The sequence below is a fragment of the Triturus cristatus genome, chromosome 4_2, assembly GCF_964204655.1.
Source record: "Triturus cristatus chromosome 4_2, aTriCri1.1, whole genome shotgun sequence".
NCBI classification, from domain to species: Eukaryota; Metazoa; Chordata; class Amphibia; order Caudata; family Salamandridae; genus Triturus; species Triturus cristatus.
Window position 1 is genome coordinate 232,576,119 of NC_140586.1, and position 144,179 is coordinate 232,720,297.

The window sequence follows — 144,179 nt, forward strand, 5'->3', positions numbered from 1 at the left end:
TCAGCAGGTAAGAAAGGTCGACCAAGTGGTTCCCAAGGTCTCCTAGTCTCAGCTTGTGGGCCTCGGCGACCGAGGATGTGGATAGGGGGGACCCAGCCAGCAGACCTCTCCAGGCTGCTCTCCCCTATTGACAGTTTGCTTAATGTTCAGAATGTCTCAGACCAAGTACCACTCGGACACCATCAAGGGTCAGGCATTCAATTGTAGGTCTTGCAGGATATGGCAGTCACTGCATTCCCATTAAATATCTTCACATTTTTGGTGGTATTGCTTTATGAATGAGCCCATGGCAATCCAAAATCATGCAGCCCCGGTTGCCATCAGGGACTCAAAATGTAGTATAGATCCCCTACCGCCATCACTCGCTCTTCTCCATGGAGCTGCGATTGGCTTGGAGGGGCTTGTGTGGCTCTCAGACTTTCCCCATAAGGGACCAGTTCCAGTCCAGGACCGTTTAGTGCTCCGCTGCCGCACTGATAGGTCCGTCCTCCCCACCCGGGTCAGGCCCAGGACTCCCGCCGCAACCACCATCTTCCCCTAGCAGGCCACACTGCTCATCAAGCTGAGCCCGCTGCGGCACTGATAGGTCCGTCCTCCCCACCCGGGTCAAGCCCAGGACTCCCGCTGCAGCCACCATCTTCCCCCACCATGCTTCACCGCTCATCAAGCTGAGCTTCGGCTATTCAGCTCTTCCCGGAGCTTAAAACTCAGCAACAAGGTTTCTTTTGTGTTCTGCCCTCACTCCGCTCTACATTGCGGTGGTTTCAAGTGGGGGATGGGTGCAGAAAAGCTTCGATCTGAGGGGTAAAAAGCGGAGTCTAGGTGGAGCGCGGCCACATGGCCATGATGGCTGGCCACACCCCTGATCACTTTCCGCTTTACCACATGGGACCATTGTTATTAATGTTAATTGCCCCTAGTTCCAGGTGAGTATTAAGAAGGGCAGCCCCTGTTTCTGTATAATTTATATTTTTAGTCTAAATATTCTGTCAGACAACCCAATTGCCCTATCCCCATCCTGCAGATGCACAGGTGCTACCTGCAGTTGAAGGTGGGCCACAAGCATTTTCAGTTTACCATGCTCCCTTTTGGCCTCAGCAGTGCCCCTTGGGTTTTCGCGAAGATGATTTTGGTGGAGCAGTGTAGCTTCAGAGCATGGGGGTACCAATCTCTCCCTACTTCGATGAATGGCTGTTAAAGGTGGGCTCGCCACAGTCAATCATGCAACACGTTCAGATAACAGTAAACCTCCTTACATTGCTGGGGTTCACGATTAATGTGTCATGGTCATAACTCACTCCTTCCTGCTCTTTGACCGTGCGAGATGGCATATGCTGGCTCTGTGGTGGGATGTGAAGTGTCAGTGGTCCCAGCAGCAAAGAAACCTAACAATCCCATCCAGGTTTTGGAGGAGACTACACAAGATCTGCAGAGGTGTTTCTCGACTGCATTTGGACCAGCGGCTGACCTCTTTCCCTCCCCCACCCAGTGCCTATGGTGGTCATAGATGTGTCACTTTTGGGCTGGGTAGATCTTCTGGTAGAGGTGGAGATAAGAGGTTTCTGGTCTCTAGCAGAAACCCATTCCATGGCAGTATACTGAAGTTGCAGCCCATTCTCTTGGCTTTGAAAGCCTTCTTGCCGTCCATCATGGGGAGGCTGGTTCAGGTCCTCATAGACAACTCCATCGCCAGGTGGTTTTGCAACAAGAGGGCGGGATAGGGTCCTCGTCTTTGTGCCCAGAAGCCAAGCGCCACTAAACCTGGCTTAATCTTTCGGGCATCTACGTGATCTTATGCTACTTGGCGGGATCTTTAATTGCCAGGTTGAACAAACTCAGCAAACAATGCCTAGTGGATTAGGAATGGCAGCTACAATCAGAGCTTTTGTAGGGTGTCTTCCAGCAATGGGGAGAGCCCTAGTTTCATGTCTTAACACTGCCGAGAATGTCAGTCTGAACACTTTCCTGCTTTAGAGTTCCCAAGAATGCTCTCTCCTAGAGACATATTAAGCCTAGAGTGGAGCATGGGACTCCTGCATACCTTCCCACAGCTGCCTAGCCTACCCCCAAGTTCTGAAGGTGATCTTTAATGATTGGGCCCACGTCATCCTAGTGGCTTCAGATTGGGCCAGGTCAGTGTGGTACCCGTAACCCCTGGGCACGAGCATCTGGCATCTGATACGCCTGCTGCCAAATAACCTGTTTTGATGTGTTTTCTTAAAGGTTTGGTCCATGTTTCCTTTTAAACCTTGTGCGCACTTGCACAAGCAATTCATTTTTGGGCTCCTCGTCTGAGGGCCCGGATGGTATCCTGAAAGAACCTGACGTCAGTTTGCTTGGATGGTGCATACATGCGGTTTGAGTGATCACTACTGGGGTAGAGTGGAGTCGACTTGGAGTGCCACCTATTGCTGTGCAGGAGCTATGCTAAAAATACTTCTGGATCAAGTCTGGTGCCTGAAGATAATTTAAAGATGAGGAATCTGTATTTAGATTGAGGAGCCACCAGGAAGAGTGTTGCCAAAGGTAACTAACTTGTTCCTATATTTCTCACCTATCAGACAGCTCAAGTCTGTTTGCGGAAGACCTATTGTGGGCTTACCAAACACTTACAATGGGATTGGATCCCTTCCATTGCTAATCATATGAAGAATTTATTGTCACCATCATTTACTTGATTCTTATTGGATGGCTTGCCTTCCTCTTTTTGTGTTTGTCCCTTTCCGGGAGCAGAGACTCTTTACTCCCCTCTTAATTGGCTGATTTGTATTTGGTTACTGCTGACTTTTGGGGAGCTACTTTTTTCTTTTAAATAAAGAATTCAATGAGAGTGTACATATGTTTTCCAACTTTCTCCCTTGACTGCCTCTTCCACTGCCAAATACCCATTCCCCGGGCTCCATTTTGGTCTCTCCCTTCTGTGCTGCTCTTTCTCTCTGGTACTTCTCCCCCACCCTCCATGTTCATCTCTCTCTTGTGTGGTGCTTCACCTCTCACCCTATTGCCTCCTCCCCTTCCACCCAATCCACCTTGACCCTCCACCAGTACTTAAATCCATGCTGCTTGCCGCACCCGCTCCTCTGTTATGACAAACTTTTTCTTTTTTTTTTAAACAAATGTAAACTTTTGGAGGCCCAGGAGCTGTCATTTCCAGCCGAGTCGCTGCACAATAATAAAGCACTTTTTGTGTTAACAGATTTTCATTTGTTTCAATTACCATGCTTAGTGGCAAAGAAGTGGTGTATAAAACGGTAGTGAATTCTCGTGCACTCTAATTCCCTTGTTTACAACTACCTCTGTATGGGCGTGCTCCTCGGGTGTGTATGTTGTCTGCATACACTCCTTACTTATTCTAGTTGTGTCAAGAAAACCCCTGCCTTGAAAACCAGGGGCACTGCTAAGCGAATATATCATAAACAATAATCAAACATATAGTGAGTCTATCACATATAAAACATTATTTTACAATATTTAACAATCTTGCACAATTATACACCAAAAGAAATTCTGATTCATGATCATATAGACCACTGCCGTGATTTATTCTTCTTCAAATGTGATTGAATAAATCAACCTCTTTGTCCAAATCAATACTGTATAAATATATACAGGTGCATGTAAATACAATTGTAACATTGGTAATCATGATCACAAAATTCTATCAACGCCCAATGTATTTCAGGATGATTTCCCTTCTTCAGGGGTAATATTTGCAACTATAATGAAAACAAAAGTATACAGTGATAAACAAGAGGGTTCACAACTGCTGCAACAATTTAAGTCACATCTTTATGAAGTTATAATGCCCCAAAGTAGCAATCTGCTGTTTTAAGACTCGAAGACATGAGTTGTTCACTTCAATAAAAAATAACAGGAAAAAAAAAGAAAAAAAGAAGAAGAGAAAAAAAACAAGGTGCATCAATGTGCCTAATATTAATCACCATAAACTAATACAATACATAGAGTTTAGTGACAGATAGGCACCCCTGTTCTGAATGTCCCAGCTGCAATGGTATCTGGATCCCCGGTGCTGATTTATGTTGTCATGGAGGAACATATATCATGCGTATGAGCCATGACATATGCCTGTCTAACGTATTGCAGTCTTATTGGTCCGGGCGGTTTACTCAAAGTGCCTCCCTCAGAGCGGTGTAAGGCTGCTGTCTTTGCCAGGAGCCAAGTAGCACAAGTGCGGTGGTGGCAGCACACTGTGTAGTGATCAGTAGAAGTGAACAGGCTATTTTATCTGGTCACTGAACCGAGGCCTACAGGCACACTCATGTAAAGTTCTGCTGCTGTGTGCTGAAATCCCCCCGGTCTACATCAAGTTAGTATGCAGCACGTGTGTTGTTATATGCATGTGCTGGGTGGGCATATGCCTGTGAATAGTACAATACATTGAAGACTCTAGGTTCCATTTTGGGAGACCCAGGGCCGATTAGAAAAGCATGATTTGTGAATTGCTGAATTTCTGTGAGCTGGGTGGGATGCACAAACTGGAGGGGGAATATCCAGGCTCTTCAGTACAATTTAAAGGGTGCTCTTTGATTCAGGTAGAGGTCACTGGAAAAAGGCATGGGCACATCTCAGAAAGGAGATGGGGTGGGTAAAAGAGTCACAAAGACTAGGGCTGGGGCCCTGGGGTAAGCTTTTGATGCACTTATCACTGCAGCTGACATTCAGGTGTGAACCTCTAGTCCCTCCCATGGCCTGTGTTGTGTGGCTATCAGATTTCTGGGACAGACACGTTTCTGTAGGAAGGGCAGGGCAAGGGAGTGAGCACTTCCAATGAAATTAGACCCCCAATGCAAACTTCAAAGACTCAGACCCTAAATCATATTTACTGTCTGGAAATCAACTATAGGAAGGCGAGCTCGAGGCCCAAAAAATAGTCAACCAGTCAGTTGGGTTGTGGGAGAAGGTGAAGTTCTGCAAGACTCCTGCCTTTAACTAGGGCTTGGGGCTAAGGCCTGTTTGTCTCCCATTTGCGTGAGAGGACATCATCCATGGAAATCCAAGACCACCTATCCCTAGACAAGTGCCTGCCTGCCTGCTTGCCGAGACCAGTGTGCCCTTTGGGAGAGAGGAGAGCGCTGGAGGGGGCAAGGTCCAGTGTGGGATCCTGGTGAGTGGATGCCTGTAGTGAAGTGTGGGGAGGTGTCTGCTGCACCGCTGGGGTTGTCGCTTGTAAGCAGGTTGAAGTTGCCAGCCCCGTATCCCAGAGGGGGGACGCTGTAAAGTCAGCCATGGTTAGCATCACTGCTGTGCAAATCGGACTGTGCTGGTATGTGGAGTGAAGTTGGGGACCCCTGGTGCCAGAGGTGGCTGCTGTGAAGATTATTGCTGTGCCCATGTGCAAAGTGAAGTCAGTGATCCTGTATGGCTGAAGGGGCCACAGTGAACAGGAAGATACTGCTGTGCTGATCAGGCCATCGCCCGTGTGCAGAGTAAGGTCAGTGATCCAGTAAGCCAGAAGGGGGCCACCAGAAGGACGAGGACCATTGTCTGGTTCAAGCTGTTGTAGATAGGAGAACCCACTGTGGTGCCCTGTGTGGGGCCAAGCCCCTGATTGAGGGTTGGAATTGGGAAAATCAACAACCCTATAACCCACACTTGTGAGAGGCATCAGAGTAACTTACCATCTCACCTGAATAAGGGCGCCCAGTCGCCGCCCCTGTAGGTCTGCAAGTGGTACTCACCAACTGCAGCCGCTGCAGCTTTCCACAACGTCCAGGAGTGAACCACTCCCAGAGACTCCAGTATCGCAACCTTTCAGGAGCAGGTACGACTGATCATAGGGACTGACAGACCCTGGGGTAATTTGTTCTGCCGCATTGTGTTTCGGGCCATGGAACACTTCGGACTTTGAAAGAGTCAGAGTGGGATGACTGAGACTCAGACTAGTAGTGGGGCTTGGCCTGACTGGTGCCTATAGTATCTGGGGAATAACCACTACCATTAGTGAAAGGGAACCGAGACTCAGGGACCTGTCTACCAAACCGTAGAGCCCCAACCCAGGGGGACTGTGTGTATTGTTTGTGTATTCCATATTTTATTTTAAGTTTGCATAGAAATACTACTTTTTTCATAGAAGCAAGTATTTGACTGCACAATCATTTACTGCTGCTATTAAACATATTTGAGTTGTGAGCCTATATTTACTTTCCTGGATCTACCTATCCTCCTGAGATGCCTTGGACTGCTTGACCTATGCTACTACTGAGAGTCAAGTGCTGAAGGGGTACTTTGCCCAGTTGCTCAGAGTGCATAACAAGTTGGGCCTCTGGACATCAGGAGTATGTCAACCCCACAGTTGGGCCTAGTAGCTCCTGCTTGACCTGTGGCCCTCTGCAAGGGGTTCTGACACTCCCATTCCCTCTTTTGATTCCCTTTCTAGATGTAGAGATATTCCTTGGTATACTGAATATTAGGTTCAGCAGCTACTAGGTCATGTCTGTTGTTAAATGCACTGAAGAAATCCTGCATACAGGGAATGTGCTGTCTTGAAAAGAAACAATTTCCCAACTTTTGATATCTTGCATAGGCGCTCATGAGTCACAGTTAAATTCTCATTGTAGTTGAACAAAATGCGGAAACAACATGCAAGATTCAGATATTGGAATTCAAGAAGAAATCTAAAAATCTAAACCCTAAAAATGAATGAATATTCGACTGGAAAATATCTAGATGCCCCAAAGTCCCTAATTAAAATCCCAAATGTATGCTAAGCATATGTAGGTAAAAGAAATGTACTACCATTTTAGGGAGAAAAAATTCAGGGAAGGGTTAAAGTCTGGTTTCGTGGAGACAACATCACATTTGCATAGGTCTGGCCACTTGAGGAGGTGGATTGATGAACTGGATCCTCCTGTTAAACGTTTGACATTTTTGACTGTATTTCAGGTCTACCGAGACAAGGGGACCGGAATTTGCATCTTCTTAAGTCAGGGAGTCAAACCACTCTTGTTTTTAAGTTCTATATTTCCAAACTTAGGCACTAGTCCGTATACTTCATTTTCTAAGTTGGAAGAGCAGAGTTTTGCTTCTCAGTATTGGTTCTATGCTGTAGGAGGGAGTTAGTTGACTTGCAAAGTTTTTTATCCAGATTCTTTAGTCTTTTTTAAGCACAGATGTACTGCCTCATTTATCTGTTCAATGTCTACTTTGTGCCTCTGGCCAAGGTGATCATCTTGCTTTGCCTCCAGTTTCACATGTGTGCTGGTGATACCCAACTTTTATTGAAACTAGGTAATTTGTAAGCCCGCTGATGCCTACAGTTATGCATACGGGAGGTCATGGTGTGTATGAGCAGCCGCTGGCTCAAAGTGAACTCTGATATAACAGAACTCATTGTAGTTGCCAGCCATTCACCCACATTTAGGGGTAATCATCCATCCCCTTCATTTTGTCACTGTCAAAGTTATGGAAGGGAAATTTACCACTAATTGATCTTGATTTTTTTATCCTCAGAATTTTTTGGGTCATGAACTTTTGAATCACTAACATTTATCTCTGTATTACCACTTACAGTTCCAGATCTTGATAATGTATCATTGTGTATGGAGTTATGGTTTACCTTGAGGTTCCTTTCACCTTTTTCTTTTAAGCACCAAGAGGGTTTGGTGTTTGTTTTTTGGTATATAAGAAACAGATCATAGACTATTTAATTCCAGATATCTCAGTTGTTTTCTGTTATTGCTTCCACTAACTTTAGTGATTTCACAAAGGAATTCCCTGCTTTATTCAGGAGAGCAAAAGTCTTGCGAGTTAGGAAGTCGTTGGCACAAGGCTGGACTATGGAATGCCATTTATCATAAGTTACCCAAATGTCAAGGAACTTGCTCTCATTGCTTCAGAGCAGTATAGACTGGATGCTGGTGCAGATAGGTTCAGCCATACAAAAGCCTTGCTTAAAAATATTCACTGGTCACTATTTCAAACAGGAGTTGAGTTTAAGACCCTCACACAATCCATAATTAGCTTCACAGTCTCGCACCTAGATTTCTGCCTGACTGCCTTGTAAGCCAGGTCCCGTTAGGGTTCTTTAGTCCAAATACATGACTCTTATTCTGATCCCTTTCTATCTTCAAAGTTGCTTGGGGTCAGAGGCTTTCCTGTGTTCTGACCTATCCCTTGGATCTCCTTGCCTTCATGGATGAGGATCAATTGCAACCTAGTGTGTGTTTGTAAGCAGCTGAAAACCTACCTTTTCTCTGCCACTTTAGGATCCTGATATGATCTCACTGAACATTGGGTGCCTCAGACAAGCCCTCAATATATAAAAGAAAATGTGTAACATAACATACATTTGCAAATCATATTACTACGGAAGACATTTTGAGATGCTTCCACCAAGAACCAAATCTGCCACTACAGAACATTTGAGCTCAGGATATATCGGCTGTGATTTTTTTCCGTGAGTCACTGATCTATAGTCCAAGCAAGGGGAAGAACATTTATCACCCAAACTTGCTTGCTGGGAAAGCATACAGTAGGCAGGCAGACTCCCTGGTCAAGGAACCCAAAGCCAGCAGATCACGGCCAGTTTGTTAGGAATCCATCCGCTGACACTTCATATGGAAGAGCTCTCTGTTGCCCCCTGCCAAGTCATTTATCGCTGTAGCTGACTAGTGTCCCGCGAATGGCTTACCACCTAGCCAAAGTGAAACCTAAGGGCATGATTTAGAGTATGGTAGATTCGTTACCTCCACCACAACATGACAGATATCCATCTCGACTTATCATAAGTACATTATATTATGTGGCACTTTTAAGGCAAACTGGATATCCATTGCATTTGTGGCAGAGTAACCTTACGAACTCTATATCAGGCTTTAAATGCTATGAACACGTTTAGGTTCAAATGTGTAGGCAAAATGTAGCTATTCAGAGTAACCTGTCAAGGATGCCCTCTCTACCCAGGGGCAAACTGTTGTCCAGGACGTCCACGTAAAGTTTAGAAGGTAGGATGATGGTCAGTAGTACTGCCCATCTGTTCTCTTTCAAATTCATATGGCCCCCATCCAGACCAGCCACTGACCAGACTAATTTACCTACATTTCTTACTCCTACCCTCTCAAAGACGCCATGTTAGGGGCCTCTTCCCATACGGTTAATAATCACAGTCGGGCTGTCCTGTGGGAGGCTGGCTCCCATACGGTTAATCACAGTCGGCCTGGCCTGCAGGGAAGTCTGGCAGTGCTAGAAAGGCTGGCTTGATCGGTCAGTATATTGGTCGTTTTTTTTTTTTGTCTGTTTGTGGGACTGCTTTATGGTCTAGTGAGCCAGTTTTTACTGTTCATTTTCCTGATTTTACCACAAACATTGCCTGAAGCAAGCACAATGCATGCAGTTTCCCATAACTTGCAAAGCGCACGTACGGCATGTCTCTATGCATTTCTCTAATGTGCACTATGTTTATTTTGCTGCCCGGGATTTTTTCTGTCCCAGTCCGACACGTCTGTTAATGCTAGTAGATCTCCTCTTCCAGGTGCTTCACCCCATCAGGATCATCAGGCTGCGCCCTATAATTCCATAATTAGCATGGCGCCAGAGCGGGCTTTCTGGTGCTTACATGTGATTAAACCTAAAAGACAGGCTCGTCTGAAAAGCCCGTACTGGAATATACCTTGTTCTCTTCTCTGCCCCCCACCTTAAGCAACCCCAGCGTAACCCTGAACACCTCTGGCAGTTTCTAAAGCTTCAAGAGAGACCATGCCACCTCCTACGCGCCCTGCTTAATAAAAATCACTCTGATCGGCCACCCCTCCCTAGATACAGATATCAAGAAGAGCTGAACGACATGTATGGGAGGAAGGAAAGCACATTGCACTGACAGTCCACGTGAATCCGGTGATTGCTTTTTACATCCCTCCTCTTGTCCGCCTACCCTGCCTTGTTATACATTTTCTCCCTCCATCTTTCTCTGTCGACGTGCCACTTTTTCTTCCTTAAGGTATCTGCCCCTCTACCGCGCACTGAATCGTTTTCTCACACGATCGCCTTTTTTCTCCTTTTCTTATTCCCCTCCCTCTGCACCACTTAACTGTCTCTTCGTTTTCTTCTTCTTTCTCATTCTATGAGTTGTTCCCTTATATTTCTGTACCCGTTCCCCTTCTACACATTGTTGTTATCTTCTCTTCATTTAACGCATTCCATCTGGCTCTCCCTTGACTTCCCTCTTCCCTCCTTCCACGCCTGTTTCCCTTTAGCAGATTCAAAGGGGTTTAATTGGCTAAAAAAACATACACATTTCCAAAATGAATACTTGACAATTACACGCGGGAGCATCACATTTGTACATTATTACTTTCGTATATTAGATTTGCAAGAGCAGACACGCACATCAATGTGCGCGTCTACGCGTGCACACCTAATATACGAAAGTAATAATGTACAAATGTGATGCTTCCTATATTCTCCACCTTCTCTTTCTCTCAGACCCATCGCCCCCTCTCGTTCCATGCCGCCCTCGTGTTCTCCCCTCAGCGCTGTCCTCGTATTTCGTCTTGTTCAGCACATATTTCCAAGCCCGGCAGAAAGAAAAGTTCCACGGAAAACCATGAGATATGTGGAATTCAGGCCGATGTTCGTGTCTTGAGGGGGCTGCCACGTGGAAGTTTTGCTGTTTGGTACATAAAAGTCCTGGAAATAACGAAAGAAAAAAACACACACTCACAGATCGAGGGGCCGGGGTGAGGTGGTGGAGAAGGGAAGAAAACAAACTGAGAATAGGGAATAAGGCACTGGAGTGAAAAATAATAGAGAAGTGTGGGTAGAAATGGAGATAGTGATAGAGAAAAGCAGAAAGGTGGGAAGAGAAGCAGGAAGGGGGAGACGGGAGAGCAGCAGACCGAGGCAGGAGGCAAAAAGAGAATGTATTTGAAGAGGAAGAGATAGATTGAGACTGCTTGGGAAGAGAACTAAAGGGAAGAGGAATCGGTGGAAGCAGGATAAAGTGATAAAAGAGGACAGAGACCTAAGAAAAAAAAATGAGAATAGGTGAGAAAGCTGACTGAGGGTTGGAGGAAAAAGGGGAACGAAGGCAGAGAGAACGGGGGAACAGTCAGAGAGAAAGAGAAAGAAAGATGAGTGGAATAGAAAGTAAAGAAAGAAAAGGCGATATAACACTCACCAAGTGGCAGACAGTGGGTGAGAAAAAGAGGTAGATTTGAAAGACAAGGAGTAAAGAGAATTCAGGAAAATATTTGAAGGCCTAGATAGAGGGGGAGGGGAGCAGATGTGGACTAAGAACTCAAACGGATTCCAGTCTGCTATTCAAAATGTGAAAATATACTTTAATTAAAATTTATGCAAAAACATGAATCTGTAAACTTCTAAAAATTGTGTTTCCTTCCAAGAGCTGTAGCACCTCGGTGCCCAACCTCTGTCCTGTGTATTTAGCCTTTTCGTCAAGGAGAGGGGCAGGCGCGTTGTGTGTGGGGCAGTGGACTATACAATCTAATTCTGGGCTTTCCCTAAACAATCATTGGTTATAGGAATGTTAGTGTAATTCGTTCTATTAAATAGAACCAACTCTACAAAATCCACTTTATTACTGTCTTAGACGAAAACCCCGGACTGGGATATGTGGTTTCTGGAAAACTTGATACAGAGGTAGCACCAGAAGTGCGATTCGGGCAGGCATGTCGCGTCCCAGAGGTTAAAGGGGAGGGAGCCAACCTGGACATCCTTCTGCTTGATGGAGGGATGCTGACTCTCTAGCTTGGACAGAGCTCCATCCATCTGAAGTGCCAGCCTCTGTTGAGCGTGTCCATCTGCATTATGAACGGCTCCCTTCTGTGTGAAGAATTTTCCTTTGACTGTCACAAGACTGTCCATCTTAGGGTATCTCAGAACTGCTGACAGCCTTGTGTGAGACCAGACGTTAGGCTAGGCTGCTCCCTCACATATTCAGCAATGGTTGTAAAGAGTGTTTGTGATGTAAGACAAGAGAGGGAAGCCAAAACTTTGATTCGTTGGCTGCCCCCTCTTACCCCAATATATGTCTATGGCAGTCTCCCAACATAGTACAAAAAGGTGCACTTGAAACTTGTGGCCTGTTGCGCTCTGTTGCACGCCTGGATAATAAGCTGGGAATGCCAGGCTGCAGAAGGGAGTCCGATCCATTATGGTAATATAATGTTGTGGATGTAATATTGTCCTGCAAAAAAATAATTGCCAAAATATTGATTAGTATAGATTTACTATTCTTAACACCACATCTGTGTATCTTGATGATATATATGTATATATTGTCAAGGTATGTAGAGGCTTGCCTTGACGAAACATATTAGTATGTAGTAAAGGGAAGCATATGTGGACTTAAAAACAGTAAATCTATGCCTCCACTTATATACCTACCATGAATATATTGTGTGTGTTGATAGTGTGTCTACAGTACCTCTTTTACTATTCAGATCTCCCAAACAAACCTTTCTATAAACCCTTCTCTCTGACTCTTACCCCTCCACTTCCCATTTACTCATCCCAAACCCTCTCCTACTGCTACGAACTCCAAAAAAAGAAACACACAAAAAACCTTTCTAGACCCTTCGCTCTTCTATACCTCCACTATTCCTTTTCAATCCAAATAACAGACTAACATGTCCACTACTTAAATTAATTCCATATTTCCCTATACTACTTCCCCACTAATCCTGATGGGGTTCTGGACTAGCGTGCTACCTGCTAAAAAATCGCTTCAGTACCTTATTAGGGGTAGCAGGTGCTATAAAAATGCAAATCTTTCACTCTTCTATCCCACCAAAATCCTTTTTCTAATACAAATAACAAACTCACATGTCCATTGCTCAAATTAATATCATATTTCCCTATGCTAATTCACCACTAATCCTTTTTGGGTTCAGAGTAGCGTGCTACTTGCCAAAAAGAGCTTCAACACCTCATCAGGGGTAGCAAGCACTATATAAATGCAAACCCTTCCCTCTTCTATCCCTCCACTATCCTTTTCAATCCAAAAAACAGGCTAACATGTCCCCCGCTCAAATGAATGTCATATTTCCCTATATTAATTCCCCACTAACACTGTTTGGGTTCCAGACTAGTGTGCTACCCGCCGAAAATCACTTCAACGCCTCATTAGGGGTAGCAAGCGCTATATAAATGCAAACCTTTGACTCTGCTATCCCTCCACTAACCTTTTCAATACAAATAACAAACTTACATGTCCACAGCTCAAATTAATTTCATATTCCTCTATACTCATTCACCACTAATCCGTTTTGGGTTCCGGAGTAGCGTGCTACTTTCCGAAAAGGGGTTCAAAACCTCATCTGGGGTAACAAGCACTATATAAATGCAAACTCTTCCCTCATCTATCCCTCCACTAATGTTTTCAATCCAAATAACAGACTAACATGTCCATCGCTCAAATTAATTTCACATTTCACTATACTAATTCACTACAAATCCTTTTTAGGTTCGGAGTAGGGTGCTACTCACCGAAAAAGCACTTTGATGCCTCGTCAGTGGTAGTAAGACCTATATAAATGCAATTACCATACAATACAATATTCCCATAGGGTGATATCAACGTCCATGACTTTGTGGCACATAACCCTCTGATCTACGCCAGAGCTCCTAATGCCACCTTAGTGCTGTTTTTAGGCACCAAGGGGTGTACCTGTCAGTATCAATACCAGAAAAGAAAGAGAACCACTGAGTTACAAGATATTACTGTCAACTGTCTTCAGGACGGAACATGAACCCTCAAGAGGGTGTGCATTGTTTTAAAAACACAATCCTGGAGGGAAACACAGTGCAGCAATTGTGAATGCATAACCGAAGCAGAAGTCAGGGCAGTCCTGCAGGGAAGTGCACACCATAATGAAATCCCTCCTTGGCCTCCGTCACCCCACCCCAATACTAACATTTGAGAGAACTTAAGAGCTAAGTCAGTATCCCAACCAATAACTGAACTCCAATAAACTAGACAACAGATCCCAATGGAGAAACATCCATTGCACATAGAGAGTAAAGTTTAAAGGCAACGCCAAGCAAAGAGTGAAGAAGAACCCTTAAAAGATGGCCAGCCTCAAGACATAACTAACCCTCAAGACAGAGGCGCAAGGCAGCAAGATGGCAGCTTAAGCTGTAATCAACTAGAGACAAACAATCTAAAAAATAGTGCAAGCCTGAAAGGATGCTCCAAGCTACTATTAATCAACCAATGTCAAGCGAAATCGAATCTCAAGGTTAACTGACAACCCAAAAAATCACAGATTCTAAGGCTCTTATCTGCAAAACTAACATCATCATGCGAGTGTGAATCATTTTAAGATTGGAAACTTTAAAAAAAGTGAACATAGCCCTTATGAGATGGATAATCTCAAAATGAAATTAAAGTTCAAGAAAACATAGCAACTCTACAGAACAGCAACCACTAGTGGGCAGTCATCATCTCAATAACATGGATCACTTAGACATCGTACAACTACATCCTGAATAACAACCGAGCAAGAGTTGGCCTACCTCAAAGATTTATCAAAACATTTGAGGAAAAAAAATAACAACCTTAGCTCTGGATGGTTCAATAATCTACAAGAGAAAAGTTATTAGTAGAAGTATACTGATCACCAATAGGAAGCATACTTTAAAGACTATACAAAACCATGGGTCAGTATCACTTTCCAGGAGGTGACCAACCTGAAATTGAAAGTGGTGTTTAATAACAAGGTGCGGAACAGTATCCCTTCCTACCAGTAAAAAGCCACCATGAATATACGTTCTTCATTTTCCATGAGATTACAAGCTTTAAAGTAGCTCAGCAAGGTACAAATGGGTTCCATCATTAAATAGATGTCGATTAACGAGAGAAAACAAACCATAAATTGTGTACAAATCCATGAATGACCAAGAACTACCAAAACATGGCAAACCTCAAAGCTAATCTGATGCTTAACTAAACATGTACACTGAGCAGGCCTGGGCGTATTTCGCAGAGTTTCTCTACACGGAACTCCGCAAAGTGACAAAAAAACTCTGTGGAGTTCCGCAAGTAGCAGAGTGCAGTGCAAGCTGCCATTCGCACTGATCTTCCTGCCGCTAGGGTAAAAATTCTACCCGAGCGGCAGCTTACGCTCGCCAATTTACCGTTCACGAGCGGGAAAAAACTCTGTTGCACTATGCGGAGGGGAGTATTCTGCACTCCGCGAGCTCCGCGGAGCACGAAGTGCAGAAAACTCAGCGAACAGAGTGGAGTTAACCGCCCAGACCTAACACTGAGCAGGACATCAGCATGTCATCAATATATCAGTAATCTCGACTGAACACCAACCTAAGCCAAAGTGCCTGAACATGACAAAAACTTAACCAAATGCAGTCATCTTCAGGATAAAGCCACTGACCAAGAAATCAGCAATCTTAAAGACAATACAAAACCATATGTGAACAAGTCAAGAAAAGACGGAGAGACTGAGATGAAATTGGCTCTGAAATTACAGCATGTCGCTCACAACCTCAGTTATCATGAGAACACACATCAGAATACCTGCAACCCTACATAGGCCACTTTTCCTCAAGAAAATACACTTTTTATATAAGTTTTGCATAGCTGCAATGTTCTTCTTTAGAACGGCTGCCCACTTCATTGTTCTCCTTTGTACTGTGTGGTGAATAGTACTAGAATATCGTTACCAAATTATTGTCTGATTGAAATATTTCCTAACAGCATTCTGGCATGCAACCGTATGTGAAAAGAACAAAGTGTAGTGCCAACACTCAGCCTCAGCATTAAGGGTGTGAGCATTGCGTCCAGTATAGAACCTGCATCACGGTGTACACAGAAGGCAGTGTAACCTCCAACTTTGCCTGGACTGCGCCCCCAAATACCCACCATCATATGTTTTTGAAATCTTGATTCTTCTGTGCAGTCCTCTTTTAAGTGCTCTGTATTCTCTTACTTGGCATTACAACACGTTAACTTTATTCTTCTACTCACTGCCATTGGGAGAACAGTTTTCAACATGAAAAGGGACCATTCCAGATCCTCACATCTCTGGAACACTCTCAAATTTGTTCAGCCATACAATGTACCCTGTCTAAAATGGTATTGGCCATCAGTTAAATGCCAGTTCTAAAAAAGAAGCCACCTCTAAATAAAATGAACAGTCACAAACACCCCATCGAAGTTAGAACTGGTGTTTAGGAAAATGTTAATTTATAGAAAGTTCATCAACCACAAAGAAAAAAGAAAGTAATGTCAATTTACCCTGTTGCCCAGATAGGAAAATGCCAACATTAGAAAAACAAGTAATAATCCTTCAGAGAACAAGCCTACCAAAGAACCCACATCCAATACGGGAGTCGCATTGAAATAATACAGATACTGAGAAGCAAGGCAACTCTAAGGACAATTAACGGAACACAGTAGCTCCTTCCAATATGGATTGATCGTTTCTTTAATATTAATTCTAGAAAGAGCCTCCATTACAGAAATCCTAAAATACCAGCCCAGCTTCTGAGGGAACAATGACACTTAACAGAATATCAGCCCTAGAAGCCTTGCCAACCATAAGAAGAATTACCCTATCATAGTATCCTTGTCTAAGATGCAAGTGATAGTAAAGAAAATGTAAACCCCAGAAAAAAGCCAACCATAACATGAAACAACCTAGCCAAATATCTCCATCCAAGATTGGATTGACACTCAATAAAATATGAACACAAGAAAGCGCCCTGGTCATAAGAGAACTAACCTGCCTCAGAAGCACTGTCCAAGTTGGTATTGACCTTTTTGAAAATGCCAATCCAAGGCAGATTGCCAGCCATAAAGAGAGCCAGTATTAATGTTCAAGATGTGACCCGCAAAAAGTTGTTTATCTCCGGAAACTCTGCAGCTCTAGGTGACTCAACACCAATTCTAAATAGTATTGCCCTCATAAATGTGAGCAAAGAACACACAACAACCATAAGAAAACTAATATACTAAAGAACTTCTATCCAATTTGATGTTGACCATTAACATAAAATCAATCATAGAACACATGTTCACCCCTAGTAACCCCTAGTAGAAGCAAACCTGCCAAAGAACTCATCACCCAGGGGTAATACTTAAGAAAAGGTCAACATTAGAACACATTTTAAGCAAAAGTCAACTCTAGAATGAATGACAACCTTGAGGTGAAGTAGCCTGCCAAATTACATTCCTTTCAAGATGGTAAAATGAAGGACAGCCATAAGGAAAGCCAACTTTCCAAATAACTTCCCATCAAAGAGGCATCTAAAATAACACTGAACCTCAGGAAAATGACAACTTTCAGTATAGTACCACTGCCCTTGTCAAGAGTATCAGTATCTGGGAGACAGAAGACAATTTAAATAGTCTTAACACTCAGTACACATTCATGAAACTGTGTGCCCATCCTTATTGTCGGTTTTGTACTATTGTTATGTGTAGCAATGTAGTGACACAAATGAGTTCACTTTAAAAAGAAGTGAAAGCAAAGCAGAGAAACGTAAAATGGGTCATAACTATAAAAGGGGGGTGAAGCAATTTTGGTGACAGAACCAGAAGTCAATGATAAAATGTGACTGGGTTAGAAAATATTGAGAAGAACTATACTCAAATGGCAGGAAATAGATGTATTGTGGGAGGGGTTACAAAAAGAAGAGAGTTGTTGAAACAGAGAAAGACAATGGAGAGGAGAAATATGTATGGAGAAATACGCATATAACAAATGGATGTACTGAGGAGAATAAGAAAAATGTATTAAGTGTAATTTTGAGAGGGTATGGGCAAGTAAGCAGAGATGAAGAGACAAAATGTGATATGGACTAGAGGGTTTGAGGTAAGATAAGACTGGGAGAAAGAAGTATAAACATTTCAAGAATGCAACGAATTGTAATCACCAGTTGTTAGAAGGTGGTTCTGACCCTCTGGGCCGCCCAGATTTTTTGCTTTTTGAGCACCTATTTGTTGGGCTTTTACTGGGGGAGAGCCTCATAAGTTGGGACACATCCACAGTGAACTTATGATGAAGGAGATGGCATGTGGATTTTACTGGTGTCCCCCTAGCTTGACTAAGCCGCTGCACAGCAGCTGGAGTAAGGAGCACCAGGCTGGTTCCATGTAGACACGTGTACATGCGTGTGCACATGTGTACGGGCTTTGCAGGGGAGATTCCTGGCATGGGCAGTCCAGGAGCAGCTACAAAGTGAATGGTGTGGCAGGACTTATGCAGAATTGGGTGGTGACATGGAATAGGCTTTATACATTATTCTCCTATGGGGATAGGGAGCACATGGGCTAGTTTTACTTTCCTAGGGCCTACAAATTCCAGACACGCACCAAAGTCCACTGTAACTGATTTGAGAAGAAGTATTCTGCAGAGTCCAAAGTCATAGTTGTACTGCTTTTGGGTCATCCAGAAATGTTATATTTCTCTGAGTCAGCTCATCACCAGGGCTGGCTGGGGCCTCACCCTGCCAGGCTGAATTAATGACCTTCCTCTCCAAGCCGTGGCCTCAGAGGCCCAGCCCAGCACAACAAGCATTCCAAGGGCGAGGGCCCCCACTCCAATCAGAGAAGATGGGTGGAGCTACAGGTTCATCCATCAGTAGCTGACACCTGGTGCCAGGCACCAGGCCGCTCTGGAGGGAAGACAGCCAGGGATGAAGGGGCTTTCAGAGATCATGTGGCAGGAGACCCTGGACGACGCCATCTTGAACCAACCCAGAGGCCTGGGTAGGAAGGAGGGAGCAGGAGCAGAGAAGTGATGTGTCGCTGTGTGATAGGGCAAACAGAGACTTCCTGTCAGCCCCCTCCCCAACTTCTTAAAAGAACTTGCACAGGAAGAGGAGCTCTCTCTGGGGTGTGGTCTGCTGAGGCAGAGGGTGCTGGAGCCTGGCGCAATGGGCAGTTGGAAGGAAGAACCCCCTGACTGTTCCAGGATCCTAAACAGCACCAGGAGAAGAGACCAGGACCAGTGCGCAGAAGCAGGGTCCTCTGCGCAGGGAGAAGAGAGGCCCAGGAGGATGATGAGAGTAAGCGCGCACAGAAATTAGTTGTATATCTCACCATCCACAAGCACAGCATTGAGAGATTTTCAGTCCTGTGTTAGGATCTTCCTGTTGAAACAGCTGCCGACTACGCCAGTATTGTATTTCAAAGCAGGCTCAGACGAATGGAATAAGTGCACAAAGGTTTATTCCTTAAGGAAAGATCCTATCCACCAGACAGCAGAACAACAGCTCAACTCCAACTGCCCTTTACAAGAACTTTCTCCACCCAACCTTCCAACCCACAAGATTCCACATATCCTGCACTTGACATACATAGCAACAATAGAATACAGAACCCAGATATGTCATCCCTTACAACCACAGTAGGAACAGAAGATACCACACAGCTCCCTGCTGAATACCCCATCCGTGTGACCCAGAGGGCGAAAGAGAGTGCTACCAGTGGCTGGTGAGCGCCACCAGGAGCAAGAAGAGGGCCAAAATCGCGAAGTTCGGACCCCTGGGGGCTGGGATACGCCCCCCAGACGGTAGGCGACCTTTGACCTCTGGAAGGACCGACGACGAAGCGCATGGGGCTCCGCCGCCGGTCCATGATGTGCCCCCAGGATGGGTCAGGTCCCGGGGGCTGCCTCCAACAGAAGTAAAGGAGGGGAGTGCCATAGCACTCCCTGTGAAGGATGTGCCCCCGCAGGGTGCCAGAAGCCCACCCGGGCCCCCGCCGAAGATTGAGCTGCGGAGCGCTAGTGCGCTCCCCGTGAAGAATTGCAGGGGGGAGGAGCCCGGGATCCCAATTCCGGGCCCCGTGTGACGAAGGAGGCAGGGGGGCTCCGTCGCGCCCCCTGCGAAGATGAAAGCCGGGGAGAGCTGTCACGCCCCCGCGAAAATGTGCCCAAGGGGCCCGGGACCCCATCCCCGGGCCCCGAAGAAGAGGCGGAGGATCCGGCAGGTACCAGGAGCCCACCCTGGCCCCCGCAGATGAGGCAAGTCGGGGAGCGCCGGCGCGCTCCCCGTGAAGCAGGCGAGGGGGCCCAGGCGTGGGGGGAGTGCCGTTGCACTCCCCCGAAGTACAGCCAGGGCCGGAGGAACCAACAAAGTCCTGCTTTGCTAGCTCCCGCGGCAGCACGCGAATGTGCTGGCCAGGCGGGGAGCCGGCGGGGACAGCCGGGGGTGGGCTCCCCGGGCTGCCCTCCATCGATGGAAGGAGACGGGGTTCCCGGTTGGGACCGGGAACCCGAAAGTGCAAAGAAGAGGTGCGAGGGGCCCGGGTGGGACCGGGCCCAGAAAACGGGCAAATCGGCCGGGGGTGGGCTCCCCGAGCCATATTACTTACCTGGGGGTCCGGGTGGGACCGGACCCTCCAACGGAACGCCAAAGTGGCTGGAGGCCCACATCGCGGCTCTCCCCAGAGCTGCGGGAGATCCGCTGTCCCATAATGCCTTGCAGGCCAGGACCGGCCTACAAGGGCAAACAGCGTTTTCTTGGCTTGTGGTGGCCCCAGGAGAATGGGGTCACCACCACATGTGTTACAAGGGGCAGGGGGAGCTGCTGGAAAAGCACAGTTTTCCCCAGCCCAAAAATGGAAGTCCCTCCCGAAGTCTTATGGGAACTTAAAAAGGATAACTCCTCAAGGGCTCAGCCAGCATTTTAACACCTCCTGGGCTGGAACTTTTGTTATACAGCTGGGAGTGTATGGAGAAGTGCCTCAAGGAGTGGAGAGCTGAGTTGGTGATGTCTGGTGAAGGGCATCCCCTGGAGGTGAAGAGGTGTAATTGCACCAGCACTGCATTTACTAAGGTTATTCTCTTTAGAGGGACTGAAGATCACATGGGTAATGTGAAGTACCTGTGTAAGGTGATGTCATAAGCAAAGTGGAGTTATGTTGCCAGACATTCCTGCTAGGGTGTCTGGCTGTATATGCCTAATCCTGTGATTTCATCTGTGATGCCTTTAGGGACATTAATTGCAATGCATTCTAATGATCCACAAATGTGATGAGTACTGTCATTCTAAAGTGATGCTTAAACATGTATTCTTGCTGCTGCGATTAGGTGAAGAACTCAGACTGCTAGCCCTTAAGATGTAGAGGTGTATACTTCATGGTCAGTAGGAAATACTCAGGGTTATGTGTCACCAAGGCAGGTTTACCTATTTTAAATGCTTGTTGAGATAATGGGGTGGGTCGCCACTGGGATGGTGCCAGTGCGCAAGGTCCTCGCTCCAGGTTATGTTCAACTAACTGCATTGGGGGCAAGATGATGTGCATACAGGGGAGTGGTGGTACTAGACCCCCACCCCGAGGGAGGGCTGGAGATGTTATGCAATGTCACAAAGTAATTCCAACAGCTTCTGTATATTTGTAAATTGGTGCATAGTATTGAGGAGCGTGTGTGCTTAATAAATGTACTCTTACTTTTATAAAGCAAAGTACAGACTGGACAATCAATTATTGAGTGTTATTTCTGCGCACCTGCAAATGGCGATTACTAGCCCACACCACCTCCCTTGAGTAAGCCTCAGACTGCTCTGCAACGCCACCCTCTGAGAGTCAGGCGCTAAAATTGGGTGTTTGGTTCCCAGTGAAGGACAAATTTAGTCATGTCATTTGTGCAGGCCTCACAGATACTGCCTCGTTTTCCAACACTAGTAATAAACAGTATTGACCGGAGGAGGGAGGAATGCTGTAAAACTGGAGAAAGAGAGAGAGAGAGAGAGAGAGTAAAAACTAAAAGCTTACAGAAATCTCTTGGTATGGTAGAAAATGTGAGAAGTTTGAGATAAGAAGAGGCTGGAAATGTAATGAGGAGCACACATAGTTCAAGCCAGGTGCTAAACGCCCATAGGGCTCAAAGGGTTTCAACCCTCCCCCGTCGTGTGCGTCAGCCCGGACTGAGACAGCTTCCCGGGCACACACACACACACATTTTTTGAGCTTATCCCAGCCACACCTGAATGCTTCACAGGTCTTTATAAGACCATTTACGCGTTAACGAGGCTTTGTTGTTTTTACACCCGTTCATCTCCACTCTGCCTGTTGCTAGAAGAATTAGTCACCCCCTCCCCCCGAAACATTTAGTAGCCCCCCTCCCCCCCCCCACCCCGAAATTTGGCGCTAGTTGTGCCTCTGGTTTAAAGCCAACAAGTTTAGCATGGTCATCTACCAGAGATGGTCTTCAGTTGTCCTGGGCTTAGGTTTACAGACTAGACCTGGGGTGTGGGTCAGAGGAGAGAAAGTGAGAGAGAAAGAAGGAGAGTGAAAGAGAAAGAGTAAAGAGAGTGAAAGAGGGAAAGAGAAGGAAGAGAGCAGATAGAGACCTTATCAGGAGAGAAGAAATGATGAGTAAGCCCTAGGGAAGGCAAAGCTGCTCAGGGGTTGATTGATCATGAGGGACATAAGGCTTGAATGACCCAAGAAGGTCACAGCTGAGGGTTTCAGGCTAGACCTGGCCAAGGAGAAGAAGTGATAGGAGCAACGGGCTTCAGGCTGTAGTTGGTCCTTAAACACAATATCAGAAAATTGTGATTCTGATCTTGGTCCTTAGTGGGAGCGTTTGTCCTCTGATGGACAGACTTCAGGTAGAGTCTGATCTGAGGGGGCTGCGACCAGGTCTCTGGGCAGGTATGGATGTAGACGTACAAGATTTTAAGTGAACAGGTTTCCAAGCTTAGCTTGCTCGTTAGAAAAAAACACTGTGAGCAGGGATGCACTCAGTTCCAAATAGAGAACCTGCTAAGAAGTGACTGTATTTAGGCCCCAGGCTGGGCGTGGCCTTTGAGAAATAAGATGTCAGAAGGACACCTTGCTCAGGGCTCCAGGCTGGGCTTGATGAGGTAGCCATTGAAGGTGATGTATGTGTCCACATCATCGCTGTAGATGGCATTCTCCCTCTCCTGCTTAAAGAGTCGTACCCAGACCTCATCATTCTCCTTCAGGTCCAGCATCAGGCTCTGGCTCTGCATGATGCTACGGTCGCTGGGCTGGGCATAGAGTATCACCATGCCCTCCTCGTTCCTCATGATGTGCATGTACGTTTCCTTGAAGTTCCAGGTATGGATTGTAAGGGTGAAGAAGTAGATGCCAGGGACAAAGCAGTAGAACTTGCCCTTGAACATGCTGAAGTGCTCGTAGAGGTTAACAAAGACAGTGTCGAAGACCAATGTCTGGTAGTACTCGCTGCTGTGAAGAGCCTTCTTACGACCCACTGAAAATGCAGCATACTGATGCTTGCAGCGATCCCCAGGATCTCCCCTCTGTCCTTTGCTGCCGCTCTCTCCTGGGGGTCCCTGTGGACCAGCTGCTCCTTCTTTGCCCGATTTGCCAGGTGGCCCTCGGTCTCCCATGTCTCCCTTGTCTCCTGGAAGAAAGAGAGAGAGTAACATTGAAACACTGAATAGATCATGTGAAGGCAGAACACATGTGTAATGGGCTGCATCGTAGGTTCTTGAAGGTTGCCCGGTGCTCAGGCATGTCCATTTCTGCCACCCAATGGATAGGACTTTGGATGGGGGAAGAAGTCACAGGTAGAGGGAATAGCAAGCACATTTATTCTCTCATTTTCTCATTATGGTTACGTTTGCTCTGCCACATGTTTTGCTCATCAAAATAAAACTCCCCCAATGTAGGGAAAACAAAAACAATCGATTTATTTATGAACCACCACTTGCAATGTTTATGCACAGTAACAGATCTAAATAGGTAACAGATTTAGGTGATTTGACAACACGGAATAGTAAATTAGACCCACATATGTATTGCTACGAAAACCATATATATAACATCAGTAATTTCGATATGAATGTTCTAAGGTCGATGTTGTAGAAATACAGGGCCTATCCACAAACAGAATTTTGTAGTATGTTTCGTAGTATTACAATGGTACTACTAACATACTACAAAATACTGTTCACATACCTAAGTGTGAAGGTTTCCTCCTATGCCACTCCTATCCACCCTGATTGCAGATATGTCCATACACAGAGGAATACCTTTTGTAGTAAATGTGGGAGAGACAGATGGAGTGGCTGGAAAATGGGGCATACTTCCTGCCAAAGAGAAGGGGTTTAGTTATGAGTAAGGAGAGGTAAGGGGTTGGCTAGGGAGGGATTTAGGGCAGGACATTAACCCTTCTTCAAAAAAGCTGATCATTGCTATTCAAAAAATGTACTTCTATTGATACTACAGCCTTAGAGGACCCGAAACAGTCATTAATGTACTCCAGCACAACGCTGGAGTATGTCTGGAGTTCATAAGTGGAGGGAGGGTCTACGATTACTACCTTTCTAAGATGTAACTACAGATCATTTGTTCCTGCGTTAAGAATCAGCTAAGGCCTGGGCATGACACTTAAATAGGACTTGGTCAGTGTGACTGCTCTCCCCTGCGCAGCTCCACCACTAAGTGCTGCCCCCTGAGCTCTCTGTTTGCAGGGTGTTTGAGGCCCTCTTCCACCCTCAGGCTCCTGACTGCGCCTCATCCCTTGTGGTCCAGTGGGAGAGCACTATGCTCTTCTGCTGTTCTGCCTCTGCCTCTCTTTGCCTCTTTCCTTTTGTGGCCTCTTTTTCTCTTTCCTTTGTTTTTCCCTTCTGCCACTTTTCGCTTTTTCACTTCTCACTCTCCTCATTCTTCTCGCGCTTTTCTTTGTTTTCCTTTGTTTTTCCCGGGCCACTGCCTCCCCCACAGCCCCTCGCCCCTCCAGTGTGTCTTTCCCGCCTCCCAGCAGACCCTCCCTCCCCCGATCCCTTCCTTAATGGCGGCCTCTGCGCGGTAAGAAGAGCAAGACCACTGACCTGGTCAGTGTGACTGCTCGCTTCACCACTAAATGCTGCCCCCTGAGCTCTCTGTTTGCAGGGTGTTTGAGGCCCTCTTCCACCCGCAGGCTCCTGCGTGATCCTCATCCCTGGTGGTCCAGTGCAAGAGCACTCTGCACTTCTGCTGTTCTGCCTCGCTTTGCCTCTTTCCTTTTGTGCCCTCCTTTTCTCTTTCCTTCGTTTTGCCCTTCTGTCACTTTTCACTTTTTCAATTCTCGCTCTCCTCACCCTTTCCTTTAATTTTCCTTGGCATGTCCACCCTCCTGGATGACACAATGACCCTCATCGAGCACCTCAACTTCTGGATCCAGACCAACCCCAAAACAACTCTCCGCAGAACCCTTACCTACAGGCCGCCCGGCCCCCGTGCTCCCTTTGCCAACGCCATCACTGACCTCCTCGCACCCACACCCTCGTATCCACAGACTACTTCCTACTCGGAGTCCTAAACTTCCACCTGGATAACCACGACGACTCAAACACTGCCTCCCTACTAGAGAACCTCGCCAACATATGACTGAGACAATTAGTCACCGTTCCCATGCATACAGCGGGACACACACTTGACCCTGTCTGCACTGGAGGAAGCAGTGTCTCCTACAGCCACACCACAAACCTCCTCTGGACAGATCACTGCATCCACTGCTCCTTCAAAAAAACCATTGTACACAAGCACGCCCACCGCCTCCCCCGCAGAAGCTAGAACAAAGTCATCAAAGACCAGCTCATCTTTGCCCTCATCAGCATCCCACCACTGACTACATCATACTCAAACACCGCAGCACGCAGCCTCCGCTGTTGGATCACGTACTGCGCCTACACACTTGCCCCCCTCAAGAAGGCCACCGGAAGACACATCAAGAAAGCAAGCTTTTTCACCCCTGCACTCCAAGAATCCAGAAGCTCCTGCAGACAACTCGCACAGACATGGAACAACAATGAAACCCCGGAAACACGAGCGGCCTACAAAGCAGCCACCACCACACACACCACCAACTCATCAAATCCACAAGGAAGGAATCCCTCCAAGACTGAATCCTCACTAATGCACATAACACCAAAGAACTTTTCATTATCAAGGAATTCGCCAAACCCTACAATGAAACAACAGACGTCCCACCCTCCCAAGACCTCTGCAATAGACTCAGCACCTTCTTCCACCACCAGATCAAGATGATCTGTGACAACTTCGACAACCAAGACCACCGCTCCCGCTCCCCCTCATGCGACACCATCCAACATTCCCTGCTCAAATGGATCCCGCTCATGACAGAAAACACCTTGAAGACCATGAAAAGCATCCACTCCGGAGCACCCTCATACCCCTGCCGACACCACTTCTTCTAAAGAGCCGCCTCTGTCATCGCACCCAAACTATGTCGGACGATCAACTGCTCCTTCGAGACTGCCACCTTCCCCGATGACTGGAAACATGCCAAAATCAACGCCCTCCAGAAGAAACTCGCCATGGACCCGATGGACCTCAAGGACGTCTGGCCCATATCCCTGCTTCCCATCGCAGCCAAGATCATTGAAAAGACTGTCAACACCCAGCTAGCAAACTTCATTGAAGCTAACAACGTCTTGGACTTTTTCCAATCCGGATTCTGAAGCAATCACAGCACCGAGACCATCGTACTTGCCACCACCAACGACATATGCTCCCTCCTCAACCAGGGCAAACTGGCAGCCCTCATCCTCCTGGACCTCTCGGCTGCATTTGACACCATCTCCCACCGCACCCTAGCCACCAGACTCCACCAAGCTGTCATCAGTGGCAAGGCCCTCAACTCGATCTGCTCCTTCCTCACTGGCAGAACTCAGCTGATCAGACTCCCTCCCCACCTCTTGGAACCGACAGACCAACTGGGGAGTGCTCCAGGGCTCCTCCCTCAGCCCAACCCTCTTCGACATTTATAATAGTTCCCCTCGCAAACATCGTCAGAAACCACGGGCTCAACATCATTGATATGCCGATGCCACCCAGCTGATTCTCTGACTCACCAACAAACCCAACACAACTTCTAAGAAGGTATGAAAGCTGTTGCCACCTGGATGAAGAACAGCTGCCTGAAACTCAACTCAGAAATGGCAGAAGTCCTCATCCTTGGCTCCACCCCCTCCACGTGGAACGTCTCCTGGTGTCCCTCCACCCTCGGAAATCCCCCCACCCTGATGGACCACACACAAAACCTCAGCATCATAGTAGACTCATCGCTCACGATGAACCGCTAGAGCAACACCGTCTCCTCGACCTGCTTCAACACCCTCCGCATGCTTCGAAAGACCTTCAGATGCATCCCAACTAAATCAAGAAAAACTGTCACACACACACTCATCTACAGCAGACTGGACTATGGCAACGCACTCTATGCCGGAATCAACAAGAAACTCCTTCACAAACGCCAGACTGTCCAGAACGCCGCAGCTAGACTTATCCTCGACATCCCCCGTCGAAGTCACATCACCCAACACCTCCACGATCTCCACTGGCTTCCAGTTGAAAGAAGAGTAACCTTCAAACTCCTCACCCACGCACAAAAGGGCCTTCAAAACACTTTACCAGCATATCTGAACAGCCACCGCTCCTTCCCCGCCAGGGACATCTTAAGGATTTTGGGGGCCCTGGGCCAAACATATTTTGGGGGCCCCTGTTCAGAACAGCTTTGAATTTATGATCCAATTTGAGCCCCTGTTTCCCATGCAGTTTCCTCTTCCTCAGCTACGTTAGCGATCCAGTTTGCACCATAGGCATCAGCCTATAAATTCCTGATGTTAACGGACGCGCGCAGCTGACAGCTGTAGTATTTAGTGTTTCTGCCCTGCTACTAGGTTTTTAATACTTTTAAAATTGTATATGTGTGGCTGAATTACTTGCCTCCACCTCCTTAGCTGCTCCGATTTGCATCTCGCTTTTCCTCCAGTCCTGGTCTGCCGCGGCTGATACACCGATTGTGCGGAGGGCTGGGGCTACTATCGGGCTCCTCACTTCTGCCCACGCAGTTTCCGCTCCCTCAGCTGCGTTAGCGATCCAGTTTGCATTATAGGCATTAGCCTATTTATTCCCGATGCAAACAGATGCGCGCAGCTGACAGCGGTAGGATTTCGTGTTTCCTGCCCTGCTACTAGGTTTTTAATACTTTTTAAATTGTATATGTGTGGCTGAATTACTCTGTGCTTTTTAACAATTCCTCCCACATACACACACTTTACTTGATTCTGCTTGCCTACACCTCTGTAGCTGCTCTGATTCGCATCTTGCTTTTCCTCCAGTCCTGGTCCGCCGCGGCTGATATGCCGATTGTGCGGAGGGCTAGGGCTACTATTGGGCTCCTCACTTCTTCCCACGCACTTTCCCCTTCCTCAGCTGCGTTAGCTATCCAGTTTGCATCATAGGCATTTGCCTATATATTCCCGATGCAAACGGACGTGTCCAGCGGGTGCGCTGATGGCATGCCTAAGGCAAGCCCATCTGCGGCCGTCAGCGTCTCAGGGGCGTCCGGCGCCGGCCATGCTGCCCAGTTCCCCTCCGGTGAGTTTCTTCCACTATATTGCAATAGGGAAAAACTGCTTAGCCTTAGGCAGCTACCATTATGTCAGTGTACAGCGGCTGATCCAAGCTTGGAGGTAGACTTTCGATGCAATAAGTGCAACTGGTCTCTCCTCCAGCCCAGGAAACTCGCACCCAAGATCCTCTCACGCAACAATAAGTGTAAAAACGATAAGAAAACAGAGGACTTAAAGGCACCCTTTTAAATTGGCGCTCTATGCAAAAGCATGAACCACACATTTATGACCTACTTTCAGACAAACTGCCTGATCTTTTTTTTCTCACTGAGACCTGGCTGTCTGAAGCCTCCAACCCTACTATCTCCTCGGCCATTCCTACGGCGTTTAAAATCCTTAGGAGGGACTGACCGAGTGGGAAGGGGGGCAGTGTCGCCATAATTTACAATCAAAAACTATAGTGCTCTCCCATTCCGATGGAAAACATCGAGGGCACAGAGTCCTTAGGCTTCCGCTGTACCTTATCCCCCCATCATAGCATAGCTGATTTACAGAGCTGCCGGTGCAATTGGAAATTTTATTACTACGCTTAATACAGCCACCACCTCCTTGGCCTTATTCTGGGAGATTTCAATATACATATGGACAATGGAAAAGAGCCTCAACAATTTCCTTGCTGGAGACGCTGCAGGCCTGCAACATGTTTCCAACTGTTTCCAACATGTTTCCAACTGTTTCTTCGGCCACCCATGTGAAGATCAGACCAGACCAGATCTTTCACAACTTTGACATATCAGTAAGCCTACCTCTTCCCATTACCTGGTCTGACCACCTCCTATTAAATTTAGTCATTCCCAACTCTGCCACAGCCCCTCGGGATAACGCAGGGCAGAGGGTCCCTAATTACAGGACGTTCCATAAAATATCCATTCCGATGTTAGCAGACGACCTCGGTCGTTCATCCCCGTAGCTGTCTGGCTGCCCCGACTCGGACGCCCTCTCAATAGATTCATGGCTCCGAATCAACATTGGTGCCTCGGTACCAGTTGTTTTCCGCTCCTCAAAGAGTTCGGCCCCACCAGCTCTATGGTTCAACGATTCCCTCAGATCTAGCAAAAGAAATTGTAGAAAAATGGAACGAAAACGAAGTACATACTATCTACTTGAGGACAGGAAGGTGTATAAAGACACCTTAAAAGCTCATTACATTCTCGTGAAGGCAGCCAAGAAAAACTTCTTTCAAACCAAGATAGAAAATGCCCAAAATAGGAGTAAGGAAATCTTTAGCATAGTTAAATCCTTTACCGCCCGAAAGCCGGCACAAAGGAAGGGCCATGCACGGAAGAATGGTCTAAGCAAATAGCTCAATTCTTCCACAAAAAGATCTCTGTGATCCAACAAGCCATCACTAACATCGCAGAAGAAGAACTGACCTTCTACCTTAGTTCTAAAAGTAAATATCACCTCTTGGATCCTCCATCTTTACTAGCTTTCCCTGAGTTTCAGCTTGAAGAGTCACTGACCCTTTTCCAAAGCATTAAGTCTGGCTCTCCTACCAATCCATGTCCAGCGAATATCCTGAACCTATTAGCTCCCACCATAAACCCCACTGTAAACCAGCTCTTTAATGCTTCCCTCTCCTCAGGCAACAAATGCCGAAATTATGGAAGAATGCTAAGATTTTTCGACTGATAAAAAAAGGCTAATGCCAAACCGACGGACCCTGCCAACTACAGGCCAATCTCCCTTCTTGCGGCCCTCTCCAAAGTATTAAAGAAGCATGTAAACAAGGCCCTCCAAAAACACATTGAAGATGGGAAGCTCCTTCATGAATCCCAATCCACGTTTAGGGTTCACTACAGTACGGAGTCCGCTCTGCTGGAAGTGACTGAATTTCTCAACGGTAAGCTGGACCAGGGAGGCAAGGCTGTTCTGATACTGCTCAATCTGTCGGCGGTCTTCGATAAGGTCTCACTTGAGAGGCTCCTAGAGAGACTTGTTAACATCAGCCTGGGGGGACCGCCTTAACATGGATGTCATCCTTCTTGGAAAATAGATCTCAGGACATCAGGCTCCCCACTTTCTCATCCCCAGTTCCGGCCATGAATGTAGGTGTCTTTCAGGGCTCCAATCTCAGTCCTACCCTTTTTAATATATATCCATCCCCTGGCATTTCTGGTAGAAGAAGAGGGCGCCAAAATTGTTTCCTACGCTAATGACACTCAGCTGATTTTTACATGTGAAAAAGGAACCGACTTTGATGGGGCAATGATTAGGTCTTGCCTCACAAAGGTTTTTAAACTGGCTTAAGATCAATCAGCTGCAGTGCAATCCTGACAAAACTGAAGTTGTTTTCTTTGGAAATCCAGAAACACATATCAGCAAGACTACTACGGAAGGAAAGTCCTTCTCCTACCTTACAACCAAAACTGTGAACACCCTCTCCCTCCACCTCTGGCAATCTCCCACATTGCCCCAGTTTAGGAAGGACCTCTAGAACTGGCTTGTCATGTGACCCCAGCACTCAACAGAGCAGCCCCCTACACCCCATAGCGTGTTAAGACCCTCACGGGTGAGTAGTTGCTCTATACTAACCCTGATTGATTGATAGCACCACACATTGCCACTCACAGGTCCCACAACATGCTCCCATAGAAAATAATGGCAGCAGGGACTTAAAATGAAACTCCACGGGAAATGATGTTAAAATCAATGAATGTGTATTAACTTTTTAACATATATACTTTTATTTCAATGTTAAAAAAACAAAATATAAATTATAAATAAATGTTATTTTTAAATAATTTAATGTTTTTTTTCAATTTAAAAAGAAATGTAAATTTCAATTTTTTTTTTATATTTAAATTAAATTAATGTTACACATAAGTTCCAGCAAGGTCTAATACATAATGAATAAATATATACATTTTAGTTAAGATTAGTGCTTTTAAATAAATCTCCCAATTGTTTTTAAATTTAATATACTTAAATTAATTATATTTTTAATTTAAAGTTTAGCTAATAGTGTGGTATCATGTTTTAAAAAAGAATCAACATTTAAAATACATAGATTTTTTTTCAAAGTAATTCTCTAATGGTATGCTTTGCAGATACAGATTCGTAAAACATCAACCTCTTACATCAGTGCAAATGCCAAGATTCCATACCTGTTAAGTACATGTATAGAATTCATTTATATTAATCTTTAACTTGAAAATATTTCATTTTTTAGCTTTAACTTTTCAAAATGTCCCTATAATTTCCCATAGGGTGTTCCCCATTCTGATTGTGGAAGTGTCTGCCAAGTGTGTGGAACATCAAATACGGTAGTAAACTCACTACTATTAGTAACATTAGGTCGTATATGATGTTTTTACTGACTCCACAACCTGCTTCATGGCGTGGGGACATGTAAGCCTTCACTTTTGAGTAACTTGCGCCTGCAAATGGTGAATAGCCAAAAGTTGTAAAGTTACTCAGAGGTGTAGAAGTAAATTTAAATGTGTGGATTTACTTGCATGTAAATGTACCTTTGTGGATAGCCCCTCAATATTTTCGATTTGATGAGTCCTAATGGCGAAAATAATTAACTGGTCCTGTGTGGGTAGTATATATTCGGGGATATGTTCTTTTTCATTTCTTTCTTTAACCACTCTTTTCATATTCCAATCTCAATTATTTTTGAAAATCTGAATTTGAAAAACCTGACTCACGAGAGAGGATCTTTCTGTGAAAATTGAAGATCAAGAGGAAGGATATCGAACGTGATACCTCTGATACAGTGAGCTAAATAATAAAGGCTCATTCCATATTTATACTCCAAACGAATAAGTAATGAACATGTCTCCACTAGAGCATTCAAATACTAAGGTGGGTAGATAAACTATGGACAGGTCTACTAAATATCATTTAATCCATCCCCATTAGAAAAATATTGGAGATTGGAATACGAAAAGAAATACAGTACCCAAATGAGTATTAAACCAGAAAAAATTTAGAGAAGAACAATACGTTTCCCCTGAAAATATTGATACATCTGTGAAAATCCTGATGGCATACAAACCAATATTAAAACAATGATTAAAAATGCTTATTATAATGAGTTAGTTGCATCTAACCTGGACGATGAGACTCCATCCCATGGGTCGCTAAATCTTCATCAATTCTATTTATCTTTTAGTACTCATACACATTCCCGCTTCCTTTTGACGCGGTTTCGTCTCTGTACATTGCACTTTCTTGTGGCTATTCCCAATCAGGGGAGTTGGTGTGAGAGACTGACTCCCTGTCCTTGTGATAACCTAGCCGAACAGAGCACAATGCACCTTATGCTGTTTTGCACTATGTATAAAAATATAACGGCTCGTTTTATTGGGCCCATCCTGAGGGAAATTGTCCCTTGTTCACATCAGGAATGTTTTAATTATTTACGTTCTTTGTCCAATGCCGTCACATGTTGTGCTGTGTTAAATTTTATTAGAAATGTTTTGCGAATCAGGAAAAGATATGAAATGTGATAGGGAAATTGGGAAATAGGGCCTTAAGCAATTTTTACTACTTATTTATTTTTACACCCTTGGATTGATATAAAGAAAATGGTAGCTTATAGAAAACCCTGCTAAGAAATCTTATATGTTGTTTTAGTTATATTTAGTATGTGCAAAATGTAATATGGATTAATTTTAAGCAATGTTTTATTATTGTAACTATGTACTTTTATGATTCACAAGAATCGAATAAAGTTTTTCAAACAAAACGATACATCTGTGTTTTTATTTTAATTGTTTGTCCTGAAGAAGGTGGAGAGAATAAATAAAACCACCGAAACACCGCGTTGACAATTTTGTTTTATAATTTGGATGAAATTTGACATTGAATATTTGAGACCTTTTATTATCGGGTTTTAACTATGTGTGAATTTTTAGTACTGTGCTATAGAATTATCAGAAAAAAGTTACTTAAATTGAAATGTAGTGGTTGTATTTTGATAGCAAGACATCTATCGGGGATTTTTTATATATGTAAGAATTCTTCTCTCTTTTTTAACTCAGCACAATTCAGTACTGTATATACTATGCTACAATTTTATATACAAACAAATGTGTAATAAATATGGCTTTTTTACATAATACAGGCGTCGGTATTTAGTGACAATATTTACATGTTAACTGGTGATAAAGATTTTACCTCTCTATTAGAAATCATATGGAATGGAATATATGACTCAGTGAATGCGTGCCAAAGAAAGGGAGTCTTTCTATTAGTAATAAACAGTCAGCACAGCCTTTTGGTCATGCCAAGATTTCTGAAGCTCCTGGCTGGCCTTAAGGGTTTTGCTTGCCTTCTTCGTGCACTCAGCCATACATGAATGCAGGCCAAGCACATAGTCCACAATATCCTGTTTAGGAGGTTTGGGAGGCTGCTCCCAGCCCTCCTTAACCAGACACAATGGACCCCTAACTGAATGTCCAAACAGAAGTTCAAATGGGCTGTAACCAACCCCTTTCTGTGGAACCTCTCTGTAGGCAAAGAGAAGGAAGGGTAGTAAAACATCCCATTTTCACGTAAGCTTTACAGAAAGGCCCATGATCATACCCTTGAGGGTCTTGTTGAACCTTTCAAAAAGCCCATTGTACTGTGGATGTTAGGGTGTGGTGAACTTGTAGTTCACTCCACACTATTACCACATAAAAGTAATATAACTAGACATGAAGTTTCTACATCTGTCTGTTAAAACCTCCTTAGGGAAACCCACTCTGGAAAAAAAACAGAAGGACCCTAGCCACCACAGGAGCTGTAGTGGTCCTAAGGGGAATAGCCTCTGGATACCTAGTGGCATGGTCTACCGCCAATAGGATATAACTATGTCCAGATGCTGTTGGAGGGTTTAAAGGACCTACAATGTCTATCTCTACCCTCTCAGAGAGAACCCCAACCACTGGGAGCGGAATCAAGAGGGCCTTTGTAGTGCCATCTGACTTGCCACGGGTTTGGCAGTGACACAGGAGCGACAAAACTCCGTAGTGTCTTCAGACATATGGGGACCAGTGAAAATGAGGGACAAGCCTGTCTTATGTCTTGCTTTGCCCAAGGTGTCCTGCAAGGGGAAAGTCATGTGCCAGAGGCAGAAGAAAACCCCTGAACATCTGAGGTATTACCATCCTCCTGATGGCACCAGGCTTTGGGTCTCTACCTTCAGAGAACAGGAGCCCATCTTCCCAATAGTTCCTATGGGGCACACTGACATTCCGTGCCTCCTCAGCAGCAGCTTGCTGTCTGAGCTGTTCAAGAGAGGGGCAGGATTTCTGCTCCAAACTCCAGTCTGCTGTGGAAGGGCCCCCTGCCTGATCAGGCCCAAGTTCCTCTGGGACAGTTCCTTCGCAGGACTGAGATCATCTCCTTCAGGAGACTGATCCTCACTGGGAATTGTGGGAGGAAACTAAGTTCTTACCCTTCTTGCTCCTTTTCTTAGGAGCCAGCTGGTCCATATTTCCAGGATCCAGTGCTCCCTCAATGCTTAGCTGTTTGACCTGAGCCCTGGTGACAGCAAATGCACTGGCAAAGATGCCCTTCATATCTACATGTGTCCTGAACTCCACTTCAGACCAGGCTAAAGTTTCTAAATCATTGCCCAACAGACAATCTACAGGTAGGTCTGGAGAAACCACAACTCTTTTAGGGCCAGTTACCCCTCTTCAGCTGAGATTCACAACTGCCAAGGAGTGATCAGTCCTGACTTTGCTTGCGTTTGTCACTTCGTACAACTGAGCAAGTATGATCAGTTCAAGGGACTCAAGTTTCTCTGTCACCATTGTGACACTTGCCCCTGTGTCCCTGTTAGCCATAGCTTCATTCCCAATGATCAAAGGCTGATGTCTGTACTTGCCCAATGTTAGTGGGACTTACTAGTAAGGTGGCAAGATCTATGCCACTATCACAGACAAGGACAGCCTGACTGGGAGTTCTGATTAGGCCAGAACCCACTCTAGAACCCACGGTTAACCCTACTAATCCCTTGGTTGCTCTACTATCACTTGTACTGGTGCTAGGGAGTGCAGGTGCCGTAGGGGCAGTGGTAGTATCTTCCTGGTGTTGGCCTTGACAATCAGCATCCCTTGTTCAATGGTTTTTACTTTATATAAGTAACACCAAGGTTTCTTTTTACCCTTCTTGGAGTTTTGGGACTCACCCAGAGATGCAGGTTTTTGAGGTCCTTGAGAAGACTCCTTTTTGTCTTTACCCTTTCTCTCACCCTTCTCTTGAGATTTAGAAGATTATTGCTTCTTCTGGTTACCTCCACCACCATGATTTTTCAGCTTTACCCCGGAGCGGACACATCTATCTTCCTCCTTTCTCAATTCTTGAGGAGAGGTCATATCAGAGTCCACCAGGTACTGGTGCAGTTGTTGATTCTGGCAATTATTAAGGATGTGCTCCCTTTTCATCAAATTGTACATTCCCTCATTGTCCTGTACCTTGCTTCCATGAAGCCAGCTTTCCAGAGCCTTAATAGCATTGTCTATGAAATCAACCCAATCTTGAGTGTGTGCCTTCTGAGTATGCCTGAACTTACCTCTGTACTGTTCAGGTTCAGTTGTTAAGCCAAACCCATCTATGAGTGCACTCTGTAATACTGAGTCATTGTCAGCATCTTCTTCTCTAACAGTGAGGAGCATGTCTCTACCTTTGTTAACAAAGGAGAGCCACATGATATCTGCTCACTGCCCCTGAGGGACCATCTGAATTTTGCAGGCCCTCTCTAAAGAGTGATCCATTTATGGATATCATCCCCATTCGGGTAAGGAGGTACTATCCTGCTCAGGTTCCTAGTATCAAAAGAGGATTCCCTGACTCTAGGTACACTAGTGCTGCCTCCATGTGACTCTAGTCCCAAATTTGTACTTGCCCTCTGGACTTCCAGGGTCTCTTTATCAAGGGCCAGCTGTTCTTGCCTGAGCTTAAGTCTAACTCTCTCAAGTTTGATCAGGTGGTATTCCCTCTCTAAAGAGTCTTCATTCTTGCTAGAGATCGTGGTCCCTATGGAATTTCCTCAAGCATTTGAATTAGCAGAGGAGGGCACAGACCTCCCCTGTATCCTCTGTACCTTCTCAGGAGGAACACAGGTGGACCCACCTCTAGGGGCACCCTCTGTATCACCTGTACTAATCTAAAAGTTCAGTAGAACTTGTGTACAAAAATATTTTATATGTGCCTAATGCTACTGATTGTTTTTCATTTAATCCACACCTAGGTACGCTGGTAAAACAATGATGGCTTATATTCCAATCGCTGCACACCAATGTAGGAGCCAGTCTTAGTATATGGTGCACACTTATTTAAGTGAAGCACCCTGCTCTAATCCAGACAACCCTTATGGTGATTTTATTGGTCTTAGGCAACCATAGAAAGCTCTCTGTTTGATAGCTGTGGAGAGCAGCCTTCAGGCTTAGTCCAGAAGGAGTGTAAAGCAGCTTGTTTTACCAGTACTAATAATGTAGTGTAGGTCAAGTGAAAAAGAACCACTAAGTGCAGTTATAAAAATATGTATTTATTATAAACACTCACTAACAAATTGGTATATCTCCTAGCAGGAGATATAATCACAATACACACAATACTTCAATAGTAGAACAGGTACTTAGCACAAATACACAGTGGTCTCCAGGAGTAGACCAACCATATACTAATTAAGTGGAATACAAATTGCAACCGAAGTTGATACTGGACCCAGAAGACTTAGAAGAGCTTGAGACCCAAGGACCCACCCAAGGTAAGTACCCAGGAACAGTTGCAGTTCACAAGGAGACGGACCCTCCCTGAGGACCCTGAAGAAATCCCATGAAAGATGGAAGGTCGGAGAGTAACCCCACCTGTGGATATCCCAGGAATCAGGATACCTACACCAGGGAAGCCGGGCGCATAGGTGCGAAGTGATGTCGGAAACCGCCGTTAACCACAATGGAGGACTTCAGTGAAGATGCTGCTGGCAATGAAGGTGAAAGAGTCCGGTGGAATCAAAGGGTGGATTCTTGAAGAGGAGTACCTCCAAGCGGAGGGGACAGAGTCTATGCCAGGAGGCACGGAAGACCAATGACCACTGATGATGGAAGATGCAGGAGGATTGACGGTGACCTTGTCGCTGCAGCTATGAGGACCAGGCGACACTGTGGAAGACCAGAACCCATTCACAAGCTCTCCCACTTCGGAAGTCGAGAGCCAGGGGTCAGTGTCTGGTAGGAGCACCAACAAGCCTTGTCAGCAAGTGTCAGGACCAGCAAGGTCCAAGGGACTCACCGAGCACAGGAGATTCAGAGGAGGCCATGAACAAGCAGGGGAGCCCACTTGAGCCAAAGAAGACCCTCACGAGGACCCACAGGCGAAGGCAAAGGAGTCGCAAGAGGACCTCGAGGAGCTCACCAATGATGCAGGCCCGCGTTGCAAAGGATGTGGTGAGGACAAAGATCTTGGTGGCATGAGATGCTGGAGGCTGGAGCTTCTTGGAGCCTGAAGATCTCTGGAGAAGAGAGTCAACAAGCCTTGACAGCGGCAAGTCAACGCAGTGCACAGGGGTTCAATTCCAGCAATTCTGACAAGGGATACTGGCCTCAAACTCGGTGGGAAACAGTGCAGGCCTGAAGGGAGTTGGAGAACCACCACCTGTATTGCTGGGCCTTGTGAAGTCCTCACTTTGATATTGTAACACAAACGTAGGATGCCTGGGTGGATCCTGCTGTCCTGGTTGCACGCCAAATCAGACAAGCAATGAACTAAGTTTGAATATGAAAAAGAGAAGCTTGAAAATACTGGTGTGCACTGTAACTTTGTTTCTTCGAGTATGAAAGTTTCCACCCTATTTACATGCTGCACCCGTCGCCAAATGGATTGAATGGACACATATTCACACGTGGGATGCTACATTCTTGTAAAAAGTGACGTGAACTGTGTTTTTACCGTCTTGAATTATGAACTTGTCGAGTTCTACATGTGTATAGTAACTTGAAGTAATGGACTATCGTAATGGTTGCATTTCAGTATCAGCGTTTTTAACATCTTTAGGGAGGGCGGGGTACAGGGACATCACTGTCTGAAGGGAGGTTGTATTGAAGCTCTTGTTATCGTGTATAGTCACCATTATGAATGAGGTGGGTCCACATTTTTGGAGGTTTAAAGCTGTGCATTATGGGTAATGAAGTTTTCAAGAACCACAGAGTACGATCGTGAGCAATGTGATTGGGTGTTTAAGAAGGGTGGAGTCACGATGTTTAAATTTAATTAATGGGAAGGAGGAGTAACGCTTTCGAAGCGCCGCTTTCAGCAGTTAAGATCTTGCAGGGAAACAGACCGCATCGCTTGAAATCACGAAGGTACAATGGGTGGTTTAAGGCTTGCTCTGATCTAGTAATGTGTACCATAAGTACAGGAGTATAAGATAAAGTGAGGGTTCATATGCTTGGGCTTTTACCTGTGGATGAGATAGTGATAATGAGGTTGGCACAGACAGTTTTGTTGTTGGAGTGTATTTTACTAGAGGGAGAACGCTGAATTGGGTTAACTGAACATAATATGGTATATACACAAACAGTTCTTTTTTAAGATGGCATTTTAACACATTGTTCTTTTTACTCATAGTTAACCCCTGAAGAAGGGCCAAAGTCGGCCCGAAATGCATTGGGTACATGAAATTCTGTGACTGAGGATGTATTGCGTACTTATCACGTGCTCAGAAAAAGGCCCAAACATGACCAGTTTCAGTGCAGCCAATATATAGTTAGACATCCGTAATTGACTTCATGTCCACTATATGTATAAAATGGCTGACCGCACTTCCAAAGCCGGGAGAATCGACTCCTGGGTTTGTAGGGGGTGTCCTGTTCATGCAGGGCACCTTCACACTTATAACCAAGCACCCTGCCTTCAGGATTGAAAGGCCTACCCTAGGGGTTACCTATTCGTTTTAAGTGCAGTGACCTCAGATATAAGGAAACGTATATCTGTTGTGAGTGGTCCTTGAACCAGCTTACACAGGCTGAGTGGTCTCTCATGGGTGGCACAATACATGCTGCTGCCTAGGGGAGACCCGTGGTGTACCTATGTCCTGGGTATCCCCATTACCATTTAGTAGGGACTTGGAAGGGTACACAAGTAGCCAATTAGAAAGGTACCAATGTACTTCCCATAGTCCAATTTAGGGAGAGAGCACAGTGACTGGGGCCCTTATTAGCAGGATCCCAGTCAGACTAGTCAGAAAGCAAAATGACACCAGCAAAAAGTTAAGGTAACCGTGAAAGCAGATCCTACTTTCCTACAATGGTTGAATAAGGTTGATCAGTTAGCAGAAAGTTTACCAGATCTGACTTAAGTTAGTGCATGAGGCCGAAAGACAAAACACCACACAGACTGGTTCCAGATATGTATTTCTCTTGCCAGGGTCTTTCTCAGTAGTGGTCCCCAGCCATCCATTGACACATTCCATGCCCACACGTGTGTGCCACACTCACATTCTACTTACGCAGAACCAGGCAGATGCATTCTCAACCACCCATCTCATACGCACACTACAACATGTAATGTCACTACAACATGTAATGCCAGACCTGAGCAGCTGAAGACAGAGTTTAAAATTAAGCAAGACAAAACTCGAGATGAGAAATTTGAGGATTTGACAATCTGGGGGCTGTAAGGACCACATGGAGGACGTGAAGAACTGGCTGAATTCAGTATGAGGATCAATTGTGCAAGAAGCATGGGATGCAATCTCAATATGTAAGTAACATTACATGCAGTTAAAGGAGGGGAGTAGGAAGAGCGTGGTGGGTTTGATAAAAATGAGGTAAGTATGTTCATGATTGCACTTTTAGAGAAGTATGAGTCAGAAAGAGGAGACTGAATGAGAGATGTGAGAACTGCGGAGAGGAGGTAGTTAATGGTACAGTTGGGTTGTTGAGGATACGAGCATGGAGAGGAAATTAGCTCAAGAGACTAATTAATGTTGATTTTTTTCGGTGCCGTGTGGCATAATGTAGACCATATTTCTAATCATCCAGTTTCTGGGTAGTCCTGTGTTTGAGCAATGTGTGGAGGAGTGAACACATTTTAGAGAGGATGTTGGGGGTAATCCTTGAGTGTGGATGGAGGGTGATTGAAATGAAGCATCTTATATCGTTCTCCTTCTTGCTTTACTGACCAGCCAGATGTAGCAACATATAACACAATGAGAGCAGAATTGTTTGCCATCATTCATGCTAACGGTACACTTTCCAAGCACATCCTCTCATCTGCCAAATCGTTTTGGCGCCTTGTAATGGTTATGAAGCATGCATAAATGCAAATATAGCACAATCCAAAAGTGACTTCTCTGGAGCAAAGTCGACATCTTTGCCGCTCAAAAAGAGTGAATCCTATCAGTAACTTTAGGGATGGCAATTTCAGTAAAAGTAAAAAGAAATGCTCTCAGCCTTAGTTCCAGATATGCTGCCCACGCACACGCCCCAGGGTGGAGCTTTGACTTCTAATGCCATAGTTGGTCAAAAAACTCACTTACCTAAGGCTGGAAATCTGAGCTTGTAATGTCCTGGTTGCACACAAAGCACAAAGATGACTTTATATTCTAACTGTCCCCACAACTAAACACCAAGTGAAGCTCTCACCCTTTAAGATGGTGATGTCGATGTAGGGCCGGACCTCTGGTAGAAGGTACTGAGGGCTATGGTGGGCGACAGGAGAGGGCTGAGGCGTAGCTGAAGGCTGAGGGTCCGTAGAGTCACAGCAGCGTCGGCAGACCCGGGGAGAGGCCATCAGGGGGTCTTCGGTGACAGGCTCATTGGACGGAGCCCCGCAGATCATGGCTGTCAGGAAGAGAAGACTGAAAGGCCACAGGAAGGCAGCAAGTCCCATGATGACCTGGGGGAAAGAGGGACTCTCAGACTTGTAATATGTAAAGAGAGAGATGAATAGGGTGAAAAGGGACTGAGGACGAAAAATGATTGAGTGGGAATAATCACAAAGAAATTGGTGAAATGAGGAGGTAACTTCATCTTGGCATTGGGTTACAGTTCGTTCTCCCATTGCATCTCTCCTATTCCCTGTGTTAGCTTTCTCCACACGTATGCGTATCTCTACTGTGCCTTGCGGTGCCCTCTGCTGGCCAAGATAAGGTCACGCTCACTTCTGTGTATCTCTCCCATGCGCTAAAGGGTCCCTGCTGGCTGGTTATAGTCAGAGCTTGATTTGAGCTGGTGGTCTCCAGTGCTCAACACTGGCACTTATTTGTCAACACCTGCACTTATGACAGCTGCCACATGGTGGCGCTGTGTATATAATTTAAAGATGAGCAGAGCAACAGTTGATTATTATTTCAATATGCATTTGAAACAACTAATACCTGCTGCCAAGCCATTCCTATTGCTTTGGGGCCATGAACAGTCTGAATTGTCACACTTGTGATGGATAGTAGTTGTGTTGCTACTGTTGTTGGCAGTGCTTACAGTGGCAGTGGGAGGTGAAAGTTGCGGTGGGCTCCCTAGTAGAGTCCTGGTACATTTTTTTTTTAGTACAAATTAAGCACTGGTTATAGTTCTTTTCCGTGTGTTTATGTCACCCTGTGCCTCCCACCAATACGCCAGGCCAGGGAACTTGTGCCAGTGCAGCTATACACCCCCTCTTCTGAAGAAACTATATGTAGGGGAGCTCCTAGCTTGTGCACATGTGCTGTTGCTTGTATAGCGTGGATGTAGCTAGAGAGCAATTTTGAGTCCTGTGGCAGCCTCACCACAGGCATTGCCGATGCCTTAGTGGCCTCTAAGCAGAGTGACTACCAGGATAGGTTTTCTGGGCCTCTGTTAGCAAGGAGGTCAATCTAGAATACTCTGGAGCCTCTCGCAATGACACTTTTAACAATCCAAAATGGCGTAAACGGGTCTCGCTCAGAGTTCAGTTTCAAATAGGGGTGTGGCCCATCGATTGAACTAACTTACCGTACATTTTTTTTTTTTTTTAAACCCTTTTGTATTAATCAAGTAGGCAAGGGCTGCAGGCCCCTGACAAACCAGGGAAAACTGCCACATAGTACATAGCAACAACACTTGACATTTTGTCGTATAGAGGAACAATGAAGAGCTATTCATACGGCATCGATCAAGAAACCCCCCGCCCTCCCTTCCCAACGCCCAACCCCCTCCCCCCGACCGCACCACCGCCAGACACCACCAGAACCATCACCACACAGTTAGTATGCCGTACCACGCATGGCATTCAAGTAGGCCCCAAATCTCCATCCTCAAGGACCGGTGCAAGGAAAATGCCCCTATAATCAGCCCACCGCTTCCAAATCTTGAAGTGTTTCCGAGGGCACCCACGCGCCCTAAAGATCGGTAGCTCCAGACCTATATTGAAATCCAGACCCCGTTTCCAAACATTGAGAGAGGGAGCCACCGGGGCCTTCCACGCACGGGCTAGATCCCGCTTGGCTGTCGTTAGGCCCAGAAGCAGCAAGTGGCGCTTATAGATATTGCCCCCAATATCAGCCATAACATGGAGCAACGCCAATCGGGGGTCTACAGGGAGATCCCAGCCCAACACTTCGGATAAGCACCCCAACACTCTCCCCCAAAACCTATACACTGCAGGGCAGTGCCAGACCGTGTGCATCAAAGACCCCACCTCCCGTCCACACCTAAGGCAGTCCGGGGAGGCAATAAGACCCGCCCGCCACAGCCGCTGTCGCGTGTAATAGGTCCTGTGCAAATACCGAAATTGGACGAGACGCAGGCGGATCGCTATACAAGCCTCACGGGGGGAGGCCAGCGCCTCCCTCCAGTCCGTCTCATCCAACGGCCCGACATCCGTCTCCCACCGTTCCCGCAGACCCTGCAGGGATGGGGCCCCATGAATCACCAAGGACCGATATATTTTAGAAACTTTCTTCTCCTGGAGATCCCCCATAAACACCTGGACCTCAAGGGGACTGTATTCAGGAATGGATTGGAGACCCTCCAGTCTAGGGGCGAGGGCGTGGCGCAGCTGGAGGTATTTAAAGAACTGCGTCCGTGGCATTTGATACTCAAGCTGTAAGACCTCAAAGGATTTCATCACACAGCCCTGGACCACCGATCCCAACGTAGAGACACCAATTCTGTCCCAGTCCCTGAAACCAGAGAGGGTCGCCAACTGAGGGAGGAGCCCGTTCTGCCACAACGGGGTCTCCCGGGTAAGCCTACCCCACCAGCCAATATGACGCAGAGCCCGGCTCCACACCCGAAACACCACTTGAGTGACCGGTGTCAGTGCCGCCCGCAACGCAGTCGAACTTACCGTACTTTTGACCCATTACAAAACCATATTGTGCCTTGGAGAGTACAGGTGAACTTGGGGGCATTATTTATATAACGGCCTTGTCAGGCTCTTTCCACTGACGAACCTTTTAGAGTAATGGGTACAATTTCCTTACGCACCCACCGATCTTTCTTCCTGAAGACATCTCAGACAGGGTCGGATTGATAATGCGGGAACTCGGGCAATGGCCGAGGGGCCGGTATCCAAATTTTAGCTGTGGGCCACTTATTTGGGCAGCCAGGGGGCTGATTTGGGCAGTGTCTGTGCTGTTCAGTTGACGCCAGTGCCTGGCAGGTGCCTGAATGGCCTTTCTAGAGGCAGATTGGCATCACTCCCTTTCTCTATCTGGGCTGGTCCATTAATGTCTGCATATTGAGTGGGGTCAGGGGGCCTGAGTATAAGTGGCCTCACTTGTTTTTCAGGTGTGTTTCACCAATGTGAACTAATCCATGCATTTTTTTTTAAAAAAACCTAAACAAAGTTAATAAAACATGCCTCTGTCAGAGACCGCCCCCCCCCCCCCTCTCTCTTTTTAAAAAACTTCGCCGAGGCAGTGCTTTGCGGAAAGGCAAAAACGCAAATGTGGCCGACTATTTTTAGTGTGCCCGAGCCGATTTTTAATCCCAATCCAACCCTGATCTCAGATGTTCTTAGAAATTAGATTATTTAATTTCTAAACTTCTTTCTCGATCCACCGTATTTCTTCGAAATGACTCTTCATGTAATTCATGTTTGATGGCAAAAGACAGAGGATTTAAGGCAGTTGGAGTTCAAACAGCTGTTTGTCAATTATGGAGTGGTTTGCTCAAGAATGGCATCCATGAACCCGACCACTGATTGCTGGGTGGACATTGCCTTCTATTCTGACTTGTTACCAAGAAGCAAACAGTCGTTTGCTGGGCAAATCTATGGCTCACCACCCAGAGGCAAAGCAGTTACGTCTGCTGGACATGTAGTCACACCCTTTGCTGAACACTGCTGTATTGATTTTGACTCCAGGAAGGATAACCGGATGGACCAACCTTCATTACCTAACCTTCTACCTTGCTATAATATTGGTCTCCACCTTGAAGGCAGGGCCAGACCAGTCTACGGTTTATAGATACCAGAAAGAATCCTGTGATGGAGAAGTCAAAGTTACTTATCTATAATTCAATTCTTTGAATTCCGTATTCTCTAGGAATCCACAGTATGCCCACAATCTCCCAACGGACGAAAAGCATTGTTGGCAATTTAGTGGAGTCAAGTTCCTTTCACTACTTTACTTTAAAAAATGAAGTGCTTTCAGACCCTGTGTTGGCGGCTACACTTTTCGTTCTGTTTTGGGGTTTTAAAAATGTTAAAAGCAGTGGTGCTTTCAAAAAGTTGTACATTAGGAATAGTTAATTGTAAGCATTTTTTTAAAAAAAATACAGCAAAATTAGAAAATGTTGCTGCTTGTAGACATGTTTTCTTTATTTTAATAGATTTTTTTCAAATTGACCATTATTCTATTAAAGCGTTTTCCTGTTTTGCACATTTGTGGAACTATTCTGCTTTTAATGGTTTCAGAGGGACTATCATTGATGCAGAACTACGATTACTGGAAAGTAACGGTTCCATTTTTGGCACCTAATTGGGCTGCGAAGGAGAGAAAAAAACTAAATTAAGTTTTGGGTTCTTATATTCAGAGTTTTCCGATGAAAGGGATCCTTTTTCCAGAGTGATGGCACTACTAGGTGCTAAGAAAGTAAAGAGTGCCTCAAAATAGCCACATAAGATAACCTGTATGGGGGAGTGGACGTTCCTCTAACCCTTCACATGGACAAATACAGTTTAATGCACTGTATGATTATGAAAACAAATGAATTGAAAAGCCCACAAACCACCTTGCTTGCTCTTTAAATGCAATACCTCCACTTTATCACTCACTCTGTCCTATCTCACACTGCTACTGCCTTGTGGGTACCTTTTGCTCCTGCTTTCATTTACTCTCTCGAGCCCTCTACTTTTCATAATTCCCCTGTTGTCTCTTCACCTGTCTCTGTTCATCTCTTTCTTTACTGTGTTTGCATTCTTCCTCTGTCAGATGAAAGCAAGACACAGATTAGGAGTATAGTGTGTTTATTCGTAGAACCTGTATACGTATGTATTTATACATATGTGCATGTATTGAGTGGTAGTTTTATAATCCAAAACAATTGAAAGCAGTGGAGCCATGTTGGAACTGGCACTTTCTAGTTGGCTGAGTCGATGCCCTAGCCAGACAGAATTTACCACTCCCATCAAGGGCAGGAGATTACGCTCACTGTATAACCTGCGCTCACCCTTGGGTAGCTTGAAATTGAGCAATCAGGCTTATCACAGAGTCAATGTGTAAAGCGTTGGCACAGCACTCACGATAAATACACTGAGAATCACAAAAGAGACTTCTCATGTGATGTATGTAAATAACGTTTGTATTCAACACACACAAAATCAACACAACATGAACATCATTTATTTCTGGGCATAAATCACACTTGGAATTATTACTAGCAGTACTAGGCCTAACCATGTTTAAAATTACATTAGTAATATGCACATTCGGGAAAGATCCTATTCTACAACTACCCCAGCACCTGTAAGCGGTGCAACACGCTGTCCACCCCAGCAGTTCTTATCATTCAATACCACACAGTTATAGGATGCACCCCGGGTCACAAAGATATCAGAAATATGTAGATACAAGGAATTATAATACTTTTTGGCAGCACCGCGGGCCGAGGCCACAGGAGTAAACCCAATGTCAAACGAAATGCCCTTTTGGCAAGAAATCAATGTGTAAGGCAACACCGCTGGCCAGTGTCAGACAATTCAAGTCACACACACATATACAAGTTCTGCAATGCCTCAGGAGGTAGAATGAGGCACTATTATGATTACGTCCCCACCTCCGAGGGTCACAACCCGTGAATCGGACACCGCACACAATGAGCCTGTAGTAGGTCTCACGCACGAGAGCGCTGCAGCACGATTGATGAAGCGGCCCATGCTGGATCCTGCAACCCATGAATCCGCTCACCACCAAGAAGATGCTTATGCGTGCTGAGGTCCCCACGATGCGGGGGCCACACACCTTAGATGTGGGAAACACTTCTGGGGCTCTGCACAAGGCAATCTGGTCTCCAGGCACAATTCTTAGTTCCACGCTCAGGCCGCGTGACCAGTTGGGATCCAGCAGATAATGTGGGCACTTAAGAGGGCACTGTTCTTCCGGTGTCACAAATAGAATGTGGGGATCCCTCGTAGGAAATCTTTGTTGTCCATGAGACCTCCGAAAGAACAGGGGGCAAGCCAACACGCCCTTGGAGAGTACAATTTAGAGTGCCACCCAACAGTAGGTAGTCAGGCCAGGCCAGCCACTATTCAGAAAGTTGACACAGTCCCTTTCAATGGCAGTAATCCTCCTTGTGCATAACAGATTCTTCTGGCAGTATGCACCACACAGTTCCAGGTTCTCTGGACCCATGTTCCCACAAGTGTATCTCTGCTCTGCTGAAGTATGGCACCAGTAGATATACTTGAGTATGCCTTTGAAGATAGGAGTGATTCAGAGGGTCTCCCTTTGAATCACAGTTGTCTCCCCTAAATTTCAGTCCTGTCTGCCATGAGGCCGTGGAATGCAGATCTTAATCTTTAGTGGGGCCATGATCTGGGTCCGGCGGTCAAGTGTCAAAACCTCCTCCTCCAATCTATCCAGACCGGCATGCAAAGTCTGTCATTCCAGTTGCAAGCCCAGTGTTTTATAGCTGTCTTGAGCAATGCCCAGATGTGCTCCCCCAACCTCCAGTGTGGACTAGAGCCATGCACAAAGGCACACAAAGAGTTCTGGAGCATAGAGAGACCCAATGTCTAGAAGTGGCATTTCTACACTAGTCATGACAAAACGACCTTTACCAATGGAAAGGGTTTGTCACTGCGAATCCAATGATAGGAAACATTATATGGCTGCTCCACTACAATCCACTATTGCAGCCTTAAGCAATTTCTACACTTTCCCCATGTTAGCCTATGGGAAGAGCAAACCTTATAGGTAGTGAAAACACATGGGTATTTTTCATTACCTGGGCAGGGAACACATGTGTACCTGCCTGCCTTTTACCTACCACTCGCTTCACCCCATAAGACGTACCCTCTGGGTGTCCTGGTGGTAGTGAAAGGTCCTCTCAGGATGGTTAGTGATTTAAGCAGGCCAGCTTGAGTAGAAACGCAATGGCACACACACTGACCTGTAATGGCAGGTTGGACACATGTTTAGAAACACCATTGGTGCAAAGGTGCACACCAGTCTGCAATGGCAGGCTGAACACGTGTAGAAACACCATAGGTGCAACTGCGCACACCAGTCTGCAATGTCAGACTAGACACCAGTTTACAACCACCATAGAGTGCGCACCAGTAGGCATGCAGTGGCAGATATGAACTATGTTTAGAAACCTCAGGCAAGCACCACTTCCTAATGGGTGTAGGAAGGGTACACACACTGTCATACTGAGTTTACAGTGGTAAAGTGCCCAAGGCCCTAATGCCACAACAAGAGAATCAACCTCACCTGGGGGGCAGTCCCATGGGGAGAGCTGACCTCCTAGGTAGGGAAAACCCACATGGGGTCTGTCCTTACTCGAGCAGCGAACACACCCGGCCATTCTCCACCCTTATGGACTTATTCTAGGGCCGCTCTGGTGGTAGGGAAAGGCCTCCTTAGGGTTGGCTAATGAGTGAGGAGATCTCTTCAAATATAACCCTGGATTCTGGGTGCCTCTATTACTGAATGTTTTTAATAGCCTTGCCTTTGCCCGCCCACCTCAGACATGGTCAACATCTATTATAGTGCCCATTTTCAAAAAGGGCGATTGCTCTCAGCCCAGTTGTTATAGGCTCAATTCATTAATAGACACATCCTTGAAAATCTTAGGCAGAGTCTTGTATAATCGAATAAAGGATTGGGTGGAAGAGAAGTCAGTATTCTATCCTAGTCAGTATGGCTTTAGATCTAAGATAGGCACAGTAGACAGTGTCTCAACCTTAACTTGCTAATAAGAAAATGCACTATAGTCAAAAATCTCCCAATTTATCTAGCTATCATGGATTTGACCACTCCGTTCGACAGTGTAAACCGTTTGAAACTGTGGTCTATCTTGATAACCATTGGAATGGATGAAGCACTGGTGCACTTTTTTGTCATATTTGCACAGGGGCATGAAGGCTAGAATAAGAATCAATGTTCGAGGGGAGGTGTCTGGAGGCGTGGACATCCATAGAGGCGCGAGACAAGGATGTGTTATAGGCCCGCTTTAATTAATTCTGTATATAAATGATCTTCATCTTTTTTTACTTACCACTAACCCTGATGTCCCTAAAGTTAAAGGCTCTTTTTTATCATTGCGACTATATGCTGACAATGCTGTATTAATGGCCCGTACCCTGAAGACCATCCGATAGCTAGTATACGGTTTTGTAAACTTCATGGCATCGCTGGATTTACACACTAATTTCAATAAATCTTTTATTATGGCATTTGGCCCAAAGAGGTATAACTTGGCAACTCTAGAAGTGGGTGAATCTAGTCTAAAATGCACAAGCACTTTTTCATATCTGCAAATGTTTTTTGCTGACAACGGTTCATGGAGAGCACACATAGCATATAGTGGAAATCCATTTTCAAGAGCAATCAGTTCATTGTTTAGCCTACCACAACCCAAGAAGGGGGTAGCACTTGTCCCATTACTGAAGATTTTAAAAATGCAGTGTCTCCCCATTGCTACTTTTGGGGCCAAAGTCTGGGGTATTGACAAGTGCAACTTAAAATATTACAGGCTCAGAGAGTAACAAATGAATCTGTTAAGGTGAGAATGACAGCCTATCTGAATAAAAATATAGGGGAGAACAACTCAATCCCAAGTTATCTAAAAAGTATCTTGGGGCAGTGGGAGCGTAGTTTGTTGTTTTGCCGCAGGGCAGGCACTGCTAAGTGTTTGCTAAGCTTCCCACTAGGTTTTCAAGTAAAATTAGATTCCTGCCCTTGCCTGTGTAATGGGAGTTCTGGCCAATCTACATTACACTTTGTATTATTCTGTGTTTTTTTTCTTTTTTCTTTGTAGACAAAAAGTATGTTATTACCTTTGCTCAAGAGGCATTGTTTTATTGATTCTAGAGATGCGTATAGTATACTGCTCCAATTGAACATCGAGGAATGTATTTTCCACGTTGGTTTGTTTTTTAAAACAACGGCCCGTCTCACAATGACTATTTTTTAGTTTTAGTGATAGGGCAATGCTGTAATCTTATTGATTTTACTATTATGGAATGATGATGATATAAAAGTGTAAAAATGTTTTTTAAATATTTATTTCTGTGTGCACTTTCATGGATACTTTTGTACCCGAATAAAGATTGCATTGATTGATTAAGTGAGGAAAGTCAACCTGAGCATAATACATGTTTGTTAGGGTATTCCGTTGGGTGGCACAATCAGTGCTGTGTCCCACTACTAGCCAGTGCAGAACCCGCCCTGGGTATGTGGTGTATCTTTTTGTAGGGCACTCACAGGTATGACACCTAAACTAATCAAGTAAGCACACTCTCATAGCATGTGTAGGAAGGGTGTGCGCACTTTCTAGCTGCTGTACTGTGGTAGTGTTCCCAAAATCCTAAGTTTGATAAAAACCAGGAGGGCAAAATGTTTTAGGGAAATCACCCTCAATAGGGCCATGTCCAACAAGCTGTGAACAACAGGCATGAGTCCTGGTATACAATTTAATATTTTTAAAAAAAACCAAGGTAACCTGGGGTTTTTATTGTTTAGAAAGGTAGTACACTTTCAATGTATGGGTCTTCACTCCCTTTTTAAATTGTAGAAGAGTAGGGCAGGTCTGGAGTTGATGGGGATGGTGTTCCAGACTCATAGTGCATACATCAAAGAGGCCTATTTTGAGTCTGATGATATCATGTCTTGTTTCAAGTTGCCACTTTTCTCCAGCATTGGATAGTTCATAGATTCTCCTACTTGAATATTTCCTGTCATCAGGCTGGGAAACTCCAGCACTTTAAAAACAGCAATAAACAGTATTATTATGGCTTTAGGCTAAACATTAGTGTTTCTTTAGTAGCACATCCACATCATTTGAAACAAGGTAAACTCATAAACTTCAGCCAAAGAGGTGGAAGTACTAAGCTAATTTCTCCCCTAGAGCTGTAGTTTAGAGTTCTACCTTATGTCGTGTACTCACCAGAAAGATCTCATCTATACCTTGGCATATTTTTTACATATTACTGGATTGGCCTGAGCGGGCTGAAATGACGCTCGCTCGGGCACAGGGAGCCTGTGCCATTTCTCCACCTGGCTGGGCAACACAGCTGGGTTGGGGAAATGTAAGTGCGCATATCTGCCTGGCAGTCCTAAGACGGCTGGCCAAACCGACAAGAGCACTTACATTGCACAACTTTCCTCCTTCCTGCTTTGGCCCTGCCTGTTCTCGCCCTTGATTCCATGGCTGAGTCAGTCAGTGGAAAATAAAATGCTAATGTTGTTTTATTGTCATTCTTATTTTTTGCTGACGGACCAGTGGGGTAATGCTACTCCGTTATTACAGCGAAACCGCCCCTGGTATCAGTATTCCCAATTTCCAGCCACTATTCCCATCCCTCCCACATTTACCACTAAAATGTCAGTGTGGTAACAAAACTTGCAGGGGACCCCCTGCTAAGTACAAAGAGAGGCCCTCTGTACTCACTTAGGACCTCTCAGGCCAGGGTGCTGAGGGGATCCCCTGGAGCATGCCCCCCATCACACACTTTGAGGGCGTTTGTTACGCCACTGTAAAATGTATACCTACATAAAAAATATCTCCACAGCCTGGGCAGAGATATATGTACACAAAAGATAGGAGAGGCAGAGGCCTCCACACAAGGTTTGTGAATAACATTTTATAGTATCCTACTAATACTACTGTCGTACCAAAATAAAGTGCAATAAAATTCAGTTTCTGAAGTCCCACAAGTGTCCTCGTGACCTGTACATCAAGCATGAAGCCTCTTGCTGTGAAATGTGTAAAATTTTTCCTTCAAAGACCCTAAGGACCAAAAAAGGAAACTGTTTTTGTTATGGTTGAGGAGGAAATATTCCCCACAGCAGGGCGTGCCCCCTTCTGGGGGGTAATTACATGAGCAGTGTACCACCAAGCATTTACATGAAGGAAGCACAGAGAAGGAAGCATTTAGAAATCTCAAAGATTGAGTTTTCTATCAAGGTGCCACTATTCACCTCTTGAAAATGTTAATGCCGGTTTTGCCAGTGCTTATTTTTACTTTACTAATCGCCCTAGCTTTATTCACAGGCGTATTCCAGTTAATTATCCTTCCTTGTCTTTGAGGTCTGCCAGAGTTAGTTGGTCTTGCCAAAAATTAATAAACTGCCTGCTAGATTATGGAAGGCTATCTCTAACCATGTTGCTTTCGGTAAGGCTCTTATAACTGTCTCCTTTCGTTCGGCCTTTGGTCGAGATGAGGCACAGTGGTTTAGCGCCAGCCACGATACATTTTGGGTAGTTTAAAGCTTTATAAAATTTGATAATAATTAGAATATTAATCTGTCTGTCGCTTTACTGCTTATATTGATAAAGTGTGAACAGCTCCCTCATACATTTTCAAGATGCTGTGTCGAACAACTGATGCTTTGTACAACAGTTCTGTTCAAAATGTTATAACGGATGCTACTTAATAAATAAAAAATAAAAGGTAAATGGCATTTTGGGGTTCTGCCAGCCAGACAGAGCAAGTGTCCGAAAAGTGTATATTTTAACACGTACTCGTTCCGGCACAGTCCTTATGTGAACTCCTGTCTCCTGCACCAGGTGGCGCTGTGAGACTCACCAAGGCTATATGGAAAGAAAGACAGTGGCTAAAATCTATGGGGCAGATTTATGACGACTGGCGCATCCCTGCATATCAGCAGGGATGCGCCAGTTATTATGCGCCACAGCTGCGCCACCATGGATGCGCCGCATTTATAATGCGGCGCACCATGGGGCAAAAACGGCACAGATGCGTGACGCATCTGTGCCGAAAAGTGGCGCATTGCTGGAGTTGAGTCGCAAGCGCGACGCAGCTCCAGCAATGATCTGGGGGGCCCTATCTGTACAATGCTGCGTCAATCCTTACGCCTGCTTCAAGCAGGCGCAGGGTTTTGACGCAGCATGGGACTAAAAGTGACTGAGTGAAATCTTGTAGATTTCACTCAGCCACTTTTAGGAGGCTTTCCTGCGCCGGAACGCCCCCACCTGCCCTGGAACGCCTACATGTGGCGCAGGGCTTTACAACGTGACGCATCTGGGAGATGCGTCACGTTTGTAAATACCCCGCACCATGGCGCAGGATTTGCGCCGCTGCTGCGTCACAAAAGTGACGCAACGGCGGCGTAAATGAGGCGCAAGTGCAACATAAATCTGCCCCAAAGTTTTTAGGTCTCGGCTAGCGAAGGCTGCGCTTGCGCAGTCTCGCTCGCGAGATATAATGACTTGGAGAAGAGGGGCTTGAACCCGGCCCTCTTCTCCCCTCTTCTCCATTGGCTGGCCTCTTGAATGCTGGCCAGCCATTGGAGAAGAGGTCCGTCACTCCGAACAGGCCCCGTCCTTTTCGGATTCGGGGGCGTGTTTTTTGCAACTTTTCTAATTATCTCCTCCAGCCAATGGCAAGAGGAGAACATGCCCCCGAATCCGAAACCGCCGCTGCCTCTCTCCGAGGCATTTCTGCTTCGCCTCGGAGAAAGGCGGCGGTGTTCATGGCTCTCGCCAGGTAAGGCAACAGTTTTGCCAGTACTTGTTATCTATTTAAATATGCAGTGCTTATGTAATGCAACTGGGTATATTGTAAGGAGGCGTCCAGTCCTATGTAATGTAACTGGTTATATTGTAAAGCGCTGTGACACCTTCGAGTAAAGTACGCACTATATAAACACCAGTCACAGAACCTTCCTCTTTCCACCCACTGGCCCTCCCTCCAGCCACAGACCCTCCTCTCTCCACCCACTGACCCTACCTCCACTCCCAGACCCTTCCTCTCTCTCCCGAAGCCCCTCCCTCCACCCTAGACCTTTCTTCTCTCTCATGAAACCCCTCCCGCTACTCGCAGGCCCTTCCTCTCTCCAGCTACAGGCCCTCCGTCCACCCCAGGCCCTTCCTCTCTCTCCCGAAGCCCCTCCTCTACCTCGCCCTCTGCCGGCCTGAACCGGAAGTAGTGGGGCCGGGAGAGGTGAGCTCTGGAGGGATACAGGAAGCAAAGGCAGCCCCCTGGGAAAGAGCGCCTGGCTCTGACCAGGAGAGCTCGAAGCGGGCTCCTGTCCCGGCCCAGCGAGCGGCATGAAGACCCTGCGGGAGACCGCGAGAGGGCGGCAGGGCCCCGGCCGGCGGCCCCTAGCTGAGGCGGGAGAGCAACCCCAGCGGGTACCGGTGTGTGCGCTCTGAGCTCCACCTCAGCATCCCGGGGCCCCTGCACGCACATGCCGCGGGCGGCAGACCACACTACCGCTACTGGCACAGCACACACTTCTACTGCCCCCTCCGGCCCACAATTGTCCCATTTTCACCTTAGCTGTTCCATCTGCCCCACATCTGTCCCCCACTCGCCTTAACTGCCCCCACACTCACTTCAATTGCCCCACCCGCTCCTCACCTGTCCCACACTAACCTTAACTATACCCGACTCACCTCAGCTCCTTCACCCACCCCATAACTATCCCACACTCACCTCAACTGTCCCACCTCTATCACACTCTCCTTACCCAATTTAACTACTACTCTCTCCACCACTGTACTACCTCTCCACAAAATGTGCCACGCTCTAGCTGTCCTACCTCTCCACAACTGATCTACCTTCTCCGCGACTGTCGCAGCTTCTTCACAACTGTCCCACACCCACCGTAATTGTCACACTTCTTCACTAGTGGACTACCATCTCCGCAGTTGTCGCAGATTTCCCACAACTCTCCCACCCTCCTTCTCACTTGCCCCCTTCCTCTTCTGACCTGCCTCGCCCTCATAACAACTGCCCAGCTTTTACCAAAACTGTCCCACTCATCTCAGCTGCCCCGCGCATCTACACACAGTTTCTCAGTCCCACTTCATATGAGCTATCTGCTCTTATCATAAATGAATCAATGCACGTACCCGACACACCGTGTTGTAGTTGTATGTATCCACACTATGTTTGAGGCCTCCTACCGGACCATTTTAGGGGAAACCCTGTATCTGCATCCAGGGGGAGGGGTTTTCAACCTCTCTTCGTGTTGTTTAGGTACAGTGTTTACAGGCCTCAGCTTATTTGACAGCTTATTATGTTCTATGTACTTAGCTTGCTTCCAGTGAACTCTCGCACTTGGTGAGAATGATTTGTAAAAAGAAAGCCCAGCGATGACACGGGGCGAGGTGGTTACCCTGTGAACTCGTACAGAGCACCCCAAAATGGAGGTCACCGCTACAGAGGAGACCACACAATCTTCCTCCGCTACAGAGAGGGGTCCCCGTACTTCCTCCACCATAGTGAGAACTCGTATTTCCATACCTTTCCTGAGACAGTTCGCTGTATCTGCCTTCACCTCAGAAGAGGCCTTCCATCTGCCCCCATCTATACGCCTCCAGAATGGGGTCTGCACAGTCGTTTTGAGGTTTTTTTCGACCTCCCCGTAAAGCATTGGGAAGCTGGTATTTGGGGCTGTGCACTGTGGGACTTGTAGTACGGTTGTTGGAAAATCTCGGAGTGGTGTAAGATGTTGAAAATGACTGGTTAAAAGGTCGGGTGACAGTTGCACTCAAGCCAGACCTAAAAAAAAAACCCCTCTCCCGTGAATACGAACAGAAGACGTCTGTGAAAGGAGTATTAACGGAAAATTAATTCCAGTCTCAAATAAAGGGCTGTCGAGTTACAGAGGGTGGGAGACCTATTATTAGGGTGCAAACCTTGCAGGCTTTCCATGTGACTGTTAAGAGCAAGGTGAGACTTTAAGTAGGGGGTGCCAGATTGCTGAAATACAGTATACTGTATGTCATGATGACTCTGGTGTTTAATGTTCTTCCTAGAGAGAGATCGGAGTTTTGTCTAGTGGAAGTTTTGACTCCTGGAAAGGTAGCACATAGGGTTAATGTGCCTGCAGCAAAGAACATGTACCATGCAGATCACAAAGTGCACATAATGTAAATAGGTCAGTGGGCTACTGCGTGTGTGTGTGTGTGTGTGTGTAGGTGGCTCTGTGGGTGGCTCTATTTGTGTGTGGGTTGCTCTATGTGAGTGGCTCTGTGGGTGGCTCTGTGTGTGTGGGTGGCTTTGTGTGTGGCTCTGTGTGGGTGCAAATGCAATAGGTCTCGCATTTGAGAGTGATTAAGCTATCGACATTGTAAATAACAGTGCTGTTTCTTTAAATGTTTTAAAAACCTAAACAAAAATAATGTCATGAACAATGCCAATAGCTCTAACTTTAACAAGCATTTACAATGCAACGGTCTCGGCATTGTTAAAGTTAGAGCTATTGGCATTGCTCATGACATTATTTTTGTTTGTTTTTGTTTTTAAAACATGTAGAGAAACGGCATTGTTATTTACAATGTCAATAGCTTAATCAGTGTGTGTGTAGGTGGCTCTGTGTGTGGGTGCAAATGCAATAGGTCTCGCATTTGAGAGTGATTAAGCTATTGACATTGTAAATAACAATGCCGTTTCTTTAACCTCTTCAGTGCCCATGACGAGATAGTCTCGTCATGGAGCACGGTTGCGCTGTGCCCATGACGAGACTATCTCGTCATGTACCCCACCCACTAGTGCAACGCCCGGCACAGGAGGGGGAAAGGGCGTGGCACTGAGGGGGTTAAATGTTTTAAAAACAAAAACATAAACAAAAATAATGTCATGAGCAATGCCAATAGCTCTAACTTTACCAATGCCGAGACCATTGCATTGTAAATGCTTGTTCTGCCTTTGTAGACGCAGGATTCGGAGCTGCTGAGTTTTGTTGTTATTTTTTTTTTTAACGTTTTCTCTGTTGCTAACTTACTTGAACTCTCGGGGAATGTTACAGACAGATGTAAGAAGTGCTGGAAGAGGTCCAGAGAATGGTGAAATTCCTCTTTTGGTCTAGTTCCAGAGTTGTAGGACATTAAGCCGAAGCAGCTACGTTTTCTTTTGCCTGGTACTCAGGGTTGGACTGGGACAGGAAATGGGCTAGCAACAAATTAAAACTGCCCCCCTATTAACCAATAAAACAGCTTTAAAATGGCCCACATTTGCAAATCGGGGCATTTTGGACTTGTAAAGGCACGTCGTATAGTTGTTTTGCAAGGTACGAAAGACTCCATGTGTGATTGCTGCAGACAACATTTGTAGTAATATCAGTGAAATCAAAAGGGAAAATAGTCCCAGCAGTCATAAAACAGCACCCACAAACGTCTAAAAAATTGGCCTCCACACTAGCCTGGCAGACCAGTCCATCTGGTACTGACAGTTTGCCCTATAGGCCAGTCCAATGTTCTGGTGCTTTGGTTAAATCAGATTCAGGGTTTCGAGTATTCTGGGTTTAATTTAAAAGGCCCCTTCGCTATTACTACTTACTGGAAAAGCCACAACCCCTCCTCTTTTTTAGATCTTTATTAATCTTTTACATTACTTTTTTCACTCTCTTTTCAATTTGTTTGCGTCCTGTACAAACCTCGTACACATGTTTAAAGTAAACTATTCATTGTCTTCTTTTTAGGTGAACCCTTCCTTTAAACGACCCCCTTTTGTTTCCCTTACCTCTTTTTAATTCCCTATTCCTTACCCACTATTTTTTCATCCATAACTTTTTTTATCTTGAATTAAATACTGCAGTGAGATTTTCCACAACATAATTAAATGGGGAATAACAGATCATCACTGGGGCAAAATGTATGATTAGTCTCGACTTCGAGGAAATTACATCGACCATATAGGTCCGTATATAAAAGACCAAAGCAACAGGCTCAACCTCCTTCTTAGGCCCTCATTCCTAGCGTCTGGAAGCAGTACACCTGGTGGGTTCTGCTCTGGACTATTCCAGCTTGCCTGGTATCTCTGGGCATGTAATTACTAGATCCACAAACATTGGACAAGGTAATCCCAGGCCAGGAGATAGAAGACCCAGAGCTACGGGACCACTGGCAACAACTGTGTCTGGCCCTTGCCCAACCTCCAGCTGCACATGGGTGGGGAGCAGCAAGCACTCCTCCTCTAATTTAGCGCTCACCCACTCCTCACCACCCATGCTACGGCCCCAAAGTAGCCACTGCACTCAATTTACAACCTGCTCCAATCAGGTGGTTAATGGATTCAGATTTTGGCCTACTAAATTTCTTTAAATTGAGAAAACACACAGAAATAAACCCAGTATTCACAGATCTGCATGTTATTCCCTATTCTAGGAAATTTAGCGTGTAATCCTCAGATCTAGGTACAGCGGTACTGGCTAGAATCAGAGATTCTGACCCTGGTATATGGGCACCTAAAACAGAGAATTCATAATAAGGGCCTCAAGGGGAAAAGGAATGGCTCGAGGAAGGCAGACATCTTCTTCATCCTCCTCTTCTTTGCAAGAAAAATTCAGAATGGTGGCGCTGCTGCTGATCGGTAGGCCTTGGAGGAACAGGATTGGTTTGGTGGTATTGTTACGCCATTAAGATGCATACTATCACATTCCCATCAGGAACTGTCACAAAAGATGCCTCAGGTTTGTGGGGGAGGTGAGTAAATTCAGTTTGCTGTCATTCTTTTTGGGCTCCCTTCACAGACCAGATTTGGACAAAAATGACAGTGGTGGTAGTTGCCAACCTTCAGCATCAGGACATGCATGTCTGCTGTTACCAAGACAACTGACCTCTGAAGTCCGGCTCTCCAGATCTACCAGTGCACAACTTCAGCCGACCAAGTTGGTTCTATAGCACCCGGGCTTGATGCCACCCACTGTCTTCCTGGTTTATCATGCTCTCTACCAGGTGAAACCATTATAGTGGAATCCAAATCCTCAGTGGAATCTATCTTACCATCAACCTTCATATTTGGGTTTTCAGTCCTGATTTTCAAATGGCAGTGGTGGAATGTCTCCTTGAACATGTTAATGGGGGAGCCAAACACCACCCATTGGTCAATCTTCATAGTAGTGAGAGGTGATCTTTCCATCTGTTGGGAAGCTCACTTGGATTTTATTGCCATCAATGGTCGAGACAAGAACACAGTCTTCATGTATAGTTTCCAGAAGTTAGAGTGGATTGAGTAGCAATAAAGTCCTTTCTACAACCATTAGAAAGAGCACGTGTAAAGTTACTTTCAGATAACATGACAATGATGTTTACATCGAGAAGAAGGAAGGAGTTTTTTGAGAATCCTGTAAAAACAAGCAATGAGCAAGTGGTATTGGGCCAGAGACAGAGAAACTGATTGATCAGCAGCTCATCTAGCTGAGATTCAGAGCAAGTTGGGAGCCGCAAGCCATGAGTGGGGCAGATCCAGGACACATTGGATCGCTCTTTCAGTATGGGGTACGCCAGAAATGTCACAGGTTCTGGTTGATGATTTTACAATAGAAGACTTAGGGGCCGATTCCAATCCTGGAAAAAGGCTGTACAAATCGTTGTACCAAGCGTTTTTCCCGTACGACTCGTACCCGGTAAACTTTTCTTACAACCTAGGAAGTACGATTCGTACAGAAAGCCTTTTTCCATACAAATCGTACAAAAGACCATACGGCTAAAATAAACCAACAATTCTGATCTGGTACGCGACGTCCGTACGTATTTAAGCAGCGGTTTCCGGGCCAGCAAGTACGATTCGTCCCTACGGCACTCCGTACGGCTCTTTTCTTACGGGAGCCAAAAACAGCAGTAAAAGCAGAGTCCCCAGGGGTACGAGTCGTACCCCCAGTGCGCTTGTACGGTGTGTACCCCAACATCGCATATGTACGGTGCGTACCCCAACATCGCATATGTACGGTGCGTACCCCCAACATCCGCCGTACATACGCGATGTTGGGGTACGCACCGTACATACGCAATGTTGGGGAACACACAGTACATACGCGATGTTGGGGTACGCACCGTACATACGCGATGTTGGGGTACGCACCGTACATGCACACTGGGGGTACGCACCGTACATACACAACGCACGGGGGTGTATGCCTGTACAACTCGTACCCCTGTACGACTCGCACACCGGGAACAACTTTTCCCGGGATACGAGTCGTACAAAGTTCGCTTTGTAGCGGGTAATGGCATTCCCCGTGTACGGGACGTTTTCCGTACAAATCGTAAATCGGAAAGCCGGTCCGGATCATACTAGTACGGTCGGACTGCATTTTTACGATTTGTACGGAAAAGTGTCCGGGTCCGTCTCGTACAACTTTTCCCGATCCGATTCGTACGGATCGGGCCGATCTGTATGTATTTTTCCCGTACGAATCGTACTTCATGGGTCGGACGGGACTTGTACGATTTGTATGGAAAAATTTACGGATACGAGTCGTACAGGAAAAAAAAATACAGGATCGGAATCGGCCCCTAAATGGGTGAAACTGAGTACCTTGAAGGTGAAGGGTTACCTCTGTCCAGTTACACTTCATCCTTTGATGTGGCGGAGAGTCTTTTAGAGCTATTTATTTTAGTAGGTAGGCTGTTTTCTCTAAATAGTGTCCTGACAAATTACCTCACTCGCTACAAAAAAGTAATTTTCAGTTGCAGAAACGGGTCTGAATATAGGTCAGAGCAAGGTTGCTTTGCTGTGCTTTGAATTTGTATGTATGCATTCTCCACAACAAAGTAATGGCCCCTGGAATTATGCAATTTTGAGGCCGTGACATTTTCTGCATCATTATGGAGTTACTGCCTTTGCCATATAGCCTATCATCTGTTGTATAATCTGCAGATTTCAACAAAAAATTGCATCAAGCTCAGAGGTCTCAATGCCGAGCAGAGAAAGGCCCTTGCAAAGTTTGATTGCTCGCCTTTCTGTTGTTTATTTCTATATTTGCGTAGTACTAATGATGTGAAATATTTGCCCAGATAGTGTCAACATGTAAAGATTCCAATATTTTGAGGTAATACTGATACAAAATATGCTGTAATATTCTGCATAATTTGCATTTTCTTGCTGCATAATTTAACAAACCCCACCACATGATTGATTTGGTCCTCCCCTGGTGCATAATTCCAGTGGCCCTGTTGAAGGTTCTCTATTCAGGTTGGGTGTAGTAGGTAGATTTTTTTCACGGACGCTCCCTGACATCCTTGCCTAGCCTTAATCTTCACTGCAGATTCCCCTTTTAAACTCAGACATGATTTTCCTAAAAAAAGTTTCACTTTGAAGAGGGTTCCTGTGGTGGCAGTCACTCCAGCAAGGCAAGTTAAAATGCTGCCGGCTCTTTTGGCGTCTCCCCCAATTGCCATATACTAGTAGTACAGAGTGCCATTGGTAGTTGGGTTCTTCTTTAGGCCTAAGGTTGGTTCATTGTTTCAAGTTCTATTCGTTGCAATTGATATGTTTGCCAGTGTTTTTACCTCACCTTCACGTTTCTTAGGATGACGTAAGGTGGCACGATTTAGACCCCAAACGCCTTACCCTTCATTGTATACACAGAATATGGGAATCAAAAGATTTTTTAAATACTTTTTTAAAAGATTTATATAGCGTGCAGCTACCCAACAGGGTTTCCCGGCGCTAAGAAGTGGGACAAGCAAGGTTGGAGGTCAGTTAGCTTTAGGCCTGACTAAAAAGAAAGGTCTTTATATTTTTTCGGAAAGCAAGGAGAGATTGACAGGTCCTGAGTTCCAACAGAAGGGAATTCCACAGTTTAGGTCCCAGGAAGGAGAACGAGCGGCCACCCATACGGGTCCACCGCACTCTGGGAACTGAGAAAAAAAGAGAGGCAGGCCGATCTCAGATTGCGAGAGGGTTGATAAGGCTTGACAAGGTTTCAAATGTACAAGGGGACCAAGCCGTGTTGAGCTCGAAACATGTAACAAAGGGCCTTGAACTCGATATGCTTGCTAACCTTGAGCCAGTGGAGTTGATAAAGCAAAGGGAAACAGAAGATGATAACCTTTTTGAAAGCTATGAAGAATCCAAACGATGAAAAGTGAAAGTCCATTTCTCTTGTCATCCTCTGCTGTCTGATCCTTTTCTGACCCTCCAAAATATCCTTTCTTCATTCCCTGCCCCTCACATCACTCCCTCTACTGTCTCATCCCACCCTCCTTCACTCCTAGTCGTTCATCCCCGTTTGTTTCTGTCCCTTCACCTACCCTTGTTCACCCACTAGCTCACTTCACTGCTCGCTTCACTCCTTTCATCCCTCTGTCTCTTTCCTTTACTTCCCTTTTACTCATCCCTCTCACCTGTTCAGCCGCCCCACTCTTCTCTCCCTCCCTTCCATGCCTCTCCCCTCTTTCTTTTCATTCTCCTTTTCTCGAGTCCTCTTCTCTAGTCCCTTTAAAATCCACCCTTACTACTTCTACCTGTCTCCTCTCTTTCCCTTCATCCTTCCTTTTTGGCTGCTCAACAATCTCTCTCTCTCTCTCCCCCTCGCCCCCTCTCCCTCACACTCTCTCCCTTCAATACTCCTCACTGCCTTCACCCGCCTTATCTCCTTTATTCGCCTCTTTTCATCCCGCTTGGTAAACTTACTCTTTTGCGTCTATCCTCTCCTCTTTTACCCCGACCTTCTCCCTTTTCTCCCTCACACTTCTCTCGTTACCTTTCCCTTTTATCCCTTCCTACTATCCTTTTCTCCATTATTTTCATGTTTCCTTTCTCCATTCCTTTTAGCCCTGTCCTTGTGCTCTCTCTCTCATGCAACGTCTTCTCTCTGCTCTTATTCTTTCACTGTTACCTCCCATTTCACCCTCTAAACCTTCTCCTTTCCAGCCCTATCCATTCTTCTGTCTCATATCTTCTTACAGTTAACCGATCCCCTTTTCCCTCTAATCCGTTCGCCTTCCTTCTTTCCTTTCACTCATCTATTCCTCTCACTTGCACAACCCATCCTTTCTTCTCCCTACCTCCCTCCCTGCCATCCCACTCTTCCCCCCTAATCTACAGACTCTTTCCCTTTAGATGCTCCTTGCTTTTCCTCCTCTTCTTCCAAGGCATACTCCCTTTTCTTCTCCCCCCTAATCCACTCCCTTATTACTTCTCCTTTACTTCCCCTTCCATGTAATCCCTTCCTCCATTCTTGTGCAACCATTTGCCTCTCCCTTAACTCTTCCTCTCCCCTTTCATCATTCCTTCCCTCCAATCTCTCTTCCCCCTCCCTCGGGTTCATCTTACCCTTCTCAGTCTCTCTCCTTCCAGTTTGCACCCTCTTTCACCATCTTTTCACACCTTCCCTCTTCTCTCTTACCTTTCCCTTTAATCTCTTCAAGTTCCTACTAACCGTTCGACCCTTCCTTCTCACCCCTCCTTGTGTCTCCCTCTTTTCATACATCCCTCTTCCACAACCCCCTCTTTTTATTTCACTCCTCCCATATATTCCCCGCCACCTTCTGCCTATCTTTCTCCGTTTCACCCCTCCCTCCCTCCCACCACCCCACGCCCTCCTTCCTTCACATCATCTCTCGGGCGCAGCTGCTCTCTTGGCTCCTGGTCCCTGGCAGGCTTCCACACCCCTGTCCCCGGCGGAAGAGTTGGATACTGTCATTTAAGGTTTACAAGGGCTTGGAGAGATGGAGCCAGCCACCCAGAAACACCCCAGAGGGGGTGACAGGTGGTGAGCAGTCGCTGGACTGCTCCATTCCCCAAACTATCCCGAGGGGGTGATCGGCTGCCCCCAAGACCCCATAGTCCTCAGGACTGTCACAAGAGGAGCTGAGCCGGGTGCGCGTTTTCAAGCCCCGAATGAAAAGGAGATGCTATGGTACGGGTATTAATGTAGCTCTTACTAGCCCTGCCAAGGCACTGAAACTATTAGTTAAGTGCCATGTAATAACTTCAGCAACGTGTGTATGATTTGCCATTGATCAAAGTGTTGTATTTGAGAGACCAGAGAGGGAGGCCTTAGGGGAGGTGCACCCACAACGAGCATAGAAGGTCTCCATTCCACCATCTGACACTCTGAAAGTTGCCACAACAGGGTGGAGTGCAAACATTTATCACCCCCCCCAAATCTCCCCCACCGCCCATCTCTCTCAGGCTGTATCCTTCTACAACTCCTAAGTGGACTCCATAAAGCGGTCTGTCTACTGGTGGTGTGAAAGGGCCTTCAGTGATCAGGATCTGACCTCTCTTGGGCTCATGGGGGTACTCCATAAAGGGATTTACTGGTGGTGTACGAGGGCCACCAGGTGGTAGGCTTCTTTTGCAACTTGTTAGGCTTCATAAAATGGTTTATTGTTGGCCTAATACTTCTTTTAAGCTTTTTTGTGCCAGGACCTAGTCCAACCATATCCCCTCCAGGGGCCACCTTCTCTTGTCCTGCTACACATCTTGGCTCTCTCATCAATAAGGATAATAAATGTCAAAGTGATTGATTTTTAGATCAACAACAAAGACTTGACCAGCCCTCCAAAAAAGCAACACAGATGAGCTGGAAAGACACTCACATTCACTTTTGTATTCTGCCTTATGCGTAGGGTCAATTTGCATGCTAGTTTGACACGTTTGTAGGACATTCTCAGGGCCATCACACATAACATGAAAGCTCTACACTTTAGATGACACCATAACCAACACCCATCCACATGTGTGGACTTTAAGATGGGCCCTGCCTAGGGGCCCACTTGGAGAATGTCTTGAGACCTCAACTAGAGGTGCAGAACGCACTACAGAGATGTTACAAAACCAACTGATGATTAATGGTATGGATTATTTACAGATTTTGTCTCTGAAAGGTTGTTAAGGCATGGCAGAGTCAATCACATAAGAGAATACTTCAATTGCCACTGTATGTGTTTGAATCAGTCCCAACTTATCCCCACTTTCATTCATACCAACTTCCTATAAAATCATTCTATTTCTAAGTACAGTTTAAGATCATTCTATTGTGTGCTTTTTCCTCACACCTTTTTATGTGCTGATCACTGCTACTATCCTAAGTGCTTGAAATTCAGAGAGAAACAGAAAGTCCCGTGTGCAATCTTGTTTAAATCCTCTTTTATTTTAAGCAAATTTACTTGCCTGGTATGCATTAAAATGATCATTCACCAGTTTTCTCAAAAACTCTTAATGGGAACCCATCTCCCCATAGCTACAAAACATTTTGCTTTGATCAGTGCTACTCACACTGTTTTAAAAAGCTCAGTCCCAATCCGGTGAAAATAGTTTTATTTAAAGATGCCCTCAATTTTAACACTGCAATATCTAATAAAGTGAAACATTTGAACAGGCAATTTCACAGAGAACCAAGAATGAAATCCTGCGAGTAGTCTTTCACCAGGGCCTCATAAAACCTCCTGTTCGGCATTCTTATGGGTTAATACTTCTTATGGGATAATACTGAGTTCAGTGAGGAAGAAAGACACGTTTCCTTAGCTTCTTAGACATACCGATTTTGTCAGAGTCTTAGCAGCAGCAGACCACAACACTTGTTATGGTGGTTTTGTCTTCTTCCCCCATGTAACCTCATGGTCCACTCATACTTCTTCATAACCGACCCCCCCACCCCCCCCATGCCCCTCCCCTCCCACGATCCAGAATCCTGGAGCCAGGCCTGGTCCTTCTCCACACCTCCTTCCTCGTGCGTTCCTTGCTCCAGCGCTGTTTTTGTTTGTCACGATCTGTTCTTACACCCCCCCCCCCTCTCTACCTCTGTACTGCACTCCCCCATGTCTGTCCTGATTGCTCTCCTTCTACTTGGTCTGTTCGCTCATTCCTTTGCCACGTTGCACCAGTCTCATTTTTCTCTTTCTCTAAATCCGTTTTCCCCTTGTTGTCTACTTTTTTACTGTCCTTCGCTTCTGCCCCTCTAAAATGAACACGATTTATTTGTACAGTTCTGTTTTTCTGATCCTTGTTCCGCATCACTGTTTTCCCCCTTTCTTTCTCTCCTCTCAATCTTCGCTCTTTGTTACTTTGCCCTCTAATTGTGATTCTTCCCCTCTTCCCCTCCTCTCTCTCGCCACGTCAGTTTCTCGCGCTTTTGTCCAACCTTTCTACAATTCTCGATTTCTCTCCCTCTCTCTAATTGCCTTCATTATCCACCCCTTTATATTCCCTCTACAGTTCTTTCACTTTGTTACACGCTGGTCCATCTTTTTACTTGCCCCTCTTTTGTGTTCTTCCTTCTGTTATTGCAGGTTTAAATAGCGCTAACTCGACTCGAGGGTATCGGGGCGCTTTACATGAGCACCAGTTGCATTACGGACGGACACATTATTTTTTTTGGCACGGGGAGACTAAGTGATTTGCCCAGAATCACATGATGTTTGAGCCTCCTGCCAGACTCGAACCTGGTTCCCCAGCTACAAAGTCGGCTGCTCTAGCCAAATTGATTCTATCTCCTCTCACGCTCCCTCCCCACGTACTCTCTTGCCTCAGGGTATTCAGCAACTCCTGCGTGCCCTGTTTCCTGACCTCACACCTGCACCCTGCCCCGCCAACCGCGGGAGACGTATCTGCATTCCTTACGAATATACCTGCTCCGGGGCTCCTCTGTTCCCCTTTCAACTACCTGCTTCAGAGTTACTTTTGCATGTTCCTAGACTCCTATCTGCATGTTGTCTCGTCCGTCCCTCTGCCTGCTCTGCTCCTGTATCTCCTTGCCTGCTCCGGCTTCCCTCTTCCTACCACTCTGCCTGCTCCTGCTTTCTCTCCCTTTCTCCTTCTGCCTGCTCCGGCTCCTACTGTCTCTCTTCTTACCTCTCTGCCTGCTCCTTCTCGTGCCTCTCTGCTTGTAAGCTCCCGTTTCTCTGCTTCTGCTTGTCCGCGGAGGGGCTCCAAGGATTGGGTCCAGATGTGCTCCAGCTGCAGGACGGGTTCGCCTCCCGCCCACCCCCTCACAACCTAGCCAGCCCCCCGCACAGTCTCTGTCCTCTGGCCCGACCCGCCTCTCCCATCCCTCCCACCCCCCACTGCTGCTCTAGGGGCATTCCTCACGGGACAGTGCATCATATAGGGTGAACGTAGGATAACATCAAGTGAGGCAGGATACATCACAGTGCAGAAGCGAATAGAATTGGTTAGAAGTAACGCAACAACGTAGGACAGAGAGGTGCACAGTATTGTAACATTTACATATCGCTTACTACCCCTGTGAGGAGCTGAAGTGCTTGCTCGCATTTGAGCACGCTGCCCTTGTAGGGCGTGTGGTTGGAAATATGTTATCTTTGTTTTGAACCTATGTGGAAAGTGGTTCCATGTCGAGCATGATGACCACTGAGGTGTGGGTATCATGTTATGTGACACACCAGGAAGTGTGAGATATAGGTGTGCGGTGTATGGTTGGCAGTAAGGTGGGCGTGTGGTTTATGGTTGGCAGTAAGGTGGGTGTGCGGTTTATGGTTGGCAGTAAGGTGGGTGTGCTGTGTATGGTTGGCAGTAAGGTGGTTGCGTGGTGTATGGTTGGCAGTAAGGTTGGTGTACGGTTTATGGTTGACACTAAGGTGGGTGTGCAGTGTATGGTTGGCAGTAAGGTGGGTGTGCGGTTTATGGTTGGCAGTAAGGTGGGTGTGCGGTTTATGGTTGGCAGTGAGGTGGCAGCTTTGGTCAGTTTTCAGTACGGTATCCTTTTTATGGATTGTTGTAAGGAGTGCTATGGTATTTGTCTTTCATGGTATCCTTTATGTTCACGTTGGCTGTGCTGGTTACCCCACAGGGTCGTCCATTCTGAGGTTTAATGATACTGATCAGGCGTAGCTGGGAGGGAGAGATGGCCAGAGATGTGCCGGGAAGGACTGCCTTACAGTCATCCCTTATATGAATATTATACGATCTCCAGAAGCAGCCCTAATATATAGTTAGCGATACCAAAGGGGATGATGGACGGAGCGCTTGAGCAAATCAAACACTCACCCCCAGTCAACTGATCTGGGTTTAATCCACCATCATTCTTTAGCTCACTCCACCACCCCAGTTCAGACATGGCCATATGCAAATCAGTCTGACCCTGTGCCTCATGGGAACAGTCCAGCCCGAACTGCCAAGCCATATCTTCCCTGGACCGAAAACAAGCATCCTGGGACTGGTTTCGGGTTCATATCCCTCATCAGCCAGGCTATCTTGAATCCAGTTGCAAAGTGAGCAAGGGACCCACGTCTGGGCATACCCTGCCAACTTAGGGCGAAGAAAGCGATACCAAAGGGGATGATGGGCGGAGCGCTTGAGCAAATCAAACACTCACCCCCAGTCAACTGATCTGGGTTTAATCCACCATCATTCTTTAGCTCACTCCACCACCCCAGTTCAGACATGGCCATATGCAAATCAGTCTGACCCTGTGCCTCATGGGAACAGTCCAGCCCGAACTGCCAAGCCATATCTTCCCTGGACCGGAAACAAGCATCCTGGGACCGGTTTCGGGTTCATAACCCCCATCAGCCAGGCTATCTTGAATCCAGTGGCAAAGTGAGCAAGGGACCCACGTCTGGGCATACCCTGCCAACTTAGGGCGAAGAAAGCGATACCAAAGGGGATGATGGATGGAGCGCTTGAGCAAATCAAACACTCACCCCCAGTCAACTGATCTGGGTTTAATCCACCATCATTCTTTACCTCACTCCACCACCCCAGGCACAGGGTCAGACTGATTTGCATATGGCCATGTCTGAACTGGGGTGGCAGAGTGGGCTAAAGAACGGTGATGGATTAAACCCAGATCAGTTGACTGGGGGGTGAGTGCTTGCAATGTTCAACACTCCGTCCATCATTTCCTTTGGTTTTTGCTTTGTTCGCCATAAGTTGGCAGGGTATGCTCAGACGTGAGTCCCTTGCTCACTTTGCCACTGGATTCAAGCAAGCCTGGCTGATGACGGCTGAAATGCCAGAAACCGGTCCTAGGAAGCTTGTTTCCGGTCCAGGGAAGACACGGCTTGGCAGTTCGGGCTGGACTGTTCCCATGAGGCACAGGGTCAGACTGATTTGCATATGGCCATGTCTGAACTGGGGTGGCAGAGTGGGCTAAAGAACGGTGATGGATTAAACCCAGATCAGTTGACTGGGGGTGAGTGCTTGCAATGTTCAACACTCCGTCCATCATTTTCTTTGGTTTTTGCTTTGTTCGCCATAAGTTGGCAGGGTATGCTCAGACGTGAGTCCCTTGCTCACTTTGCCACTGGATTCAAGCAAGCCTGGCTGATGACGGCTGAAATGCTAGAAACCGGTCCTATGAAGCTTGTTTCCGGTCCAGGGAAGACATGGCTTGGCAGTTCGGGCTGGACTGTTCCCATGAGGCACAGGGTCAGACTGATTTGCATATGGCCATGTCTGAACTGGGATGGCAGAGTGGGCTAAAGAACGGTGATGGATTAAACCCAGATCAGTTGACTGGGGGTGAGTGCTTGCAATGTTCAACACTCCGTCCATCATTTCCTTTGGTTTTTGCTAATATATAGTTAGTCAGGACCTGCAGTGGTGGACTATGTTAGAGCCCTCCGGAACCCAGTGGTATCAAGCAGGTGTCTTCACTCACCCCATGCCTGTCTAGTTGGTGGTAAGTGGTTAGTTGCCATGGAATGGTAAAGGTATTGCATGAGAGACAACTTGATGCAGTTTTGTATTATGTAAGTATAGGGAGGCCATGTAAACAAAGCAAATTTGCTATGCAGCCGGTCTTGAATTACTATCAACTGCAGGACAACTGAGTGTCAGGGTAGAAATCTTTTCTAGAAAATAGGCATCTATCCAGAGAGCTAAATAAAACTAACTTATTAAACCAACATTAAGACGATATGCTAGTTTGCAGACAACTCCTGGAATTGAACTCTATTTATTGTTTGCACCTGGTAATTGGGAAAGGTCCCCTTTCTCAAGATTTTGAGTTGGCTCTATTGTAATTTATTTTGCTTCCTTCAGGGGCAGTACACTTTCGAAGCTATTTGAATGCACCCTTGTGAGGAAAAGTCAGACCAGACGTTGCAGTTTGTATGTTTTTGTAAAGGTTATTGAATGCACTCTAAAAGGAATTTTAATCCCACTCCCAAACAGTAGAACTTCAAAAACTGTAGACCAGCATTGTGATTGTTTTGCTCATGTTATTGGTACAAGATGTATGCTGGATCCTTTATGAAATCTGTAGTACATCAACGTAGTTGTATGCGTTTTGGCTGGTGATTATTTATGTGTGTTCTGACTTTTATGATTATATTTTTAAAGTCGAATAAAGTTTTATCGATTGATTAAGAGTTAGGGTATTAACCCGGAGCAGAAGTGGATAGATTTGCACGAGTGACCAATCTCACCTTTGGATGGGTGGCAGACCTATTGAGGTGTGGGCAGCACAGCGGTCGCTAGACCTTAGGTCATAAAAAGAACAAGCATTGGCAGAGCCAATAGGTCTCGATTTTGGGACCTTATAAGTATTTAGTTATGCAGCACAATATCCTTGGTGCAACAACATCAATTGTTGCATGGCTAAACACTTACAAGGTCCCAAAGGCGAGACCTATTGGCTATGCCAATGCTTGTTTACTTATGTTATTTTGTTTGCAGTGGAGTGATCATCTAGAAAATGAGAGTTAGAACTACTGGCGTTGTAGATGTGAATATTTTTCTTAACACGTTTCTAAAAAAAACTATTTTGGGTGGTGTTCTTACATGCTAGGCAGTTAACAAGCATCTTGTGAGGTGAAGACAAAATGCACTTGGATACATAAGAACATGTGGTGCCATGAGAAGCGTCAGCAGCAAAGATTATTTAAATAAACTCAGCAAGTATTTCACAGTAAATATAATTTATGTGACATTTATGGACATGCCTCAATTTTGAACAAAATACGAAAACAATCCCCTGGCTCACAAAAACGCTTCCCTGCGTGTGTGAACGTCGGCACAGGTAAACAGAGGGAACCAAGCAAAATAATAATTTCGGTAATTTTATAATTTTCCAATCACTGTAAACGAAACCTCAAACGAGCGCTATTAGTTTACTGCGTGGGCTCAAGTTATCAAGTCACTCATGGTTACACAGACAAGAAGGGCAGGGGTGGAAATAAAATGAAGACTTGTGCACAAGCAACCTGTGCGGCCGGGCCCAGTGTTTGCTGCACTCAGAGAGTCTGAAGCCAAGCATCGCTTCCCCTAGCAACTGAGGCGTGTTTTTAGCATGAGGTCAAAGGGCATCAACATAGCTGAAGCCGCGAGTGCAGCATTGGCTTACGGAGAACATCAAAGCGGCCGTGAAAGTGAAAGTAATCACGATCAAGCAGGGCGCGCGCGCCCACGCATATATACTGTAGCTCTAGGCTGGCCATGGTAGAACTTTTTGGGGCCCTCACAAAAAGTCTCGCCAGACCAGCGCATGCGCTGGGTCAGGCGAGACCTAAAAAGACCCATCGAGAAGTATTACCAAGAGGGGCCTTAGGTTCCGTCCACATGCTGGTTGCCTAGAGTACAGCATTTGATTGGGCAGAAGTTGTGTGCTTCTAATAAAAGAGAGTGCTCTTTTTGCCTTGTGGGAAACCTTGTGCTCTAAACAACTTTACTGAGTTGGTTATGATGGCAAGCCAACAATAGGTTACAGGCCTGTTCTCTTTACTATGAATGTTTTCATAAAAGCAGTAAGCCTGACATATTTATTGTGAAAAGCTTACTTTAAAGTCAGTTTGCATCGATGTGTGGATTATTATTACTCTATATTGAAGCCCGCTGAAAGGTATTTTATTACAAGGAATCTCACAGACTACCATAGTAGATGAGGAGTTTGGAGTTAGTCACCCCCTCTGACAAACCAGAGAGAGAAAGAAGATTTGGACTGTGAAAGTCCTTATTAGGCCTCTTAGGAAAGAAAGTATTTTGCTCTGTCAACTGTAATTTTGTTGACGTGTAATTTTATGTCGGTATGGTTGATGGTTGCCTTGTGGGAAATCTTATGCTCAATTCGGTAAGAAATTGTCTGTTGCTGTACGACAGCTTTCACCCACGTCATCTACGCGATAATCTCCCCTATGGACAGTTTCTTCGCATCCGGAGAAACTGCACCAACCTAACAGACTACAAGAAACAAGCCTCTGATCTAAAAACCAAACTGTCTCACAGGAACTATCCCGCCCCCATCATAGACAAAGCAATGAAGAGGGCACGTAATAACAACAGGGAGGCTCTTCTGGAAGACAAGGTTACAAAAGACCCAGACGCTAGACCAATCTACGTGACCACGTACAACACCCATTCCAATAGGATATCAAAAATTGTGAACAAACATTGCAGAATCCTTAACTGCTGACATCTCAATTTAGAAAAACCACTGTTCGCACATAGAAGAGGCAAAAACCTCAAAGACATGATTGTCCACACCCGACCACGAGCTGGCATAACAGCGACCATGAACACTCCTAGTCTACAACCTGTCCAAGGCCACCACCCATGTGGCAACTGCAGCACTTGCCATCTGACCAGTGTTAAAAATGAAGATTGTCTTGTAGACAGGTCACTTAGAAACAGGTTGTAGGTTTATTGGTTAGTCACAAAGTCCATGTAATGTTCATATAAAGCCCATGTAGAACTCCTGTAAAGCCCCACCAGGAGCAGCCTCCCTGCTGCTCAGTCCATCTCTTCCAACTGCCAACTCCTCCAGTCCCACACACTCAACATTCCAAGTGACATCACTCATGGCTGAGCAGCAAGGGACAGAACAGTAATAAGGAAGATGCACCAACAACAACAACAGGTTATAACACATCTCCCTTCCTTATGAAAACTAAGCATAAAGATATAAATGCATCAAATCAAGATAGCACAAAATACCTTTGCTTACATAAACAGGAATTAATAAGAAAATATATTATGCAAATGAATATACATCAAATCAGAAAATACTCGCAAGAAAATATCTATAGCAAAAGAATAATGAACCCCATTTCCCGGGATCAAGTTCAGGAATGGCAGTGAATGGGAGCAGAGGAAGTTTACCAACTGTAATAGTCGGAATGTCGGCTACATGATCACATGCCCCTGTGGGTTGGAATACATTGGGATGACTTCACGACCAGTCAAAATCCGCATCGGCAAACATAAGAGCAACGTCCGATGTAAAAAAGGTACCACGAAAATGGCGACACATTACCTATCAGAAACCCATGTGGTAAATGACCTACAATGGACAATCATAGAGCAACTACCAACAGAAACAGGCCTCCTAGAAAAAGAACAATGGTGGGTATTCCGCCTGGGCACTAGTGTCACTGGTCTTAACGACAATATTCCTTGGAGCCAGTTCTCTTGATCAAAATATCACCATTTTCTCTGGGAGCCTTTTTTGACAACTCTCTGAGTGACTGTTTATCCCCTGCGGTTTATCATCCATCTGGCATCTGTGACGATTCACCTAGTGTACTCACTGCAAACATCAAGAGGAGAGGAATAGTTTTATTATTACATTTTTATGACTTTCCAGAATGTTGCCTAATAATTATATATGTGAGCATCCCTCTGCACAACCATCGTGTTGAATAAGGGGCATTAGATGGCTAGATTGCTCTTAATAATTCCTTTTGCAAAACATCGCCCTTTCTTAATTAGCCTTTTGTTCACAATTAACCCTGTATTGTAAGGGGCTTTAGATCGATGTATTTGTGCATAATTATTCCTTTTGCATTGCATCGACTGTCTACTATATTCTGGGACACCATATTCAGAACTCCTGTTTGTTTTCACAATTTGGCTTGCCTCCAATCTTGTGATGTCTTTTTCAGCCTCTCTATTTTAATTGCACACGTAGCGCACAGGGCATCACCCTGCCACTTCACTCCGTGCACATTTTAGTGCACACGCAGTTAACCAGTTGGTTAGCAGTCTAGTCCTACCACCATGAGCTGTCTTCCGCTCTCACCGGAACCACAGTAAAATAAACAGTTAGCGGCCTAGTCAAACCGCTATGCGAAATCCCCTTCCGTTTTGGACTCGATCGATTTCTCCATTCAGGGCCGCATTCTGTGGACATGCCGCCACACACGTACCTATTACCAGTGGTGGTAAATCTTTTTTGGTCAATTAAGGAGAGTATAAATATCGAGTTTTTCCGGTTCCTCACAAACCACGGAGCCGCGCAGGGGACGATCGAGTGAGGTATTATCCCCACATATGTAAGTACGGCACAGCCACTTCTACGAGACCACCACTGCTCATACCAAGTAAGTGTCGAGCAAGTTGCTAAATGCAACTTTTCGCCTCACAGAGTGCTAATTAGCACAGGGTCCCCAGCGTTTTTCTGAAGGCTCACGAGGCCTCGGACTTCTAGATAGCAAGTATGCCATCTGTCTCATATATTCACAATATTCTCTCCATTTTATTTACAAATAACAAATCATAGGAACAGTCCAACATAGTGTGTGTGCTTTATGTTACATGTTTTGTGTGTCTAGTCTTCGTCCCATTTTTTACAGGAAACTGCACCAACACTATTTCGTTTTTGGGTTTTATGGACACTGTATGTATTACCTTTACAGGTCACAATCTTCACGTCTGGAATAAATCCTATCCAGCTAATGTACCTTTTATACTTTTGTGTTTCTTACAAGGTGGACATAAAGGTATTACCTTGTCGCCATATAAATTGTCCATAATAGGCACATTTTACATTAATCAACACATAGTATTCCCTATGTTTTTGACGGTATTATACTGTCTTTTGGGAGTAGGGTAGGGATCTGTGTACCTGTCCTGAAGAAGAAGCATCAAGCTTCGAAACATGTTGACAAAGACACACGAAGGAGGCTTTCTGGCACATGCATCAACGTAGGCTTTTGCGATTCCTTAATTGCGATTATTAAGGAATCGCAATTAAGGAATTATAAAAGCCTATGCATGTAGGAATCGCTATAAAAATAGCGATTCCTACACATTACTTAATTGCGACTCGCAAATTGCGAGTCGCAATTAAGGAATGCCGTCCCATTCATTCCTATTGGCCTCCAGGCTCATAGGAAGGAATTAGAGGTTGCATGAGCAATTTGCGAGTACCAGTAGGTACTCGCAAATAGCTCATGCACTTTCAAGGGTACAAGGGTGTCAAAATGACACCCTATTGCACCCCTGAAATTGATCTGTGCACATATGTTGCACACACACATGCCCTAAGGGCATGTGTGTGCGCAACATGAAACTTTGAAAAATGCACAAAAGTGCATTTTTCAAAGTTTTTGCAAATTACCATGAAGTGCAACTTCATGGTAATTTGCTCCCCCTATTAGCGAAATCGCTATTTTTTTTTACTTTAATGCATTGCATTTAAGGAATCTCAATTTGGGATTCCTTAAATGCAATTGCAATTTAAGTAATCGCAATTGAGAGATTCCTTAAATTGCGATTTTTGCTTTTGGGATGATGCATCCCAAACGCAAAAATACCGGTCGCAACGGGGCAGAATCTGAGAATCTGCCCGTTTGAGACCGGTTTTTTCTTTGATGCATGTGCCTGTTTGTACATTGATACATTAAACCTCCACCTCACTGTTATTAACAATACCAGACGGGAGGTTTATTAAAAATCGTTCTAGTCCTCACTTGCCAAGTATTTTTAAACATTCACTCACTACCACTCCTGACCCTACCACTCACACCCTCACACACTGCACATAGTGGTTATATCAAGTGCTCCCGCGTACCCGTTGGTTAGTAGCACGCCGCGCTCCGTAGAGGGGTGCGAAGACCCCTATGATGAAGCATGACACCAAGGGCCCATTTGGTGTGTGAGGGGTATTTAAAAAACACAATGTGCTTCCCACCATTGTAGGAAAAACATCCCACCCAAGACCATATATCTTTTTTCACCTATTACTTGTGGGTGGATTCCATTTGTTTAATAATCTTTGAACAATAGACTGATAGACTAAGATGAAAAATAAGTATGGTTTGATGATCTTCCCCCCTTGCCTGTCCAATCAGAATTAGTATTTTTGCAATATTGAAACATTAATGGGTGGTAGATGAATTTTGAAGAGTATATTTGAGGTAGTGTTAGTTAGTTAGTCAGACGGAGATTTGCTGAATGCTGCAGAGCTCGGGATGCTGTTGGAGTGACGAGAGATGCTGATGAATCGAATGCAGAATTATTTATCTTAAATAATTGATTTAGAAGAAGATCGCAGAAGAATCTCGAGGAGGAAGAGAGTGCTACGCAAGCATCGGTGTTAAGAGAGGTCATCTATCCTGTCCTGACTTGAAGCCTTTGTCGCCTGATCCTTCCCAGGGGACCCTTCCCAGCTACTTGGCGAGGGGGTTGGTTTTCACACCATCCTAGGTATTTAACATTTCCGTGAATGTAAATTTAAATCCATATTTGTAAAGTGCGACCTACTCACCCTTACAGGTCTCAAGGCGCTGGGGGCCATCGTGGAAATTAAGTGAGTTATTGCCCAGAGTCACATGGTGCTGAGCTGAGCTGCCTTCGGAGCCGGGTGTTAAACCGTGAACCCTGTGCTCCGAAGTCAGCTGCCCTGGCCGCTGCACCACACCTCTCCACTGCACCACACCTCTGCAGATGCAATAGTATGAAGTATGTGTTTGATGATTAAATCTTCCTTCCTATGAGTGACGGACACTGTACTGTATTAATGAAATTAATTTAGATAAAGATTTAAACATTTCCCCGAGTCTGTGGTTATTTCATCGCAAAAGAGAAATAATTCATGTAATCTCACCATCAACTAGTTCAACTAATGGTCCATTGACTAGAGAAAAGAACTTTTTGATCAGTGAAAAGATTAGTGGAGAACAAGAAGTGACTAAACTTGAAGTGGTATAAATCATAAACTTTGACTCCAGCGGTTAGTACTAGGCTGTGTGTGTATGTGTGTTTTATGGGCCCAGGTGAGTATATGGTATTGGAGTATCTGTTGCTGGTTTACCGATGGATCAGTGGACCCTATGTCAGGAGGCTCTGCGCCTCTGGACATTGCTGGAACATTAGGGCATTTCCCTGGCAGTTCAACAGCTGGCAGGTTCACTGAACGCCATGGCGGATGAACTCAGCCGCTGGTGGATGAGGGATCACGAATGGCGTCTTCACTCGGACGTGGCACAAGGTCTCTTTCAACAGTGGGGATAGCCTTGGTTAGATCTATTCGCCACCGAAGAGAACGCACAATGTCAGCAGTTCTGCGCGTTGGAATTTCCAAGGCGGCACTCGCTAGGTGACGCTTTTCGTCGCGAGTGGAGTTGCGGTCTGTTGTATGCCTTTCCCCCATACCACTTCTAAGAGTGCTGAAGAAGATAAGGCGAGACCGGGCCCAAGTCATTCTTGTGGCTCCGGACTGGGCTCGAAGAGTATGGTTTCCTGAGCTACTCAGTATGACCATCGATCCCCCGATCCGACTGCCTCTTCGGGAGGATCTTCTGTCGCAGTAGCTGGGGACGGTCCTCCACCCGAACCTATCCAGTCTCCACCTCTGTGCATGGAGATTGAGTGGCGGCAGTTGATTCCTTTTGACTTGCCTCCTGAAGTTTGTAATGTTATTCTGGCGGCCAGGAGGTCCTCCACTAAGTTGGTATACGCCTGCAGGTGGAACACATTTGTGGCATGGTGCACAGCAAAGGCTGTGGATCCCCTTTCTGCCCCTCTTTCTGAAGTTCTACTGTTCCTTCTTTCTTTGGCTCAGCAGAACTCTGCTCTGGGCACTATCAAGGGCTACCTTTCTGCTATTTTGGCCTTTCTCAGAATTCCTGATCAGCCCTCTCTTTTCAAGTCCCCTTTTGTTAATAGATTGCTCAAAGGCAATACTCACCTTTTCCCACCTATTCCTTTTGTGATGCCAAAGTGGGACTTGAATCTGGTTCTTACATACTTGATGTGGGCTCCCTTTGAGCCTCTTCACAACTGCCCTCTACGTCTCTTGACTCTAAAGACAGCTTTTCTGGTTGCCATCACCTCTGCTAGGCGAGTGAATGAGCTCCAAGCTCTTTCTTGTAAACCTCCTTTTGTGTCTGTCCATACGGACAAGGTGCTCAGAACCCGTCCATCTTTTCTGCCAAAAGTTGTCACTGCTTTTCACATTGGGCAGACCATCACTTTGCACACCTTCTTTCCACCTCCGCATCCTTCTAGAGAGGAATAGAGGCTCCACCGTCTGGACCCAAAACGTGCGCTCTCCTTTTATACCTCAATCACACACAACAGTTCCGAGTGGATAACCAGCTCTTTGTTGGCTACGTTGGCGCCAAGAAAGGTCGGGCCGCAGACAAGCGAACTATCTCTCGGTGGGTTGTCTTGTGTATTAAAGCCTGTTACTTTTTGGCTAAAAAGGAGCCTCCGATGGTGCTGCGCGGCCATTCTACCAGGGCGACGGCTGCCACTACGGCGTTGCAACGTGGTGTCGCCTTACAAGACATCTGTCAGGCAGCTACGTGGGCCTCGCTGCACACTTTCACTCAGCATTACTGCCTGGACGGCCAAGTCCGGAGAGATGGCTTCTTTGGCCGTTCTGTTCTCCGAGACTTCCTGGTGTGATCTTGGTTCGCAGACCCACCACCGGGGTTGGTATTGCTGGGGTATCTATTGTAATGTAAGGAATCTATCACTATGTGTTTCTTTCACATTAACAAGTTACTTACCTTCGGTAACGATATATCTGTAAGAAACATTAGTAGGGATAGATTCCTCATCGCCTCACCCATCCTCCCCGTACTGCGAACTGATTTCTAGGGTTAAGGTCATCCCTTTCAGGGCCCTAGTTTCAAGGCACCAGTGGTCAGTATCTTGCGTGGCTCTGCGTTCCGGGCGCGGAAAGTCATGTACAGAACTGACGTCAGCGCGTGAAGGCGGTGTCTAAGTAGCTGCCACAACGTCATTTCTGCGACCACAACGCACACGACGGACGCGGAGCCGCACAATACCACCTTCTGACGCTCAGGGGTACTGCAGACGAAAACGTTCCAGATCCAGTCTGGTGCCTGGGGGTAATTCTAAGGTAAGGAATCTATCACTACTAATGTTTCTTACAGATATATCGTTACTGAAGGGAAGTAACTTGTTCATTAAAGACAAACACTGTTGTTAAAAATCGATGAGAAAAGCGAAAGCTAATTTTCAGAATTGATTGTTCACCTGTAGATGTCTTGGCACATTCCCATGTTAAATATAGAGCATACACTGCTAGGCACAGTTCACATGTAAACTGGTAGTCCATAAGGTGCAGATATTTATTTGCAGGACTTCCCTGATGATTTTCAGACATTGAACATTTCTAAATATTGTACAGTGCAGGCTTGAGCCACTTAGAAATGATATAACTCACAATGTGGTTATTACAATGTCTATAAGGTAATTCATATTTCTGCTTATCTCAGTAACGTGTATAGTGTATTTTACCATACTATTGAGGATTGTCCATAATGCCTTGTTAAAGGTGCCTTTTACGTGGGTAATGCATATCTGTCAACCTATTAACTCAAAATTGCAGATCATTTGAGGTGTTTAAGAGGATGATCCTGTTAAGGTGAGCAGAGAACAAACTCTCCATTACTCTAATACTCTGTTAGCACTTGATTGGTGAAAGAAAATTGGGAATAGGTGTAGCTTGTTGAATTAGTTTCAGTCGACAAAGCCTATACTAAGCACTCTGTCACAATCATTGGATGATGTCATCTATGATGTTATTTGAATTGTCAAAACTGATGTCATCATTGACGTCATTTAACATATCCTGAGTGATGTAATACGTGAGGTCATAAGCAGTGCATGCCGGGGCGCAAGTTGTAGTATAATATATAACTGGCAAAGTTCCTTTGTTTTTCAGCTATTAAACGTTAGTTATTGTCCCACTTCGTCACATAGCTATAATATCACTTTTACCTTTGGATTTCTCCGTGAGCTTATGTTTTTTTAAAGTACGTTCAGGTCTATTATCCATACCTCACTATAACATCACTGTAACCTTGCTTTTTCCAGTGCATGTCTGGCTTTTTTTTGATCATATTCCAAATGTAGAATGTGTACGTTTTCTTCAGCTGGGATGCCCCACTGCACGTGGCATATGGTCATATGCAGTTCAGGGCTGGTCACAAGATCTTGTCTCTGGCCATGTGTTGTGTCCATCTCTGTGAAAGCATCCAAACCGACCCCCTCTGTTCGCAACCTGCGATGTGTGAAGAGGATATTGAACACAGAGTTTCACCTCTAGATATTTCTTTCTGTTTCTTGTTTTTTACACACTTTTTGGTTTGAATTGTTTTTTTAACTCTTTTTATAGGACTATGTTCTTACTTTGTAGGTTTTACATTTTTAAATACCTTTTATGTAATATATATTTTTTTCTTTTGTTTAGTTTTTTTCCAGAGGTCTTTGTGTTTTTTTCTTAAGATCGTCTTCAATGGGCACTGAAAACATTCCTTTAATTGTTTCTCCAAAAGTCACAACTTTTAGGCAGTACCATCAATATGTAGCAAAATGCTCCAATCTTTGCATCTCCCTCATGCTGCTGTTGGTGCAGCACTTTCTTCCGGTGCAGCCTGTTGCTGCTTGACTCCTCTCCACCTCAACATGAGCCATTCTGTTAGGATGCATAGCTTGCAGGTGCCTTCACATCCTGCTCGTTCCCACAGAATACTGGCCAGTTTAGTCCCTATGGAACATGTAGTTGCACACTTGTCTTCTAGGGCACTTATCTGTTTAGCAAGCTGCAGGTTTGATAAACCACCCACTCTTTTTCTGGCTTAGATGATTGTGGTGCTGCAGGTATTTAAGCAATCACGATAAGATAATACTTTTGCAACGCTGCACCTATGTTAGGGCCAGTAGATGGTGTTGTCATTGTCCCTTGCTGTGCACCTCTCTCTGAGGCAATGTCGGATTGTGATTGTCTTCACAACAGACTGCCTCTCTAAAACACCAATGTGCTAATGATGTTGAGGGCAGTCATTTGAACCTTTTTCTGAGGGCAGTCATTTGAGCCTTTTTCTGAAGGCTGCGACCATATTTGTTAAGTAGTGTTGCCGGAGTGGTCAATGAGATGGCTGCTTTTATTTTTATTTATTTTAGGGTTCCATTAGTACCAAGTTTGAGCCCAATGCCTTACTAACAGGCCCATATGACTAAATAATGTTGTCGTTTAGATTACAATTTCTGCGGTTTAGGAGTCACGTACTGTGGTACCTAAAAACAGCACTGTGGTACCTCTGACTTGCAGTGAAAACAAATCTGATTGGTTGATATGCATATATTGATGATTTTATTTAGTGTTCTGATTTTATTGCTGTAAACAAAAACAGTGAACACACTGACATCTCAGTAGGAGCACTTCCACATCGAGCAACACATTTTAACAGTCCAATTGTGCTTTATCACAAACCATAGTACGCCCACCACTTTCCCCAAAATTTCTTCTGAGGTACAACCCATGGAGACATATATCTGCTGTTCTTGTTTCTTGCACTTGCCCATTCCCGACCGCCATTCGGCCATGGAAGGGGATGCTGCTGAATTCCAGTGTTTGGTAGTGTCTCTCATGGCAAGTATGGTTCCAATCCTAACCAGAGTGCGGTCACCAAGGACCCCTCCAAGGTCCTCCAGAATACCCAACAAAGCAACACTTGGAGAAGGTTCCATCACACCTCCAGGAACCCTTGATAGTGCGCTAAAGATCTCCGGCCAATACACTGCAACAACAGGGAATCCGCATAACATATGGACAAAAATCTCCTTTCCCCATTGGTCAACAGAAACATGTAGGTTCAGGCAGCTTGTTCGCTGGTCACGACCTCAGAGGAGTGAGATAAGTCAGATGTAGGTATTTAAGCTGAATAAGTTATTGCTGTGACGAGATAACCAGCGTCCATGGAGACATACATACATCACTTCAGCCTATTTTGTCCAGTGGGCCTAACCAATCTTCCCAGCAAGCTCTCCGTTTTGAAAAGAGATTCTAAGAATTACCAAACAGGGTCTTATATATTCAAGACATCCCTCCATTCGAGTGGTATGGCTCACTGGTTAGAGGCGGCAGACCCAGAAGCAGAGGTCGGCCTGGGACCAGGGTTCGATTCCCAACGTGGCAGGGTCTTGGGCCAAGGTCAGCGGACTCGACTTGCCTCAGTGCCTACTCTAACCATGGATCCCACTCAGCAACTCTGGGCAATAACTTGCTTAATCTCCACTTACGGCCCCATCAGCTTGTCTTCACCTTGGAGATGCCCAGTAGGGACCATCTCACAGGGAAAGCCAGGATGGGCTCCCCAGCGGTATACAGCGCCAGGACGCCCCGTTGTTGGGGCAGCTGTGTGCTTTACAAGTATACAACATTTACATTTACATTCCCTAGGGGGCCCATAAGAATCTTCACTTCAAGAGTGCTGTATTTGGGTATTTCTTTAAGAGATTTCTGGTGGGGCATGAGATCATGGTGCAGTTGTAAGCAGCTATAAAACTGAAATTTGTGTAGCTGAAATTACATTTGGAGATCTTGGAAGGACTTTACTTGTGCACCTTCCTAAATAACACTCACCTTCGATATGGCACTCCAATACCATCCTCCGAAACTTGCAAGGGTCACAGAGTGCTTTAGCCATCCACCATGCAATTAAGTCGTTTCAGGTGTGATCTTTCAGTCCCATCCTATCCATTACAGGGCAGATTGCGAAGCAGGCTGGACCATCCTGGTGACCTCCGACAGGGCCCGTGGGATAGGGTTTCCATAGAGCAGCTCCAGTATCTCATCTTGCCCTACCAGTGCCACCTCTAAATGGAATAGTTACCAAAAGGGTAGACCCAAAATGCGTCACAGGGACCTGGGTAATAGACAGTACATCTATAGGATTGGTCCCAGTAAGGGATTCTTCAAAAGACAGTAGAACATTTAGAACATGGAAAACATATTAGAACACCATGTTGTATAGTTAAAGGTCCAATGTTATTTAATCACACTGAACACTATATACACGTCGTTGTAAATGATTATATCAAAACAGTGACAAACGCAAGTGCCCCAATGACGGGGGAAAAGAAAGGGGGGTGTGATGTAGAGGATTTTGTAATCTGAGTGAGGATCAGGGGGTGTATAGAAAGGGTATAGTGTAAATAACATATTTCTTTAAATGAAAAAAAGGCTCATTCTTAAGCCACATAAAGGCAACATCAAAACAATCGCGTAGCCATGATTATGATCAGTAACACAGTGAAGAATCGCTGTTGAATAAGCTGGCAAACATTGTACATGTCGATGTTTCGACCGCTAAAAGAAGTAGGATCCTTAGTTCTTTACAAGGGGGTCTTCCTCAGGACAGGGGTGAAAGGGAGAACGGGGCACCTGGGGATTAAACATAAAAATAACCTTACTCAAAAACAAATGATTAATTGAAGAAAAGGGAAAGAAGGGTGAAGCCCATGGAGTTAACAATAATTTACCATGTGCCATCCCGAACACGAGATGCAGATTGTTGGGCCTGCAGGCTCCAACACAGGCAAAGAGCGAAAGTAGGGCACCTGTAACAGAAATATACAGGTTGTCATGTGACCCTCCCAACTGCATGGAAGGGAGTAACAAGACTGGGAGTAATAGATAAATTATTCTGACAAGAATCTACTTCTACAAGGGTCTTGTTAGAGCCCTCTTCCGCAGTAAAAAAATCGAAAGAAAAATTCAGTTTGCATACCTTTGTCTTAATGCTGAAGTGTGTTACTATATTTTAACCCTTTGGCTGCTAAGCCTTCACTCCATCAATCAATCAATCAATGAATTTGTAAAGCGCGCTACTCACCCGTAGGGTCTCAAGGCGCTGGGGGGAGGGGGATCCGCTACTGCTCGAAGAGCCAGGTCTTGAGCTGTTTCCTGAAGGAGAGATGGTTCTGGGTCAGTGGTAGGTGGGTGGGGAGGGAGTTCCATGTCTTGGCCGCCAGGTAGGAGAAGGATCTTCCTCCGGCGGTGGTCTTGCAGATGCGCGGGACGGTGGCGAGGGTGAGGCTGGCGGAGCGGAGGTGGCGGGTGGGTGTGTAGAATGTGAGGCGGTTGTTGAGGTATGTGGGTCCCATATCGTGGAGAGCCTTGTGTGCGTGGGTGAGGAGTCTGAACGTGATCCTCTTGCTGATGGGGAGCCAGTGCAGGTCTCTTAGCTGGGGAGAGATGTGGCTGAAGCGGGGGGTGTCCAGGATAAGTCGTGCAGAGGCGTTCTGTATGCGCTGGAGTCTTTTCTGTAGTTTGGCTGTGGTTCCAGCGTAGAGGGTGTTTCCGTAGTCCAGTCGGCTGGTGACGAGGGCCTGGGTGACCGTCTTCCTGGTGTCGGTGGGGATCCACCGGAAGATCTTTCGGAGCATGCGCAGGGTGTTGAAGCAGGATGACGAGACGGCGTTGACTTGCTTGGTCATCGTGAGGGAGGAGTCCAGGATGAAGCCCAGGTTGCGAGCATGGTCTGTTGGCTTTAGAGCGGAGCCCAGGGCAGGAGGCCACCAGGAGTCGTCCCAAGCGGAGGGGGATGTTCCCAGGATGAGGACTTCCGTCTTATCTGAGTTCAGTTTCAGCCGGCTGAGCTTCATCCATTCCGCGACGTCTTTCATTCCTTCCTGGAGGTTGGCTCTGGCTGTGGCGGGGTCGTTGGTGAGGGAGAGGATCAGCTGGGTGTCGTCGGCGTAGGAGATGATGTTGAGGTTGTGTTGGCGTGTGATGGCTGCGAGGGGGCTCATGTAGACGTTGAAGAGGGTGGGGCTGAGCGAGGATCCTTGTGGGACGCCGCAGATGACTTCGGTGGCCACGGACCGGAACGGGGGAAGGCGGACTCTCTGGGTTCTGCCGGCGAGGAACGAGATGATCCATTCCAAGGCCTTTCCTTGGATTCCGATGTTGCTGAGGCGCTGTATCAGGGTGCGGTGGCATACGGTGTCGAAGGCTGCAGAGAGGTCCAGGAGGATGAGGGCAGGTGTTTCCCCGTTGTCGAGCAGGGACCTGATGTCGTCGGTGGCTGCGATGAGGGCGGTCTCGGTGCTGTGGTTTGCTCGGAAGCCGGACTGCGAGGGGTCGAGGGATCCGTTGGTCTCGAGGAAGGCGGAGAGTTGTTTGTTGACGATCTTCTCGATGACTTTGGCCGGAAAGGGGAGGAGCGAGATGGGGCTGAAGTTCTTGAGGTCCGTGGCGTCCACGGTGGGTTTCTTCAGGAGGGCGCTGAGCTCGGCGTGTTTCCAGATCTCTGGGAAGGTGGCGCATGCGAAGGAGCTGTTGATGATGTTCCGGAGTTGGGGTGCGATGATGGAGTCGGCTTTGTTGAAGATGTGGTGTGGGCAGGGGTCGGTTGGGGAGCCGGAGTGGATGGTGTTCATCGTGTGGGTGGTATCTTCGGTGCTGACTGTCGTCCAGGTGCGGAGGGTGGTGGTGGGGGGCGCCGGATCGGTGGTAGGGTGCGCTGTCTGTGCGCCGAAACTGTTGTGTATGACGGCAATCTTGTGGTGAAAGAACGAGGCGAGAGAGTCGCAGAGGTCCTGCGAGGGTGTGATGTTGTTGTTGCAGGCGCTGGGTCTGGAGAGCTCTTTGACGATGCTGAAGAGTTCCTTGCTGTTGTGGGAGTTGTTGTCCAGTCGTTCTTTGAATGTGGTCCTTTTGGTGGTGCGGATCAGTTGGTGGTGTTTGCGGGTGGCGTTCTTGAGGGCTGTCATGTTTTCTGTAGTCTGGTCGTGGCACCAGGCTTTCTCGAGGGTACGGCAGGTTTTCTTGGAGTTTTTGAGGTCATTGGTGAACCAGGAGGCTTTCTTGCTGCCGTGTCTGCTGGGGGGGTTCTTCAGTGGTGCGAGGTCATCGGTGCAGTTGGTGAGCCACTGTGTGAGGTTGCGGGCTGCTTCGTTGGGGTCCGTCGTGTTGGTGGGGGGTTCTGGCTGAGGGAGGTGGTGAGCTGGTCGGCGGTGATCTTGCTCCAGCTTCTGCGGGGAACCTGGAGATGTGCTTGCTGGAGGAGAAGATGGGGTCAAGCGTGTGGCCGGCGATGTGGGTGGGGATGTTCACCAGTTGCTTGAGTCCGAGGTTGGCGAGGTTGTCCAGCAGGGTGGCGGTGTTGCTGTCATTGTTGTTCTCCAGGTGGAAGTTGAGGTCTCCTAGGAGGATGTAGTCTGAGGAGGTAAGGGCGTGCGGGTTGACGAAGTCTGTGATGGCTTTGCTGAATTGTGTGCGTGGTCCCGGGGGTCTGTAGACGAGGGTGCCTCTGAGGGTGGTCTTGGGGTCGGTGTGTATCTGGAAGTGAAGGTGTTCGGCGGCGGTGAGGGTGTAGTCGGAGTTGGTCGTGATTCGGATGGTGTTTCTGTGGACGATGGCGATGCCTCCTCCGGCTTGGTTGACGCGGTCCTTCCGGGCGATCTTGTAGCCATCCGGGATGGCTATGGCGATGTCGGGAGCTGAGGAGGCGTTCATCCATGTTTCTGTGAGGAAGGCGACGTCTGGTGATGTTGTGTCGAGAAGGTTCCAGAGTTCGACGGGGTGCCTGTGAATGGAGCGGGTGTTGAGCCAGATGCACTTGAGGTGGTCGTTGCTGGAGCCTGGCTTGGTGGGTGCGGTGCAGCATCGGGTGCAGGTGAAGTTGCAGGCGTGGCAGGTGAATGCTCCGTGGGTGCGTTTTGGGTTGGCTTGGTAGCAGACTGGCTGTTGGCCGGTGTTGAGTGCGTGGAGGGTGGCGGCGTCGTATCTCTGTCGGGTTGGCTGGCTCCGGCGGGGTCCAGGGGTTCTGGCGCTGGGCGCGGTCCAGGCGTGGATGGGCATAGACGGGCTTGCCTTTGGCGCGTCTTCGGCGCGCAATCAGCGCGCCCGCTGCGCGTGGCCGCTGCGCGTACGCGCGGTCCCCGCCATATATGGCGAAGTGGGAGGGAGGAGCAGCTGGGAGGCGGGAGCGGGGCGGCAAATGGGGAGCGGGTGCCAAGAGAAGGGGGCGGGGACCCCTTCTCTAGAATGCTAAGCTCTTTTTCTGGCTATTTGGGGTAGTTCGCACTTAGGCCTCCATACATTTTTTCTACATAAGGTATCCACGCCAAATTTGCATCCGTTTTTTCCAACATCCTTTCAATTCCAAAGTCACCCAGTGTTTGTGGATTCCCCTCGAGGGCACTGAGAAAGTAGCCAAAATATACACACTGGCTTACATTTGGAAGGCTCAAATGCAGAGATATACAATTGATAATAACAAATATTCTATTATTCTGTATTCACACTTGTCTGCCGATATAAATGGTACCTCACTTGTGTGGGTAGGCCTATGCCTGCAACGGAAAATGGCCCAAAACGTAACATGTACACACCACATTTTTCCATAGAAACTGACCATTTTTTTGCAATACGGCTAGCTGTGGATTTTTGACCCTAGCTCAGTTGGCACCTTGGAAAACCTAGTGAACTTACAAATGTTTTAAATCTAGACACCTGGGTGAAACCAGGTTTTTTACCCAGAAGCCCTTGCAAAAATCAAACTTTGAATAAAAAACAAATTGTCCTCACATTTCTGTGATGGAAAGTTCTGGAATCTGCAGGTAACCACAGACTTTCATCCTCCCAGCATTCCCCTAAGTCTACTGAGAAAAATGGTACCTCACTTGTGTGGGTAGACCTAGTGCCCACGGAAGGATCCAGCTCAAAACACTACATGGATACATCACATTTTGACACTGAAAACTGACCTGTTTTGTTGCAAAGTGGGTAGCTGTATGTTTTGGGCCCTCGCTCAGCCGGCACCTAGAGAAACCTAGCAAACCGGTATATCTTTTATAAATTCGATGCCTAGGGGAATCCAGGGTAGGGTGACTTATGTGACTGTAATCACAAAGGGAACTCCACAATGTATGGAGGGGGGAACGGGAGGCGTGGGGTTCTAGGAGCTAGCGGCCTCCATTACTAAATGTTTACCACAGAAAGCTGCTCCTAGTGAAGTGTGACCCTACTACAGTTATAGAACTGTTGTGAGTTAGGACATCTCACAAAAAGTGATGGACTGGTCTCACACACCACCTGGTGTCATGCTTCATCATCGGCCAGTCCTCGCCCTCCAAAACCTTCGTTTGATGGAGGGCGGGCATGCACCTGGAGACAGGGATGCACTTCTAAACTAAAGAGTAGGGGCCCGTGGGATGGAACGTGAAGTTAAAAATCATTATAGTTACCAGAAAAGAAATTTTAATGTGGCCAATAACTATATGATGCTAAAAACAATAGGACGGTGGGTGGGGTGTGTAGTGTCCCCTAACCGTCTTGTGAAAGGTCGACATGTTTCTGCCTAGTTGGCCCGAGCGGGTCCAGGGCATTCATCAGGACCTAAGTTTGAATTGGGGGCTCCGTTCTTACCAACAGGTAGCAAGAAAGTACCACTGCGCGGGTGTGGCGAGGGCCGCACTCCGCTTCCTAAATGGCTTCCAAACGTCAAGCCCTAGTTGAAACAACTACTTGCCACATGGGGGGAGGGGAGGGGAAACTCCTGTTCATTTGTCTCAGGCAAAGTATCCCGCGTTCAGCCTATGGTGTTGCTCCCGGTCCTCCCGAATGTGACTTATGTGACTCCCACTAAGTTTTCCTACCCAGAAGCCTTTGCAAACCATAAAGTTTCACTTAAAGCTCACATTTTACATTTTCCTCACATTTCTGTGAGGAAAACTTCTGTAATCTGTGGGGAGCCATACATTTCCTACCACCCAGCATTACCCCAGGTCTCCTAATAAAATTGGTACATCACTTGCATCGGTAGGACTAGTGCTAACAACAGGAAAGCCCCCAAAATACAACATAGACACATCACATTTTTCCACTGAAAACTTACCCCATTCTTGCAATGTGGCTAACTGTAGAATGTGAGCCCTAGCTCAGCTGGCACCAAGGGAAACCTAGCAAACCTGCACATTTGTAAAAACTAGTCACCCAGGGAAATCCAGGGTGGGGTGACTTGTGTGGCTCTCACCAGTTTTTTTACCCAGAAGTCCTGGGAAACCTCACACTTTGACTAAGACAACACATTTCCCTCACATTGCTGTGATGAAGAATCTGGAATCTGTAGAGAGCAACGGATTTCCTACCACCTACCATTCCTCCAAGTCTCCCGATAAAAATGGTACCTTACTTGTGTGGCTGGGCATAGTGCCCACAACAGTAACAAATCAAATCAAGGTCAATATGTGTCCCTTTGCGAGGACCCCCATTGACCTTTGTTTGATTTGTTCCTCTCACAGGCACTAGCCCAGCCACACAAGGGAGGCAGTATTTTTATCGGGGCAAGCTGGAGCTTGCTGGGTGGTAGGAATTTTGTAGATTTCTTCTGATCCTGTAAGAGTATGTCACTGAAATGCAAGGAAAATGTGCACTTTTAGGGACTTTTGATGTTTTTAGGGCATTGTGCATAAGAAAACCTTGTGGGATACACGAAAGGCACCCCACCCTGTACTCCTCTGGGTGTCTAGGTTTCAGAAATGCCTGGATTTGGTAGGTTTCCCTTGGTGGCTGCCGAGCCCAGACCCAAAAACATCGGATAAGGCCTTCTCCAGTACTCTGGCAGCTAAACCTTGTCCTGTTGCAGCTTATGAAACCCCCTTTGAGCAAATACAGAAATGTGACTGAAAATACCATTCATGGAAGGTGACTTTTCTGTTGCCCATCACATCGGCTAGACACATTAGTCAAATTCAGGCTTTTACTGCAACAGAGCCTTACCTTCAGTTTCATCAGGACAGAGTGATCCTTCGCACCACTTCTTCTTTTATTCCTAAAGTGCTAGCCACATTTCATCTAAATTTACCGGTGATTCTGCCCTCCTTCTTTCCTGCTCCATCTACGCCTCCTGAAAGAGCGCTCCATTCGCTGGACATTAAACAATGTTGAAAGTTCTGTTTGGAAAGGACAGAGACTTTCCGTAAATCTACTCAGTTGCTCATCGCCTTCTCTGCCACCAGGAAGGGTCAGGCTTTGACGCAGCCATCTATTGCTCTCTGGGTTTCCTCAACTATAATCTTCTGCCATAAAAAGGCTGGCTGTCCACTTGTTGCCAAAGTCACAGCTCATTCCACTCCGAAGATGGCAGTATCATCGGCCCTGATTGCTAGAGTGTATTTACCCGACATCTGAAGGGTGGCGACATGGATGAACGTCCAAGCTGCTGTGCAACGTCTGTCCGCATAAGGTATGTGAGCTTGTTAGTGTCTCTTTTTCTTCTATAATGATTGTTTTATTGGTGATAAATGCCTTTCGGTCACCTCCATATTAATGAATAATGGCTACGCCTTATGCCTATTGTTTGTTTTGCAATTTCAGTATCTGTCTTACGTTATTAATTTCTACTTTCGGTCGCATGGTTCATCTTACCCTCTGCCATTTGCAAACTGCTTACTATTCTGATTCAAGCATGTAAATCTATAAAAGATACAATACTGGAGAAAAAAACAAATTACTTACCTGTACACTGTGGTTCTCCAGTATTGATATCTTTTAATAGATTCACATGCGGCCCACCCTCCTCCCCTTTCAGGTTCACTTCCCATATCTCTATTGTTCTTCTCTTTGCACTTGTGCTCGAAATATGAGGTATGGTGGCCTTGCAGGAGATGGAGACTCTCTGGTCTGTGCTCTGACTGGCTGAAGTTCAGATGTTTTAAAACAATGATAATAGGTTGCTGAAGGTTTATTGAATTTCAATGGAAATTGAGTTTAAATACTGGTATTTTATTGTTCCTGGGGGACTCCCACCATAACAATGGGGTAGATTCAAGCATGTGAATCTATAAAAGATATCAATACTGGAGAACCTCTGTGTACAGGTGTAGGAGGCTGGCTTAGTAAATGGTGCACACTCATTTAAGTGAAGCACCTTGCACTAATCCAGACAACCCTTATGGTGATTTAAGTGGTCTCAAACAACCATAGAAAGCTCTATAAGTGGTAGCTGTGGAGAGCAGCCTTCAGGCTTAGTCCAGAAGGTTAAGCAGCTTGTTTTACCAGAACTAATCATATAGTGTAGGGTAAACAAAAAAGTACCACAAAGTGTGGTTATAGAAATAGTTATATTTATGTTACACACTCACTAACATATTGATATATCTCCTACCTGGAGATATGAACACAATACACACAATATTTCAAAAGGAAACAGGTAAGCACAAATACACAGTGGTCTCCAGGGGGAGTCCAAACCATATACTAAAGAAGTGGAATGCGAACTGCGACCGAAGCTGAGACTTGGCCTAGAAGACTCAGAAGAGCTGGAGATACAAGGAACCACCCATGGTAAGCACATAGGAACCCCACGGAGGTTGGTTGCAGAGAGGAAACACAGCTACGTACTCAATTCAAGTCAATAGGTCAGTCGCTGTTGGAGTTTTGAAGAAGAAGGATACCCCAGGAACTAGGATGCCTACACCAGGGAAGCTAGGTGCATATGTGCGAAGTGATGTCGGAAACCGCCGAAGACCACAATAGAGGACTTCGGTGAAAATGCCGCTGGCGAAGAAGGTGAAAGAGTCCAGTGGACCCCATGCAGGAGAGTTGACAGTGACCTTGTCGCTACAGCTGTGAGGACTTTGGGGCATATTATCAAGGACGGCGGTAAAAATTATCGCCGTTTTAGTGGCAGAAAACTGCCGCTAAAGCGGCGATAATGGGCTTGATAATATGCCCTTGTGAATTCCCATAGAAGCCCATGTTCTGGTGATGATTTTAACTGTGGGAGACCAGGAGCCTTTCACTAGCTGTCCAACGTCGGAAGTGGAGAACCAGGGGTTCGGTGTCTGGCGGGAGCACCAACTAGCCTTGGCAGCAGCAACAGATGTGGTAAACGAAGAAGGTGTAGTGTCGGGATCAGCAAGGTCCAGGGGACTCGCCAAATGCAGGAGAGTCAGAGCAGGCCCCGAGCAAGCAGGGGAGCCAACTGTAGCCAAAGAAGACCCTCAAGAAGACCCATAGGCTGAAGGCACAGGAGTCGCAAGAGGACCTCGAGCAGCTCACCAAAGATGCAGGCCCACGGTGTAGAGGATGCGATGAGGACAATGATCTTGGCAGGACGAGATGTTGGAAGCTGGGGCTTCTTGTAGCCCTAAGATCTCTGGAGGACAGAGTCAACAAGGCTTGGCAACGGCAAATCAACAAGGTGGAAGAGGTGTGGTGCAGCGGCCAGTGTTCCTGACTCCGGACCACGGGGTTCACGTTTCGATCCCCGGTGCCGGCGACAGGTTAGCCCAGCACCATGTGACTCTGGGCAATAGCTCGCTTAATCTTCCCGACTGCCCCCAGCGCTGGGACACCTCTCCGGCGGTAGCTGTGCGCTTTAGAAATGCTGGTATATTTCATTTCACAGGGGTTCTGTTCCAGTGGTTCCTATGAGGGATACTGGCCTCAAACCTGCTGAGAAGACAATGCAGGCCTCGAGGGAGTTGCAGAACTACCACCTGTGTTTCTGAGCCTTTCAGAGTCCGTGGGACCTCAGGAACAGCAGACCGGTCAGCTTGGTTGCGGGGGCTGCAGATACAGGGGAGTGACTCCTTCACCCCAAGTGAGATTACTTCAAGTGTCTTTGATGCCCACAGGCCTTAAGAAGAACTTGGTTGAATCACAGGCACAGATGACTCAGAAGACTTGCAGGACCAAGAAGCCAGGAGCAGCAGGAGTCTTCCTTGATGCGGTCTTGGTTCCAGACGAAGTCCAACGAAGTCCAAGGTGCCCAGACGGTTGAAGTGAAGTGGTTTCAAATCTGAATCTTGTCCCAGGATGAGTCTGAAGAGCCACCCACAGGGAAGCCCTTAAGTACCCTAGGGAGAGGGTTGGGGCGATTCAGGGATCCCTCCCAGAGGAAGGGCTGGACAGAGGGAAGGATACTCACTTGTCCTTTGTCCAGTTTCGCACCAGAGCGGGAGCCAGCGACTCCCTGAACGTGTTTCAACTGGAGTGTGCAAGGAGGGCATCAAATGGGCCCTTCAAAGCAGTTTGGTGGTATTGGCAAGCGCTACAACCCCAGTCCAATACTCTAAGTCCTGTCTGGTAGCTGGTCACATGTCTCTGTGACAGGAAACCTATTGTTCTACCTTACCCTGCTCAAGCTCAGCAGCATGAGGGCAGATTTGTGTCTGTGGTCGGCGGCAGCACTAGCTTTCTGTTATACCCTGAAGCTGGTACCATGAATGCAGAGGGCTCCCTAGGGGAGCCCCCAGTACATTGGACCCTACGTCCAACACTGGAATCGATGTTGGGGTAGGATTCCAACATGTTTGATACCAAACATGACCAGTTTTGGTGCAGCCAATATATAGATCAACATCTCATATTTGACTTGATGTCCACTATATGTATAAAATGGCTGACCGCACTTACAAAGCCTAAAGAACCGACTCAAGGGTTTGTAGGGGGTGAAAATGGCCAAAACATGTTCCATGAATTGGAGAGGACCTTTGCCTTGGGGGGCACACCCTGCAACAATAAAACATCCCTGCTGTCTAGTTGGTGCATTCCTGCTGTGTGATAGCAGCCCCACCTGCTAATCTGCAGCAAGAATGCACTGCAGAGAGACACCAGAGGAAATGAAAGACTCTTTCCTTTCCTCCCGGTGTCTCTCTGCCCTTTCTATCCCTCCCGTGATTCCACTGCTATCCCTGGTTGGGGCATGAGGTGGGGGGAGGGGCTCAGGGGGAGCGCCAGTGGTTTCCCAGTAGGGGGGTGTTAAGACATGCTGAATATTTTCTCAGCACCTGCACGCCCATGCAGAGGACATGTCCAGCATGTATTTAGCGCCCACGCAGTGAAAAGGGAAATTTAATATTCTTTGGCTCAACGCTGTGCAGCATATACACATTGGCCCATATTTACCAATGCTTTACCCTGGGTTTGGGTTGCTTCTGTAACACTAACCCGGCAGAAATCGTTGTGGTGGTATTTACTTTTCAGCGCAAATCTAGTTTTGTAAAGTTGGCCAAGCAAGCGCTAAGTAGTGCTTTGCTGTACTTTGCGTCAAGGTCTGCTTCAATGGGTGGTAGATGCTGGAGCGTTCCCACGAACCACCCTTGAGGTTTGACTGAAATCCTTGTCTACTATAATTGGCAGGTAAAGATTTGTACCAAAACGTGCACCTCCACAAGGTAGGCATAACCGTGGAGCAAGTTTTAAAAATCTGTATATTCTTCCAGCTTTGCATGTGTGCTGCACTGTACACATAAAAAGTGGGGAAAGCGTCAAGGCATAGTTTTTGTACTGGAAGGGCCATGATCCAGTGCCAAATCTATGCTTGAAAGAATGCATGCTTCCTTACAGTATAGTGCGAGGATGTGTGCACTGGTGTATTGCAGACTAAGATGCACCAGTGTAGGGAGAACGTTTCAGCAGACCATGCTTATGGAGCACCATCCCCTTTGTGCAAAGCCTTTGGCCGTGTGCTGAGGGGGTTGGGGGAGCACCTAAAGTACCTCACATGGTCCGTGCTCATGGGAGTACATGGGAAACATATTATATACTGAGGGGGTCCCTGTGCCCATTCCCCCACATCAGCCTGCCGGCCAGGGTATGCTCGCTCTGCCCCTTGATATGCTCCTTTTTCCCCCTCAGGACTCAGGGACTAAATCCTCGAGTCCTCTAATGGAAACAGCAACATTTTCTTCAATGTTACAGCCAGCCAGTTTTTTTTAATTTTGGCCCTGCAATTTTTGGCCCCTTTAAAAGTAGATTATTCTGCAAATTGCTAAAAACCTATAACTGTCCTCACATTTTTAATCCACTGGTTTCATATCTGCATTAACATATCAATGCTTATTTACTGCAGCCTGCTCCTCAGAAAAATGCTTTAAATTCAACAGCTCCTATTCAAACAAAATGCCATTCAGGAGTGCCTAAATTTTCCCCAAAATGGTTGTGCTCTAGTTGTTTGTGAGAACTCTGTGGTGATGCTGCAGTTGCTTATTAGGGAGTTAAATGACAGACTGCTGCTGATGTGGTGAATATCTTTCAATCTGCATGTCAGAATGCTTTACTGAAGTGGATGAGCAATATGTTAGAGAACTCACAGAAAATGTGTTCTCATATTTGCTTTCTATAGAACTCACCATCATTTTTGTGATGAAAAAGAACCCCCACATTTTGTTCATTTACTGCAGTAGGCTCTGCAGGAAATGCCTTTCAGTTTTACAGCTTTGATTTCATCAACATGACGTTCAGGTATGCCACACGTTTATCATAAATACAGAATGTTAGCACTATAGTTGTTCATTACAACTGTGTGGTGAAGCTTCAGTTGATCACTGGGGAGTTAACTGACAGACTGATGCTAGGTTTGGAATTGTTTGTTTCTCTCTGCATTTCAGAATGTTTTACTGACATGGATGAGGAAGATATTTGAGAAAATGTGTTCTTAGTTTAACTTCATAGAGCACTAACCATAATTTCTATGACAAAATGACCCCTCATGTCATTAATTAAAAAGAAAAATGCTGTTAGTTTTACTGCTTTTATTCCGTTGGGTTGACATTCAGGTGTACCACACTTTTGTCATAAGTACAGAATGTTAGCACTCTAGTTATTCATTATTACTCTGTGCTAAAACTACAGTAGAACACTTGGGGTTCTATGACAGAAATGGAGCCTAAGATTATGCTTGACTTTCTTTACTGAAAAAACATAGCAGCCAAGTAAAAAACACAATACCCTACATACCAGTGTGTTAGGGATAAGAAACATGATTAAAATAACCTATAAGTATCTACAGCACAGCATATAAGGCATTCTTCTCAAGCACCAGTCCTCTTTCTTTGTTGTTCGCAGCAGACAAGATAAATGTAATTCCTTTTTAGGATCTTTCCTGCTAATGAACTTTTGTTATTGAAGGTTTTTATTTACTTCTGTAATGGTCTTTGTCTGTGCTTGGTGTGCAGGTGACTCCCATTTGATGCAGAACTTGTCTGGAACTGTGCAGTGCACTTCCATGGACCTACAGGAGGCAGTGCCACCTATGCCCTGAAGACAGTCAAGCACTCTGTGCCTGTTTCAGGCAGCTGCACTTACATTACCATCCCCGCAGATAAGCGGGACAGCTACCTGTGGGCACCTCTGTCCACTGGGCAGGACTTAAATCGCCTGCTGTAGCAGTCCCATTTTGAGATCTGTCTTTCCTAGCGTCAGAGTGCGTGATGGCCATTTTACTGATAGAAACATTGGCCTGACAAGCATTTCAAGCATTTCAAGCAGCAGATGAGGAGAGGGCAGTTTTCGGAAACCAGTCATGTTCTTTTCAGGCATTCATTTTGTACTTAGTTACATTGGAGAATCCTTGTTAATTGTGTGGGAGCAGTTAGAAGTGGACTACATATTTTTCTATTTGGCCTTCATTCCTTGTTCTCAAGAAGTGTTAATAATGTCAAAGGATCATGGCTACGTCAGACAGGAGTATGTAACAGAATCCCTTAGCATAAACCTAGATTTTGCCATTATGCCGGACATGACTGTTCAGAGGTGAGTGGAGGTGGCTATATCAAAAGCCCTATAGAAGTTACAGACATCCCTGCCCCGACGGATCTGGGATCGGATGGTGTTCCAGCTCAAATTCACTCGTCAGGTGCCAGAGCGTCCATCATTTGGGGACCAAATTTCGAAGCAACCCGGAAAGAAGACACACACTTTCAATAAAATGCACAAATTATTGCAAGCAACTACAGAAGACAGGGAGGTGAATTGGCTGGGCCTAGTGGCGTGGTCTTGCCCAACAGAGATACTGACCAAGATCAGTTGTCGGGCCAAGACATAGGGACACATTGGATGAATCTGACCACTGGTCCAACATGTCGCGGGACTGCCACCCCTTGGGCAGGGCCAAGAAAAAGCTAAAACATTAGCCAGCATACCCACTTAAGGACCTGGATCTTCAGAAGGACCACTTAGATACCGAATACATCAAACACCCTCGATCTGCAGAGGGGAAACCTACCCTCAAGGTGTCATCCTGTTGGAAGCAGATGCATCACCAACCTTTGGATAAGGATGTATGAAACCAACTACTGGTGGAATGCCCAAGACCCTCCATTGAGGACAAAGTGGCAACCACACCAGAACAAGACAACACAATGGTGATTTTTCTTGGCAAAGTAACGATACACCCTAGATAGGTCTGTGCCATCCCAAGAATGAAGAGTCGGTCAGACAGTAGAGAATACAAACTTACATGTTTATTAGAAATACTCTGCAGAGGAGTCCATCATGACCTGCACCCTAAGATGTCTGCCGAGGGACTGGCCCCCCAACCGTCTACGGTGGATAATGATTCCTCCCGAGAAGCCTCCAACCACGCCCACGATGGAAAACTACCAGCCTGGGCCGAACATGAACAAAGAGGCACAGTAGGAAGAGCTAACACCTGCCAGATGGGTACATACTATCAGGAATCCAAGGCCCCAGTGCTGGGTCTCAGCTTCTCCTAACGTGGGAGCAGAAACTACACATTCAGATAGGTATGCAAGGACAGAATGGCATATTCATTAGTAAGTCGAGAAACAGCCTTGAATAGAAGAGATAATAATAACGAAATACAGTGTTCTGCTGAGGCAAGCAATGTGAGCAGTGAGGCCTAACTTGAGCACAGTCTAAGCAGCCTAATAGGGATTACGAAATGCAAAATGGAGTCACACTCGCTAACTGAAGCCTGCACATTACGGGAATAACTCAGCGGGTTGCATAACGTGAATACAAATGGCATCTATTTAGCCACGCACTGCTAACCTAATATGGCATGAAACAAGTGCATTCCAGGAATGGGAATTTCAAACCTAACAGACCATCCTTTTAGCAGAAGTAGCTAAATGCTTTATTTGGCTATCCGGTAGGGTCTTTACAATTCTAAGGGAGGAGCAAATACGTAGGTACTCATGTGACAATCTTGTAACAAAGGAAGGAAGCAACACACTTAATGTTTAAATCCATCTAATACTCAAAGATGACCTCATCTATGAGCATTAGATCCTGGATACCTTCCACCATCATAGTAGAGACTTTATTATCATGTCCTGAGAATCTAGGAGTAGGGGTAAGCTTGGTCACACAGTAAGTGCAACATGCCAGAAGGCAATGAATACATAAACAACAGGTAAAGATGATACCTGCAATTGCTATTAGGACAAGTAGTATCTTCCAACCCCATGATGTCAATAGACCACAGAGCCACCCTGTGAGGGACCATGAACCATTATCTTGGTGGATTTCTGAAGCAAGTCTGTGTAATTTCTGTATTGCATAGTAGACAGTAGCGGCGCTATCGGAAATGTACACGCAGCAGCTGCTGCCGATGACGTGACAGGCTCTACCCCTATCAGCCAGGATGACATCTAAAACCATCCGATTTTGAAGAGCAATGAGCCTCGTAGCCTGAAATTCAACTGTAATATTGGTCAGTATACCTGCAGTAGTATTAATAACTCTCTCAACTACTCTGGCCAGACGTTGAATGTTACGGCTATTGAACATGGGACCCCAGAACGGCAGAATACCCTTCATTATGTCAGTAAATTGCTGTAGGGAGGTGTCTGTCTGATCAATATCGTCTGCATTGACAACTCTCTTAACTCGGGGAGCTGGGACACCCCTACTCTGCAAGCGATGAGTTTTGTGGAAGTTGGGAGGGGCTATATAAACTGGGGGAAGGAGGTAAGAAAGGTAACATCGCCCGGACCATCCCTCAGGGAGCCACACATAACCACGAGCACCACAAACAAAATAAACATTAGGTGGTAGGATCAAGGGCGGACTTTTGGACATTCTCAATATGGAAGTGGTGTTGCATCGACTGTCCCCCACCTCTATGTCTCCTGCCCCTTGAACACAAAAAGGAGCCTGTATGTCTACCACTGCCAGGGGTATAGGCTTATCTTCAGTGACATTGCAGGCTTGGAAGGATTGGTAATATTCTGATACATTGAACTGTGAAAACCTATCTCTATCCATCCCTGTTCTGTTGGTCTTTCTACCTCGATCGGCCGCCCTGCGGCAAGAACGCAAGAATACTCAATCAAAACGCCCATCCCCTGGGGAAACACCAGGTGGGGACCTATGTTGAGGCTATACATTCATTGTCAGAGAACGGGAACTGGTGCCTCTTTGTTCCAAGGAGTCAACTTGAGGACATGAGCTGATCAAACTAAGGTAAACCATCCCTCACAGCTATTAACATAGGATAGGGGCTTAGGCAGCAAGTTCTCACTTTGATGCATGACAGACAGAGACGTTTTAATGCATGAGCAAAGTGGGCTCTGGCCCAGGGCCCCAGCCTTTCAGGGGGCCCCCTGACAGAGTCCGCTCCGTTCTCCAGAGTTTTGCCCCAATGACCTTGAATATTTTTTAAACTGATTGTTTTAAATACTGTTTTCCTTTAATTTGTTTTTTATGTACCTGATGTGTGAGAGTCTAGTACAGCCATTTTGCAGAAAATGATGTGTTTATGTTTCATACAATATACAAAAAAAAAGTTTATTTTAGATCAAAATAAGGCCTAACATATAAAAAATGGGAGGGCGTCACAGAGATTATTTGCAGTAATATTGGTGAGCTTCTGCTGAGTTACAATATTGAAAACACACATAACTATCCCTGAATATTAGATGTAAACACATTTAGGGCCTTATTTAACACAGGGATGCGTCACTTCTTAGTGCCCCCTCCTTGTGACATGATGGATGCATCATATTTACTGAATGACGCATCTTGTCGCAAGAAGTTACAGATACGTCAGTATTTCTGACGTATCTGTAGGGTCAAAAGTGATGCATTGCTGGGGTGTGTCTGAAAATAGACGCAACTCCAGCAATGTATCCTTTCACATGGGGCAAGCCACATGTGAAAGGGCCAGCATCAGTCTTACGCCTGCTGTGAGGCAGGTGTAAGATATTGACGCAATGGCGTCCTAGAAGTGGCGCACTGAGTTCGCATAGATTTCAATGCGCCACTTCTATGGGGCTTTTTGTGGGAGAACACCCACCCTGCATACATTATACCTGGCACAGGTATAATGTGGTGCAGAGGTTTACAAAGTGACGCATCTGCCTAGATGTGTCACTTTGTAATTAGGGCGCAACATGGCACATTATTTACGCTGTTGGTATGTCACAAAAAGTGACGCACTGGCGACATAAAAGTGAAGCAAGGTCTCATAAATAAGGCCCTTCCTGAAAGAGAGTAGGCCTGTGGTTCGTCTCAGAGACTCAGGAAGTCTATTCCACAATTTTGCGCCTAGAAAGCCGAGGGATCTGGCTCCAGATTTAGGCATGATGGCCAGGTTTACATTAGAAGATCTTAGGGGTCTAGATGTAGCGATTAACGCACTTATTTAGGTAGCTGGCTCCTCAGCTGTGGACAGCTTTAAAGAAGATGGTCATCGCTTTGAAGTCGATCCGTTCTTTTATGTGGAGCCAGTGTAGAGACTTAAGAATAGGGGTCATACTAGAGCTGGGTTTAGGTTTCAGGATGGCTCTGGCCACCGCGTTTTGTACCACTTGTAGACGCTGGATAAGGGATTTGGGAAGACTGAGGTACTACCTGTTAACATAGTCAAGCTTTGATGTCACCAGAGAATGCACCACGATCTTCCTGCTCTCAAGTGGTAACAGTGGCATGAATTTTTTTAGCATCCGGAGTATGCCAAAGCAAGCGCCAGTTAGATTTTGTATTTGAAAGCGCATTAAGAGTATCTTGTCTATGACAATTCCTACGTTTTTGACTTTCTCCTTTTCTGCGGGCGGGGGGGGGCAGATCTTTTGCCCACCAAGAGCTCCAGTCATGTGTTTCTGGATTACCAAAGAAAGCAAGTTCAGTTTTGTCAGGATTGCACTTAGCTGATTGATCTTAAGCCAGTTAAAAACCTTTGTGAGGCAAGACCTAATCATTGCCCCGTCATAGTGGTTCATTTTTCACATTTAAAAAACAGCTGTGTCATCAGCATAGGAAACAATTTTGGCGCCCTCTTCCTCTACCAGAAATGCAAGGAGGATAAATATATATTAAAAAGGGTAGGACTGAGAATGGAGGCCTGAGGGACACCTACATTCATGGCCAGAACCGGGGATGAGAAAGTGGGGAGCCATATATCCTGAGATCTATTTGCCAGGAAGGATGACTTCCATGTTAAGGCAGTCCCCCCAGGCCGATATTAGCAAGTGTCTCCAGGAGCCTCTTATGTGGGACTGTATTATAGGCCGCTGACAGATCGAGCAGTATCAGAACAGCCTTGCCTCCCTGGACCAGCTTACCCTTGAGAAATTCAGTCACTTCCAGCATAGCGGACTCCGAACTGTAATTAGCCCTAAATCCGGATTGGGACTCATGAAGGAGCTTCCCATCTTCAATGTGTTTTTGGAGGGCCTTGTTTACATGCTTCCCTAATACTTTGGAGAGGGCCGGAAGAAGGGAGATTGGCCTGTAGTTGGCAGGGTCCGTCAGATTTGCGTTAGCCTTTTTTATCTGTGGAAGAATCATAGCATTCTTCCATAAGTTCGGCATGTTGCCTTAGGTAGGGAAGCATTAAAGAGCTGGTTTACCATGGGGTTTATAGTGGGAGCTAATAGGTTTAGGATATTCGCTAGACATGGGTCGGTAGGAGAGCCAGACTTAATGCCTCGGAGGAGGGTCAGTGACTCTTCAAGCTGAAACTACAGGAAAGCTAGTAAAGATGGATGATCCAAGAGGTGAAATTTGCTATTAGAACTAAGGTAGAAGGTCAGTTCTTCCTCTGAGATGTTACTGAAGGCTTTTTGGATCACGGAGATCTTTTTGTGGAAGAATTTAGCTATTTGCTTAGACCATTCTTCCATGCATGGCCCTTCCTTTGAGACAACTTTGGGGGCAGTAAAGGATTTAACTATGCTAAAGATTTCCTTACTCTTATTTTGGGTATTTTCTATGTTGATTTAAAAGCAGTTTTTCTTGGCTGCCTTCACGAGAATGTAATGAGATTTGAAGGTGTCTTTATACACCTTCCGGTCCTCAGGTAGATAGGATTTACGCTATTTCCGTTCCATTTCTCTACAATTTCTTTTGCTAGATCTGAGGGAATCGTTAAACCATGGAGCTGGTGGCGCCGACCTCTTTGAGGAGCGGGAAACAACCGGTACCGCTACACCAATGTTGGTTCGGAGCCATGAATCTATTGAGAGGGCGTTCAAGCCGGGGCAGCCAGATAGATCCGGTGAGGAACGACCGAGGGCGTCTGCTAATATCAGTATGGATATTTTATGGAACATCCTGTAATTAGGGACCCTTTGCCCTGCATTAGCCCGAGGGGCTGTGGCAGAGTTGGGAATGACACATTTTAATAGGAGGTGGTCAGACCAGGTAATGGGAAGGGGTAGGCTTACTGATATGTCAAAGTTGTGAAAGATTTGGTCTAGGGCATGGCCCATCTCATGGGTGGCTGAAGAAATAGATGGAAACATGTTGCAGGCCTGCAGCATCTCCAACAAGGAAATTGTTTGACGGTCGTTTCCATTGTCTATATGTATACTGAAATCTCCCAGAATAAGGCAGTTGTTGTATTTTAAGGCTAGGGAGGTAGTGGCTGTATTAAGCGTAGTAATAAAATTTCCAATTGCATCGGGAGGTCTGTAAATCAGAAAACTAGCTATGCTATGATGGGGGGATAAGGTACAGCGGAAGCCTAAGGACTCTGCGCCATCGATGTTTTCCATCAGGATGGGACAGCAGTCTAGTTTTTTATTGTAAATTATGGTGACGCCGCCCCTCTTCCCACTTGGTCGGTCCCTCCTTAGGATTTTATAACCCGTAGGGATGGCCAAGGTGATAGTAGGGTTGGAGGATTCAGACAGCCAGGTCTCAGTGAGAAATAAAAGATCAGGCTGTTTGTCTAAAAGTAGGTCATAAATGTGTGGTTCATGCTTTTGCATTGAGCGACAATTTAAAAGGGTGGCCTTTAAGTCCTCTGTTTTATTATTGTTTTTACACTTATTGTTGTGTGGGAGGATCTTGGGTGTGAGTTTCCTGGGCTGGAGGAGAGACCAGTTGCACTTCTTGCATCGAAAGTCTACCTCCAAGCTCGGATCAGCCGCTGTACACTGACAATATCGTAGCTGCCTAAGGCTAAGCAGTTTTTCCCTATTGTAATATAGTGGAAGAAACTCACCGGAGGGGAACTGGGCAGCATGGCCGGCTCCGGATGCCTACGGGACACCTCCGGGCGCAGACGGGCTTGCCTTTGGTGCACCTTATGCGCTCCAGTGGCGTGCGTCCACTATGCACGTCAGTTTGCATAGGGAATATAAAGGCTAATGCCTATGATGCAAACTGGATCTCTAACACAGCTGAGGAAGCAGAAACTGCGTGGGTGGAAGTGAGGAGCCCGATAGTAGCCCCAGCCGTCCGCACAATCGGCGTATCAGACGCGGTGGACCAGGACTGGAGGAAAAGCGAGATGTGAATCGGAGCAGCTAAGGAGGTGTAGGCAAGAAGAATCAAGGAGATTGCAAGTGCCTGTAGGTAGGAGAAATTGTTAAAAAGCACAGAGTAATTCAGCCACACATATACAATTTTAAAAGTGTTAAAAACCTAGTAGCAGGGCAGGAAACACTAAATCCTACCGCTGTCAGCTGTGTGCGTCCATTTACATCGGGAATATATAGGCTAATGCCTATGATGCAAACTGGATCGCTAACGCAGCTGAGGAAGCGGAAACTGCATGGGAAACAGGGGCTCAACTTGGATCATAAATTCAAAGCTGTTCTGAACAGGGGCCCCCAAAATATGTTTGGCCCAGGGCCACCAAAATCCTTAAGATGTCCCTGGCTAACGCAGCTGAGGAGGCGGAAACTGCATGGGAAACAGGGGCTCAAATTGGATCATAAATTCAAAGCTGTTCTGAACAGGTGCCCCCAAAATCCTTAAGATGTCCCTGGTGACAGAAGGTAACAAACCACACACCCAACATTTAGTTGTATTGTAAACAGCATGCGTTTGATACAACATCTGAATAAAAACATTGTCCTTATAGGACTTCCGGTGTTCTTCTTTTTTTGAGGCGCTAAGGTACCATAAATATGCTCAGGAGGTGTTGGAGTAGTACTTATCCAAGCATGCACTGGATATTTCTCTTCTAGGAAGAACAGCACCCCAAATACAAATATCAGAGAAAGCAAAATTATTACCACAAACACTATTTTGTCTTGTGGGACCAAGAGGACCAAACAGGACCATCTGAAGTGGGACGCGGAGCCACAAAGGGCTGCTCCTCATTAGGGATAGGACGACCAAAGGGATACATTTATAAATATTCAAATGCAACTTATATGTGTCACAAGAGAGAAAATCACGTGCTAGAGCCACTGTTGTAACAACAGTACCAGGGGGCACAAATCACCCAGCGTCCGTCTAGAGTCTCGCTGGCAGGCTCCTATTGTTCATCAACAATGGTGCTATGAAGCACTCCCACAGAGGAGCTGCGCAAACGCAGCCCTTGCAGAAAACACAAATCCTCCTCTTTCAGGGTGTCCAGTATCCAGGGTAGTGCACCAGTGTAGCTCACTCTAATCTAATACAGGCACCTTAGGCATGGCACCTGCGCCCTAAGCTCAAGTCTTTCCCTGGCTCCTGGACTGCTCGGCTGGTAAACCGTTCTTTTACCAGGGCCTCAGATTATATTTTGTTACTCCAGACGCTCTTCTCCACTTTCATCAACAAAAAGGGGCAGAAACTCAGGATCAGGCGGGCATCAAGACTCAGAGTCGGGTGTATTGGAATTGGAAACAGAGTTATGCGAGGCAGCCCTTCTCTCCGGGGAAATCATCTCAAACAGAGCTGGGTCCCTCTTCGTCCGTCTGCGCCCACCTCAATCAATCATCAGTGAAGGTAACGAAGTGTGGCACCCTCTCACATTCCTGATCAGGGATGCCGTCGTCGACCCAACGGTCATACGGAAGCGGGAGAGGCACCCGCTTCACATGTGATGCATGAATCCAGTGCTTTCTGCCGTCTACCTTGACTGCTGTGCGAGTGACAAGAAGAACGATGAGAGGCCCCTTCCACCTCGGCTCCAAAAAGCTTTTCGGTGCCCGGGCCCCTCTGGTTCTGGCTACAACGTGGCATGTATCTGTAGGGGATGAAAATGAAGATCTTGAGATAACTCGTACAAATAGCCTACAAGCAGGAGATACTCTATCTCGGAAAGCACTTGGGTCTTGGTACGCCCCAGACATTAGCAGGGCACCCGAAGACCACTTCATACGGTGACAACCCTGTTCTAGAATTCGCTGTTGCTCTGGTAGATACTAAAGCCCAGGGTAACGCATCTGGCCATCACAATCCTGTGCTCTCTTGAATCTTTGGTAGTTTCAGCTTGAGAATACCATTGTACTTCTCAACCAGACCTGCCGACTGAGGGTGATTCGCTGCATGAAACTTCTGCTTAATATACAAACCTGTGCACACCAATTCAATGACTTTTGAATTGAAGTGACTTCCATTGTCACTCGAAATCACGCGTGGCAATACATAGCGCGGGAAGTACTCTTTTAGAACTGTCTTTGCCATCGCCATGGCTGTATTCTCTTTAGTGGGGTAAGCCTCAATCCATTTACTGAATGTGCAAACCACTACTAGCACATGCTTTAGATTGTTCACACATTCCATTTCAATGAAATCCATTTGGAGAACCTCGAAAGGGAAGGAAGGCGGTGCAAAGTTACCAGCTAGTGTAGGAGTACCTTTCCCAGGGTTATACTTCAAACAAATGATACAATGCTTCACTAGGTGTTTGGCTACCTTAGCGATATTATCATTCTGCCATACTGGGTCCAGTAGCTTGCATATTCCTTTGGCACTGATATGCGCTGGGCCATGGGCCATGGTGACAACAGGGAGCACATATGCATTGGGGAGCAACCATCGCTGTTTCCCAGACAAGTCAGTCCAACACCCATCCTTGTCCAAACAACCTGTTCTCTCCTCCCACATGGCCAATTCATCTAAAGTCTCCTCACCCTGAATTTCCCTGATATTTTCCAATGTGTCACCGAAAATTCCATTGTCTGGGACCCACCTAGCAGGACCTGCCACCAACATCTTTTTCATCTTTGATCGAGCTGTCACCTTAGCTGTTTGGTCTGCGAACGCATTTCCCCTCCTAACATCATCTGTAATGGCTTTATGAACTCTACATTTCACTATTGCTAGCTTATTGGGAAGTGTCAATGTGGACAGCAATTTATGTATCAATGGGCCGTTCTGTATTCGCAGTCCGTGCAAGGTCAAGAACCCTCTCTCCTCCCAGAGGCGCCCGAAATTATGGGCCACCCCAAAGGCGTACTGGCTGTCGGTGTAGATATTAACAACCAGTCTCTCACTCAACTCACAAGCCCTGAGGAGGGCAACCAACTCTGCAGCTTGGACCGATTGGTGTGGGATACGGGATGTCTCAACTACAGTGTGTAAAGTTGTGATTGCATAGGCTGCAGTGGTGGTGTCATCTGGTAATTTGAAACATGAGCCATCGACATATAGTTCCTCTTGGGGGTCAGATAAGGGAACATCAGTCAGGTCCACCCGTCCTTTCGTTTCTTCCTCAGTCCGAAACAAACAATCATGGACATCATTGTCCTTTTCTTCCGAAGGGAGGGGTAGTAACGTGGCTGGGTTCAGAGTAGCCCATCGTTTGATGGTAATGTGCAGAGCAAACAAGCTCAATTCATAACCAGTGAGACGCGCACTAGTAAGGTGCTGCGTCTTTGTCCTATTCAATAGCGTGTCCACAGCATGAGGTACCATTACTGTGAGATCAGTATCAAGGACGAGCCCTACCGATTGTCTGAAAGAAACCGCCACCGCTGTGGCAGCTATCAGACAGCTCGGGAGCGCTCTGGCGGCATTATCAAGAATGGCAGAGAAGGAGGCGCAGGGTCTCTGCTTACTACCGAAACCCTGTGTTCGAACAGAAAGCACGCAACCGTCCACCTCATGCATGTAGAGCACAAAAGGCTTCTGGTAATCAGGAGTACCAAGCACAGGAGCAGAGCAAAGCAAAACATTTAATTGTTCAAAAGCTTGCTGGCATGCAGGTGTCCAAGGCAGGGGTTCATGCACATCTTTGGTGGTCAGGTTAAGAAGGGGTTTTGTTAGTAGGGAATAGTTAGGGATCCAATGCTGACAATACGATGTTATCCAGATAAACGTGCGTACCTCGTGTTGGTTCTTAGGAACCCGCATATTAGTAAAAGCAGCTATGCGCTCAGGTGTTAGTCTGTGACCCTCCTTCGACAGTAGGTGACCTAAATAGGTGACCTCCTGTCGACAATATTGGAATTTCGAAAGTGACACCTTGTGTTCATGATGTGCCAAATGAAACAGTAATTTAACTGTGGCTTCCTTGCATACATCCTCATCATCCGAAGCCACAAGGAGGTCGTCAACGTACTTCAACAGCACATTACCAGGAGGAAGCTCCAAAGAATCCAATTGAGCTTTCAAGGCTTGGCTATAGATACTTGAACTTTCGGTATAGCCTTGTGGAGCACGACAAGTCGGATCACCTTGCAGGTTCCTTGTTTGGGCGCCAACTGAAGGGAGTGGCCCTCTAGGGCCACTCGGGTTTTCTTACAACCACCTGCTATGCCTTCCCAAGAATGAAGAGTCGGTCAGACAGTAGAGAATACAAACTTACATGTTTATTAGAAATACTCTGCAGAGGAGTCCATCATGACTTGCACCCTAAGATGTCTGCCGAGGGACTGGCCCCCCGACCGTTTACAGTGGATAATCATTACTCCGAGAAGCCTCCAACCATGCCCACGATGGAAAACAACCAGCCTGGGCCGCACCTGAACAAAGAGGCACAGTAGGATGAGTTTACACCTGCCAGATAGGTACATACTATCAGGAATCCAAGGCCCCAGTGCTGGGTCTCAGCTTCTCCTAACGTGGGAGCAGAAACTACACATTCAGATAGACCCCCCGGAAAACCCCCACTGCATATTACAAGGAATTGACGGAGGCGGCCTCCTCCACAGTGATGACACCCCTCCCTACAGTCCGAGAACTGTACCAAGTTCAAGAAGACAGGCTCCAGCCCCAGACCTTTTCAAGCATTAGCCAGATTACCAGTTGGTCTGGCAGATTTTTCGCGAACAGTCCCGGACCTTTTCAAGCGCGGGCCAAATTTCCAGGCGGTCCAGTAAACTGCCCGTAAACACTCTGTGCCTTTTCAAGGGTCCGCAAACCCACCAAGTTCAAGACAAAACAATCCGGAGACCATACCAAGATACCAAGACACAGCCTGTCGACTCGTGTCGTCCAAGCAAGGCAGTACAAAAACTGCAGACAAGACAGTCTGAAGACTTTATCAAGACACAGCCTGTAGGCTCGTGCGTCCAAGAATGGCGCCATTTGTCCAAGAATCAGATCCCTCACCTGGTTCACATAGGTCAAGTCAAGTTATTCTCCACTGCCGACTCTTCGGACCAAACGGTCAACTCCCAAGGTTTCGCCTTCTCAGGACCTAAGCCGATGACCACTAGACGAAAGGGCGCCTGATCAGCCAGGTGGGGCAGTTGCGAGAACCAAGCTCGGTCTTATGTGGGGGACCCCGATCCGCCCAACCGACCAAACACACCCCCCGACCCTACGACCCGTTTACAGACAAGTCGGATCACCTTGCGGGTTCCTTGTTCGGGCGCCAACTGAAGGGAGTGGCCCTCTAGGGCCACTCAGGTTTTCTTACAACCACCTGCTATGCCTTCTCAAGAATGAAGAGTTGGTCAGACAGTAGAGAATACAAACTTACATGTTTATTAGAAATACTCTACAGAGGAGTCCATCATGCCTTGCACCCTAAGATGTCTGCCGAGGGACTGGCCCCCCAACCGTCTACAGTGGATAATCATTACTCCGAGAAGCCTTCAACCACGCCCACGATGGAAAACTACCAGCCTGGGCCGAACATGAACAAAGAGGCACAGTAGGATGAGCTAACACCTGCCAGATAGGTACATACTATCAGGAATCCAAGGCCCCAGTGCTGGGTCTCAGATTCTCCTAACGTGGGAGCAGAAACTACACATTCAGATAGGAATGCAAGGACAGAATGGCCTTTTCATTAATAAGTTGAGAAACAGCCTTGAACAGAAGAGGAAATAATAACGAAATACAGTGTTCTGCTGAGGCAAGCAATGTGAGCAGTGAAGCCTAACTCGAGGACAGTCTAAGCAGCCTCATAGGGATTACGAATGCAAAATGGATCCACACTCGCTAACTGAAGCCTGCACATTACGGGGATAACTCAGCGGGTTGCATAACGTGTATACAAATGGCATCTATTTAGCCACGCACTTCTAACCTAATATAGCATGCATCGAGTGCATTGCAGGAATGGGAATTTCAAACCTAACAGCTCCTTTCAGGACACTATTAGACACTGCAGGACCACTGACCAAAATTATGGAAATAGCAGAGGTGATCAAAGAATCAGAGGAACATGTTGACTCAGATGTACTCTTTTGGCTGGCCACAGCAAACAATCTGCATGTTGGGCAATGCTACCTGTGCTTTGTCCATGGAACCCAGGTGCTCCATACTCCTGACAATTGACCCCAAGTTGGGAGAGAGGGCATCTACGAAAATATGTGTTGAGGCCAAAGGTAATACTCTTGGCAGACCATTCATCAAGGATGTCACAAAATTCTTTCAGGCCTTTACAGCTCTTGACAAGGCTCAGTCCTCGTTGAAAAGAGTCTTCACCCCAAAGGCTTTTTTGTGGGCTGAGAGTGGCAGGAGTCACTCGCTCTGGTGAGGATTCAATCAACAGGGGATGAGCTCGGGAAGGTGGCTCCAGAGAAAACTTTTAACTCTTCATGTAAGAGTTCAGTATTCTTCCTTCTTAAAGCTGGGAGGGGTCAGATCACAGAATACTTTCACAAATGGCAGTATATTTAATTGAATGCATGGGTCATTTAGACTATGAAGGGTTTCAGAATAGAGTTTTGTGGTTACCCTTGCCAAGCAATAGACGGACCTTCATTGTGTTCTCTGAGTGCGTGGAGAAGTTGTTAGTCAGGAGGTCCTAAGCTTAGAGGCTAAAGGGATGATAGAAAAATATTGTCTTCACGCAAGAGAGTTCTTGAGCAACCTCTTTTTCGTAATGAAGAAGGTTAAATGTCTGAGACCGGTCATCAGCCTATAAGAATTCAATGGATGGCTGGTCTACAGGCACATCAAGATGGAGGGTATCCATCCTTTAAGAGACCTCCTCAGACAGGATAACTGGATGGTACATCTCAACTTGAAAGATGATCACCTATCAGTTCTCATTTTTTTCTACCTCACTGGAGTTTCATTCACTTTCTTTATTGAGACTAAGCATGGAAGCCGAAGGTACATCCCTTTAGCCTCATTTCCGCCCTGCTGTGATTCTGAAAGCTCCTCAAGCCAGTGGTAGCCTGGTTATGGGTGGTGGTTGCAAGTTAATTATTCACCTGTAAGACCTCATCATCATGGTCCAGGACAAGAGCTCTGTGCTAGAGCAGGGTTAGGTAGCTATATTCCTTCTGGAGGACCTGGGTTTCCTGATCAACCAGGAAAAATCGGTATTGATTCCCAAGAACTAGACAAACTTCTGTGGTTTCACAATACGCTCTCAAAACACACCACAGGAACTTTCCCTTTACAAAATCAAAACAATAAATGAGGAATGGAAAATATAGTCAAATGAATCCTGGCCAGGATAGTGAGCCTCTTATTGTCTTCGATCCAGGCGATCTTTCCAAGACCATTACTCTATCTGGACTTCAAGAGGCTCAACATCAGGGACTCTCCTTCACAGAGGGAATTCCAACTTCAGGCGAGGCCAGAATGGAGATTGCATGATTGGCTGGACCACATGAAGGTGTTACACTATTTTCTGATTAGCACCAGACATCGTGATCAAGTCGAATGCCAGCCTTTGTAACTGGAAGATTGATGTGGGAAGGTTTCCACAGGGGACCCCTTGTCCCAGAGGGAACTGGACCGACACTTAAACTGACTTGAACTCCTAGCAAGATCCTTTGCAATTCGCAGCCTTGTTAAAGACATGGTCCCTTGTGGCAAATCAACATTCCAATATGTCAACAAGCTCCGGGGAACGAGATTCAAGAGATTGTCGGACATCACCATTGATTTTTGGCACTGCTCTCTGGAGAAAGAAATATGCGTGATAGTAGTTCAGCTTCCATTCCAAGCCAACTCAGTAGCAGATTTGAACTCATGTCACTTGAGAGCCTCCAGTAAAGGAAACCTGCATCCTCAAATATTCTAGAGTCTTTCCCTCAGATGGGAATTCGTTGCAGGGATTTTAATATTGTTTCAGATGTTCAAATGTTGGACATATTGGGGCTATTTTGTACCCTGGATGGGGTAATGCTCATTATAGCTAGATGCACCCAATCCAGCCCCTTCACAGTTCACTATCCGTTGTTTCCAGACAACCCTAAATGGTGCATACTGAGTTACCAGAAAGAGTATGAGAATGTATTGCTGATCCTCAGACACCTGAGAGTCAACCAGTTACTGATTTCAATCAAGAAACCCCATAAAGCAGACTGTCTCCTACGCTGGCCAGATAGGTAATACAGGAAGCAGGAATAGATGTCCCTTCATTTACTGCTCACTCTTCCAGGAGTCAGGAGAGCCATGACATCAAAAGCCTTTCCTCAAGGGGCTATTTTAGAAGATATTCTCAGGCTCTGCCTCAGGATCAACATGGACAAGATGGGAATAGAAGTTTTTGCCAATGACACCTCACTCTGGGACTCCACCTGGCGGCCTGTCAAACTCAACAACCAACTCACGATTAGTGGCCTTGTGAGTGTAGTGTTCATCGCATGCTTTCACACACACTCATGAAGCTCAAAAGGGACCCAAAATTGCATCTCACCAACTCTTGCAGAACCGTCACTCAAGCCCTCATTACCAGCTACCTTAACTTTGGCAAAACACACTATGCTAAATCAATATTCATCTCACCAGGAGACAAAGCTCAGTGGCCAGGCTCACCCTCAACCCCCCACCCTGCACTCACATCACCGTGCATCTCAAAGAGCTTCACTAGCTTCCAACACATAAACAATCACTCTTCAAACTCCTCACACACAAATATACAAAGCCTTACACAACTTTGGTCCCAGGTACCTCATCAACCTCATTAACTGCAACAAACCTACCAGATACCTCCACTCAGCCAGACTCCTACTCGTACATCCTCTGAAGAATTGTTTACAGTTCTGTGAGACGTGTGGAGTGATAAGTCCAATTCTAGACATCGCTTTTTGAGCGATATCTAGTTCTAGAGGTTAAATCTACAGTGTTCTGGCCAGTTCTGTAGGTGGCATTTGCAGCATTGTGTCCAGTTCTTGAAGCCTGTTGGGAAATTATGTTTTGTTCTGGAGATAACTTCTGAAGTGATGTGTCTAGTACTAAAAGCTACTTCTGTAGTTTTGTGTTGTCTGGAGTCTTATGTTCATTTCTGGTGATCTCTTCTGGAATGTTTTGTTTTTCAAAAAACAAAATATAATAACCCCCATACCCAGCGATTCTTTCCCTGGGTGTGGGAGTAATTATTTTTTATTTTTTCTGTTCATCACCGCAGGCTGTCCCTAGCAGGGACGGTCAGACAAAACGGACATCAGACCATCTGCCCTATATAGGGCGGGTGGTCAGATGGTCTTACTCCGACGGCCAGCACCTCATTAACCTGTCGGAGTAAGCTTTCCATCGACAAAACCAATGGGGGCGCTGTCGACAGAAACATAGCAAACTACCAGACTCTAAATAGATTAGACGGACAGAGTATTTGTGACGGAGTATCCTGTCTATCAAACTGTAATTTGGGTCCAAGGTTTTTTGAGTTAGTTGCCTTCTGTGAGTCAGTGATTTGAAATATGAATGTTTTGTGAAACCCCTTTAGGTGGGGTTCCCAATCTATTATTTCTGTTAAAACCTTGGATATATTTAAGCCTTAAATTATGTGTGTTTTTTAAATCCTTTCCCTTTTAGGTAAAATTCTATCTGAAAATTGATTTACTGGGAGTCATTGCTGTGCTTTGCTCAGTTCTGTGTTTCTAGCCCATTACTGTGAATCTCTGAAAGCTAGTAAGTTGCAAAGAAAAACATTGTACAGAACTTTCAGCGGTAGGATTTGTCTCTTTTACAGTGAATTTTTCATGCAAACTGGAGGATGCAAATATTGCAAAGATTTTTTTTAAAAAGCTTTACTGTGTTTTTAAAACAACATATACACAAATTCATACACCCCAACTTACAAACTTTTCCAAGTTGAGTGAATTTCACAATTCCGTTTTTCTGTAACTTTGCTTTGCAGGTAATGCAAATTATACATTCAAGATCATACATTGGAATAGGGCAGGTGCTGATATCAAGAATGCCGGAAGTTTACCTATGAATATACAAACATTGATATCCTAGTCTCTCTGGAGTCCACGCTGCAGCATGACACATCTCTGAAGTACCCATCTGTGAAACTCTGATCATTACTTGGCGACTAATCTCGAAAAGGATAAAGAAAGATGTCAGACAGTGTAATCCCACAATATCTCCATAGACTAGTTAGAGACAGATCCAGTGTCCCATGTCTCAGCCAAAAAAAATCACCTCAGGGACAGAAAGCTTTGTAGGAATCCCAGAACCGGCTGGGAGAGCTGAAATAGATATCACTGCTCGAGCAAAGCTGGGAGCTTCCCTTGCGAAATGAAAACCGCACACAGTATGTAAAACGGTGTAATTATCGTTTTGTTTTGTATAATTGATGCTGTGACAAAAGCCTATTTAAGCTGCCAGGAGTCAGGCAACAAATGTACTTGAGAAATGGGACTGAAATAGGAGAAATAAGAGGGGGCGGGTAAAGAGGCGACACTGAGAAAAGGGAAGGAGAAAGAAAGGGAGAGAGTGGGAGCCGGAAGGGTAGAGAGGCTGAAAAAAGAAGGGAGAAGCAAAGGAAAAAGTACATGCTAAAAGAGACGAAGTTAAGGAAGGGAAGGAGAAGGCTGGTGTGAGAAGTTGGCCTGGTATATGATGCTCACTAGTTAAAGTGATCACCTTGTACCATGCCAAGCAACCCTTATGGTGTGGTTGTAAGTCAACCTTTTCGGACTAGCTGCCCTAGTGGTAGCGTAGGCTAAGCAGTCTTTGAGGCTAAACTCGTGAAGCGTGTTAAGCCAGCTGTTTTACCAAATGCAACCCCCCTTTATACCAATGAAAGGACACCACACAGATATATATTCAAAATATATATGTATTTATTTCTCAAAGTAACCCCTAGTCTCTTTATGAGCACAGGAGCACAAATCGTCAAACAAGATTATCACAGAATACACAGAAGTTGCACGTTATATGGATAGGCCCTGGTGGCCACTCAAACCATATACTAAAATAGTGGTATAAGTACCACGAACAGAAAAGGGAAAAGGCCTAGGGCCTCTAGAATCGCTGGGCCTACAAGGAGCTAACGTCAGTTAGTGACCAGGAGGTCCACGGGTGGCGTGTGCAGAGCAAATAGTCACACGCGTGCTCCCATAGGTTTCAATGGGTGCGTAAAAAGTACAAAGTTACTGCAAAGGAGATCTTCCGGGTTGACTAGGAACTTAAGATTTGGAACACAGGCACTAGAGATGTAATACTACACTTGGGCACCGGAGTACCAGCTTTACCTCACCCACAGGAAGCGGGTGCATAGGCCTCAACGTGCGTCGGGTTTCTTCTATCTGTTCCGTGGAGCTTGAAGACAAAGATGCTGCAGGCGGTCGGTCCGGGAGAGATGCAGTGGATCCAAGGGTGGATCGGAGATGTTGAAGACCTGTAAGCAGAGGGGACAGTGTTCACAGTCACTAGCCAGTGACCAGCGTGGCACCAGGTGGGTACCAGGCGATGTCGGGTGCAAACAGGTGATGAGGGGTAGCTTGTCTCCGCAGCCACGTGGTCCCTGAAGGTCGACGACGTCCAGGAGTCGGCTCACGAGCTGTCCCACGCAGGCTCTCGCTGTCGGCGGTGTCGGCGACTTGATCGAAGCAAACAAGCCTTGGCAAAAGCAATTGCAGGAGGATTCGGAAATCAGCTGTTGGTTCTGACCAGCAAGGTCAGAGGGATTGCTCCTTTGGAGGGGAGCAAGGGCCAGTCTGGAGCAACCAGACCAGCGGTGTTTGTCATCATAGATTTCGTCGCCAAGATGGCCACTAGCCAGCGGGCCAGCAACCGGTTAGGCGCGTCGAGTGGCAAAATGCAGAAGGGCCCCACGCAGATCGTGGAGATGCTGGAGGGCTCACCTTTGGTGCAGATGCTGCTCGAGGGTTGGGCTTCTCAGATCCCAAAGCACAACTTGGAGGGAGCCTCGGTTGTTGCACTGGTCAGCTTGTCGTAGTCGTTCCAAGATGGCTGGCTCCACGTGTCTCGGTGCCTCCACGGGTCTCCTCTTTTCAGGGACTGTGGATCGGGCGGTGAGAGGTCTGGAGGTCCAGGTCTTGTCAGTCTCTGGGCTCGGGCTCCGGCGGGAGGCGGCGGCAAAGCAGACGGTGATTCGCTGGATGGTGCTTGCGTTAGCAAGGTGGTCACTCCCTGACCACAGGGGAGATTTTCTTCAGTCTTCTGTGCAGCAGAATGTCGAAGTTCCCGTCTTCTTCTTAGTTTCAAGTTGATTCCAGGATGTCTGAAGTCTTAGGACACAGCTCCTACCTTTAAGCGGATTCTAGGGGCCGGACTACCTGCTAGGTCCCTCCCTATGGGTGGGACCAGGAAGGGGGGTGGTTACACTCCCAATCCTTTGTCCAGCTCGCCCCAGGCCCGGGACTGGTGTGCCCCAGGACCGGTTTGAACTGGCATATGCACCGAGGCTCCTTGTGAGCCACAGGCATGTCTGGTTTCTTTCAAGCCCTACCTGACCAATACACAAAATCCTGTCTGGGGTGGTGCATGCACCTCCCCTGGCAGGAAACCCTTTGTCCACACCTCCCAAGCTGGAAGGACTCCCAGCAGCAGGAGGGCAGACTTGTGTCTGTGGTGGCAGCATCCATTTTGTGGAGCTGAGGCTATGTCTGATTTTACCCGGGTTTCAGGTACTGTACATGTCGTGTCCCTCTAGAAGGGTGGAATGCTAACCCCGTCGCCAGAATTGGCGAGGGGTTAGTATTCCAATTCGTATGACACCTTACTCGACATGTTTTGATAAAGCCAAACCAAAGATAGCATTTAACCGCGAGGTTCATAATGCACTTAAGAGTATATGGTATGACGATATCTGGAAACAGTAGAAGGAAGTTGTTCCGACCACTGCAGACAGGCTCAGCTCATGCTAGAGCACCATCTCCCATGGAACCAAGCACTCTGCCTTCAGGATTGTTAAGGCCTGCCATAGGAGTGACTTATAGGTTACCAGGTGTCCCATTTAAGGTTAGGTATAGGTATACTACACCTAAGTAAGAGGTGATTACACCAACTTACCCCAGCTGAGTGATCAGCCAGTTGTGTCAAATTGTTAGGCCAAGCCTGGGGTGGCATAATACATGCTTCAGCCCTTGGCAGGCCTTGGGTACACCAATGCCCTGGGTACCTAGTGTACCCTGGTACAGGGGCTGACAGGGTGATCCAACCAATTGGGTATGTACCTAGGGTACATGGAGTCCATTTTACAGAGAGAGCAGATAGCCTGAGAGCCTGAATGGCAGGATCTCAGGCCAACTAAGTCGAAAAACCAGCTAGACACTAGGCAAAAATTTGGGGGTAACCATAGTCAGATATCCACCTTCCTACACAACCCCCCCCCAAACGAAGGGAGATAAGGCTGACCTTGACCAGGTAAGCCTATATTGCCCAAGTGGCCATATAAGGAGGAACCAGCACTGGCATGGTTACCCCCTGTCTCATGGTCCACTAAGCAATCCCTCACCCTAAGGGTATCAGAGGGTCTCCACCATAGGGAATCTCTACCTTTGGTGTGTCTTGGCAAAGTAAAAGGCTGGTGTTGAGATGGAGTACTGAAGTGAGTGTCCTCAAAGTGAGGCCTCAGCTTCCTCCAATCATCCTCCACCATGGATGCCTTTCTTTCCTTCACTGAGTTGCACTGTGCTCTCAGGGTCAGCCTCTGGCTACCTAAAGCTGGAGGCTGGGTCCCTTTTGTGGGCTTACTGGAGGGACAGGTCAGGTCTGGGGCCCTAAGGTCCCATGTTTGCCTGTGCCCAACAGAATCCCTCTGGGGGAGGTCCCTAACTACCTGTAAAGGAGATCCCTCAGGAATGTTTTTACCCATCACCTGGCTAGGACTACTAGCCAGGCAATCCTCATTCTTTTGATGGGGGGGTTCTTGTGGACAGGGGCCCTCTGGGGGTCCACTGGCCTCCCTGACCTCTGCAGCCCTGGGCTGACTGAGGCAGGGTAGAGAGAGGCAGGCTACCTGCACCAGACTGGGTCCCACCTTGGAAGGGGCCACTGACATCAGAGGCTCTGCCAGGCCAGGCCTGGCTACCTCTGGGGCAGTTCCTTCACAAGGGGTGAGGTCAGCTCCCTGAGGAGGCTGACTTTTTCCTAATGTCTGGGGAGAGGGAGACTTTTCTTCCTCCCCACTACTCTCTGTTTGTGTGGAGTGATCCATAGTTTCAGGCTTCACTACACCTATGTCAGTCTGAGTATAGGCTGAGACCATTACAGCCTTGCCAACCTTTTCAGGGGGGCACTCAGTTTGTGTTTGAGCTGTGACTGTCACAGCTCTGCCAGTCTCTACAGGGAAGTCTGACTGTGCCTGGGCGGTGGCTACCACTGCCCTTCCAACCTTTTCAGGGAGGAAATCTATTTGGACAGGGGTTGTGAATGGCACAACCCCCCTACCCTTTTGTGACAGGCCTACCATTTTAGAATGGGTGTCTTGTTCAACTCCAGCCCAGGCTGAGAGTTCTAAGTCATTCCCCAGTAAGCAGTCTACAGGCAAGGTTGGGGACACTGCTACCCTTTTAGGGCCAGTGACCCCTCCCCAGCTGAGACATACCTCTGCCATGGGATGACTGTTTTGTTTGCCATCAATGTTAGTCACCTGGTAGGAGAAACCAGGCAAAAGCTGCTCAGAGGGAACTAGCCAATGGGCCACCATTGTGATGCTAGCTCCAGTGTCTCTGTAGGCCTCAGCTTTTGTACCATTGATGTAGGGCTCCTGTCTGTACCTACCCAAAGTGTTGGGACAGGCAGTGAAGTTGGCAAACCCCATGCCACCATCACAGACAAGAGTGGTTGCTGTAGGGGAATTGGCTAAGCCAGGGTCCCCCTGTGTTCCCCAAGTAAACCCACCCAATTTTTTGGGGGCACTCCCACCACCTGGGGGATTACTGCTGACAGTAATAGGTGGTGTGACAGGAGTAATTGGAGGAACAGTTTTGTTTTTAGCCCTGGGGCAACCGCTGTCAGTTTTCCAATGCCCAGGAGTTTTACACTCATGGCAGTAGGGCTTTTTAGCTGTGGTAGAGGAGGGAGCTTGGGACCCACCACCCTGTGTGGAGTTTTGGGGCCCTGAGGAAGGTTTCTCTTTTTCTTTATCCCCACCCTTCTCTTGAGGCTTGGTGGTATCTTTCTTTTGGTCACCACCCTGGTTTTTAGGCCTGATCCTGGTCCTGACCCATTTATCTGCCCTCTTTCCCAATTCTTGGGGAGAGGTCAAATCTGAGTCTACCAGGTGTTGATGGAGAAGCTGGTTTTGACAATTACTTAAAATCTGCTCTCTCATCATCAAATTGTACAATCCTGTATAGTCAGACACCTTACTTCCCAGCAACCAACCCTCCAAAGCCTTAGTGGCACATTCCACATATTCAGACCAGTCCTGAGTCTGTGTCTTCTGGGTGTCTCTGAACATTAACCTGTACTGTTCAGTGGTTAAGCCTAACCCATCAACTAGGACACTCTTCAGGACTCTGTAATTTCTGACATCCTCTTCTCTAACAGTGAGGAGTCTATCTCTGCCTCTCCCCTCAAAGGAGAGCCATAAGATTGCTGCCCACTGGTCTTAAGGAACCTGCTGCACTTTGCAGGCTCTCTCAAGAGCAGTCATCCATTTGTGGATGTCATCCCCACTTTTGTAGGGGGGCACAATCTTGGACAGGTTCCTATTGTCAAAGACCCTATCTTTGTCCCTAGGGACATTGCTGCCACCAGTGGGTATAGACCCACTCTCTCTAGGTTGCCTAGCCTTGTTCAGTTTTTCTTCCATCAGGGCTACTTCTAGCTCCTGCTTCCTGATCCTCAGCTGGGCTTCCTGCATTCTGGCCTCATGTTCCCTCCTCTGAGGGGTGGTCATCCTTTTCCTGGAGTGACCTTGAGAGCCTCTAGAGCCATGAGAAGCATTGGAGTCACCTGAGCGATTCCTTTGCCTCCCAAGCCCTGTGTTAAGTCCACTGGGGAGATCCAATGGGGTGAACCCATTGTCAGTCCCCAATAGCCTTAGTTTAGCTGGGCCAAGTATAATACTTGGCACTGGGCTAGTTCTCCCTTCATCATCACTACTTTCTGTATCCTCACCACTTTCCTCCCCTGTAGTATGGTTCTCATCTAAGGGATGGCTATTGGAACTGGGTACCTCTGTAGTATCTTCAGAAGGGGGGCCTCCTGTTCCTGACCCTAAGGGGGCTAACTGGGAAGCTTTCTTGAGTGCTCTCTGATTCTCATCATTCTGTAAGAGCTCTCTGAGCTCAGCAGAGTTTGGGTTCTTGGGCTGTTTAAGGCCTCTAAGAGTTGCCAAATGCCTGAGCTCATTCTGATTAAGGGTAGCAAAGCTGGATGGTGCCCTCTGGGGGTCACTCTCAACAGAGATGGGTACAGTGGACCCCTCTGCCCCGGCCATTGCTCTTAAGTGTGGGTGGATGTGTTGCAATCTACCTACACTTGGGTTTACCTACTAAACCTATCTAGTAGTTGTAGTCAGGGTGTGCTACTCCCTTTGCTCTACAACAACTAAGTTCAGTAGAACTTATGTATATCTAATCTTGTTTTATATGTACCTACAGGTACCTATGTGATCTTTCAATTGGTAACCAGGAGATTACAATGGTAAAACACAGCAAGCTCAAATCCAACCGCTGCTCACCAATGTGAGAAGTTGGCCTGGTATATGATGCTCACTAGTTAAAGTGATCACCTTGTACCATGCCAAGCAACCCTTATGGTGTGGTTGTAAGTCAACCTTTTCGGACTAGCTGCCCTAGTGGTAGCGTAGGCTAAGCAGTCTTTGAGGCTAAACTCGTGAAGCGTGTTAAGCCAGCTGTTTTACCAAATGCAACCCCCCTTTATACCAATGAAAGGACACCACACAGATATATATTCAAAATATATATGTATTTATTTCTCAAAGTAACCCCTAGTCTCTTTATGAGCACAGGAGCACAAATCGTCAAACAAGATTATCACAGAATACACAGAAGTTGCACGTTATATGGATAGGCCCTGGTGGCCACTCAAACCATATACTAAAATAGTGGTATAAGTACCACGAACAGAAAAGGGAAAAGGCCTAGGGCCTCTAGAATCGCTGGGCCTACAAGGAGCTAACGTCAGTTAGTGACCAGGAGGTCCACGGGTGGCGTGTGCAGAGCAAATAGTCACACGCGTGCTCCCATAGGTTTCAATGGGTGTGTAAAAAGTACAAAGTTACTGCAAAGGAGATCTTCCGGGTTGACTAGGAACTTAAGATTTGGAACACAGGCACTAGAGATGTAATACTACACTTGGGCACCGGAGTACCAGCTTTACCTCACCCACAGGAAGCGGGTGCATAGGCCTCAACGTGCGTCGGGTTTCTTCTATCTGTTCCGTGGAGCTTGAAGACAAAGATGCTGCAGGCGGTCGGTCCGGGAGAGATGCAGTGGATCCAAGGGTGGATCGGAGATGTTGAAGACCTGTAAGCAGAGGGGACAGTGTTCACAGTCACTAGCCAGTGACCAGCGTGGCACCAGGTGGGTACCAGGCGATGTCGGGTGCAAACAGGTGATGAGGGGTAGCTTGTCTCCGCAGCCACGTGGTCCCTGAAGGTCGACGACGTCCAGGAGTCGGCTCACGAGCTGTCCCACGCAGGCTCTCGCTGTCGGCGGTGTCGGCGACTTGATCGAAGCAAACAAGCCTTGGCAAAAGCAATTGCAGGAGGATTCGGAAATCAGCTGTTGGTTCTGACCAGCAAGGTCAGAGGGATTGCTCCTTTGGAGGGGAGCAAGGGCCAGTCTGGAGCAACCAGACCAGCGGTGTTTGTCGTAGATTTCGTCGCCAAGATGGCCACTAGCCAGCGGGCCAGCAACCGGTTAGGCGCGTCGAGTGGCAAAATGCAGAAGGGCCCCACGCAGATCGTGGAGATGCTGGAGGGCTCACCTTTGGTGCAGATGCTGCTCGAGGGTTGGGCTTCTCAGATCCCAAAGCACAACTTGGAGGGAGCCTCGGTTGTTGCACTGGTCAGCTTGTCGTAGTCGTTCCAAGATGGCTGGCTCCACGTGTCTCGGTGCCTCCACGGGTCTCCTCTTTTCAGGGACTGTGGATCGGGCGGTGAGAGGTCTGGAGGTCCAGGTCTTGTCAGTCTCTGGGCTCGGGCTCCGGCGGGAGGCGGCGGCAAAGCAGACGGTGATTCGCTGGATGGTGCTTGCGTTAGCAAGGTGGTCACTCCCTGACCACAGGGGAGATTTTCTTCAGTCTTCTGTGCAGCAGAATGTCGAAGTTCCCGTCTTCTTCTTAGTTTCAAGTTGATTCCAGGATGTCTGAAGTCTTAGGACACAGCTCCTACCTTTAAGCGGATTCTAGGGGCCGGACTACCTGCTAGGTCCCTCCCTATGGGTGGGACCAGGAAGGGGGGTGGTTACACCCCCAATCCTTTGTCCAGCTCGCCCCAGGCCCGGGACTGGTGTGCCCCAGGACCGGTTTGAACTGGCATATGCACCGAGGCTCCTTGTGAGCCACAGGCATGTCTGGTTTCTTTCAAGCCCTACCTGACCAATACACAAAATCCTGTCTGGGGTGGTGCATGCACCTCCCCTGGCAGGAAACCCTTTGTCCACACCTCCCAAGCTGGAAGGACTCCCAGCAGCAGGAGGGCAGACTTGTGTCTGTGGTGGCAGCATCCATTTTGTGGAGCTGAGGCTATGTCTGATTTTACCCGGGTTTCAGGTACTGTACATGTCGTGTCCCTCTAGAAGGGTGGAATGCTAACCCCGTCGCCAGAATTGGCGAGGGGTTAGTATTCCAATTCGTATGACACCTTACTCGACATGTTTTGATAAAGCCAAACCAAAGATAGCATTTAACCGCGAGGTTCATAATGCACTTAAGAGTATATGGTATGACGATATCTGGAAACAGTAGAAGGAAGTTGTTCCGACCACTGCAGACAGGCTCAGCTCATGCTAGAGCACCATCTCCCATGGAACCAAGCACTCTGCCTTCAGGATTGTTAAGGCCTGCCATAGGAGTGACTTATAGGTTACCAGGTGTCCCATTTAAGGTTAGGTATAGGTATACTACACCTAAGTAAGAGGTGATTACACCAACTTACCCCAGCTGAGTGATCAGCCAGTTGTGTCAAATTATTAGGCCAAGCCTGGGGTGGCATAATACATGCTTCAGCCCTTGGCAGGCCTTGGGTACACCAATGCCCTGGGTACCTAGTGTACCCTGGTACAGGGGCTGACAGGGTGATCCAACCAATTGGGTATGTACCTAGGGTACATGGAGTCCATTTTACAGAGAGAGCAGATAGCCTGAGAGCCTGAATGGCAGGATCTCAGGCCAACTAAGTCGAAAAACCAGCTAGACACTAGGCAAAAATTTGGGGGTAACCATAGTCAGATATCCACCTTCCTACAGCTGGGGAGGGAGGAAAAGGGGGAAGAGGAAACAGGAGCGAGAGAGGGGTAGCGACAATGGGAGGGAAGGCAACGAATAGGAGCGAAAGAATGAAGATAGGAGTGGAAAGGAAAAAGGAACGTGGAAATAGGATGAGTGCTTGTCGAGAGTGCAGAAGTTAAGAGAAATGAAGAGGAAGAAAACGCCGATGATGAGAGAAAAAGGTGGAAGATAATTTAATAAGGAGAACGAAAGATGAGGGAGTCAGAGTTCGCGAGAGCGATCAGCTTAGGGAAAGTGGCAACTTGCGGTGTAGCCAAAGATTTTGCACTGGGGTTTAGAGTCACATAAATGACGCTAACCAGAACAAAATGTTTTTCCCTACTTTACTCTTCAGTGCTACCTTAAAAGTAACACGAAGCACTGCTTTGAGTTACTGAGTGCCAAGAGGGCGTTACATGGGTGGTACATGGGCATTCCCATGCAACCACCCATGCTTTTTGATGTAAAACCCTATCGACAAGCAATAATAAACATAGTTTTGCCCTAAACGTTTATGCTATTTGAAAGGAGGCATTAAAAGGAGAAATGTTTTTATTTCGCATTGCTTTTCTGACTTTGCATTTGTGCTGCATTATGCAGTGCAAATGCAAAGTAGGACAAGTTTTAAAGTGTGTCTAAGCATAGTATTTATGTACTGGTAGGGTACCCTTCTGGTACAAAACCTATGGGAGACTCACACACACCACCTAGCACTATCACCCTAAGGTGTATGCATGACACAAAGCAGCTAAAATCTGGACCGGCACTAGGGAGAGGGGGAGGCTAGAGCTATATCTCTTTATATAGGTGCCGATTCCGATCCTGGAAAAACCGGGTACGAACCGTCGGTCGGAGCGTTTTCTCCGTCCGACTCGTACCCGGGAAAAAAACCCTACAAACTTGCAAGTACGATTCGTACGGAAACACCATTTCCGTATGAGTCGGAAAAAACACCGACCAACTGAAAAATACATATGAATGAGAACTGGACGTGATGTCCGGACGGAGGTAGGCTTGTTTTTACGTACCAGCAAGTACGATTCGTACCCACAGCAGTCCGGACGGCAATATTTTTACGGCACCCAAAAAGTGCCGGAAAAGCGAAGTACGCCGCGAAGCGTGAGGAAAAGGGGGCCTGGTACGCGCCGTACCCCCCCCAGCCCCCGTATGTATGCGCCGTACCCCCCCCAGCCCCCATATGTACGCGCCGTACCCCCCCGCCCCCGTAAGTACACGCCGAACCCCCAGCCCCCCGTGTATGTACGGACCGTACCCCCAGCCCCCCGTGTATGTACGGACCGTACCCCCAGCCCCCCGTGTATGTACGGACCGTACCCCCAGCCCCCCTGTGTATGTACAGACCGTACCCCCAGCCCCCCCGTGTAAGTACGGACCGTACCCCCACCCGTGTATGTACGGACCGTACCCCCAGCCCCCCGTGTATGTACGGACCATACCCCCAGCCCCCGTGTAAGTACGGACCGTACCCCCACCCGTGTATGTACGGACCGTACCCCCAGCCCCCCGTGTCTGTACGGACCGTACCACCAGCCCCCCGTGTAAGTACGGACCGTACCCCCACCCGTGTTTGTACGGACCGTACCCCCAGCCCCCCCGTGTATGTACGGACCGTACCCCCAGCCCCCCATGTAAGTACGCGCTGGGGGTCCGCTCCGTACATACACGGGTGGGGGTACGGTCCGTACATACACGGGGGGCTGGGGGTACGGTCCGTACATACACGGGTGGGGGTTCGGCGCATACTTCCGCGGGGGGGCTGGGGGTTCGGCGCGTACATACGGGGGCTGGGGGGGGGGGTTCGGCGCATATGCGGGCACATGTCTCCATGGTTGCTATGGGAGTTCGGTCCGTACGGTGTTTTTTCCATGCAGTTGTAACATCGGACGCCCGGTACGGATCGTACTTGCGCGCTCGGACTTGAGTTTTCACATTTGTACGTAAAATCGTCCGGGGACGTGTCGGAAACGTTTTCCGACCCGAGGATGTGTGGGGGAATTTTCCCAATACGATTCGTATGGACTTTTTCCCATACGAATCGTACTTGCCAGTTTGTACGGTACTTGTACGATTCGTACGGAAAAAAATCCGGATACGATTCGTACGGGGAAATTTTTTCCAGGATCGGAATCGGCCCCATAATGCACTCTTCTGCTCCCTCCCTGTGACACAGAGCAAAGTTTTTGGCTGCTGCGCTGCTTTCCGTGAATGTTTCGAAAATCTGGGCCTAAGAATGTAAAGGAGAATAAAGAGCTGGTGGCTGAGATTTACTAAGGGTTTTCACTGGTGCAAAGTGATGGATAACATTTACTATCTAGTTCAAAAGCTGTTTTTGCACAACAAAGAAGGGGATGACAGCAACAGGCCAATCTTAGCAGATATGGTTCTGTGCTGTGTTTTCCCCTTGTACAACACAGCTCAGTACAGCAGTTTTTGTTGCTGCGCTGTTTTGTTTAAAAGAAGTAAATCTGGAATGGTAAGAAAGTTAAAGGATATTATGCAAAGAGTTTAGCAATAGAAAAGTGAATGCTTCCTCAGAAGAAAAGAAGGTCAAATGCCAGCAGTTTGATTAATACATTTTAAAATAAAAAAATGCATATCATTTTAATGCAACAGTGCTGGTGCTTTCTACCAGGAAGCTATACTTGCAACAGGTACAAATAGCCTTTTTAGTTTTAATGCACATCACAGGACACACAAAATATGATCCTTATTGGCACATATAGTAAAGTAAAGAATTGCCCTTATCTAGACCTGTCACTAAAGTGCACCTTTTTAGCTGGATGTGCATATATGATTAGTTAGAATTTTGTCACTCACAGTGAAAGAGAGCCAATTGCTGAAGTGGCTTGACACAGTTTTATTGGTGTATGCTTTGGGAGTGCAGAAGCAAAATGTTAGTAACAGTTGAACAGACCAGTGGATGATGAGGTCTGACCTAAAGCCCTCCGCCCCCTCTCTCTCTTTGTCAATATAGATATATATCTATATCTATATCTATCTATATATATATATATATATATATATATATATATATATTTATATATCAGCGCTCCTCATTTCTGCCGTCTGCCCGCGCACTCGGTAGCGGGTGCTTGGTACTTGATAGCAGTCTCGCGTACAATCTCCAAGCTCACTCGAATAAACGCCAGCACTCTTGGGGGTAAATCCTCAGTCCGGATTTATTGGCACAAAATTAAACAACAAACGCGTTTCAGCGGTACGCCTTCCTCAGTGTTGACGGCCGCTGCACACAGACGATGTAACGCGCGCAGCTCTGACATTCAATCTTGCTGTCTTTCTCATTAGAACGCGCGCACTGTCGCTAGTGCTAATCACTCCCCAGCATTGGCCAAGAAATATGCACTGCCATGCTGAATCTACTGTATTACGCCCTGAATGGGCCATGCGACTGCGCTGCACAACAAGGCTCCCTTGACTGAACATAGCAAGCGTGAACCAGTCTCACACTCACACCGCTACCAGCACTAGCGACAGTGCGTGCGTTCTAATGAGAAAGGCAGCACGATTGAATGTCAGGGCTGCGCGCGTTGCATTGTGTCTTCTGCTCATAAAAAAAATATGATAATTGCACTGATAATTATTGTTGCATTTTCATGAGTTTAATGAATTACTAAGTGACATGCTTTTGAATCTGATTTAATTAATATCACGACCTGAGATCAAATGCCTGAAGCCGTAATGGCGCTACCCTGCCTGGCCTTCACCTGTCACCATGTAATGACGTATAAATTACGAGGTCAGTGCGCAGCGGCCGTCAACACTGAGGAAGGCGTACCGCTGAAACGCGTTTGTTGTTTAATTTTGTGCCAATACATCCGGACTGAGGATTTACCCCCGAGAGTGTTGGTGTTTTGTTCGAGTGAGCGTGGATATATATATATATATATATATATATATATATATATATATATATATATATATATATATATATTACCTACTGGCGGTTGCCAGTACGTAGTTATAGTTAGGACCTATTATCCATAGGAAATCCGCAACATTCTATTTGGAATAACTTTAGTGCCAGTTGACGAATCTTCGTGAACTTTTCAAAACTGGTGGGGCGCTCCGGTCCGCTCCTATCCTGAAAGTCTCGGGGTGATTCGTCAAGCGGGGGCTGAGAAAAAAGGGGGTCCCAAAACGTGTTTTTCCCATGCAATTTTCCATAGGAACCTTTAATCGCAGCTGCAACCCGAACTGCTGAATCGAATTACACGAAATTTGGCAAAGAGGTAGCCCTTGGTTCACACTCGTGCCTTTTGGTTAAATGGTGTAAATCCGTTCAGTAGTTCCTGAGAAAATCATAGATATCTATGGCCTCGGAGGATCCGCGCACCCTATGCGCACCCAGCGCGCACCCTCCCGATCACAAGCTGCATGCTAATTGGCTGTCAACTGGCTGTAAACACTCCAAACCAGGAAGTGTTGGCAGCCATTTTGTGCCTCGGTAGAAGCGAGGCTCAAGAAATCAGTGGCTGAAGTGTGCAAAACGTATAAAGTGGGCAGGGTAGAAATACCCTGACCCTCTAGACCTTTCTTTTTATTTGTTGAAAAAACGGCAAAATGCACGCTGGGTGCGTGGATCCTGCCGTAAAAAAAAAAAAAAAAACGAAGTGCGGGCTCCCCTGCTTCTTTAATAATTAGCCCCCGGGGGGCCAAATCCTGGGGGCAAAAATATTAAATTTGATGGGGGGCCCAGAGGGGCCCCGGGGACCGCCATCCCCCAGGGCTACAAAATAAATGGGTGGGGGGCTCAAAGCCCCCCCCAGCCCCGAGGACCGCTACCCTCCGGGGCTTTAAAAACAAATGGGTGGGGGTTCAAAGGCCCCTCAAGCCCCGGGGACCACCACCCCCTGGGCCTTTTTATATTGTGGGAGGGGGGCTGCGTGGCCCCCCTCATGGAGCAGTCGATGGCCCTGGGGACCGCAATCCCCCAGGGCCGGCTCCTGCAGTGTCTCGGGGCGCCCATCCCCGGGACACTGCTGTATGCTATGGCAGGGCGTGAGCCGAGGCTCCCGCCCGGTCATAGCAACCTTGGTTTGGATTTTGAAAGAGAGAGTAGGAAACCTACTCTCTCTTTCAAAATGCAACCATATTGCTTTTCCACACGGGGACCTGCATGTTAGCAGCTCACCGTGTGGAAAAGCAATGCCGGTTCCCGAAGGACATGGGGAGCCGGCTGGGACCGTGGGGGCATTGAGGCTCCCCCCTCGGTCCCCAACGTAGTATATAGGCCCCGGGCGATGGGGTCCCCGGGGAGAATAGAAATTAGTGATAGGTGCTAATTTTTTATTTTACGGGCAAATTAGGAGTCGCGCACCCTGGTGTGCATGCGTTGGGTGCACGACTCCTCTCTCAGTCCCCTGGTGTGGACGCGTTGGATGCACGACTCCTCTCGCGTTGGGTGCGCGATTCCAAACGCATCGAGTGCGCGACTCCAAGCAAAAAAAAAATGTAATATTTTTCAGATAAACTTCAAGCTTATGTGTAAAAAACCATAGATTTCAGACATGTTATAGTTAGGAATTAGCATTTAAAAAACCTTGGAAATTCACTGAAAAACCATAGGTTTCAGGGGTGTTATAGTTAGCTGGACATTTCACTCGTACAAAACCATTGAAATTCCTCTGCTATAGTTAGTTCTAGTAACTATAACTCGCGCGCCCACAATCCACTGCTGATGATGTCACATATTACATCATTCATGACATGGTCAGTGACATCACTGATGACATCTCAAATGACATCACTGATGACATCATCCAGTAGATGTAATATGTGACGTCATCAGCAGTGGATTGTGGACGCGTGAGTGATAGTTACTAGAACTAACTATAACGGAGGAATTTCAATGGTTTTGTACGAGTGAAATGACCAGCTAACTATAACACCCCTGAAACCTATGGTTTTTTTGGTTTTTTCAGTGAATATATATATATATATATATATATATATATATTTTTTTTTTTTTTTAATACCAACTGGCGGTCATCAGTATGTAGTTATAGTTAGGATCTAGTTTCTATAGGGAAAGCATTTTTTGGTTAACTAATAACGTTTGCGCTGTTTGACGAATCTTCACGAAATTTTCAAAGCTAGTGTGACATTCACTTTAGCTTTGTCTGAGAAGTTTCAGGGTCATTTGTCAAGCAGGGGCCGAGAAAAGGGGCGGTCTAGAACACGTTTTCCCCATGCAATTTCCCATAGGGAATTTAGACATGACTACCACCCGATTGGCTGCCCACAACCTGAGAGTAAAGTTGCGGCCACCATTTTGTGAATCAGGACATGGATCCGGGGGGGGGAGAATAAAATGTAAAAAGGATAGACGGGGCAGGGTAGAGGTACCCTTACCCCATGGTATTGATGGAGGGGTCTGTGAGGAACCCCTCATGGGCAAGAAATTGTACGAGACGTTATTTTTGGGGTGCACGAGGATCCGGGAAATTCACCATTGCTCTCAGCATGGCCCCCTGTGTGAATCTGCAATAGATCTGTAGATCCAGAACTCAATTAAAAAATACTCCCCCTCACAGACCCACTCACATTCCCACTCACCCACTTACATACCCACACAACCACACACACACCCACTCACAGTTCCATATAGCCACTCACACACTCACTTAGAGACCCAGAACACCACTCATTCACCCACTCATACAGCCACTCACACCAACTCAGAGAATCACTCACTCACACACCCACTCACATACCCACATAAACACTCACATACTCAATTACAAACCCATTCAACCACTCACATCCGTAAAGCCACTCACAGACCCACCCAGAGACCCATAAAATCACTCGCACACCCAGCTACTCACAGACCCACACAGCCAGTCACACATGCACTTACACACCCACCCAGAAAAACACTCATACAGCCACTCACACACCCACTCGGTGACCTAGAAAACCACACACACCCACGTACACACTCATACAGCCACTCACACACCCATTCAGAGATACACTGACACACCCACCACTCACTCATACACCCACTTACACAGCTACTCACACACCCAGGTTACATGGACATTATAGTTAGGAAATAGCATTAAAAAAACGGTAGAAATTCACTGAAAAAACCGAAGGTTACAGGGACATTGTAGCTCGGAATTAGCATTAAAAACCATAGAAATTGACTGCAAAACCAAAGGTTACAGGGATTTTATGGTTAGGAAATAGATTTTTTTTTTTAAAGTTTAGAAATTCACAGAAAAAAAACAAATGTTACATTGACATTATAGTTAGGTTCAGATTGTACACACAAAAAACCATAGAAATTCAACAGTACAAATGCCTCCACCCTCTTGACCCTCACAACAGAGTACTCTGTCCACCAGACTCAAGGCCTGCCACCTTGATTTACTGATGGGTGGACCTTAAGGACGTCAGCAATGGAGACTACTCTGTCTCTAGTCACTGACATCGGGCCACAATATGACCGGGTGGACGGTCTAATAGCCAGTTTTCGCTGTCCATTACCACCAACGTTGAGACATGTCTGCTGGGCTGGTGGACATGGCTAAATATAGTGGACATAGAACCCTCTGTATGGCAGTGGTAGAGTACTCCACTATACCAATCGATTTACCTCTGTCCACCCAAGTCTAAATAAAACTCTTAATCATTTGCACAGTACAGAGAGCGTTATAGTTAAAACAATTAAACCATTGATTATATACCAAAACGCAAGGCATATTTGCTGGAGGCATTTATTCATCATTAAAAAAACAATGTTGATTTGAATTGTTGTAAAAGTAGTCCATGTCTGGTGGCACAATGGACTAATGCATTCACTCCAGGGATCTGTGTTTGACCAAATATTCATAGATTAAAATCCAGCCGTGTTGCTCTAGCCTTTCCTCCTTCTTCTGTTAATAAAGACTGAAATTGAATTGGTTAACAATAAACATTCATTATTTGTCACTAATTCCAATACAGCTCCTTGTGGGGGAGTATATAAGTGAGTACAAAACATTAAAACTATTAGCATTGTGATTGGACGTACATAGCGGCCATAAGTTAGCATGACCCGGAGCTGCTTTGTTGGTTACAGCTCAGGTGCTTGATCAATTTACCTATTTGATTTTACTTTGGGAAATTAATAAAAATGGAATAGTCAGTTCTTCACTATAAAATTTAAAGAAATCTTTTTACTGCCACTGAGTCTCCATTGAGAGGGGAATGTATTTTTTCTGGGCCTGCGGCTTTCCCACAGGAAGCTGTCCAATGTGGTTCATGGCTCTGACTACCCAGAACTTCAGGGGGTGGGGAGACTCAGGTGTGGCATCGTCGGGTGGTGATAGTGGGTGAAGTATTCTGTTCAGCCAACAAGGACCTGAGAGACAAGATACAAGCCCAAAAGTATGGGGGATATCTGACTCAGGTTCACCACAGCAGTGTAGTCACCATTCGGGGTTTTCAGTGGACAAAAATAAATATTTAGGCACATAGAGGTAATGAAGGCCTTGAATTTCATCTGCAATATTACGCAAAGGGACACATCATGAATATTAAATCATTTACTACATCTGGATGTTCAGTACTAGGAACAACACATATTTTTTATTTTAAATCATGACATTCAAAATTCCTCTTTAAGGTTACAATAATCTTCACCTTTATCCACATATTTTTCCAAGGATATTTCTTTTGTACACCAAAAGCTGTAATTATTCCCACAACAGTTCCACCATGAACAATTTAGCCACAACCCTCTAATGGAGGCCTTGGACCTGCCTCTCTGACTCCTGGGGCAAGTGTGCAGCCGTAGACATAGTGTAGCAGGTGAACAGCCTAATTCAAACTTTAACGTCCAGAAAGTGAACACAGAGACAGCAGGAATGATCAGGGGAGAAAGTATGTAGAACAAGTATTGATTCAACTGCCAGATATTCATGAGGGGGAAGCAAAAGATAGTTGGTTATACAAAGGAGAATAAACGGTATATTAGAGGGCACCTAAAATTAGATTCAATCAACGTGAAATCAAGTGGTAGGATTAAAACATAAACAAAATTGCCACAAGAAGACATTAAGTTTAACTCTGGGGTAAGCTCCATGAATTACTAAGGACAGAATACATAGGTGCCAATTCCGATCCTGTAAAAGCCGGGTACGAATGGTCGTACGGAGCGTATTCTCCGTCCGACTCGTCCTCGGGTAAAACACCTTACAAACCCGCAAGTACGATTCGTAAAGAAACACAATTTCCGTACGAGTCGTACAAAAGACCGACCGACAAAAAAATACCCACAATTCCGATCCGGGACACCGCGTACGTGACGTCCGGACGGAGTCAGGCAGCGTTTTACGAACCAGCAAGTACGATCCGTGCCTACGTCACTCCGCACTGATAATATTTTACGACAGCCAAAAACTCCCGGGAAATTGAGGACGACGCGAACAAGGAGCACCGGTACGCGACGGACAGCCATGGACCCCATCCTACGTGTCAACCCGGCCCTCATAGCCTACGACCTTGTGTACACGAACCGAAGCAGACGCCGCAGAAGGTCAGAACAACCCCCAGGGGCAAAGGGGGGGGGGCAAGGGGCAGGAAACATAACCCACACCCCACAAAAAACAAATATATCCTGCACATTAATTACCTCCATGGTCTGGTCACTTCGGGGGGCGTGTCCACCAATCCCACGTCCCGCCACAACGGAAATGGACATGGACACGTACCCATCACCACCACAATGGTGGTACGGGACGTACCCACGCCCCTCAGAGCGTGGGTACGGTCCGTACCACCATTGCAGTGGTGATGTAGGTGTACGCGTATACGGACCATACCCACCCCCCCAGAGCGTGGGTACGGTCCGTACACGCGTACCCCTACATCGACACTACAATGGTGGTACGGACCGTACCCACGCCCCCCAGAGCGTGGGTACGGTCCGTACCACCATTGCAGTAGTGATGTAGGGGTACGCGTGTACAGACCGTACCCACGCCCCCCAGAGCGTGGGTACGGTCCGTACATGCGTACCCCTACATCACCACTGCAATGGTGGTACGGACCGTACCCACGCCCCCCAGAGCGTGGGTACGGTCCGTACACGCGTACCCCTACATCACCACTACAATGGTGGTACGGACTGTACCCACGCCCCCCAGAGCGTGGGTACGGTCCGTACACGCGTACCCCTACATCACCACTAGTTCAGCGACTGGGGGGGCATCATGTGGGGAAGGACCAGGCACCGCAGGGACAGGAGGGGGAAGGGTAGGTGTGGTGGGTGCAGGGACGTACGACTCCACCACAGGGGGTGGGGCAGCGCCAAAGGTGGAGGCGAGCTCGGAGCTGCACACTTCTGCCAGATCTTCAAGCGTCTCCCCTGCACCCGGAGAAACAACAAGCCCCAAGGAGAGGGGGGGGGGAGTCGGAGGGATGGTCTGCAGCGCTACTGGGGGAGGTGGTGGACAGGCTGGGGGACTTAACTCCCCTACCCGTGGAGTGCCTTGACCGTTTGCGGACAGGTGAACTAGTGGGGTTGAGGCCCAGGCCAGCGAAGTAGGCCTCCTTCTCCGATTCTGGGGCAGGGGAGCCAAGGGGAGTGACATCGGAGGGACTGGGGAGTGAGTCATGTGGACGAGGACTGTGGCTGCGTGCCTGTCTGTGTGCCCCAGACCCAGTGGGTGTGCCTGCTTCCCCCTGAGTGTGCGTGTCAGGAGGTGTGCACTTGTCCTTACGTGATGGTGTGCTGCTTGTGTCTGGTGGGGTGCGTGTGTGTGGATGTCTTGGTGTGCTTGGGACAGGCATGGGTGTGGGACTTGTGGATGGTGCAGGGGTAGGGGGGGACGCAGCGCTGCAGGTGACTCACTACTGCCGTCAGTGATGAGTCCAGGGACCTCAGCAACGTGCGTTGGCCAGACATCACTGATGACATGCCCTCCATGTACGACACCATCTGGGTCAGCAGTCTGGTGTGGCCATGGAGGACAGTCAGGATCGATGTCTGCCCAACCTGCAACTGCCGCTGAATGTCCACAGACTCGGCAGTGAGGGCAGCAGGGGGGACAGGGGCAGGGGGTGACATGTGGTCGCCTAGCATGGACAGAAGGGACCCGAGCAAGTGGGAGGGCGGTGATGGGAATGGAGGGGGCGGTGACGGATGGAGTGCTGCTGCCAGCTGTTGGAGCAGCCTCCGCCCCCTCAGGGAGTTCAGCCTCGGACCCGTCAGCCTCGTAGTCAGTGTTGGTGCTGGGCAGGTCCTCCGCCTCACTCCCCTCGCCCTCCGTGCCACTAGATTCCGCCGACTCCTCAGCAGTGGTGGCACCAGTGCTCGATCCCTCCTCCACGTCCGTGCCGGTGTCTCCCTCGGTGTCCTCCGATGATGCTGTGGGCAAGGTGAAGAGACAGGAAAAAATCAGTCACCTGTATGCATCTGACACATGAGTCCAAACAAAATAGGCAACAGTGCATAACAGGAAGGGCATCATGAGTAACATCTAGAAAACTCCCCACATATATAAGCCCTGCACTCCCCAGTTGGTTGACCCACCATGCCACTTGGAAAAAATGAAAATTAGGACACAACAGCAAATAACTTGAAATCCCAAGATCCTGAGAAGCTAGTGTCTGGGATCAGTTGAGCACAGCAAGACTATGAAGGCATGCCACCTCTTCTTCACTGTGAACCCAACAGTAATGTCGCACCCAAGGCCAAATACCACATGCCAATGCAGAAGGTGTCCCCACACTCAGAGACCTGTGAGTACTTAGGAAACCCCAAAGAAATACATTGTGATTCCTGGAGAATCACAACCCTTTACACAATGGACATGTCTAGAATGTGTGAATGTGCCACTTTGTGAACAGAACACACATGTGTCTGTATAACAGAAGTCACACAAGGAGGTGCACACCAAACTACATGTACACAGTCATTGTCTGAGCTGCCAGACTCATTCAAATAAGCCACTGTTAGGCAGAAATGGGGTATCAGTAAGTACATATACATTGCACCACGGTGGTCTGGATGACTTGACACTCGTAAGTTGGTATCGGCAACAACCAAGGACTAACCCAAATGCAACCACACTGTGGGAACATGTATATGTATGAACTCTAAACAAGTTTTGTTCAAACTGTGCCTTACTTTAAAATGTGCCAGCGGGTCCCAGGAAAGTGTAAAGGTGGTGTCTTGTGCACTTCCTTGGGAGACATCTGTCATGCAGGCACATTATTGTCCTTCACAACAACAACAAGGTCAAGCATAGGAAACATTGAGACATGTTGACAGGTGTAGTGATTGCCAAGGGACAATTTCTCTGAGTAACAACTTGAATAATGTCATTTGTCACATGGCTATCCGTCACCTGATTACACAGTTGGCTACACATATGACCTACTGACTGTCATCTGGAGTGGCACACATGTCCACACCCAGGACAATGAATAAGCTAATGGGCCTGCAATTGTTTTGTAAAAAAGCCTAGCTGTACTGTGGGGACACCCTTATGGCAAGCCAGAATGTACCCACAAATGTCAGCACACAAAGTCACAACTGTGTAGCATCTGAACCACACACAGGTGCAAAAAATGTACAAGCAGGATACATGACTGTCAAAAACTGACACAGGCTACGAAGCACAAACATTAAGCACTGGCCAACATCACGGGGGCACTGCACGGTGACTTTCTGTACTGCGAATTATCACACACAAGTCAGAACTGGCAATGAAAAATCAGGGTTGAACATGTACGCCCCTCCCGCACACACCCACCCATACCTGAGTCAATGTGACTGATACCGATCAAGAAGTGACACCTCTTATTCATGGTTACAATAACTGTGCTTGAAAACTCGCTTCATTAACACAACATCACCTTGTAGGGCTGGCAAAACATATTTGTCACAAACAACCATCAACAGATTGTTGTGAATAGCCACACAGGCACTGCCCAGTGTGAGTATGCACAAGCAAACTGGTGTATCCCTGTCCAGTGGACACATGTAGCACACATGTGAAAAATACAACCTAGGCCAGGGAAGAATGCCACAGAGGCAGGGCCATGCTGAACCCACAGTGAATGTGCACAGTGTTGGATGACACACATGATTAGGAGGGCAGGCTGTGTCAGGGGACTGTAGTGGGCACACTGCTCCATGGTCCTGGAATGAGCTGACTGTAACAGGAGCAACCGTCCCGGCACTATGCATATCTCCCACTCATGCACATCATGTCTGAGGCCACAACATTGGTAATGCATGCTGCAAGTCTGTTCTTTTGAAACCTCACACTCCTATGTTGAGACTCAGCATCAGTGCCAACAATTATGCACCCCCAAATGACTGAACAGGACAGGGCACAGGCAGACCACCCCCACACATGATGCTGAAAGCAGTGTGCACCTTGATTAACTGGCAGCCTAGATGACCATGTGCAATAGTGATAACACACAGACCAAGTAACACATGTCAAGGAGGGGAAGGGAGGAAGAGCAGCACAGGTTGACTTGGGGGAACAGGATATGCACTGCACATATATACCCTGGCAGTGTCTCCAGGCGACTAAGCAGCAACAAAAGCTGGCGATACACAACAAACACACATGTACCTACCCCCTTCCTGCTGCTGTAACTCCTGTATCCGCCTATCCAGGTCAGGGAAGACCACCGCCAGGACATGCTTCATTTGGTGGGTCAGGCGCCGGCGCCCGCCATGCGTGCGGGGAGCCTCCTCCTTCAGCATGACCCGGGAGATCCTCCGGGTCCAGCACCGGATGTCCTGCCATCTCTTCCTCACTTGTGGCAGGCGCCGACTGCGACCCTCCACCGATTGAACGGCCTTGACGGCCTCCTTCCAGATCTTCCCCTTATGGTAGGCGGTTATCTGTGAGGATGACAAAGTGGGACAACATCACTACACCTGCATCATGTCACAGAGACACACATTTTAACATCTTTGATTTGTTGAACAGGGCATAGTATGCTGGCAAGTAATAGCACCTTAGTCATAGGGACATTTGCCACTGTGGACGCACCAATGCACTACATGGCATAGTAAGTACACAGGTGGCATGAGGGGTGCGAACCAATCCCTGATCATGGCACACACTGTGCATCCCAAGCAACACAAGGCTGATGGCCAGCACCGCAAAGCAGTCACATTCCCCAGGCCACTGACGAAACCGCAGCAGAGTACACAGACACACACAGGCACAGATCAATCACCTGCCATTGTCAACAGCGGATACAAAGCTCACTCTGCACATGTGCCACTTGCCAGGGGGGTGTCACAGGTGTGGGGCTAGCTCAGCAAGTCAGACACACAGCACGGCTTCCTTCTCACATCAGATGGGTCAAGCAGTTGCCTCCTCCATGAAGCTCTGGTGCAACACTCCACATAGACACTCACCCACATGACAAGGAACATTCACACACATCAATGTCCAGGGGGCGTACACATCATTTGGACACTCTCACCACTCTCACCACAGCTCCACTCAACTCACACACATCTGTGGGTGCAGTCACCTGTCACACCGGGGTGACCACTGAATCACCGCAGGACAATAGAACAAGAATGCCCAAGAGGATTAGCCAGGCTGAATGTGCCATGCACTATACAGTGAATGTCACAGTAAGCACAATGCAAGTGAGGAGTGCACACATGAACTACATCAAGCCCTGCATGAGAGACATAAGCCATCCACCCCCCCTGGGACCCACTCTAAACAACATTGCATGTCTGTCACACCTGGACACAATGCCAGAAGTGACAGACACAAAAAAGGTACACAGGCAAAGGTAGTGGAGTCAGCACTCACCTGCTCCCCTGGTCGACCATACAGCATGGGGTACCGTGGGAGGATCACATCCAACAGGGCCTCATTCTCCTCCTGGGTGAAAGGCTGGGCCCTCTCCACAGTCCTTGACAAGGTGCCAGAGGGAGACAAAACAGCAGCAGTAGTATACATGTTGTGCAGGCAAGTGCCCTCTCATGGGTTCTGCCTGCCTTATATCTGCATTGCTGGCCTATTTCATTTACAGGAGTACAGAGTGATTGGTCAGACTCATTTGCATCCTACGTTTCCTCCAATCCCTTTAAACATACACCAATGACAGCCTTAGCATCTTTCGAATTTGCAGCATCATGTCAAGTCAACAACCACTTTGCAACAATGTATAATGTGGCCAACTGCTTTTTCCAGACCACATGATGTAAAATTTAGAACTTGAAACTCGGTATCCATGACAACCAGCATGCATTTATGCCCTAATACTTGTCCCTCATGTGTCCCCATTGTAATTTTTAAATCCCCACACAGGTACGGCGCGTTTCACACGTACCCCTAGGGCACCATCACTACAGTGATACAGCCCGTACTCACGCGTGTACTGGCCGTACACGCGTGAGTACGGCCCCTATCACTATAGTTGTGTTACCGTAGGCCATAGTGATAGAGGCCGCACTCACGCGTGTACGGTCCGTACACGTGTGAGTACGGCCCCTATCACAATGGCCTACGGTAACACAACTATAGTGATAGGGGCCGTACTCATGCGTGTACGGCCCGTACTCACGCGTGTACGGGCCGTACACACGTCAGTACGGCCACTATCACTATGGCCTACGGTAACAAAACTATAGTGATCGGGCCGTACACGCGTGAGTACGGCCCTTACTCACGTGTGTACGGCCCGTACACGGGTGAGTACGGCCCCTATCACAATGGCCTACGGTAACACAACTATAGTAATATGGGCCGTACTCACGTGTGTACGGTCCGTACTCACACGTGTACGGGCCGTACACGCGTGAGTACGGCCCATACACGCGTGAGTACGGCCCCTATCACAATGGCCTACGGTAACACAACTATAGTGATAGGGGCCGTACTCACGTGTGTACGGCCCGTACACACAGCCTCAGAGCGTGTGTACTGCGCTTCACAGCTTACACGGTGATAGGAGGCGCACACGAAAGGAATGGAGGTGTCAGACTCGCACAAGGCTGTACATCAAGTCATTGTCAGTGCAGTCCTTCATGTGCAGGGCCTAGGTGTGTCAGGCAGTGATGTGGCACATGTCTCCTCATGTTGTGGCACAATAGATGTGTGATGAGCTGTTTACACATGTCATGTGTGATGGGGCTCTACATGGCACACTTCCCCTTCACACTTTGCACATGTGTGCATGTAGTACAAACGTGTCAAGCACTGCATCACTGGTATGCCACAGTCACCAACACCCGCAACTGTCCCCTGATGGCAGGTACACGGATAATTTCACCTGACATGTGACTACCAGCGTGCCACGATGTGACTATGTCATGTGTGTGTCATGTGTTCCCATGAGCTTGCAGTTGGTGTTCCGTCAACTCCATCTGCTGTTGCAGCATTCAACATGTGTCTGTGTGCATATGTGCATGGCACACAATTACGCACACCATGCCACATGTGCAATACCACGTGACATGTGTCTGCATGCATCGAACATGGTATTGCGACCTGAGGACATATCTGCGTTGTCTCAATGTCTGGGTTATCAGCATTTGACATGTACCCCTTCATGGAAAGGTGTGTGATCTGCCCTTTTTAAATGACATCTGACCTGTGCGTCTAGCTTCCTGCCTGCTGGCTGTATGAGATTACATCCTTCAAATGCAGATATGTGGATGTCTGTCACTCCTGTAATGTGTCTGGCTGTTCACTTACACTGGCACACAGTTCGTTTCATGGCATGTCACGTCGACCTTGCAAATAAACTATTGTAGCTGGCTCTTCGTAGGAGTATCACCTTGCTGGCATACGTGTGCTGGATGTATTGCACAGACCAGACTCTGTATTTAGCAGATGTGTATTAGCTGTTGAACATGTGCTCATTTCATTGACATTGTTGTGGTGATGTACTCGCTCATCGTTATTCCTTCCAAATCTCTGCAGGGCACCGCCTCTCCCCCGACCAATGCCAGACCTGGGTGCCATGCGTGAACATGACTGCATCCGAAGATACCGCTTCTCGCAAGAGTTGATTGAGCGCTTGACCACCCGGCTGGAACCACACCTCCAACCGCAACACAGGTATCCTACTGCTCTGACCCCCAAGATGAAGGTGATGGCAGCCCTACATTTTTTTGCCACTGGTACCTTTCAATTCACCATAGCTGATGTCGGTGGCATGTCCCAGACAATGTTCAGCCGTGTCCTGCATGATGTTTTAGAAGCCATGTTGGAGCACCTGGCTGAATTCATCCATTTTCCCACTCGTGAGCAGTTGACAGGTGTCAAGGGTGAGTTCTATGCCCTGGGAGGGATGCCTCATTTAATTGGGGCCATTGATGGGACACATGTGGCTTTGGTACCACCACAGGCACAGGAGGTAGCCTTTCGGAACCGCAAACATTATCACTCTATTAATGCCCTTGTGGTGTGTCTACCTAACATGTGGATTTCCCATGTCTGTGCCCGTTTTCCAGGGTCAGCACACAATGCCTACATCATGAGGCGTAGCAGGGTGCCAGAAATTATGCTGCGGCTGCACGACGAACGAGCATGTCTTGTTGGTGGGTATACTCTGTTTGTCCTCTGTTTAGCGGTATCTTTGTATCTTACGGCATCTCCTGACCCACTTCTTCACATGATGTTTCCATGTAGGGGACTCTGGCTATCCCAACATGCCATGGCTGATGACGCCTCTCCGCAATCCCAGAACAGCCGCAGAACACCGTTACAACGACGCCCATGGGCAGACCAGGCGCGTGATTGACGGGACGTTTGGACTCCTGAAGAGCCGATTCCGGTGCCTCCACAAGACCGGCGGGTCCCTCCCATATGCCCCGGTGAAGGTCTGCAAAATCTTCCTTGTGTGCTGCAAGCTGCACAACATGGCAGTGGAGAAGGCAGTGCCACTCATCCTGGATCCCGATGAGCAGGAACATCCGCCCGTGGAGGATGAAGGGCTTGGGCACGAGGAAAGTGAGGAGGAGGAGGAGGAGGAGGACATCCGGAGTCAGCTCATCCGCAACTTCTTCTCATAATGGTGAGTCCCTGTGTCTGAGTGTGCACGCTTTGAGCCTTGTGTGGCATGTGTTTCAATGTGTGTGTCCAGCTGACTGTGTGCTAAGTGACTTGGAGGTGTGTTCTGATGTGTCATTCAAGTGATGGTGTCTTCCACACATTTTAGCATGGACACTAATTTGTTAAATTAGCATGGTGACAACATCATTCCTGTCGAGTACATGTCCATGTCTGCCGATAACTAGCTCTTTGCTGACTTGTGGTGTGTCTGTCATCCACAGTTGCTTGCGCATGTCGTCTGCTCGTGTCTTTGTTGGCCTCCAGCTATTCCTCATGAGTATTGCAACGTGTGCTGAATCAGCGTTCCATGCACGGACATGGTGAAAAGTGATTTTGGGTAATGAGTGCAGCAAGGCATTTTGTGTGTGGTACGTGTTTGGTTTATGTTGGGACTGCTCCTGTGCATGTTGTGTTACCATGCATACCTGTCGACTCACCATAGGGCACATGACATGTGGCATGGCTCCCATGACTTGATATTCACCCTTCCTGAATGTGATGAAGGCATCAATGTGTGTCAAACGTCCCTCGGGAACATACGGGATGCTGATGGTGGACATAGAGTGGGACATCCCCATAAGAGGCTCAATGGCGAATTGCAGACTCTCCGTGTGGAGCAAGGGGTGTTTGGCTCACACACTTCACTTGTGTGCCAGCTCAGTAGGATTTTACACATCTGTGTGTTGCAGGGGGTGTCCAGTGTAGGTCCCACATGGTCAGAGGAATGACCTGTGAGTCTGTTCAAAAGGATGCATTTCCCTTAGTGTGAGCCTGAGTAATAAAGGTGTTCCTCACACTCCAAGGTGCCTCATCTCTGTCAATGCTGGTCTCTTGCCACTTTGCATGCGGCATCTCTGGCATAGTTGTGAAAGATTGTGCAGAGGAGTCCATGTGTAGTTTAGCAACATGCATGCAGTTCCTCATGGATTATGATCCCTATTGTGCATGAAGTCCATGGTTGTGTATGTATTTTGGCATGTTGGTCCACACAATGGGCCATCAACACCTGCTGAGGGTGTGTCTCCTGTGCGCAGCTCGGCCTTCAGTTCCCTGATCCGGTGTCATTCATCTTTGGTGTTTGTGCATGCATTGTCTCTGGGTGTGCCATGTACAACCGGACACTCCTTCCTTTACACACGCCTGTTGCAGTTGTCCTTCAGACATCCTAGTCTTTATGTGAAAATTGTGGAATATTTTCAAGGACATGCTGCCTGCTGCTGCGGACCCTGCAGCAAGGGCCCACAGAGTATCCTGATTTGGCAACACACACGCCTCAAAGATGCTCCTCCCTTCCTCCCTCCACCCATTCATTTGGCTGCCTCAGCTTGTCTATGCCACAGTTGGCACCACGCGGTGGCAAAGGCTGGACCATCAGCACAAGCAACGTGCACATTGCACGACCCTCATGTCCTTGCATGACACACATCACACTACAGTCTAATGTAGCAACCACACTCCAAGCAATGTCCATCCGCAAATCTACCGCATGCTGTCAGACATACCCTAAGCGCACACACGACACCTTTGCATGCTGAGTGTGCTACTCCAACTGCTTACACAGCGCTGCCACGCTTTCCAGGCCCTGTCACACCAACCAGGCCATGTCCCTCCTACTCCCCACCGGCTCTGTACCCCAGCAAGGCCATGGGAGTGGGACTTAAGGCTTCTGCATGTAGTATGGCGTCGTCGTCTGGCACATGGCACAGGTATCATCTCTCAGCATGTCAATCTACAATGTGTCCAGGACCCCCCTCTCCACCATCACATGCGCACAGCACCTCATCAGCTGGTATGCCATTGACAGCCAGGTGCTCCTCACCCTCACCAAAGACGCAGACATTGCCAGTTCCATTATTCCTGAATGCATGAGATCCATTGATGAATGGCTGTACATGAGCCACCTGAGGCTGGACTTGTACAGGACTGAGGTGATCATCTGAGGATTGTCCCCTTACAGCTGGGTCAAGTGCTTGTGTCCCACCCGCAAGAGCCCTGCCCCGCACCCAGTGTCCACACACACAAGATGGTGTGCATCATGTATTGCTCGCACACATTTGCCATGTCAGTCCACAGCATCTGTACCTCATGCTGCAACGCCCTCTGCATTATGCACATGATCCACAGATAGATCCACTCCAAGGAAAGCTAGACCATCCCCCATGTCCACGACAACATTCGTGTCAAATACTGGCCTGCCCTCTACGGAGCACGTACATCCAAACTCCCGGGAAACTTGTCCACATCCAGGGTGCATCTGCACACCTCAGCTTCAACATCCTGCGCCCCAGCCACATCACCGTCCACCATAGATAGCTGCAATGGATCACTGTCTGCTGCAGGATGACCTCAACACTCCCCACCCACACTCAGGAGGCAGTCCACAACCCCAACACAAAACCAACCTTGTACGTCTTGTCATACAAGACCCCGTTGGGCCATCTCCGTGCATCCGACCTTGCCCTGGCCACCATTCTTCACATCCACCGTACTCCAGCATGCAGGACATAGTTCTCCCACCTGCCAACACATACCTGGGACTCCCTCCCCGTGAACCTCCACATGAGCCATGACCTCTACGCCTTAATGATAATCTTCCAAATAGGTCTGTCCGCTCAGTATTGCAAGCCCCCCCTCAGCAGCTTGTGGCCATCACAGGTGAGTGTTCTGCTCCATGCCTGCTTTGAATGATACCTTGTGACCTATGTGTGTCCTGTACCAGACTCAGATCCCAGGGTATGGATGGCTGGAGTTAGTTTAACACTCAGGCATAGTTTGACATTTACACACACATATGTTGTGGAATTAAGCAACATGACAGCAACGTCTCATGAACCAAATAATATTTTTATTTGCGGTGGGGTATGTGTTTTGGTAGGTGAAATTAGGTGCTCTACCGGGGGAATAGAATCCAAAGTTCACAGGGGGAGATGGTATCCTTGGCATTGGAAGTCATCAGAGTCCAGAGCACAGTGTTGGTCATCATTGGTCAGACTGTGACTAGCAAGTCCATGTGGCAGAGAATGTCATTGGATGAGGTGCTGCTGTTGCGCCAGAGGGCCAGGTGCCAGGCCAGGGGACCTGGGAGATGTTGATGGTCCGCTGACTCTCACAGTCTTTTCCGTGGATGACCCACCTTCCTCTGGGGACCTTCAGATGCAGGCCTTGACGATGTTTGGGATGCTCCTTTGGATGAATCCTCCTCCTCCTCCCTCCCTGTGGCTGGTGCTGGTCTGCGCCTGCTGTCACAGGGAGGGTTGCCCATGTTGTCGGCAATCCGACGGAGTGAATGGCTCATGTCCCTTTGCACCGCCAGGAGCTCAGCCTGTCTTGCCTCCATCCGTCCTTGGTGTTGTTGTTGACTGGCATGTTGCTCGGCCTGCATGTTCTTGATCTCGTTGAGGGTCCCCTGCATCTCTGTGAGTCTTGACACTACCTGGCTGATGCCCCTGGTGTCATGCCAGTATGTGTCCAGGATGTGGCATATGTGGGACATACCGGTTCCCTCAGCTGGTTGGTCAGGTTCGCGCCTCCGCCTGCCTCCACTCCCACCACCCCTGCCCACTTGAGCCTGG

At 47.0% G+C, this 144,179-nt stretch overlaps 1 protein-coding gene across 3 annotated transcripts; it reads right to left on the bottom strand.

The window, feature by feature from the left end:
- Positions 1-3,539: 3,539 nt before the first annotated feature.
- C1QTNF6 (C1q and TNF related 6) lies at positions 3,540-66,574 on the bottom strand. 3 transcript variants are annotated; one of them, XR_014960591.1, is made up of 4 exons: positions 66,487-66,574; positions 40,944-41,196; positions 22,709-23,336; positions 3,540-12,163 (listed from the first exon to the last, which is right to left on the bottom strand). XR_014960591.1 is itself a non-coding variant. In XM_085601348.1 (3 exons), the coding sequence occupies exons 2-3, from the start codon at positions 41,188-41,190 to the stop codon at positions 22,786-22,788; spliced, it is 798 nt and encodes a 265-aa protein (XP_085457474.1). In that variant the 5' UTR covers positions 41,191-41,196; positions 66,487-66,574; the 3' UTR covers positions 3,540-22,785. The 3 variants fall into 3 exon arrangements, 2 of the variants coding, with proteins under 2 accessions (XP_085457474.1, XP_085457475.1); XM_085601348.1 differs by having other exon boundaries at positions 3,540-23,336; XM_085601349.1 differs by lacking the exons at positions 3,540-12,163; positions 66,487-66,574 and adding an exon at positions 45,575-45,654 and having other exon boundaries at positions 22,088-23,336.
- Between the last annotated feature and the right edge of the window lie 77,605 nt (positions 66,575-144,179).

Excerpts from the sequence above, each read along its gene's own strand:
- C1QTNF6 (XM_085601348.1), bottom strand. The coding sequence starts at position 41,190 with ATGGGACTTGCTGCCTTCCTGTGGCCTTTCAGTCTTCTCTTCCTGACA. Across the intron at positions 23,337-40,943 it reads CGACATCACCATCTTAAAGG|GAGACAAGGGAGACATGGGA; the intron begins GTGAGAGCTTCA and ends TCTTTCTTCCAG.